Source organism: Schistocerca cancellata, chromosome 6 (assembly GCF_023864275.1).
Source record: "Schistocerca cancellata isolate TAMUIC-IGC-003103 chromosome 6, iqSchCanc2.1, whole genome shotgun sequence".
In the NCBI taxonomy this organism is placed as follows: Eukaryota; Metazoa; Arthropoda; class Insecta; order Orthoptera; family Acrididae; genus Schistocerca; species Schistocerca cancellata.
The window spans coordinates 389,426,015-389,570,193 of NC_064631.1; positions in this window are offsets into that span (position 1 = coordinate 389,426,015).

The following is a 144,179-nucleotide window of genomic DNA, read 5'->3' on the forward strand; positions in this document are numbered from 1 at the left end:
GCATTCAGATCAGACTAAAGTGATCGTCAAGACATCAACAGGAGCAGTATTTGAGGTATGAACTTATCACTAAGCTGTTGAAATTCTACTAAGAATAGAAAACTTGCTCACTCGATGTCTCTCTCATGTTAACTGTCAAGCACAGGCTTAGGGAAACGTGCGCATTACTCCCCCATACCAACGTAGCACGATTCTGATCTTGTTGCACAGAAACCGATAATGCTGGAAGAGGGAAATCAGTTCGTTGTACTGGATTGCGAATGTCAAACGACAGACGTAGACATGAAACGTTTCCACAGAATTCCTAGATATTTTCTGATGAGTGCAATATGGTTCCTTCAACAACACGCTTGCGCTGGAAAACTTTGCTGGCCATGGTTGTTGATGGCCATGACAGGGAGGTCTGCTGTAACGATTTGCACTCTATTATTCAGGCGACCCAACTGCGTACAGATCGAGCATTTACACGAATCAGCCTCTGGATGTATTTCGCATTTCATGTTTACACACAACACCTGTATACTGGTGGTTTAGAACTTACGTCTAATAGCGTGCATCAAGTGAAACGTGGTAGCAGAGGGAAAACAGGAAAAGGTGTGGACGGGGCTTGATCAGTTACCGTTGTTGCACAGAAAACACGTACGCTTTATTTTTAAAAAGACAAAACTCTCAACAATCATTTTAAAACATTTTACTACACATGCGGCTGAAAGCTTTATTAGAAAAATTGCAAGTTATTGTCGGCTGAAGGCTACATACAATGTTACACACAATCAACGGCTGAAGGCCTGATTAATAAGGTCGAAAATTATTCGTGGGCTTAAGGCCAAAAGCAATTTCAGAATACCTCCAAGGGCTGAAGGCCTGAATTACAAATATGGTGTACAATTCTACTTTAAAAATACTAAAACCCTTTCTAATAATCTTAATAACTTGTAACAAGCTGTATTGAAGGCTGAAGGCCTCACTAAAACAGAATTGAAAATTATTTGTCGGCTGAAGGCCACAGGCAATTTTACAAACAATTAACGACTGAAGGCCTGATTAAGAAACGATTCAAATTATTGAGGGCTATGCAATTTTCAGAATACTCAACGGCTGAAGGCCTGAATTACAAGTAAAGAAGGCAGTTTCATGTTAAAATACTAAAACCTTTCTAAAACAATGTCAGCGAACTTTAACAGGCTATAGTGACTTTGCTTTTTAAGAGAAAAACGAAAATAATTTGTCGGGTGAAGGCCACAAGGTGTGTTATAAACAATTAATGGCTGCAGGCCGGAATTACAAGTGGGGGAGGCAATAACATGTTAAAACATTAGAGTGTTTTTCAATATTTATGACAACTTGTCCAAATAAGACGGAATGATCCACAGACAGTGCTCAATGGATCAACCTGAGGAAGATGAGTACAGCTGTGTAAACAGTGAGACAGCAGCCAAGAGTTGTACTCACGGAACAGGATGGCAACTCACACTAGGGGTAGCTGAAGCGCCGACCGACCGACTAATCAATCCGCCTAACGTCCGATCACCGGTACAACGATAAAATATTTTTAGGCACGGGCGAAGAGTCGGACAAATTAAAATAACTGCTCATTCAAAACCACAAGATACACATGGATTCGGGAAAACATTTCCACCAACAACCCACAATACTAAAACCAGTCACTGTGAATCAACACGGACGAATTATAAATCGGCACAAACACTGACAGAAGCGGTCGGAAGACCAAATGCACGTCGTCCGCTGCGACGACCGACCAAACGGCCAACCAACGATCGTCCCCACTCAAGTCAGGCACTTTTTTTTTCTTTATTGTGGTTTTAAACACCTTAGACAAAGGCGGGCTGTCAGCAGCACAATACGCCGCTCTTCAGCCTTGAGTTTGACAACAAGTAGTACATAAAGGTGGCACAGAGAAGACAGTCTAAACGGTGGGCAAAAAATGTAGACACTAAAAATCGAAAAAACCTGGAGCCGTTCACGCTGGACGAGAAACAGCACTAACACTAGGCGACACGGTGCACATAACATGGATTATGGGGACGGCATGTGAACGGTGGTGGCATGACGGCGAACAACACTACACACAAACGAAGGCACACACACGAAACACTGACGGCGACGATCTCCGGCGCGCGAATATTCACTGAGCGTGTACGAGTCCGGGGACCTGCCAAGAGTGGAGGAGGAGGAGGAGGAGGAGGGGAATGGGAGAGGGGAGAGCAGAGATACCATGGGCAGAGGAGAGAGCGGGAGGGAGGAAGGGGGAGGGGAAGCCCGGGGGAAGAGGGGAGGAAGAAGGTGGGGAAGGAAAGAGAAGGGAAGGGAAGGGAGGGAGGGAGGGTGCCTAAAGGAAAGGACACAGGAAGTGGGGGGAGGATGAAAGTTGATAGGAGGGGTAGATGGAGGGGAGGAGGACATCATCAGGGAGGGGGAGCTGGTGGAAGCCACCTTGGGAGAGGGTAAGGAGGGTGGAGAGATGGAGACCGGGTGGGACGTGGGAATATAGGCACGGCAGCGGGCGGGGGTGGGAGAGGATCGGGGAGACTAGCGGGTGAGGAGGATCAAGTTTACGGGAGGTGTACAGGATCCGTATCCTTTCAAGGAAAAGGAGGAGGTGGGGGAAGGGGATGAGATCGTACAGGATCCGCGTGGGGGAGGGGAGACGGAGTCAGGCACGGAAAAGATCCCAGTGTATATCGTCGATTGTCAACTTATTGCCACGAGTACACTTCGATGGGCGGACACACACACACACACACACACACACACACACACACACACGTACAGGTGGAAGTTGCACTACTCGAATATCACGGTTCATTCAATTAAAAGTTGCTGAATCCAGTCCTTGATGTGGTCGTTCAATCTTGCGACCACATCCTTCCGTCGGACAGTGCATGTGTGCCGCCAGCGGTCGGGCTAGTACTGGCTGTCCGGTGCTCACTCCTGCTATGCCCAACTCAGCTGCACTCGAGACACGACGACCCCAAAATACTAGGGGCCGCTCCAAAGATGGTACCACAGTACGCACTATCGATAAGCGCTGTTGCTGCCACTCACGGATAGACAAGGCGAGCAAAACGTAGTGGTGCCAGTGAAGAGACTAAGATAAAGAGACGCCACTATCGCTATTACAAGATGACAAGTTATGAATGGCATCAACGAGAGCCGCACACGTCTCATCAAGCATTCAGGGCAGGTGAATTTCATGTCTTAGACACAAACATGAATGCTCCTCAAATCATAGTCAATTATAAGAGTTCTTAAGTTCATGAAAACCTGTGGTCAGCGTTGTGTAGTTAGTAGAGTTCTTGTTGCGTATGATTCCATAGGTTCAAACAGTAGGCCCCAGAATGAATTAACTGAAGTATTAGGCTTTACATTCACACTATGCATTAAAATAAGTTTCCAGCTGGCTGTAGGGGTAGTAAATTCATGTCACAATTCTCAACTTCTGTGCCACAATGACCACACACTTTTATGGTAGATGGAAGAAATGTACATATAGTACTGGTAGAATCTCATTAATTCCAACCATTGTCTCAAAATTGCTACAGCTATGAAACTGATAGACTAGATTTACGTGCTAGCTGATAGATAATATACCTGATGCTAAAGTCAAAATTGTTTTAGGTGTTTGATACAGCTTTTCACAATAATGATTTCCCACCGTTCATCAAGACATAACTGCTGCACCCCACATGCAGTACCACAGATTTAATATAGTAGGTAGCAGGAACGCCACGACTTATGGATGTGTCGAAAGTGCGTTCGTAGGTGCGACAGTTTAATGAAGTCTGAACATCATGTGACAACAAACCGAGACAACCTCGGGCTCGCACAAGCCGGTCTGACGACATGATCGAGAAAGTGGAGAGAATTGTTTTGGGGGATCGCCGAATGACTGTTGAACAGATCGCCTCCAGAGTTGGCATTTCTGTGGGTTCTGTGCACACAATCCTGCATGACGACCTGAAAATGCGAAAAGTGTCATCCAGGTGGGTGCCACGAATGCTGACGGACGACCACATGGCTGCCCGTGTGGCATGTTGCCAAGCAATGTTGACGCGCAACGACAGCATGAATGGGACTTTCTTTTCGTCGGTTGTGACAATGGATGAGACGTGGATGCCATTTTTCAATCCAGAAACAAAGCGCCAGTTAGCTCAATGGAAGCACACAGAATCACCGCCACCAAAAAAATTTTGGGTAACTGCCAGTGCTGAAAAAATGATGGTGTCCATGTTCTGGGACAGCGAGGGCGTAATCCTTACCCATTGCGTTCCAAAGGGCACTACGGTAACAGGTGCATCCTACGAAAATGTTTTGAAGAACAAATTCCTTCCTGCACTGCAACAAAAACGTCCATGAAGGGCTGCACGTGTGCTGTTTCACCAAGACAACGCACACGCACATCGAGCTAACGTTACGCAGCAGTTTCTTCCTGATAATAACTTTGAAGTGATTCCTCATGCTCCCTACTCACCTGACCTGGCTCCTAGTGACTTTTAGCGTTTTCCAGCTATGAAAGACACTCTCCGTGGCCGCACATTCACCAGTCGTGCTGCTATTGCCTCAGCGATTTTCCAGTGGTCAAAACAGACTCCTAAAGAAGCCTTCGCCGCTGCCATGGAATCATGGCGTCAGCGTTGTGAAAAATGTGTACTTCTGCAGGGCGGTTACGTCGAGAAGTAACGCCAGTTTCATCGATTTTGGGTGAGTAGTTAATTAGAAAAAAAATCGGTGGCCTTAGAACTTGAATGCATCTCGTATGGCGAAGCAACTTTAAACTGTTGTTCTGTGGTATGGTCTATATGTATTGGTACATGCAGTTCATTATAAAGAGGCATTAGATGCGTGTATAGATGTATATATGTGTGCTGTACCTATATCTGCCAGTGTTATACCAAAAACGGTAGTTCCACACAAAGAGAATCAACAGATGACATTACTAAGTCTGTTATTGCTCCAGTTGGTTTGCATGAAATACGTGCTAAACTAAAATCACGTAAAAATTATTATTTGTAAGATATTGCAGGATGAAGAATAAGGCTGATTTAGAAAGAAAGAACACAGAATTTTAATAACTAAAAAAGTCGTGAATAATAGCTAGGGGGAAACATGTTTAGTGAATTCTATGTCGCTGAAAGAAGTCGGCAGGCAAGTGTAGACTGATTACTACTGGTAGGGTGAAAAAATTGCTTATGTAGTGGACATGAACGGACTGCCAGGAGAAAAGTGTCTTTTGCTTAGGGGGCAGGCTGCAGTGGACTTGCGTCCTGGCGACGAACAGCAGCCCATGCGAGCTTACACTGGCAAGAGGGCTGGACAAATCCAGGAAACCTGGCAACTACACAGGCTGCACTCATGTTCCAGGTCATCCACCTTGGATTCTATACTTAGACCACTGACATGCTTCCATCAGCTAGATAGTGCCTATCTTCGATTTGCCACCAATCTACACTTACAACAGCCCTACTTCCATAGTGACATCATGGTGCATGGGGAAATCCCAACAGCCTAACTGGCCTATTTTGCTTTTCCCACCATTTTTGGAATTTCTCACCAGTTTTTGAATTTCCCGCCATTTTATACAGAGAGTAATTTGCCTGTGGGGAATGGGGGTGGGGTAACAATGCACTCTGTGTCAGAACTGTCGTAGTACCCCTACTTAGGATTTCCTTACAGTTGAGCAATATTCTGAGGTGGGTCATACGAATGTTTCGTAAACAATCCCCTTTGTGGACAGACTGTGTTTCTCTAGTGTGCTACCAGAAGACGACGTCAGTCGCCTGCCTTACCTACGACAGAGCGAATATGATTGTTCCGTTTCATATCCCCACAAATTGTTACACACAAGTATTTGCACGAGCTGGCCGAATCAAACTATGTGCTCAAAGGACACTAGGTTTTCTTCGTTTTGCGAATTGCACAATTTTAAATATCTGAAACAGGTTGCCAGTCTTTGAACAACTCTTAAATGGTATCAAGATCTCGGTGAACATAGTTGCAGCTTTTATCAGAAAGTATTTCGTTACAGGTTACTGCATCATCTACGAATATGCTGAGGTAGCTATTAACACTGTCCGTAAGGTAAAACGTATATTGGATGAACAGTAAAGTAGCCATACGCTTCCTTGGGACACAACTGAAGTTATTTCTACATCTCCATATGATACAGAGAGGCGACATACAGTGTGAATCGCCGTTCATGCTGAGTGTAAGCTTTTCAACTTCCATTGTTCCATTGCTTTCAGCATCGACAGGACGTTACATAAAGAAACGTTACTGGAGGGCGGATCACACGTATCCAGTACAGGTGGGCAGCGCCCCACGTGCCGACGGCCAGCTCTGACAGACCAGCGGTCCTCCAGCATCGCCGCGGGCCCTCCGCTGCGTGGCTGCCTGGTAGCTGCTCCCGTCTGGCTGCTGCTGCTGCTGCAGACAGACGCCGGCTGCCGCCTCCGGGGTGCTGTCTGCGCAGTGCTGCGCAGAGCCTCACCCGCCCGTCGTTTGTTTCCCATGCTTTTTGTTCGCGGCGCTGAGAGCGTTCCTATGTTTGCGCTGCCGCTGCTGCTGCTCCTCCACTCTGCCGTTGGCACGATCGTGTGCACGCCATGCTGTCTTTTTTCCCCACTCCGTTCCTGCATAACATACGTTCTCACAAATGCTCCAGCCCAGTCGGTTATACGTAGGGTTCTTTATATGAGAGTGTCAGGGCGTCTATGAGGCGGCACACTCAGACCCCTAGAACCGCCAGATACTCTTCCATCTGGAATTCATTACAGCACAACGCAGTGTGTAAGGAGATGAGAAGCAATACATATAACGCTGGCTCACGGATTGAAAAGACACACAAGAAAGAGGACAGATTAAAGCACGAACAGTCAGTCCTAGTAACCTACACAACACACTTCAACGTCGCTACTGTTTTTATGATTACTTGATATGTGTACCATCTTCCCATATGTTAGTGTTATAATAACTATCTTATATCTGTCTTATAAATATCTACTTCTACATACATACTCGGCAATCCAAAATACGGTGCGTTGCTGAGGGTACCTCGTACCACAAGTAGCATCTTCCCTCCCTGTTCCACTCCCAAACATAACGAGGGAAAAATGACTGCCTACATGCCTCTGTACGAGCCCTAATCTCTCTTATCTTATCTTTGTGGTCTTTCCGCGAAATATAAGTTGGTGGCAGTAAAATTGTACTGCAGTCAGCCTCAAATGCTGGTTCTCTAAATTTCCTCAGTAGCGATTCACGAAAAGAACGCCTCCTTTCCTCCAGAAACTCTCACCCGAGTTCCTGAAGTATTTCCGGAACACTCGCGTGATCATCAAACCTACGAGTAACAAATCTAGCAGCCCGCCTCTGAATTGCTTCTATGTCCTCCCTCAATCCGACCTGATCTGGATACCAAACGCTCGAGCAGTATTCAAGAATAGGTCATATTAGTGTATTGTAAGCGGTCTACTTTACAGATGAACCACATCTTCCCAAAATTCTACCAATGAACCGAAGACGACTATCCGCCTTCCCCACAACTGCCATTACATGCTTGTCCCACTTCATATCGCTCTGCAATGTTACGCCCAAATATTTAATCGACGTGACTGTGTCAAGCGCTACACTATTAATGGAGTATTCAAACATTACGGGATTCTTTTTCCTATTCATCTGCATTAATTTACATTTATCTATATTTAGAGTTAGCTGTCATTCTTTACACCAATCACGAACCCTGTCCAAGTCATCTTGTATAGTCTTACAGTCACTCAACGACGACACCTTCCCGTAAACCACAGCATCATCAGCAAACAGCCGCACATTGCTTTCCACCCTATCCAAAAGATCATTTATGTAGATAGATAACAACAGCGGACCTACCACACTACCCTGGGGCACTCCAGACGATACCCTCACCTCCGATGAACACTCACCATCGAGGATAATGTACTGGGTTCTATTACTTAAGAAGTCTTCGAGCCACTCACATATTTGGGAACCAAACCCATATGCTCGTACCTTAGCTAGGAGTCTGCAGTGGGGCACCGAGTCAAACGCTTTCCGGAAGTCAAGGAATGTGGCATCCGTCTGATACCCTTCATCCGTGGTTCGCAAGATATCACGTGAAAAGAGGGCGAGTTGCGTTTCGCAGGAGCGATGCTTTCTAAAGCCGTGCTGATCCATGGACAGCAACTTCTCTGTCTCAAGGAAATTCATTATATTCGAACTGAGAATATGTTCGAGAATCCTGCAACAAACAGATGTTAAGGATATTGGTCTGTAATTTTGAGGATCCGCCCTTCTACCCTTCTTATGTACAGGCGTCACCTGCGCTTTTTTTCAGTCACTCGGGATTTACGTTGGGCAAGAGATTCGCGATACGTGCAAGCCAAGTAAGGAGCCAATGCAGTAGAGTACACTCTGTAAAACCGAATTGGAATCCCATCAGGATCTGGCGATTTATTTATTTTCAACCCATTCAGCTGCTTCACAACCCCAGGGATGTCTATCACTATGTCATCCATACGGGAATCTGTACGAGACTCAAACGGCGGTATTTTTGTACGGTCCTCCTGCGTGAAAGATTTCTCAAATGCTAAATTTAAATCTTCAGCATCTTTTTGCTGTCTTCCGTTGTCAGGCCAGACTGATCAGTGAGTGACTGGATGTAAGCCTTCGACCCGCTTACCGATTTTACGTAAGACCAGAATTTCCTTGGGTTTTCAGCAAGATCTTTTGCGAAGGTATGACGGTAGTAGTGGTTGTATGCTTTACAGCACCACGGATCTCTACTAACTTTTGCCTGTCCTCATTCTCCCGATCTTTCTTGTACCGCGAATGCAACTGTCTTTGCTTCCTGAGCATTCTCCGAACTGCCCTGTTAAACCACGGTGGGTCTTTTCCGTCGGTAACCCACTTTTTACGGCACATACTTCTCCAATGCGTGATTTACAATGTGTATAAGATTTGCCCATAATTCTTTCATGTCCATCGTACCGGAAGGAAATGAAGTCGATTCATTTACTAAGTGGGATGCCAACAACTGCTTATCTGCTCTTTCTAGTAAGAATACTGTCCTAGGCTTATTGGCCGACTTTTTAACTTTCGTAACCGTAGTCGTAATGACAACATCATGATCACTAATCCCTGTCTCAACACTGACACCGTCGATGAGGTCTGGTCTGTTCATGGCTACCAGATCTAAAATAATTCCATTACGCGTTGGCTGTCGATTTAGCTGCTCAAGACAGTTTTCGAATAATGTGTTCAAACGTAATTCACACGACGGCTTATCTGTACCACCTGTAATGAATCCATAGACATCCCAATAAATACTAGGTAGGTTGAAGTCGCCTTCGACTAATATAGCACGATCCGAGTACTTCTGCGATACAGAGTGTAGATTCCCTTTGAATGATTCTAGCACTGTCACGGTGGAACCTGGTGACCGGTAATAACACCCAACAATTAACTTTATTTCTCCTAGCTCTGTTAAACGTGTCCAGATAACTTCACGATCACATGATTTCAGATATATCAAAAAGGATACTATCTAATCGTTTCGATTTTATATTGGAACTAGGCTTTTTGCTCCACAGATCAATAGTAAGATAATAATGTTTCTTCCACAAATAGAAATCAGTAATATACACTCCTGGAAATGGAAAAAAGAACACATTGACACCGGTGTGTCAGACCCACCATACTTGCTCCGGACACTGCGAGAGGGCTGTACAAGCAATGATCACACGCACGGCACAGCGGACACACCAGGAACCGCGGTGTTGGCCGTCGAATGGCGCTAGCTGCGCAGCATTTGTGCACCGCCGCCGTCAGTGTCAGCCAGTTTGCCGTGGCATACGGAGCTCCATCGCAGTCTTTAACACTGGTAGCATGCCGCGACAGCGTGGACGTGAACCGTATGTGCAGTTGACGGACTTTGAGCGAGGGCGTATAGTGGGCATGCGGGAAACCGGGTGGACGTACCGCCGAATTGCTCAACACGTGGGGCGTGAGGTCTCCACAGTACGTCGATGTTGTCGCCAGTGGTCGGCGGAAGGTGCACGTGCCCGTCGACATGGGACCGGACTGCAGCGACGCACGGATGCACGCCAAGACCGTAGGATCCTACGCAGTGCCGTAGGGGACCGCACCGCCACTTCCCAGCAAATTAGGGACACTGTTGCTCCTGGGGTATCGGCGAGGACTATTCGCAACCGTCTCCATGAAGCTGGGCTACGGTCCCGCACACCGTTAGGCCGTCTTCCGCTCACGCCCCAACATCGTGCAGCTCGCCTCCAGAGGTGTCGCGACAAGCGTGAATGGAGGGACGAATGGAGACGTGTCGTCTTCAGCGATGAGAGTCGCTTCTGCCTTGGTGCCAATGATGGTCGTATGCGTGTTTGGCGCCGTGCAGGTGAGCGCCACAATCAGGACTGCATACGACCGAGGCACACAGGGCCAACACCCGGCATCATGGTGTGGGGAGCGATCTCCTACACTGGCCGTACACCACTGGTGATCGTCGAGGGGACACTGAATAGTGCACGGTACATCCAAACAGTCATCGAACCCATCGTTCTACCACTCCTAGACCGGCAAGGGAACTTGCTGTTCCAACAGGACAATGCACGTCCGCATGTATCCCGTGCCACCCAACGTGCTCTAGAAGGTGTAAGTCAACTACCCTGGCCAGCAAGATCTCCGGATCTGTCCCCCATTGAGCATGTTTGGGACTGATGAAGCGTCGTCTCACGCGGTCTGCACGTCCAGCACGAACGCTGGTCCAACTGAGGCGCCAGGTGGAAATGGCATGGCAAGCCGTTCCACAGGTCTACATCCAGCATCTCTACGATCGTCTCCATGGGAGAAAAGCAGCCTGCATTGCTGCGAAAGGTGGATATACACTGTACTAGTGCCGACATTGTGCATGCTCTGTTGCCTGTGTCTATGTGCCTGTGGTTCTGTCAGTGTGATCATGTGATGTATCTGATCCCAGGAATGTGTCAATAAAGTTTCCCCTTCCTGGGACAATGAATTCACGGTGTTCTTATTTCAATTTCCAGGAGTGTATTTTCACAGAAGAAAATCACTACAAAGTGCTAGAAAAACATGTACATGTATAATTAACTCAGATGAACGTAATAGTTCTTAAATTGCTCTAATCGAGCATCTTGAAACAGAAAAACAATTTACATCACTTAATTAAAATGACCCAGAGCTGCATAGGGCACGGGTATTTAGAAATATTGTCGATTTCTATACAAAGACATCAGCAAGATACCTGCAAAAGAAATATTATTCATACAGGGTGATTTTAATGCGAAGATAGGAGATGTTACAGACGATTAAAACGTAAGACCTGTCGCAGGAATTTATGGCTCGGCTGTAAGGAATGAACACGGAGAGTGGTTGCTTGAATTTTGTGTGACTGACAACTTCTCCATATGTAATACCTTTTTCCAGTATGGTCCACGAATCGCTACAAACGGATTTCTTCTGCACGTAAGGTTACAAATCGCAATGACTTTCTTTTGGTGAGTGAACTTTGGCGTAATTCGGCCCTTTCAAATGGCTCTGAGCACTATGGGACTTAACATCTATGGTCATCAGTCCCCTAGAACTTAGAACTACTTAAACCTAACTAACCTAAGGACAGCACACAACACCCAGCCATCACGAATAATTCGGCCCTGGGTTGCGAGGCCTATCCTGGTATAGACTGTGGCACGGAGTACACTATTGTATCTATGGAAAAGCGGATACAGCTTAAACTGAACAAGAAGACAAGAATAAGACAGATTTGTGTCACAGACGAAGGAGTAGCCCCCTCCCCCCCTCCCCCCCCCCCCCCCTCCCCAAACATAGGCCAAACTGAAGGAAACATTTAGTTTCGACCCTTCGGTAACAGGTTACTAAGATCCTTCAAGCAAAGTATCCCTGGATTTCAAACACTACTCTACTCCTGCTCGAAGAGCGGAGCACACGGAAGAAACGTGGAGTGCAAACTCCTCAATGTTAAGAAGCATAACAAGTACTTTGCCGCAAAATACAGCGTAGGTGCCGAAATGACGAGACAAAGTGTCTCACGAGTGTTTGTGATGAAGTACGAAATGCTAAATGAGAGACATAACACCGGGCAGATGATAAACAGAAATTCCCGAGAGTTCAGACCGCGCACGTGGGTGACATAAAATGTAGATGCCACTATCATTAGCGACAAGGAAACAGCGATAGTCAGGTGGAAACGACACTATGAAACACCGTACTGGAAAGGAAATAACACCGAGGAAGAGAACATTTTTACAGGAGCAGACACAGAATCTGATATTATATTTGGTTGAATAATGCCATCAAGCATTTGGAAAACAACAAATCCCGAGGTACAGATTATATTTCTAGAGAAATGCTGATTGTGATGGAAGAGTGAGGGACGTGTGCTTTACATTTAATATGTAGTACGGTGTGGAAGGCTGGTGAGTGGCCTAAAGACTGGACTGCATCTGATATTATTCCTCTGCACAAAAGGGATCAGTTAGAGATTGCTCCAGTTACAGGACTATAGTAGAGTAGAGTAGTATCGCAGATTAAGCTTATCCGTTACAGATATTTTAGAATTCGTGACTGTCAATTGGATGTAAATACATAAAACTGCAAACAGTAACTTTTTTGAAATGTTAGTTATTATTCAATGAATCGGTTTTCGCATCTTTACAGGTTCTTCTTCAGAGGGTTTTCTGGATGTTACATCATTATTGCATCACTATTTCTAGCATAATGCTGGGTGCTGGCTCTGTGACAAGAAGTTGGAACACGTTTTAGTGTTTCTCCATGACAGATAAACAATAGTACTGACGATAAATTAAAGCGTGGTCTATATTCCTGTCACAGAGCCAGCACCCAGCATTATGCTAGAACTAATGATGTTACATCCAAAAATCATCTGAAGATGAACCTGAAAAGGTTCGAAAACTGGTTCATGGAATAATAAATATCATTTCAAAAAGGTGACTGGTTGCCGTTTTATGTACTTACATTAATATCGCATGTTAGCGAAGACCTCCTAAAAGAAACTGCTGGACTCTTTGTGCAAAAGAAGCAGATTTTGTGCTGGTAAAGTTATGGGGTGGACGGTCTTGAATTTGAAGCAGATAATGTGAAAATGCCGTGAGTTGTGTGCTCTTGCCCTTATCTTTTATTTCCTAGATCACAAAAAGGCTGTTGTGTTAAATTGGATGCGTTGTATTCATTGTTTTAGCGGGTTCAAAACGCCTAGTGTCGTTACTAGAAGGTCCTTCTACCGGTCATACACAGTCATAAAGGTGAATCGTAAATACTTGGAGATTTTTGATGTAATTAAAGGAGTTAGACAACGCTGTATAGTGTCATCTTAGCTCTATAACAGTTTTGCAGAATATGTCGTCAAGGGAGCATTGGATGGCTGGGATGGTGGAACTGCAATTGGCGACAGGAAAATCAACATTCTACGCTTAGCAGATGACACTACCCTCATTGCAGGACGTGAGGAAGAACTTACTAATCTGATCACCATAGGGAAAACTTTTAACCTTAATTTTCGGTGAAGAGGTGAACATGAAAAAGAAGCAAACTAATGATTATTAATCAGAATGGTTTTAGATGAAAATCGACTTAGAGAATGTTTAAAGGAGCTAGATGTAGTGAAAAATAGTTTGTATACAGGATTTCTGATCAATGATACGGAAAATGTGTTACAGAAATAAAACGAAGATCCTTGGTCGACTCACAAGGGTTAAACTCATTCACGCCTGGCAGACCATGACAATATCCCAAACAACGAAACGCGTTGGTGTCATCATTGGTATTCCTTTGTCCTTGCACGACTGGGGACCTGGGGGACCTGGACCGTGAAAGCTAGTGACAAGAATTGAAATGACGCCTTAGAAATGTGGTCTTGACGGAGGGTGTTAAGTGTACCAAGGAAAGAAAGAAGAACCAATGCTTCCATTATAGAAGAGATTAAAATGCCAAGAAGTTTAATTTTCCGTGTCAGCCAAAGATACTTCCACTTCCTAGGGCACACTTCACGGAGCGGATACCTTAGAAAAGACCCCCTCTAAAGGCAAAATGGAGGGCAGAAAACTGTGAGGAAGAGTAGCAAGCAGATGGTTGTATCGAGTGAAGAAGATGAACAGCCTTCCTCTTAACATTATATCAAGGTCGCTGTAGATGGAGGCTTCTAGTCAAGGAGTTAGTTACTTGAAATAGATTAGGATACGAGCAACGACATTCGAGTATTAATTAACCTACTAATAATGACGAATTACATTGATGTTTACATAATTTTTCTAAAGATGCGCAGAAGTCAGATTGTAAGTAACATTTTATTCGATAATAGTAACAATAGGCCTATATGCAACAATTTGTTTTTGTAAGAAATTTTACAATGAGTAGAAGGAGCTGGGCACCAATAAATTTTCTAATTTTTACTTAAACTAAACTTTTTATAGCTGCTGGCAAGTTATTGAAACTGGATGTTCCTGAATAATAGATATATTTCTGGACCAAAGAGACTAAATCTTTATTTTTATTTCTGTTGCTGACTCTATGAACTGAGACATTGGTTTGAAACACAAATAAATTATGTACGACAAATTGCATTAAGGAATAATTGTCCTGGGGAGCAGCAGTTGGTTTGCCCAGTTTCTTGAAAAGCATTGAGCTCTCTACCTTAATCATTGGAAAGGCAGGCAACTGGATTTCTGTGAAAATTATGCAGAGAGCCTTAGAGTTACCAAGCCACTTTAATTGGCTTCCTCGATTTACTAAAAGCAGCCATTTAATCCACATCCATTGCACACATGTAAAGTAATCGCTATCTCGTTCTCAGTTGTAGGGCCGCATGCAATTACCTTCCTGGCAGCATTCTAGTTTAAAGTGTTTTAATATGTTTTCTTCTAATTAAACTTATAATAAAACGTCAGTAGAACCATTCAGTCCTACCACAGAGAGTAACAGGGGGATGAAACGAGTTATATGCTCGTCTTTCATCAGCGGGGCCGATACCCTGCGATGTCCGATATCGACTCCTTCCGAGGTCGATCCACTTCTAGGGGAGTAGCATAACCACTTTCGTAAACAGGGTGCTTTATTGCTTTCTCTTACCCTTCCCCTCCCCTCCCCCAAACACAATGCTTGCACATAAATCACGGCTACTCAGTTAACTGAGTGTTTACATTTGTCACAAATTCATAGTTCACTAAGCGTTACGAACATCAGAACCTTGTTGTAGGTGCTAGGCTCGCTTTTTCTCCTTGTCGCAAGATATCGCAGTATTCATATGCTACACAATCTGATCTGGAAAGGCTGACCGGTAAGTTTTGATGTTTGTTGGAAAATTAAAATCTTAAACACTCCTATGCTGAATAGTTAGCGCATATGCAATAATTACGCATGTACCTGATGAAAAAGTTTACGTATAGGCAATTGGATTACCAGACCTTACTCTGAGAGAAGTGTCAACAATAACAAAAACTTCTGAAATGTCAGATACTGCATAGCACTTTTTCGAGGAGAGGAGCGTATCTCCAGTAAAGGGTGGTAAATTGAAGTATGGTAAATTCTGTAAAAACAATTGCGTTATCGGAACACATCATCTTCGTCATCCAACGCGGAGTTCAAACCCTGGTGTCCATTTAGGCACAAAACCCAAAAGGCTGATGAGCAGTGGCACATATTTCATTCAAAGACTTCACTTAGTCCCTCTAGTGACCAAGCTCACTTACCACAAGTGCAGAAAGCAGTGTCCATGGCGCCCATATTGTGTGCTAAAGATACGCACAGCCAGTGCGAGTACAGGGAAACACACTGAGAGCACTGCTGTGAACAAGGACATGTGACCGAAGTTTGCTTTAGGGCACCACATCGCATCGACAAGCATACCTGAATCTACTCACAGATCTACCACAAAAGTTCTCTCTTCCAAAAAATGATCAATAACCACCTCCCTGTTGATACCAGTTCATCAGTTTCTGTAAGAGATAAGGAAATATATTCTCAGTTTGGTTCAACATCACAAATGTCAACTTTGCACTGGAAATAGAGTGTAAGAGCATTGCACAAAACCGTAAACCACCCAATTAGTTAATTAGTTGTTCAGCTACGTAAGGCACAAAGCATTTTTGAGATGGGTGCTTTATCATCTCTTGATTTTATTGTAGTATATGACAACAAGATTGTTCAAGCACTTGTACAATTACACGATTTGGAGTCAGTATGCACTGTGTTGTTAGACCTGTTTCACCGGGATTAGGAAGTGCAAATAACTACGTAGCTCGCCTAAGAATAAATACTTCTGCAGCACCTCGCTACTTCAGAGCCAGACCAGTGCCAGTATCATTGCTATATGGCTCCATGCCTGAATTACATCATCTAGTGCCACAAGGCTTCCTCACAAACGTTACATTCAGTTAATGGGCAACACATTGATAGTGTTACGAAAATCTAATAGCTCCCTACGTATATGTGGTGACTTTAAATTAATTAAAATGCACAGGCAGAGACCGGCGTCTATCACATTCCACGGCCAGAATAGCTAATGACAAGTGTATCAAGTGGACAGTTCTTCTCTACAATTCACAACTGCCGCTAGACGAACAGTCCCGACGATTCATGGTCACCAACACTCCTTTTCGGTTGCAGATATACAACAGTTTCTTTTTTATAAGTATTAGAAATCCAGCAATTTTCCTACGCTTTTTGGAGCAGCTGATTCAAAACATACGGAACACAGAAAAAAATAAAGTGATATGATCGTGTGGCATTGTTTGCGTGGACGCCCCAGCCCGAGCAGCTCGGCCGCCGGGTTGCAAAACTCATTGCATGTGACGCTACCTCGCCGCCACGCACAAGCAACGTGTTCGAGGCTCGAAGGATCAGGAAGAGGATGTAGTGGGTTTGCCTATATTGTTTTATTTATTTACTTCTTTAATTTAATAACATTTAAAAAGAAATTATTTTTTATTTTGTATTCTATTCACGGATTTATTTTTGTTTCATTACAAAAAATGATCCTGCAACTGCCGTAGCGGAGCGTCCGAGTCGTGTCGTCTTCTGGTGTGTTGAGAGGGGTCCCCCCTATTCCGTCCGTAGTGAATCAAGGTGCTCGTGGATTCTTCTTCATTTTCAGCGTCTCATACCCGGAACGCCCCAGTGAGCAGGAGGATCCGCAGATAATGAACCTAAATAATTTGCGAAACGGGTTCTGTACTTCGGGTGGCGGCTGAAAGCTGCATATGTCATCATCAGTAGGGACGAAAAGTCGAGTGTACCTTTGGGAACATCGCAAAATATGTAGTAAAGGGTCATGCCTTTTAGACAGTTAACGGCGATCCTCCTGGTTGATGTAAAGTATACGCCTCCAGCGCGCAATATATCAGCAGGGGAGATAAGACTCCGGTAATCGCCGCAAGAGTAATGTCAGCACTCGCTGGTCGTGGCACAAGTCAGATGGTGTGCATCCGAGTCAACGACTGAGCATGTCGGACACAAGGGGTCGTCCGTCAGATGAAAGGAATGTAGCCTCTGACGAATAGCGAACTTCCCATTCACAACAACGTACGACTATTAACATTCATCTAAGCAGGCGGACGCTGACCGCACTCATTATATGGACGATATACTGGTAAGTGGCGCTACAACGAAGCAGCACCTGGTGAACTACTATTCCAAGCACTGCTACAAAGTTGACTGAAGTGTAACTTACAAAAGGGCGAACTATTTTAAGTGGAAGTCGAGCACTTAATTCATAGGAAATTCGGCTGACTCAGACAAATGTGTAGGAAACAGAAAAATCAAAATGCTTTCGAAGTTATTAGACATCAATCGTTTCTCAACAACGTAAATTATTATCAAAACTTATACTAAATGCCATCCAGATCGCCGGAACACTTATATCAGTGCAAGGAAGGTGCAAAATTTTAATGGTCATAGGAATGTGAGCAGACTTCATAAGATAATACACTATCTAAAGCCACTGCTTATCTGGAGACTTACAGTTAGTTCAACAAAAAAGTGTTGACCTCAATTTCAAACATAACGTCCACGGCGTCATCTCTGGTAGCGATCTCGAATCTGTAATCAATGCGCTTTTGAACAGTGGGAACATAAACAGTGTAAGAGTTGATTGTTTTGTTTTGTCGGTTGTAGTTTAAAATGAATGCAAAATAATTTAAGCGCCACGAGGTAGCGTTCCTTGAAAATCATCCAAAGGGACCAAAGCTTTCATATGGAGGTGCTGCTGAAAGTCTTAGAAAGTCAAAGATCTTCATTGCGATGTGGGCCGAATGATATTTAGAGGTTGTAAACGTGGATGGTTTACCGCAAAGAGGGATAACGTGCACGACAACGATTTATTTATCAAAAATGCCTTCTGAGTTCCGTTAAGAAGGTATTTGGCTGGAACGAAGCAAACTGGATGCTTCAAGAGGATAATGATCCGAAACATCGCACCGTCTTTTGTACAGCTCGAAACAAGACACGATGGATTGGCCTGCAATGTCCCCAGATTCAAATACTATTAAAAATGTTTGATTGTATATTAAGAAGAAGCCTAATGGAAAGCCAATATATGCTTTGAAGCAGCTGTCATATAAAATAAGGACGATATGGAGATACTAACCCAGAGAATATGCAGAAAATCTCGTGAAAAGTATGAAAAAAGGTGCCGAGCTATAATCTAAAAATGGCAGCGATTGGATCAATTATTAGGTAATTGCGCAATTAGTAATAGCATGTATTTTATGTATATATACATTTATAATAGTGCCTTTTATTTCCTACACATGACGGCGTGTACTTTCTTGTGGAACTGATTGTGTGATACATCAAAGCGGTTTATCCTGACCATAGTGTCAGCATGGGAAGGGGCCATTATTGCGCACAAAATTGGAGCGCAAACAACGCATCTCATATGAATCTAGAACGCTAACTTTATCCAAAGCCCATTAGTGACATATGGAAGAAAACGACTTACCATATTTGGAATCCTAATATGGCAAACAGTTCTTTTCAACACAATATTTCACCTCATAATGGACGTTGTTTGGTGTTAAGAATCACCTTTAAAAAAATACAGTATATATCCTAGAACGTAGGATCCACTTCCTTAGCAATTATAATTAACCAGTTCACTATCCACTGACGTAATGAGATGCTATCAGTAGATCTCTGTCGAAATAACCTGTGGGATCTCATCCCTCTTCTGGGTCTCGGGGAACTCAATGTTTCTTAATACGCGACATCTTAGAAAGAAGCCTATAAGAGTTTCCTTATCAATGCATCCGTAATTGTGAAGGATACAGCTGAGAACTTGTTCTCAAACAAGTAATGAAATACATTCGGCAAGGTTGACCTGAACGCCATTCACTTTACTTCTTTCCAGATATTTCTACAAAATTATCTCTAACAGACAGAATCCAGATACTGCAGAGAGTACTGTCCTGACACTGGATTATAAGACATCTTTTCACTTCAAGTAACTATTTGTCGCTATCTTTGACTGCCGATCGCATTTGATTCCAGAAATGCTTGCGTGCCTGATTGAAATATCGTTGTAGTCATTTTCGCTCTAATCGCTGACTATCAGAAATTGAAAAAGATACAACTGCCACTTTATGGGCCCCACATCTGCGATAGACCTTGCTCAGACGTCGATTCAGCATTTGAGCTTAGTGACTCGACTAATTAGAATAAATCCTTAGTATTATTTCATGGTAAACGTTAAACCTCTCAGTGTGGGCTTAATTATGCGGAATACATTCTAAGGTAATGTAACCGTGAAATGAATAAGAAAACCGATAGTGTGACTTTATTTACCATTGTGAATTATTTACAGATCCCTATCACTGAAGCACGTGGGAAATACTGAGAGTAATCCAACCGGAATTAATTTAAAATACAAGTGCATGTTTCATTGTTTCATCTGGAAGGCTACAATTTCTTTATTCAAAGAAGTTTTAGTTTATCGATCGATGAGCTTGCAACACATGTCATATTTCAACATTAAGATTATTCAGAGTAAAAGATACAATAATTAGAATGTTTATCCAGTCCCAGCTGCCACCAGATAAGACGGGTGTTATTCTAATAAAAACTGAAACGGTACTGGAAGTACACTTCACAGAAATATAAGGAAGCAATATTGTATGATATTGATTTTGTTAGCATAATGGAAAGCTACAAGGCAATACTCCATTACAAGGTGGGCAGTAGAATGAGGAGATGTTTGTAAACAGTGTTTTATTTTATCTCTTATGTCACTCTTCCTTCGTTCCGTTTTCCACTTCCTGCCAGGTGTATGAATGAATAAAAGGGTGTGTGCAGACAACTAGCAGACCACTAGAAGACAACTAGTCAAAGATGTGTAGAAGGTGATGGTTTACAAAGATAAAGCACAAGGGAAGGTTGAGCAACGAGGCTAGCAGAGGCTTGGCGTTCTATCGATAGTCTAGAGGGAGCTAGGCCAGTCAACAAATGAGGGCTACCTCCGCCCTCAGTTTCTGAACGATGGTACATAGGCGACCAGGCTGTGTTGTTCGTCACTCTATTGCGGGAGCTGACATACGCAGTTGTTTCCATGCCGGATGGAGTTTTGGTAAGATATAAGACAATGCTATAGCTAAATGAGCTGCATCATCGCCGATAAGGGTAGAACCCGGTTTATTAACGTCAACGCTGACAACGAAATACCAAAAAATGGTGTAATTTTCATGCCTTTATTTGTTTAGCTAGTTAGGACTCAATACATTAATATGGTTAAGCTGACAATTCAACAGTTCTCATATATGGTTATGTGGTTTTTTTTATCAAAAATATCGATATTTTCTTTTTTTTTAGTAGTTGCACATCTCTTTGCTGCGAATTATGGTCTTCTAAGTATTTGTGGCATATAATGTGGAATCTCTAATTTAGTTACCAGCTTCATATGTGGACGAACATATGGAAACTTTCTCAAAGTAGTGATTCGGCTGAAATTTTAATATTTTTGCCGTTTTCTTTGTACTGTGGTGTTATTCAGTGTACCAAGGAATGTGGTTGTAGCGAACATTGAACGTCGATATTATTTGAGATAAACTTGAATTACCTGAACTCATTCATGTGGAATTATTTTGAAGAAATTTTGTTTTTACTTAGAGGTAGTTCTCCTTGTGGAGCGAGAACTCGTTTGTTTCACACCAAGTGCAGTAGACACGTATAACTGGTTGTCACTGAAATGCTTGTTGGCCATTGTGTAATGTCTGTCAGAAAGTGGATGCTTAGTTAAAATTATTTAGATCAGTTTATGTGGTTATAGGTAGGTTTTGTTTGTGACAGGTTTTGATACCATGTGCTTGCCTATGTGTATGTGTTCTGGCAGACTTAGTGGGGACAATATAAGCTTTGATATTGCCAGAATAAGTGGGATTAGATACAATATTGGACACAAAGTGACAGATTTTGGTGCATTTTAGATTTTTCTCTATAAATTATGCATTGGTGTAGTAGCTGTATTTGTAGTCTGATAGATGCAGATTATTCCAAACCTATGATAGCTTTGTTCACCACTACTGAACGATTGTAAGCGTAACGAGGGAAATACAAATGCTGAGTATATTTGATTAGTTTTAAATTAAAGTTGGGGTTTAGTTGAGAGCTACAAATGTGATAGGTTGTGTGATACATTTCAACGATCATAGCCCATAGCAGGTAGATTTCAGTACAGCTTTGAAATAATTAACATAAATCAACTTCGATCTGTTTTTTCTTGAATGAATTCATAAAACTTTCTACTGAGACACGACTGGTAGTATCGTTTGTTTGGCCTCTCACTTTGTAGTGTTCAAACAGTATTGCATAATGAAAACAGCACTCTGGATGATAATGCGTGACTAAAGATGATACAGTTTTGTTGTTTAACTGCCATTTCTACCTAGCGCATCCCAGAAATATAGCACAAGTAAATTTAGTTTAGAAGACCAGTCAAAGTCATTATCCCGATTAACAGGCTGTTTTATGTTCGATATTCCTATAAAAATTGAGTCTGAACAGTTTTTGTGAATATGACAAAAATCTGTTTTATCAACAAAATTGGATTCCCAGTGGTAGTGTTCACAATTGAGAAACCTCTAACCTCTTAGGTCGGAAGGACGACAGTTCACAGGTGCGTCCGGCAGTCCTGATTTAAGTTTTCAGTGATTTCACTAAATCGCTTCAGGCAATTGCCGGGATGGTTCCTTCGAAAGGGCACGGCCGATTTCCTTCCCTATCCTTTCTTAATCCGAGCTTGTGCTCCGTCTCTAATGACCTCGTCATAGGTGAGTAACAGAAGATGGAGAAGGCAAAGAATCACTCCATGCCAAGCCTTGGTATGGGAACCGAATTAGCAAAAACGAAACTACTCCCAACATTGCACAAACCACAACTGAACTCTACTCATTGAATCTCCCCTCTTAACTGTCCTGTTGGCTGCTAGCCAGATACAGAACTAGGGGTCTCACGTTGGGAAAGCAAGCGTCCACTTCGGATATACTGAGACGCGCCAGGCAGTGACTCGAAATCTCTATTGTCTGATAAAAGGAGATTTTTAGACTAGGAGGAGTTGTTCTTACGGTACGCATGGCCAAAGAAATTTGTTTGTTTGTGTGTGGGAAGCTGCGGAACCATATTTTAAAGCGGAGTTTTTGACTTTTTTGTCATAGATGGATTTAAATCTTTACATTTATAACTAATGCTTCCTTACTTCAACAACTGTTTGTGATGCTTAAGACTGCCCCCCGACAGGGGTATCTTGAGTTTTATCTATTCAGAATACATGCACTATGATTGTACTCCAAAATTTAGCTCATTTGCTCGCTGTGATGGAGTTTTGATGACATTTTTCTATTCATGTAATTATTTTACCGATTCTTTAAATAGGGGTACTTTTGTTTTTATTTTATTTTGCGTCTTGTGTGTCTGCATCGTTTTCCTTATATACATTTTAATTACTTGTTTTATTTAGTTTTGTTCTCGAAAATGTCACTTAAGCCAGTCATGCGCGTCACCTGGGCAATTCTTACTGCAATATACGCAGCACCTGCCTCTAAATTTGTCAAGGTAAGGTTCGTGCGCACACCAATACAGATAGTGACGTATGCGGCTTGTACAGCAGTTTGGAGTACGTGGCCCCATCTTGAACTGCCATGGTGGAGACGGCTGGTGTGCTCAAGGTAACACAAGATTACCGAGGAAAATTTTTCCACCACTTATCTCCATTTGCTCGGTGTTGTTTTGGCTGTTTCCCTCCTTTCGGTAGGCCCATTTCGTTATTTCGGTGTTCCACGACGTATGGTTTATGTATCGGCTTACCTGGGTTTCTACACTACTGGCCATTAAAATTGCTACACCACGAAGAATTGCAGATGATAGACAGGTATTCCTTGGACAAATATATTATACTAGAACTGACATGTGATTACATTTTCATGCAATTTGGGTACATAGATCCTGAGAAATCAGTACCCAGAACAACCACCTCTGCCCGTAATAACGGCCTTGAAACGCCTGGGCATTGAGTCAAACAGAGCTTGGATGGCGTATACAGGTACAGCTGACCATAAAACTTCAACACGATACCACAGTTCATCAAGAGTAGTGACTGGAGTATTGTGAGAAGCCAGTTGCTCGGCCACCATTGACCAGACGTTTTCAATTGGTGAGAGATCTGGAGAGTGTGCTGGCCAGGGCAGCAATCGAACCTTTCCTGTATCCAGAAAGGCCCGTACAGGACCTGCTACATGCGGTCGTGCATTATCCTGCTGAAATGTAGGGTTTCAAAGGGATCGAATGGCGGGTAGAGCCACGGGTCGTAACACATCTGAAATGGAACGTCCACTGTTCAAAGTGCCGTCAATGCGAACAAGAGGCGACCGAGACGTGTAACCAATGGCACCCAATACCATCACGCCGGATGATACGCCAGTATGGCGATGACGAATACACGCTTCCAACATGCGTTCACCGTGAAGTCGCCAAACACGGATGCGGCCATCATGATGCTTTAAACAGAACCTGGATTCCTCCGAAAAAATGACGTTTTGCCATTCGTGCACCACGGTTCGTCGTTGAGTACACCATCGCAGGTGCTCCTGACTGTGATGCAGCATCAAGGGTAACCGCAGCCATGGTCTCCGAGCTGATAGCCCATGCTGCTGCAAACGTCGTCGAACTGTTCGTGCAGATGGTTGTTGTCTTGGAAACGTCCCCATGTGTTGACTCAGGGATCGAGACGAGGCTGTACGATCCGTTACAGCCATGCGGATAAGATGCCTCTCCTCTCGACTGCTAGTGATAAGAGGCCGTTCGGATCCAGCACGGCGATCTGTATTACCCTCCTGATCCCACCGATTCCATATTCTGTTAACAGTGATTGGATCTCGACCAACGCGAGCAGCAATGCCGCGATACGATAAAACGCAATCGCGATAGGCTACAATCCGACCTTTATCAAAGTCGGAAACGTGATGGTACGTATTTCTCCTCTTTACTCGAGGAATCACAAAACGTTTCACCAGCAACGCTGGTCAACTGCTGTTTGTGTATGAGAAATCGGTTGGGAACTTTCCTCATGTCAGGAGGTTTTAGGCGTCGCCACCGGCGCCAATCTTGTGTGAATGCTGTGTAAAGCTAATCATTTGCATATCACAGCATCTTCTTCCTGTCGGTTAAATTTCGCATCTGTAGCACGTCATCTTCGTGGTGTAGCAATTTTAATGGCCAGTAGTGTATTTTATATGTGGTTTTATGACTGATTGGTCGTGTATCCAGCTGCTTTTACGTAAGTTTTTACTGCTTTTAGTTCACGTTAACCGCATAGCCATGCAAGATAGGACAATGACCTTTCCTTTCATTTGTGTCCAATTGTTGGTCGCTTCTTTTTGTAGACATTTTGATGTCGGCCCAAATAGGCGAAACTTGACACTGACATTAAATAATTTCGCAACCGAGACTGCTGTTCCGAAAAAAAAACATCTATTTATACAGGACAACAGTCCCTCATTTACTGAGAGACTAAATATTTTCAAGGTGACGTTTTCCAGTTTCTGAAAGGAACTGTTAAGCTTCCCAGTCAGAGATGCTCGTGAAATATAGATATTTTTAGCTACTCGCTCAGAGAAGTTGGCGTCTCTCTGGCGTCAGGGGAGTTACCGTTTTGGCACCACTAAACATATGCACTGCCACCTCGCCCAGTTAATATGTTTTGCGAACTGGCACCTTCCAGTACAACCCTAAGTGGAAGGAGGAGAGTGCTATAGCCAGAGGTCCCTCTGTAGGGACGATCCACTGAGTGCTGCTCCCCAGAATCACTTAAACAACCTGGTCGCTGAACCCAGAATGTATGGCCCACGTCTCGCCTTGTTCAGTGTCTCCACTACAAAGCCTTAGGTATAAGTTTTCTATTGATTACACATGCAGTTATAAAACCACACTGCTCACAGTTTCCTCATGTAAAAACATCACAAATCACACATACCAAATGTAGTACTGGTAAAACCGAGATCATGACCTAAGGTAAGTTCATTAAGCTGACTGGCGATGTTGTTAATGTGAGTTGCATGCCACCTCTCACTACTCCCCGTTATCCAATAATTTGTCCATGGGTAGTGTCACACTTCAAGAAAAAGGTTAGAGTGACACAGAGCAGAAGAAATTACTACACTTCAACTGGGTCTTTGAGACATTATATACCACAACATGACAACTTTTACAACCAAAAACCAAAAATACCACACCTGTTCTTTACCTCATTCAAGCAGGGTTCATACACACGTTCACTGCTGCATTTGTGCAAAAAGTTTTGTGATTTTGTGGGTCTGAAAAATCGTTCCTGTGGCCCCTCAAGTACACCACTCTCCATAAATACAATGATTGAATAGCTAAAAATTTATGTAGGTATTTAACTAACCTATTCATACTGATATAATTGGAAGAAGAAACAGCACTGCTCGTATTTTTTGTTTTATTATCCGCAAAATCGATTTTCGGTCACTTAGTGACCATCCTCAGTGCTGTAATACACAATTAAAATTGGTAGGCACTGGTATCAACAAACTTAGAACGATCACGGATAATAAAACAAAAAAATACAACCACTGCTGTTTCTCCTTCCAATTATATCCATTATCTGGTCGTGGTGCACAGAACGTTCCCTGGAGTCGCCAATCAATATTCATACTGAGGCTGAGGTCAGAGATGATTAGTTTTCCTAACCACAATTCGATATCGTTGAGAACTGAGCATTATCCTCCTCAGAAATTTTGTTGCCCTCCCTAAACATTCACAGTAATTTAATCTTCAATAGAGACAGTAACATAACAAATTCTATCCAAGCATTTAGCAAATCTTGTTCGTTTAGTACAATGGAGTAAATGTCAACACAAAATATACAACATTTAAATGACATGTAGAACGTAGTTAGATTTGACACAAATGACAAGGACAAAACAAAAAGCGTTTCAAAAAGTGGTTTGCACATTAGTGTATTTTTGTGTGTGATCTTTTGTCAATCTAAGACTTTACATGATAGTGACGCTGTACCCCAGTACATATCTGAAAATGGTGCTGTCTCTAATGTGAGAGAATCACATTGAACCTAATATAATAAATACTGCAAGGCACACAAAAATAAGAGTTAAAAACGACTCATACGTTTTTAGGTCTCCTACTGCTCCCTTCTCAAAGGTTTTTATGGAGTCTAAAACACAGAAATACCATAACGAAGTGCGTAACAGGTTGGACGTGGCAGATGTAGGGGGAGAGTTGGTGCTAAGAGAAGGGCTACCCTTTCACTTAACAGAATCACTGTTGGCAGATGTGTCTGTGGCAGTACCTGACTCCAGTCTACGGCAGCAACATATAGGCATCTGGACTATTGACAGGCCACAGATGGAGCAGCAGTTGACAGACTGTTGCCCTTATTGAAGACAGTCCTCCAGCAGCAGTTGTCAGTATTGTGGTAAGTGTCCATAGGTGTCAGTCGCTTGGACCGTCGGTCTCTAACCCCTCCTTTCTGTTTGGCAGTGGTATTAAATTCAGATAAAGTCCTTGAGACTCTTAAGTCAAACAGCGATGGTCCCAGGTGGTCGCGTGATGTATCGATCGAGCCTTCGTTACCTGCTGTCGGTAAGCGAGACATCTCTGCAGACACTTCCACTCTCCTTTGGCATGAGTGAAGGGGACGAGTGGGACTATGTTCGCACCTGTCACCCTTTAGCTGCTATAACGCCACCACATCCACCGGCTGCCTGCCCTGTCGCCTCAGGGTGGGGGGAAAAGGTCACCTGTATCTGACACCTACTGATGTGGCCATGCAGTGACGTCACATCAGCTGATCTCTCACAGGTTGGCCACACTGCTTTGACGTCATGCCAGCAGCCATGCTCGAGTTCGCACTAAAACACCAGCAACCCCACCAGCCGCATTGAGATATGGGCGCCTGCTCTGCGCCTAGCCACATCTAATCTGAGTATGCTTCTCACTCTCTGTTTGGAATGTCATAGACCTCTGCATAAACCTTAGCGCATGTTTTAGTGCTGTGTATGGGCAATGAATGTTTACAAATCAGAGACATAGAGAAACATGAGAAAAGTATGAAGTTTGTAGCCGAAACTTTACAATATGATGAATGCAAGAATGTGCGTTAGTGCTTTCTTTCAGTTAATGTTACTACTGAGGATCCATCATAAACTCAATCGTACTACCATTGCTAATTACTTACTCATTTAAAAGAAATGAATTAATCATTTTCTAGTTGTGAAGCCGTGTTGCTCTTGTGTTTTTGTTTCCCAACACTACTCATGCAGCGGAATGCTCTAAGCTGGCAGAGACTGTACATTCTTACTTCAAGCAATCTCAAATCTAAGTTCCTCTCTACTTTACGCTAATCTGGAGTTTTATACTTCTCCTGATGCCAACCTACTGGATGGTGAAGCTAAGGCTGATATCTGGTGCAAAATCTGTGTCGAGTACCTCTTACTTCTTTCTATGCTCACAGGAGATCTCAGACATCTGCACGAATTCACCATTCCCTCTGTAACTGACCAATAGCTCTCCAAAATCGATAAACATATATAATCGATTATCAGCTCCGCAAAGACATATAATACCAATTTTTTTATAATTTGTAACGCCAAAGAATTTGTGATTAACTTCTTTGTTTTGTCTGGTCCCATTCATCATTTCCTTCCTATTCACCTAAGAATATACTATCGTAATTCGCACTCCACTTGTTCACATCACAAAATACAGAGCTTGCCCCGTAATCGAAATAACACAAAATACATGCACATCACACTACTGGTGATAACTATTAACGATAACCACAGACGAAAAAGTGCCACCACCGAAAAATATTGCACCATAGGCGATTATCTATAAGTGCAACCACACTCGAAAACCACCGCTTCACGTGCAGTAACTCTAATCGTAGCATAGCGAGAAAAATAACCATACTCTAAAGTCAACACGCCTCTGCTGTGGTAACCCACGTTCATCACGTGAGATACCCCATCGGTATCTGTGGCGTGATCCAAATCACGCGAAGATCTACACCAGCATCCACTACAAGGTCTGCGACTACAAAAACTGCATATAATTTTTTAACATTTTCTTATAGATTGACCTTCCAAAACAGGAAAAATATTTAATAAATTCTATCACATAGGTTTTTAGGTATATTGTAGTATTTATGTTCATTAGTAATAAACCTATGTGTTTTTTAATTTAATAATTACTAAAATCATATCAATTGTAAATAATGAAATAAACTTATATTTAAAAAATTACAATGTTAACTAATCTTTGTTACCACCTGCAGGTTTTGCCGTGAACTCCTGGGTGCCAGAAGCAATTGCAAACAACCTTATTGTTCAGTTTTATCGTGTTGCGACAAGTCAAATGACGATTTGTATCTCGCATGAAATGAATCTCAGTCGACATATTGCTATTCAAATAAACAGTGCTGTTGTTTATGTCTAGTCATGGCTACAAGAGGTTCTGATATTTCTCCAAACAGTTGTTATTATATCTGTGGTGAATACACTATTAAAAGTCAACAGAGAATCATAAGTTATTTTGTGAGGAACATTTATTTTGCTTACTTTAAATTAAAACATGGTGATCAAGATAAACCATGGGCCCCGCAAAAGTTGTGTAGAAGACGTGAAGAAGATCTTAGTTTGTGGTTTAAGGGTAAGAAAACTGCATTTCGATTTGGAATTCCTACGACATGACATGAGTAGAATAACTATACCACTGATTGCTACTTCTGTTCAGTTGACGTAAAAGAATGGGATTCCAAAAACAAAAGAACCGTAAGTTATTTTAACCTTGCGCAATTATAGGTCCAGTCCCCCATAGATCTGAAATAGCTATCCCATAGCCACCTTCCAGTTTGGATGAATACCCAAGTGAATTGGAGAACGAAGTTACATTACCTCCTCAGGGTGAATCAAGCTCAGATCTTTCTTCAGACGAAGATGAAAGGCTTCAACTATTTTCTCAAAGTGAGCTCAATGATCTAGTAAGAGATTTAGGTCTTTCAACAGATGCAGCCAAACTGTTAGCTTCCAGATTAAAAAAGAAAAACCTTTTATCATCTGGCACCTCATTTTCATGGTACAGAAACCGACAAAAATAATTTACCCAATTTTTCTCAAAAGAAGGTAATTTAGTTTTTTGTAATGATGTAGAAGGACTCATGAATTGCTTTGATAGGCGGTATGACTCATCTGAATGAGGCCTATCCATTAATTTATCCAAAACTAGTCTTAAGGTAGTATTATCGCACAATAGAAATAAATTTGCATCGCTTCCGATGGGACATTCTGTGCATATGGATGAAAACTACAATGATTTGGCCATTATCCTGGAAAAAAATCAAATATCAGGACCATCAATGGATCGTTTGCGGTGACTTCAAAATACTCACACTGCTTTTGGGTCAGCAGGCAGGCTTCTTATGCTTGTGGAATAGTAGAGCCAGAGAACAGGACTGGACTAAAAGTGATTGACCACCCCGATAAACTTTAAAACCTGGAAAGAAAAAAGAATGGGGGCTGTTTTAAATATCTACGTACAAGATTCTCGAAGCTATCAGAAGCGAAGTTGAAAGAGGTAGTTTTCACTGGCACCCACATTAGAAAACTTTTAAGCGACACCCTCTTTGTGGAAAGTATGAATGAGAAGGAAAAAGAAGCTGGGATATCGTTCAAAGATGTACTAAGAAAATTTTTGGGAAATACTAAGGGTCCTGATTAGAAAACCATTGTTCAACGGATGCTAGCAGCATACGAAGCTCAAAGCTGCAAAATGAGATTGAAGGTTTATTTTTTACACTCCCACGCAGACAGTTTTCCTTAAAACCTGGGAGCTTACAGTGAGGAACAGGGGGAGTGGTTTCACCAGGATGTCCGTAATATCGAGAGACGGTACCAAGGAAGATGGGATGTCAGTATGCTTGCTGACTACTGTTGGATGCTTAAGAGGGAAACTAAAGATGGAAATCGGAAAAGGATTCGGCGAAGTATCAAGGGAAAGAAGGAAAGGTTTCATAAATAACATTAATAAGTACAATATTGTTACAATATGTCTCAAAATAAAGTTTCATTGGTTGCAAAAACTATTATGCTTGATAATTTTGAATACACGAGTGCTTTTACCAACTTTTTGTGTTTGAATTTGCAAAAAAACCTTATGTGATAAAAAAAGGAACATCACTTCCGAAATCAGCGCATTCTAAAACATATAATTCAGCTGACAAAGAAAATTGCAGACCTGTGCTATCGGATCATAAATCATCTCATATGGCATCACTATCGCCTCCTCTCTCTCTGAATGGTGGAACAGACGCAGCATAAACCCCACTGATAATGCACACAATATCAATGGAAGAAATCAACTACGTTCAAACATGAATTCTGAGAATAATTGTGTCTACTAGTCATGTAAAACTACTTCTGAACATTAAAATACAGTTTTCATGTTCCAACTCATACTTTTGCTGTGGCGTGACTCAAAACAGCAATGATCAGGTGTTGTACCAACCAATGTTATCATAAACGTAAGAGGTTTCTCCGAGTAGTCCACAAAGTAAATTTTTTTTTTTGAAACATGAGAGTATTACACTAAGTCACAAATTTGCGGTAAATCAAGAAAGTGCAAATGCTGGACAGAAAACTACAACAGTCAAACTCATTGATCAAATGTCATAGGAAATCTTATCCGATAATTTCAATAATAAACCATCCAAAAATTGCAACTGCAAGCACATAAAGGACAATACACTAAATGACTAAATAAATGAATTGGAAACAAATCATTCCTAAAACTAACTTAACGATCTAACTAGACCGCAGTGTTGTACTGTCAGTTTCTACTCCGGCATATGCTGTGCTTTCCGTTTGAGTGTTTTTAGTCATAAGTCTACTAACTGGTTCGATGAGACCCACCAAAGATTCCTGTCCTGTGCCAACCTCTTCATCTCAGAGTAGCACTTACAACATATGCCCTCAATTATTTGCTGGATGTATTCCAATCACTGTCTTCCCCTACAGTTCTTGCCTTCTACGGCTCCCTCTGATTCCATGGAAGTCATTCCCTCATGTATTAACAGATATACTATCGACGTGGACCGTCTCCTTGTCAGTGTTTCCCATATATCCCTTCACACTACGATTCTGTGCAGAACCTCCTCACTCATTCCCTTATTAGACCAGCTAATTTTCATAGTTCGGCTGTAGCAACACATCTCATATGATTCGATTCTCTTCCGCTCCTGTTTTTCCACAGTTCATGTTTCACTCCCATACAATTATTAGTTCTCAAAGTAATTTCTTAGCAATTTCATCCTCAAATTAAAGGCCTATGTTTGATTCTAGTAGAATTCACTTGGCCAGCAATGCCATTTCTGCCAGCGCTAGTCTGCTTTTGATGTCCTCGTTGCTCTGTTCATCACTGATTGTTTTGCTTCCTAGGTAGTAGATTTCCTTAACTTTATCTGCCTCGTGACCATCAATACTGATTGAAATTTTTCGCTTTTCTCATTCCTGCCATATTTAATATTTTTCGTATTTTAGTCCCTATTCTCTACTCATTAGACAGTCCACTCCATTCAGCAGATCATGTAATTCATCTTCACTTTTACACAGGTTAGCAGTGTCGTCAGCAAATTGTCTCATTGGTATCTTTGCACTGGAAAATTATTTCTACTTCAGAATCTTTCCTTTAGTTCCCTCATTGCTTCCTCGATATACGCATTGAACAGTAGGGACGACATTGTCGTCCGTTCATACAATTCCCGTTTTGCCTTTTGTTATGTATTTTATATTACCCATCTCTGCCTATAGCTTACCCCTACTTATCGTTTCTAACATTTTGCATGATTTTACATTGTCGAACGGATTTTGCAGAAAAACACATGAACGTGTGTTAAATTTTCTTAAGTCCTGCTTCCATTATCAGCCGCAGCTTCAGAAATGCCTCTCTGGTTCCTTTACCTTCCCTAAAGCAAAACTGATCGTTGTGACACGTATCCGCAATTTTCTTTTCGATTCTTCTATAAATTATTTTTGTCAGCAAATTGGATGCGTGAGCTATTAAGCTGATTGTGCTATAATTCTCGCACTTGTCAGCTCTTACAGTCTTCGGAATGTTGTGGATATTTTTCCGGAAGTTAGACTACACGAGTCATACGTTCTACACGAAACTATGAATAGTCAATTTATTGCAAAATCTCACACTGATTTTAGAAATTCTGACGGGATTTATCCCTTCTGCCTTATTTGATCTTAAGTCCTCAAAGCTCTCTTAAATTCTGGTATTAATACTGGATCCCCTATCTCTTCTAAATCGTCTCCTGTTCCTTCTATCATTTCAGACAAATCTTCCCCCTCACAGAGGTCTTCAGTGTACTCTTTCCATCTATCCGCTCTCCCCTCTTGATTTAACAGTTGAATTCCCGTTGCACTCTGAATGTTATCACCCTCGCTTTTAATTTCAGCGAAGGTTGTTTTGACACTCTTATATGCTGAGTCAGTCACGACAGTTATTTCTTTTTCGATTTCTTCACATTTTTCATGCAGCTATTTCGTCTTAGCTTCCCTGCACTTCCTGTTTACTTCTTTCGTGAGGGACTTGTGTTTCTGTTTTTTATTAATTTCCCCGAACATTTTTGTACTTCGTCATCGACCAACTGAAGTATGTTTCTGCTACCCACGGTCTCTTCGCAGTTATCTTACTTGTACCTACGTTTTTCTTTCCAACTTCTGTGATTGCTCTTTTTAGATACGTCGATTCCTCTTCAACCGCACTGCTTACAGAGCTGTTCCTTATGGCTGTACATACAGTCTTGGAGAACTTCAAGCATATCTCGCCATTTCTTTTTGCTTCCGTATCCCACTTGTCTATGCGTTGATTCTTCTTCACTAACCTCTTAAACTTCAGCCTACTTTTCATATCTACTAAATTGTGATCTGCTCCTGAGTATGCCTTACAATCCACTATCTGATTTCGGAATCTCTGTTTGACCATGATGTATTGTAACTGAAACCCTTCTGTATCACCCGGCCTTTCCCATGTATACGTCCTCCTATTGTGATTCTTGAACAGAGAATTCGGTATTACTACCTGAAATTTGTTTCAGAACTCATTCTCCTCTCTCATTTCTTGTCCCAAGTCCATATCTTCTGTAACCTTTTCTTCTACTCCTTCCCCTACAACTGCATTCCTGTCCCCCACCACTAATAGACTTTCATCTCCCTTTACGTACTGTATTAATCTTTCAATATCCTCATACAATTTCTCCATCTCTTCATCTTGCGACGTGGTCATCTAGACCTGAACTACCGTTGTCGGTTTGCTATCGGTTATGGTGAGAAGAACCCTACCACTGAACTGCTCACAGTAACACACTCTGCCATACCTTCCTATCCATAACCAATCCTACTGCCGTTATACCATTCTCTGCTGCTGTTAGTACCCTATACTCACCTGACTAGTAATCTTCGTCTTCTTTCCATTTCATACTAGCTCTAGATTGAGCTCTTGCATTTCTCTTTTTAGACTTTCTAGTTTCACTATCACGTTCAAGCTTCTGACATTCCACGCCCCGTCTCGTAGAACGTTATCCTTTCGTTAGTTATTAAATCTTTTTCTCATAGTCACCTTGGCTTTGGTAGTCTCCTCTTGGAGGTCCGAATGGGGGACTATTCGGGAATCTTTTGCGCATGGAGAGATCATGGCACTTATTCAGTTACGGGCCACATGTCCTATGAAAACACGCTGTGGTTTCTATTGCCTTCTACATAATCCAGCCGTTGATCATTGCGGACTCTTCGGCCTTTAGGGGAGTTTTCCACCCGAAGGACAAGTGAGTTCCCTGAACCTCTGTCACTCCTGCGCCCTCTTTGACTTGACATTTGGCAGAATTAGGGTGACTTCTTATGCCAGGAGTCTTCGACAGCCAATGTTGATTATTATTCAAAATTTAAACAGTGGCTGGTTTCTAGCCCATGACTGATGACGTTGTGATCACCAATCAAAGACGCTATCTATAGGCGACGCTTGCATGTCTGAGCATCCTTTAGGTGGTCTGGTTTCCACTACATTCTGGTGATCAGGTTACGGACTTCGTCTACCAATCCCTCCTTTACTCTTTGTTTGCCCTGAGTTCCAGACCGGTTGCATGAAGTGGTTAGTATTTTGCATCTCCCTCCTGTTGCAGTTTCTGTTCTCGTGTAAGTTGCAGCCATACGCCCCACGTCTAGTTCCATCGTTCCCCTGAGGCTCATTATTACATCGTTGATCTTGATAATGATTTCTTGCTACCCTTTTTCTAAGTGTATATTTTCCGTCATTATTTTCTCCATATGCACATTACAAATTTCGTTCATTATGTCTTATTCGCTCCTTCGCTTTTTGTCCTTCCTTGAACAAAGTCTGACTCTCGTAGAGAGCTTTTGAACGACTCTACTGTCTCAGTGCGTTTGCCAATGAGCAGCTCCAAGTACATCATTGGCAGCTCTATGTAGCAATGTCGCATTATCTCGTTATTTCTGAACGACTAGTCCTGGTAACGATTCTTGTTGACAAGCGTCTCGAAAAACTTTACCGGGTTGCGGCACGGCGATGCTTCGTAGTCCTTCCGTAACATAATCTCTTTTCTTGATTGTCTGGTGACCAGTAGGCCTTTACGAAAGCCTCTATGAATTCCACGTGGCGTGTCAGTTTGTTGCAATGCTACACATGTGCTCTGCTATGGAACCTTCCAGGTATCCACAGACAACTCCAATTTCTGTACCAGTGGCCATGACTCGGGGAATGCCCTGTCATACTGAGCTATGATGAGGTGTTATGAATGGTAGTTTTGAATTGAGAGAAACTGTTTTAAGTCGAAATATTCATAATTCTGAGTCCCTGGAATTTCTCTAAATTCTGGCAAGTGTGCAACCAAGATTTCATGACCGACCGATCCATGAATGCTATTGAGCCCTCATCCCGTGTCATTCGAGTCATTTAGTAATGTTTCCGCTCGTCTGAGATGCGCGCAGGTGTGGTCCGGCTCATTTTCTGCGCTACGCGCCACTGACAGCGCGCTCTCTACCGATCGTTGTACCCCCTTAAGCTGGCGCTTCTGCCGTATATATGCCCGTGCCGTGGCATGTAGCTCCAGGCTGGGTTGCAAAATTTTGTCTTTGACATTCCTTATGACGAACGAACTCACGGCAAGGCGCTGTTGCTTCTGGCTTAATTTCTACACAGCCATCTCGCACATTTGTCTCATCTCATCCGCCAACTCATTGTGTTGGATAGTGAGACGTCTCTGCTCGTCTTTGATTTCTAACATTTCTTCCTGTGTCTTTTCAGCTACTCCCTGTCCATGTTTTTGGAGAGCAGAAATAACCTTATTGGCTACTCTCTCTTCGACCTTTGCCAGCGCTAAGTGATCTCGCGCATTTCGGGCATTTTCCCGCGCATCTCGTGCTACTAATCGCACTGTCCTAGCCTCGCGTCTGGACTGTACCGCTACTTCTCGCGTCTCATCTGCACTTTTGCTAATGTCTTCAACCTCTGCTTTCACTCTTAATCTCATTACCGTTTTGACAAACTCATCAGTCCTCCTTTGAATTTCCTCAATTTCTTTCATTACTTCATCCTGTTTATTTTCCTCTTTTTCTTATCACTTCTGAATTTCGTTAATTTCAGGATTTCGTTAATTTCAGGATTGCCTGTCTTTGGTCCTCTTTCTATCGTTGTTTCTTCTCTGCTTCTTGTATAAATTGAATGATCGGTTCTAATTGCGTACTTCCAGTAACGTACCCAGGACAAGACGCACGCGACTCAGCTGCTCTATGGCGTGAAGCCTGCGAAATCGAGCTGTTTCTTTCCTTGACTGTAACTCTTCCCGTATTTACAGTACCTTCATGACATGCTACCTCGGCATCGTTTTCATTTAAATTTCTTGAGTGAACAGAACTATCATCGGAGTATTCTGCATTTGACATTTGTGCCCGGTTTGCAGAGTGATTTAAATGAACTTCTGCCTTTCTATCTTGGCCTACATCAATGTCTGACTCGTCTTCCAGTTTGGATTACATTAGTGTGCAGCCTACGCACGGGAACTTCGCTTCTCGTAAGCATTAAAATCAATTGCTACTTCCGGAAGTTTCCAACTCTAACGCATCACGCGACACAATCCTGCTCTGATATTTATTCCAATAATGCACACATTTATGCCCTTGCCCATGAAACAGCCTTAAATATACACATAAATTAGTGAATTTACTCATGGCACTTTTATGCCTTTTCCTAAGGTCAGTTTCAAAACTCATATTGATTAACTTTGAAACTTAAATTGCTGGCTTACTCATTTACTACCACAATAAAATAAAAACAGCGTATAGTTGAGGCAGTATGAAAGAGAACAATAGCGTGTTCAAGTTTACAAAATAATAAGTTTATTAATCCTTTTGTACCTACAACTAGCTTAAAATACTACACAAAAATAACAGACACATACCAGAAAAGGAATGGTATTTGATTGCCAAAGCATACATAGGAGTGGAAGCTACACAAATTCTCCCCTGAGCTAATACCTTTTACAGTGCAATCTGAATTTATTTACCTGAATCCACTGCAGGGCCCAACTCTATTCAAATGGGATCAAATATGACCAATTACATCTCAAACTAAGGTTATCCTGGGAGCAGGGAGCCGTGACTATCAATTCACAACCCAACGCTTTCGCAGAAATACTACACCCCTTCACCTTGATTCAGGTGGCAGCAGAAAACGGCTCCCTGTGGTCCAGAAGCGGCGCGCTGCGGCAGTTGTAATGTTCTGGCGCGTCCATAAAAATTTGGAAACTACGTGGTCCGTCGTTCTAGTTAACAAAACGCGAGGAACTTCCCTATCAGGCAGATTTCATTTCGAGGTGCACCCATTCACTCGTCTAGGTAAACCAGTTTGACTCGCAGGCACGATGGTGGTGCTGGAATTTCAATCGTAAGATGGCCAACTCAGGACGAAAAAGTTCACCTCGTGACACCTGATATGTCCGAGAAGATATTCAGTTCCATTGTCGGTGCTGTTGCAAACTGCTACTGGCTCTTAGTACACTACAAGATGTAGACCACAAATCTCTCCCAGGAACCTGAAGCTCTCAGCCAGGGGAGGAACAGAAGATGGAGAAAGCAAAGAAACACTACGAATTTCCATCAAGCCTTGGTATGACAGCCGAATGAACAAAAACGATACATCTACATCTACATCTACATGATTACTCTGCAATTAACACTTAAGTGCTTGGCAGAGGGTTCATTGAGCCACAATCATACTATCTCTCTACCATTCCACTCCCGAACAGCGCGCGGGAAAAACGAACACCTAAACCTTTCTGTTCGAGCTCTGATTTCTCTTATTTTATTTTGATGATCATTCCTACCTATGTAGGTTGGGATCAACAAAATATTTTCGCATTCGGAAGAGAAAGTTGGGCACTGAAATTTCGTAAATAGATCTCGCCGCGACGAAAAACGTCTTTGCTTTAATGACTTCCATCCCAACTCGCGTATCATATCTGCCACTCTCTCTCCCCTACTACGTGATAATACAAAACGAGCTGCCCTTTTTTACACCCTTTCGATGCCCTCCTTCAATCCCACCTGGTAAGGATCCCACAAAGCGCAGCAATATTCTAACAGAGGACGAACGAGTGTAGTGTAAGCTGTCTCTTTAGTGGACTTGTTGCATCTTCCATGTGTCCTGCCAATGAAACGCAACCTTTGGCTCGCCTCCCTCACAATTTTATCTATGTGGTCTTTCCAACTGAAGTTGTTCGTAACTTTAACACCCCGGGTACTTAGTTGAATTGACAGCCTTGAGAATTGTACTATTTATCGAATAATCGAATTCCAACGGATTTCTTTTGGAACTCATGTGGATCACCTCCTACTTTTCGTTATTTAGCGTCAACTGCTACCTGCCACACCACACAGCAATCTTTTCTAAATCGCTTTGCAACTGATACTGGTCTTCGGATGACCTTACTAGACGGTAAATTACAGCAGCATCTCCGAAGAACCTAAGAGAACTGCTCAGAGTGTCACCCAGGTCATTTATATAGATCAGGAACAGCAGAGGTCCCAGGACGCTTCCCTGCCCCCACATTACACAAACCAGTCGAATTATCCTCTACTCATTGAATCTCCCCTCTTGACTGTTCTGTTGGACTGGTAGCCAATACAGACACAGCACCAGGGTCCTCACTATGGGGGAGCATGCCTCCACTTACATATACTGAAAGGAGCCAATCAGAGACTCCAAATCTCTCATGTCTGTAAAAAGTGGATTTTAGTCTCGGGAGTTGTCCTCAAGGTATGCACGGCCATGTTTGGTCATAAAACAAAAGAAAATACCTAGACGGGACCACAATCCCTCATTTACAGCGAAATCTAATCTTGTCAAGCGCACCACTACAATTCAGGAAAGAAGATTGTTAAGCTTGCTAGAGATTCGTACCTATGAAATATAGATGTCTTACGCCGCTCGCTAAGAAAACGTGGCCGCTCCCTGGTGTCCGAGTAGTTATACTCTTGCCTCCACTATACACGTGCACCAGACGCTTATCGGATAGTTCCAGCTTCTAACATGAGAATGCACGGACTTTTGTGACATTGCCACCGTTTGCACAGAGGCTCAGTTTAGAGCAGTCTCTCGTAAATAGCTTCCTCCACCCACTTTCCGGCAAGTAGCAGCCTCACGATGGACTGCTGCCTGGCGCAGGTAATTTGTTTGCGAACCGGTACTCTCCTGTCCAACCGTAACCGGAAGGAGGAAAGTGCTACTGTCAGACGTACCTCTGCAGGTACGATCCACTGAGTGCTGCTTCCCAGAATCACCTGCAAAGCCTGGTCGCTACACTCGCAGTTTATGGCATCAATCCATCTCTCACCCGGTTCTCCTTCGCTCCATTATGACCCCTGCAGGAAACACATGCAGTCATAAAAACATACGACCCACAATTTCCTCACGTAAAAAGTCATAAACCAACATATCTAATGTAGTACTGAGGAACATATCATGACCTGAGATATGTTTGCTAATCTGACTGACAGCGTTATTAAAGTGAGACACTGGCGTCCACCTCTCACGCTCTGTAAAGAAGTCACATACTTATTGTGGTGTGCGTTAGTTATTCTAATTATTCTCTTAATGAATTGAATATCTGGGATTTTTTAAAAGTTGTTTTGTCTACTGTGTTTACGTCAGTAATTGATTAATCTGTTCATCTGTTGTCATATGAATAGTACCTTTAGGATTAAACATTGGTTAGTGTAAATAACTCGGCAGACTCCATTGGGTTACTGTTAGCACGAGCGCGGTATGTAAACTGCAACAACATGAACATGTAGCTGGTGGCCGGTCAGGACACTAGCATTGAAGGCGAGCAGGGGATTAGAACGACCGCTGAACCCAACGTAGCAGGAGGAAGTGCAGAACAACAGGGAGGGAATCCAGTGCAGTCAGCTGCATTCCAGGGCGAGACGAGAGAGGCAAGTGCTGCCACGCCTCTCGAGTCTGGCACACAAACAGCGGGATGTTTGTGTTAGAACTATGTTCAGAGAAAGAAACAACTGTAGAGACTCAAGGCAGTAGGGTGAGCAGTACAGATAAAGGTCAACACCACGATTTGTTTGCATTAATTTAAAGAAAGTAGATGCACAAAACGACGAACTAAATGAAAAATTAGACACAAAGTGAAAAACACAATGTGAAGCGTTCCATCGACGAAATTTTTGATTAATCACATCCGATGTGTGGACGCAATTTTGGCCGAAGAACATGCGAGAGAGGCAGAAAAACTAAACATACTTATTAAGGAGAATTATCTGAGAATTTTTCGTGGAAGTGAGATTACTTCAAGGCATTGGTCAAGGCGCACCAGTATCGCGATGCGGTCTGTGAGCTTTCTATGTTCATAGGTATTTGCATTGGAAATTGCCACCTCTTCTGGAAAGAGACACTGTTATTTGCTTGAAGAACAATGAATGACGTAAAAGATTTTCAACAATTATTGAAAGGCTTATGAGCGAATAAGACATGGAATAAACTGAGCACCAAAAGGTGAGGTTCATACCTCCTCCAAATGAATTCGTGGAGAGGAACAACCACCAGACTAGAAAGTACAATGGAACAACGACGTCAAAATAGGAACCATGCACAAGGGGTCAGGAACAATTAAAGTGGTAGAAATTTTTGTGACAGAGCACATGAGCAGGGAGACTATAGGAGTGTTCCACAGTTCACTAAGGAGTAAGAGAAAGAGATCAAAGCAAAGAAGAGGAAATGTAGATCGTGTATCGTGACTAGAGAGGGACGTAATAGACAGAAAATATCCAGCACGACCCCATAGAGTACGTTATAAGTTTTTATGTTGACGTAAGAGAAATGTTATTAAAATATGCCTCAAATGGCTCTGAGCACTATGGGACTTAACATCTGAGGTCATCAGTCAACTAGAACTTAGAACTACTTAAACCTAACTAACCTAAGGACACCACACAAATCCATGCCCGAGGTAGGATTCGAACCTGCGACAGTAGCAGTCGCGCGGTTTCGACGGGAGCGCCTAGAACTGCTCGGCCACAACGGTCGGCGAAACGTTATTAGAGGAAAATGTAAATGTTATTATAATTATGAGTTCACTTATGACATAAATAACCATTTTTCTTGGTTATGGGAGCCAAGCTTCAATCCTGAGGGAAGACATATTTAACAAAGTTTGAAAGAAAAAAAAGAAAAAGAAAAAAGGGACCTTGCCTACACTCCCACTGAAAAAACGAAAATCAAAGATGCAGTTCCCAACAGGAGTGTCGATATGAAGCGACAGTCACGGAAACAGTGTTTGTTGTCAACAAATTCATTCACCTGTATATTTATCATCGTCCCGTTACTCATAGTAGAGGCAGTGATAGATTTTCTATATGAATAAGATACGATTTTAGACTTTTCCTGTTCATGCGCTAGAGTGTGCATAGAGGGACAAGATATCAGTTTACACAATGAGATTTTCACTCTGCAGCGGAGTGTGCGCTAATATGAAACTTCCTGGCAGATTAAAACTGTGTGTCGGACCGAAACTCGAACTCAGGACCTTTGCCTTTCGCGGGAAAGTGCTCTACCAACTCAGCTACCCAAGCACGTATGACGCCGCCTCCTCACAGTTTTACTTCTGGCAGTCAGAGATCAGTTTATCTTGAGTTTGGAGAGAATAGTTAAAGAGTCTTTGAGCATTCTAGTAGAGGAAGGAAGGAAGGATGATTGGGTTTAACATCCCATCGACATCAAGGTCGTCAGAGATGCAGCAGAAGATGGAATTGTGTTAATCGTAGGGAAATCGTCCGTGCCCTTTCAAAGGAACCGTCGCGGCATTTGCCTAGATTATTTGGGGAAACTATATTAAACCTAAATCTGGATGACCGAAAGCGCTTTTGAACCGTCGTCCTCCTCAATGTAAAAGCAGTGTCCTAACAAATACGCCACCTCACTTAGTGGTAGAGATTGAATACGAAAATGAAGGTCAATACTTGTGTATGTTAATGAATGTGATTGACAGTAGAAATGGAGAAGATAGGACTATAGAGGAAGTTATAAATGACAAGGTATCGCATATAGAGGCAAGTGAGGAACGTAACAGGTGCGCAAGATACCGTTAACGTAAAAAGAAACCTTATTACAGGCAGCTGCACCAATCCATAATTTGCAACATCGATTTAAAGATAAATCACGTAAATCATTTTCAGCCCACACCTACCACATACCAATGTTGTATCGAGACAAAGTGAAAAAAGAATTCAAAGAATATTCAAATGGGTGTGAATTCTTATGAGACTTAACTGCTAAGGTCGTCAGTCCCTATGTTTACACACTACTTTAGCTAAATTATTCTAAGGACAAACACACACACCCATGCCCGAGGGAGGACTCGAGTCTCCGCCGGGACCAGCCGCACAGTCCGTGACTGCAGCGCCCAAGACCGCTCGGCTAATCCCACGCGGCGAAACAAGAATTAAAGGAAATGTTGAGACGAGTGATAATCGAGCCAGAGATAAGCTGATACAACAGTGCGATTAACCTGGTATGATAAAAGCGGGAGGTGCTATCAGATTAGGCTCGACTCGAGACAAATTTGTAAGATCATTGAGATGGAAACAGATAGACCCAAAATCTTACGTGAATTAATACAAACGTTTCATGGAGTAAAGATGCTAAGTTCCAAACATCTTAATAGCAGTTTTTGACAAATAGTACTGGAGCCCTCTTGCAGAAAGTAAACAGCATATTCTGTCTTGGAAAAGTTTCCAGTTTAGGAGGTTACTCTTTGGATTAAAGGTGCCTTTCGCGGCTTTTATAAGAACATTGGGCACCGTACTTTTAGAAGCGTCACGAAAATACATTGCCAAACATTTAGATGATATACTAATAGCAGAGAAATAATTGCGTTCTCGAGGCCTTGTTAGAAGTTTTTTATAAGAGGAATGTAACAGTAAACATCAGAAAATCAGAAATTGGAAAAAGGGAATTAAATCTCTTGGTTCATATAATTTCGGCGCAGGAAATTCTGCCGGATCCTGAGAAGCTTGCGGCTATACGGGATTTTGCGAGGCCTCGTGCAGGGAATATCTGAACTTGGTGCTAATGTATTTCTTCAAGCGTTTCTTATACAACAAGACGTAACAACACATCAAGGTGACGGGAAAACGGACAGATTGAGAATGGAATGACAGGGCAGATCACGAGTTTAATGAGCTCAAAAGAGCGTTGTTAAGCGTACCTTTGCTCATTCACCCAGAAATATTGAAAGAGTCCTGCATGATTACGGACAGTTTCCGGAACGGACTTGCTGTGATGCTATTCCAAAATGGTGAGATAAATGGCAGAACTATCATAGAAACTAAACTGGAGCTTTTGCGAGCCGTACGTTGAACAAAGCAGAGACGAATTACTCTGTCACAGAGACCGAGGCAATAGCCATCGTGTGGGCCTTCGTAATATTTCACTATTTAGCGAACAAGCAATATGTACATTGATCACAGAGATCTGCTGTTTTTGCCGTCTGCAAAATTAACACACAAAGTTTACTAAGATGAGTGCCTTATCTACAAGAGTTTGTTTCAAATTTTGTACATACTGGGTTCAGAAAGCATAACTGCAGATGTATTATCCCGTAAACCAGTAGGGTTGTTGCTGTAAATAGAAGAAAATAGTCTGATATAATTTATTTCAAAAATATAACTGATACATGGGACTTACGGAAATGCAGGATTCGGTGTGGACGAGGCCTTACTCAGTTACCATTGGTTGCTCAGCTTTGTTTTTTCTTTTTTTTTTTTAAATAATGTACACTTTACTTGGAACCAGTTGCAAATAAGGTTGACAATAAGGGATAGTTATCAAATTTGACTGTTAAGACACAATGTGTAATAAAATATTCTTAAGCAACTTGCAGTTATGGCTGCTGGCCTTATTGACCAGAAATTCATACTATTTGTTCGCTCAAGGCCCCATTAACAATAACTCAAAACAATTTGACGGCTGAAGGCCTGAATAGCAATTTCTTAAAAACAGTCAAACTTCTCCAAAAGATACTAAAATATTTAAAAAAACACAATCATCAAATTTCGCTATTAAGAGACAATATCTAATTAAAAATTCTCTAGACAAATTGTATCCACGGATGAAGGCCATACTGATCAGAAATTCGAATTATCTGTTGGCTGAAGGCCCCAGTAGTAATAACTCAAAATTAAAATAGTTCTTTTTTTAAAAAAAAAGAAATCGTCACAATCTGATGAAACCAACAGAGAAGTGGCCTCAGACAATGCTCCAAGGATCGGCCTGGGAAAGTAGCTCAACTTCGCAACCAATGAGACAGGCAGCCAAGAGTTGTATTCACTTAACGGATAGCAACTCCAACTAGTGACAGTTTAAATGCAGGTCAACACTCTTGCAACATCTACCTAACGTCTGACAACCAACACAACGATGAAATAACCCAAGCAAGGCGGAACCTGCAGACAGCACTGCATCTTCAGAATCTGGTGTTTAGAACATCCAGAAGCAGAAGGACCCACTACTACCAAGGTAGTCCAAAAGAAACAAATATCCGAACCACAATCAAGGAGGCAGTCGAACTACACGCCTTACCAGACAGCAGCAGTAGGGTGAAGAAAGGTACACTGGCGCGAAAATACGCTAACCTCCAGGGCAGGTAACTGGGACGTTAGCAGCCACTAGGCAGAAAAATAGCCCTGGTTGAACTTCATCAATAAACACAAGGAATTCAATGATTAATAATAAAACGTGGAGGATGGCTAATTAATTTCGCCAGCTCCAAACACTCCACGTGTTGCTCTTCATCTCAGCAACCCTCCGAGCAGCAACGCCCGAATGGCGTGATCTCGAAATAGTGGAGTTTTCACTACTGGGTTAATGTTCACTCAACTCAAACATCCTGGGTCCAGTGGAGGACGAGATTGTGGCCCAACCTTCGTTGTGTGGAACCATGGTGCAGAACAGCCCCTCGATTCAGCAGTGCCTGCGTGGCGCCAGCAGTCCCGGCATGCCCTCGGGCTGCAGGACCTCACTGCTGCTCCACCCCAACCGAACTGTCAGACACACTCCGACCCAGAAAACACTTGACATCCTTCCAAAGATAGTACCACGGTGCTAGATATTGTTGCCACTCACAGACAGACAACACCAGAAAACATATTGGTGCCAGTAAACACAAGAAGAAAACGAGATGCCACTATCCCTATTACATGATGCCAACCTACCAACGGCACCAACGTGAGCCACAACATGGCTCACTAACTTTTGAAAAACATGTGGGTACAATTTTAGTAGATATAAGAAGAGGACAGGAAAAGGATGGAAACTGGAGAATTATTAGGGGAAAGCTTAAAAAATAATTGAGTATCAGCAAAGTAAATATTACTTACTTAGAAACAAAGTGTTGTTTCCTCAGAGACGTGAGGAGTGCGAAACCTGGTAACTCTGCATCTCAGAGGAGCCAGTGAATAAACTCATATGTTACAGGCCTCTGTGATATGGTCACCAAGGTGCATGGGAATGTTATTTGAAATTGAGGGAATCAGTGTGGAGCGAAGGATATGTAATGTTTTAAGCACCTTTAAGTTTTTCCAGAAAGCCAAGCATCAACAGTTGGTGCTTGTGCGCAATTACTTCCCATGGTTCCCACGAAACTAAGAGAATTAGGGGCGACTGATCTCCTAGGTCAAAGGTACGTACTTGTGACACAACTTGTCGAAGTATGCCACATTCACTGTCTTAGTAAACGTTACAGGAAGAACAGTAGCCACTGGATTAAAAAATCGTGTCTTAAAGAAAGTTGGTAATGTTCAGAAAATTGCCTCAGACAACAGGTGACAGCATTGACTAAGTAATGGTTAACAACTGTTAATACAAAGAAAACCAAGCCAAATATTGTATGACGGTGGCATCCAGCATCTAGCCAAGCAGAATGTGTTATTAATGTTTTGTAGAGTGTACTGTCACAACCAGCATAGAGAATTCGATTTGCAAGTCAGCGAATTTGGTAATATAATGAATGAAATGCTGCATGGGACAACTGGACTGTGTCCGGTAGCTGTACTGAAAAATAGAGCAGCAGATTACAGAGCTGGCGCACAAAGAGGAAATTGAACATGCCGTCAGGAATACCAGGAAGGAAGCAGATAACAGACAGCAAAATCAAAGTTACAAGCACCGTGGTCATGCTCACTGAACGACAGTTGAACAAAGAAGAACAGACTGTCCGTCCTTCAAAATGGAGAGGTTTTCGCTGTCATCCCGAGAACTATACCTATGCAGAACATCATTGCGAACACCGAATCCTTCCTTACGAAAGAGCAGAGAAAATGAGCACTGATTCAGCCAGAATACTACGCCCAGCGCAACCACCACGTGCAACCTGAAGAAAGAAGTACAAGCTATCAAGAGTCTTGAGGCCGGCAAGAGTATTCTGGTACTGCCTGCGGATAAGGGAAATTCCATGGTCGTAATCAAGGCCGAAGATATCGGGGTCCTATTATATTCGGCGACTTACTGAAAACTAAGCGCAGATCCGACTCAGCGGATCATACAGAATACGAATCGGTTAGTCGAGGTGCCTCCCTTCTCGGCGGACTTATACAGAATCCTGAGAAACACAGAAGCCCTACCACCTCGACTGTATGGATTACCAGAGATCCATAAGAATAATGTTCCATTAACACCGATTGTTAACGCTTCTGGCTCACAGATGTAGAAACTGGCAAATCACTTGGTCTCTCTGCTCCATCCTCAAGTGGGAAAGAATGACACATACATAAAGGACTGAGGACGTTTCACTGCGAAGCTGATGAAAATTTTGTACCAAACGACATCCTGGTCACCTTTAATGTTGTTTCTTGGCTTACCGAAGTGTCACTCAGTGACTCTCTGGAGCACATCGTTTCTATTTCCCCGCAAGACATCACCAAGCTCTTTCTTGAATATCTCACCACGAGGTTTTTCACATGCAATGGCAACATCTAAGAAGAGCTGGAAGGTGTCGCCTTTGGTAGTTCTTAGTCCACTGGTGGCCAACTTCTTCGTGTAGTATTTCGAAGCACAGGCACTGGACTTGGAACCTTGTAGACATAAGGCGTCGTACACATATGTTAATTATACCTTCGTTGTGTGGAACCATGGTGCGTAACAGTTCGGTGACTTCCTAAGACACTTTAACAGCGTCCATGCCAACATAAAATCTACCATGGAAGCAGAGATGGACAAACATCTACCCTTTCTAGACGTGATGATAACAAGGGATCGTTATATCCTAGACAAATCGTGTATCGAAAAGTGACACACACGGACTGGTACGTTCACAAACTATAAAATCACCACCCGAGCTAGAAAAGAGGCATGATTAACACTCTCGTAATGCGAGCAAGACCAACATGGAAGCCGCAGTACCTCAGACACGAGATGCAACATATGGAAAGCGTTCTGAGGAGCAATGGGTACTCCACTAGTATAAGAAGGGTAACAAACACTCGGCGCATTACTATATCAAGTAAATAAATGTCTGTTAAGGCCTTTCATCCATACATGCCCATGGTGACGGGCAGAATCGGCCGAATATTGCGCAAACATGGAGTGCAGACTGTTTATAAACCGACAAAGAAGATCAAAGACAGTCTCAAATCGGCTAGAGAGAAAAGGACCTACTTGCAATGTCGGGAGTATACAAAATACGACGTACATGCGGAAAAGTTTGTTGGAGTGACTTGTCGATCAATTAACATCAGGATCACAGAATGTAAGCGACACTGTAGGATGGAACAGTTAACGAAATCGGTAGTAGCGCTGTTTGAGGCAGACCACATATTGAAATTCTCTGACACGGAAGTCCTGGCTGTACAGAAGTGATATTACATCCACTTGTTCAGAGAAGTTATAGAAATACATAAACTTGAGAAAGCTTCAACAAGAAAGAAGAATGCCTCAAAGGGATCCCGGATTCCCGTGCTGTAGCTAACGACCGTTGCTGATAGGAGAACCGCACCGGAAATGACCACGGACTAGTCCGTGGACATTGGCGAGCCAGGTACACGTAATCTGAGGCCGCGAGCTCGACTCCAGTCCACCAGCAGCAATGGAGGGCGAAGCTTTGACAATACCAGCCCCTGGTGCTTGTGAAACGTCAGAAAAATCGTTAAACAAACGTCGGCCGAAGAACCCGACACAGAAGCCTACAGGCAGTTCGCCAACATGTGACCACAAAAGCCTTAACAATTTTGTCTTAACATGAATGTTCAATAATAAAAATCTGGAGGAAAATGTTTCTTTCTGATATTGGGATATGTAGAGTTTTTATCAAAAGCAACGTCATTTTCATTGTGTAGTAATTGTATACATCTTTGGTTAGAACAAAGGTTTGGTTTCAGTGTTTGTGGCTTATAATGTGGGATTTCTAATTTAGTTACCAGCTTCAAACGTGTATGAACGTTTGGAAACCTTGTCAAATTAGAGATCAACTTACAGATATTTCTCTCCGTGGAGCGAGGACTTGTATGTTTCGCACCAAGTGCAGTAGACACGAATCACTGTAGCTGGTGCTCACTGAAATGCTTCTAGGCTATTGTGTGAAACGTATCAGGAAGTGGGTGCATTATGAAAATGATTTTGAAGTTTTTATGTGATTTTAGATTGTTTTTCTTTGCGATGGGTTTTGATACCATGTGCTTTTGCGCTTAACATCGAGTATAGTGCATAATTAGTGGCCTACTTCCTGTTTGGTATGACTGAACTACCGCATTAGTGCTCCATCTCAGTAGGTGCTAATTGTTGATCTTTCGCTCAGTGAAAAGTGGAAAGTTGACAATCAAAAATGGTTCAAATGGCTCTAAGAACTATGGGACTAAACATCTGAGGTCATCAGTCTCCTAGACTTATAACTACTTAAATCTAACTAACCTAAGGACATCACACAAATTCATGCCCGAGGCAGGATTAGAACCTGCGACCGTAGCAGCAGCTTGGTTCCGGACTGAAGGGCCTAGAACCGCTCGGCAACAGGGGCCGGCAGTTGACAATCAATCTGTATTTCTGCAAAGAGTACAAGGATAGGCTTTCTGATTCATATACTGATTAACATGTTACCTGTTGTTGTAGTTCCTTTCCTGCATCCACTATTTCCTACAGTAATTCAGGATATTGCTGTTTAGTGTATCACCTAACTAACCAGTTTTTAAATGAAGAATATTTAATTAACGCTTCACTGGTCGCGTGGTCTTTGAAGATAGAGTTGGTGGCGCTGTTAATAGTATAAGTTTTCTATTTAATCATTGTATTTGTTTTTTACTTCCTTGTCGATGCATAAGTAACTTAGTTTCTTCATACTTCTGAACGGAGGAAACATATTATACATTTAATTTTTTAAACGTAAAATGGGTTTGCGTCACTTCACCTATCTGCTATTCACAGCATGAAAAATTACACAAGTAATTATAAGTAATGCTTTTGATGAAGGGACTCATAATACACAGAAAATTATCAGAGTAAATATATACAATATTAAACCCTTGTACTCCTAATCATCTATCTGCAACTTCATTATGTTCTTAATGTAATGTTCTCAAGGAACCTGAAAACTTTCTAGGATCTTATCATCCCATACCGAGATCCAGAGGTTCAAAGTTACCATACTTACGTGGAATATACATTTAGTATCCGGCCCGAGACGTAAATGTAGTTTTAACTGATATTGCGAAAACAAGGCAGTGGTTCAGGAGTCATCAAAAGGGTTCTCAGGTCACCAAACTATGCTCTTAGTCACCAATTTTTCACCAATAAATATGTCCCTGTACAGTGGGCATAAATAAATGTCAAACCCTTATTGACCTCCAGAACTGCTTTTACATAAGCAGCATACGATGCTGTAACAGGGAAGAGAAGGGAACCAGCCGAAAAATGCTCCTGTCGGAACACAAAAAAGACGAATGCAAAACACTGACAGAAAAGAAAGGAACCAGCTATCTCAATCCTCATTACTCCTCCCACACCAAAACTTTTGACATGTGAACATATTTGGGCTTTTTGTGCTCGCACAGAGTAATAGAGAGACAGTAACAGTGCAATAACGACGAGACTGTGCCAATGGGAGAGAAACAGAGGACAGTGGTGGTGGGTGAGAGAAAGTCGCCGTGAAAGAGAAAAAGAGAGATGAAAACACCAACAGTTGCGGCCAAGGAGAGAGGAGATTCATGTTGAGTCAGTGGCAGTAGAAAAGAAGGGTAAGGGATGTACATACAAGCAGTGTCGGCGAAAGAGAAAGGAGAATGTAACTAATGTACAGTTGACTGGAGACCACACATACGTTTAGGGGATGGTCTGGCCCCCTCCCAGACCGATTAACTTTAACACGAAGGTGTAGGGGAGGGCGCAGTTTTGACCTAAATTTTAAACGCAATATATAGGGAAAAAGATAAATCGTATCTCATAGATTTTTTGAGTTGCGACGAACAGTGGAGACAAAGGAATGGGAAATAAAAACAAGTTCAGGCAGTGTAAGTGAGAAACAGTGGCTTATAGGAATACTGTAAATCAAAGGGAAAAAAAGAAGACAATACGAGACAGACATATGTTGACATTTGCAGTGAGAGAGAGAGAGAGATTGGTTGGTTTAAAAGAGGGGGGGAAGAGAACAATCTGCTAGTACTTCGATCCTTCGCTCTGATTAAAATAATTCCAAAAGGGTGGTAGTAAAGTAATCGAGACATACGAAACACAAATGGAAGAAAGGGGAAAACCATAAGAATGACATAAGGGTAGAAAACACTAAAATGGACGAAATGGGGCAAGAGAGCCACAGAGAAACGCGAGAAACAGAAGAGACCCAAACAACAGCAGATTACCATGGCTTGCTGACTATGAGCATATAAAGGAGAAGCTAGCCACTCTGCTACACATTAAAACCACCACCCTAAAATTAATAGGGTGGAAGACACAGAGGGACAAAAGACATGCGCTAAAACTTAGATCAAATGATAAAACCCACGCCGGTCGCTGTGGCCGAGCTCTTCTAGGCGCTTCAGTCTGGAACCGTGCGACCGCTACAGTCGCAGGTACGAATCCTGCCTCGGGCATGGATGTGTGTGATGTCCTTAGGTTAGTTAGGTTTAAGTAGTTCTAAGTTATAGGGGACTGATGCCCTTGGATGTTAAGTCCCATAGTGCTGAGAGCCATTTGAACCATAAAACCCACCCTAACAAATACGGTTTTTGCCCTCCGTATCTCCTTCCATTGCCATGGAAGCTATTCCCACTTAACACATTCTGCGGAGAACCTCGTCATTCCTTACCTAATCTTTAACATTCTTCTGCAGCACCACATCTCAAATGCTACGATTCCCATCTGTTCCGGTTTCCCATAATCAATGTTTCTCTACAGTAATATGCTGTGCTTCAAACGTACATTCTCAGAAATTTCTTCATAAGATTAAGACCTATTTTTGGTACTAGTAGGCTTCTCATGCCCACCTTTTTGCCAATATTAGTCAGCCTTTATATCTCCCTTCCTCCTTGTTCCACGCTGAACCCCTATCTCTTTTTTTTCTACTGTCCGCTCTCTGATCTGAACATAAGCGTGATGTTCCCACTGCACTCGTCATGTTATCACCCTTCCTTTTAATTTCAGCGAAGGTCGTTTTGACATTTCAGTATGCTGAGTCAGTCCTGCCGACAAACACATCTTTTACGAGCTCTTCACATATTTCATGCTACTAATTAGTCTTAGCTTCCATGCACTTCCTACTTATTTAATTCCTGAGTCTTTTTAATCCTGAATTTCTCTGAAAAATTTTCTGTATCCCTCTTTCGTCGATCAGCTGAATTATTTCTTCTGTTAGTCATGGTTCTTTGCAGCTACCTTTCTACTACCAATGTTTTTTGTTCCAGCTTCTGTGACTGCTCTTTTCAGGGAAGTCCATTCCTCTTCAGCTGTACTGCCTGTTGAGCTGTTCATCATCGCAACATCAGCAACCTCAAAGAACTTCAAGCGTACCTTTTCATTTCTTCGGCTTCCAAAATCCACTTCCTTGTGCATTGACTCTCGCTGAGCCTTACAATCCAATATTTGATTTCGGATTCTTTGCCTGACCGTGATGTAATCTAACCGGACCCTTTCCGTATCTCTTGGCGGTTTGCTAATACACCTCTTCCTCTTGTGATGCTTGAAGAGAGTATTCGTTAGCTGAAATTTGTTGTAGAACTTCGTCCTCTTTCACTTCTACTACCACGCCCATATTCTCCCATGACCTATTGTTCTACTCCTCCCACCTCTAACCGCATTCCAGACCCCACGACTATTACATTTCCATTTCCCTTTATGTGCTGAATTATCCGTTCGGTAAACTCATACAATTTCCTTATCTCTTTACCTTCCGCCTGCGGCATAGGCACGTAAGCCTGAACTGTTGATATCGATGTTGCGATTTGGACGAGAACAATCCTATCACTGAATTGTTCACAGTAACTCTCTGTCCTAGCGTACATAACGAATCCTATTCTCTCTATACCATTTCCTGATGCTGTTGATAATACACTACACATCTTACCAGAAATATGTCTTTACATTGCACTTCACTGACCGCCACCTATTTTTATAGGGAGCCGGAGCAGTTATGTTTCTAACAGCTCTGTTTCTAGCTTCCTCACCACGATAAAACTTCTGACATACCACGCCCAGGCTCGTGGAACGTTACGCTTTCGTTAGTTATTCAGTATTTTTCTCATGGTCACTTACACCTTGGCAGTCACCTCCGAAAATCCGAAAGAAGACCAAGTCAAGAATGTTTTGCCAGTGGAAGAGATCGTCATGGCACTAATGAACTGTGGATACGCGTTATGTCTCTTTAATACTCGGGTTTCCATGCCTTCTACATCATTACGTCGTCTGTCATTGCTGATTCTTGCGCCTTTTAGGGGCAGGTTCCAAACCGAAGTGCAAGGAAGGAATTATTATGTCGTCTTAATTATACCTGAAAGAACTCCCTGCAATCTTCAATAGTAAACTTCTCTGTGATGCACAATGCCTCTTTCGTAACGTATGCCCTGGAGTTTGTTGAGCATTTCTTTAATGCTCTCGTACCAACTAAACGATCCCGTGACGTAAGGTGCCGCTCTTCGTGGATCTTCTCTATTTCTTGTATAGGTCTTACACTATAAGGGTCCCATTTTAATGTGCAATGCACGAAAATCGGTCGAAGAAGCGCCTTAGAAGTTACTTACTTCGTTGATGAGTTGTATTTCCTGAAGATTATTCTTATGAATTACAGTCAACTGCTTCTTCTATTATTTGTTTTCTGCAAATCGACACCGATTTCCAGAGTTGCTACTGTCTTACACACAAACGAATCATCCGTGAACAGTCTTTAGGAGTTTAGACACATTCTGCTAAAACCTGCATGTACATAGTTATCAGTAACGACCCTATCACACTTCCTTCGAATACTCCGCAAATTACCTTTGCAGCTGTAGATTTTGTTCCTTTAAGGCCAACAGGTTGAGTTCTGTCTGGAAAGAACTCTTGACTACAATCGCAAATCTGGTGCCACATTCGCTAAGCTCTATTTGTTACAGTAACCGATGGTGTGGGACGCTGTCAAATGCCCTCCTGAAGTCAAGGAACAACGGCACCAACCTGAGTACTGTTGCATACAACCCTAGGGAAAGCTTGGAGGGACGAAGAAGCTGAGTTTCGCAAGATCTCTGTTTGTGGAATCCATGTTGATTTTTATGTAGGAGTTTTTCGTTGTCTAGAATCTTCACAATTCTTGAGCATAGAACATGTACACAACAGAACAGATTGACGTCAACGACATAGGCCTACAAGTACGTGCATATGTCCCAAGGCTCTTCATGAAACCAGGAATGACCTGCGTTTTCTTCCAGTTGCTAAGCACCCTTCGTTGCTCCAGCGATCTACGATAAACCGCTGCTAGAAGGGGAGCAAGTTCTTCCCCATAATCTTGGTAGGATCATATCCGTGTCTTGTAGAGTACTGATGTATTTTCACTACAAAGCGATTGTAATTGCTTTTTGGTTCCGCGATCGGTTATCTCAATATCTGGCATCTCGACGTTCATGTGGTGTCTGAAAGGAGGGGCTGCCTTACGATGTTCCTTGTAAAACAGTTTCAGAAGATCGAAATCAGCATTTCAGCCTGCTTGTTTCTTCTGTTTCGGGGCCAGTACTGTTACTGAATGAATGAATAGAGTATTTCGTACCGCTTCAATCACTGATCTCGTTACGCTCATTTTTACTTCGACCAACTTTTGTTTGTCAGCTAGGTTTTGACTTCGTTTGAATTAGTATTGAAGCGCTCTTATTTTACGTAACATATTTGTAACACGGCCATTAAATGGCTGTGAGTCTTTCCCATCCGTTATACGTTGCTCGGAACGTAACTGCCTAAGTCATAATGAATGATGCTTTGATTTTTTTTCCATTTATGCTCCACATCTTCTTCCTCATCACTGAAAATTTCATACTGACTACACAGATGCTCTGTAGTTGGTTTCCTGTCACTCTTACTAATCAGAAACGTTGTGCTTCCTTTCTTAACACTTCTCGTAAAACGTGTAGTCATAGTTCCTATCACAGCCTTATGAGAACTGTTACCTTCCTTCACTGCTTCGATCAGGTTAGGACTGTTTGTTACTCAGATGTCTAAGACGTTACATTCAAGAATTGATTCTCTGGTGGTTGAAAGTAATTTTCGGACGAGATATTCAGATTAATGTCATATGAATCCCTACTAAAGACTCACCATTGAAGGTAAAAGAAGATTTTGAACAGATGCTGATAGAGACAATACAAAACGTTCCAGGTGGCCATGAACTGATAGTGGTAGGAGATTTTAATAACAGTGTAGAAAACGAGCGGAATAGTAAGGATATTGGGAAGTATGAGGAGGCTATTAGGAATTAGAATGGCAAACGTTTGATGGCTTTATTGGATCTATATGAATTACAAGTATAAAATACTTCTTTTACTAGCAGTGTATACAAAACTTTCATGGTATAGCAATACAAAAGGGTTGAAATCAATTATTGATTATTTAATAACGAGGCGAAAGACCAATTTAAAAAATTTGGATGTCAGAGTTAAAAGAGGGGCAGATTGTGGAAGGGTCGTCATATTTTCAGGATCAGTTGCAAATATAAGAGATCGCGCTATGAATGACGTATTCTCGGATTTCAACTCGCGTCAATTTGAATAAAATTCTAGAGCTATCGATGGCTATCCCCGACATCGTTGTCAGAAAAAAACCACTGACTGACGATACTGCCTTTTTCCCCTTTATTGTTACTTCAATTCCCCAAGGCAGGGGCGAGCTCGCAGCTAAATAAAACTGTTCTTCAGGCAAACGCTACAATATTTGTGCTTAAAACCGATTAAAACATATAAAAGGTAAGAATAACAGACGATTTAGTAACAAATACGTCGATGGACGATACGGACGATTTTTACTTAAAAAAACTGACAATAAACGACGATTTGTAAAATACACATTGTTGGAAAATACTGCTGGTTTTTTTATTCATTTGGGATTTTATATTAATTCTAAAAAATAGCCACTCTTTAGCATGAATGATGGCATGGTGTAATGGCGATGCTAGGTAACAAACGCAAAAAATTTTCATGATTAAGGTGCGAAGATGAGTATGACTACGATACCCTGCATAAACGTCGGATAGCGACTGGAGGAATGAGAAAATTAGGGGATGGTGTGATATGAAACGTTGTGATTAGGGTTGGATGGAGGGGTATATCTAGGGACGGATTTCACCGTTGGGAAGTGGACGAGGTGCTGGCGTGCGGGGAAGCTGAGTTGTTCAGGTCATAAGAGCTCCGGCTCGCCGTGGGACTGAGTGACGTCTGTTCGCGTTGAAACTTCCGTTCCGTCCTCCCTACAAGTGCCAAGCATCCGTCGTTGCATCCTTCCGACATCCAATGCCAGCCTCCACGCCATACTAAGTGTGTATCCCTACTCTCTGTAAAAATCGTTGTTATTAATTCTTATCTCCGCTGCTTCTTTTATAACGAAGTCCCAGTACGTTTGCGCATGAGCCAAGCTCCCGAGTTTTCAGACTGCATTTCGTGTTCGGTTTCTATTCAAAGCTCAGCCATTGCCGACTTGTCAGGCTCCGTTTGTTTAATATGCCGCTTGTGCTCGGTACAAAGCTCTGCAACGATGCGAATTCTTTGACCTATATAGGTGCTGCCGCATTCACAAGGGACACCACACACACCGGGCAGACAAAGGGTGCCTATCTCGTATCTCGGGGGAGGGCTGTAACACTGCTCTCAGCTATGTCTCTGTAACACACGTCATAACTTGTTCCTCGTTGTCCTATGGTATGGCAACAAAGCAACCGGACTGGCCTCCTCTGCAAATTCAAGGTACCTGAAAGCTTTTGCAATCATTATAACGTTTCTCCAATCCGCTATCACGAACAACTGATTGCACTGTGGCTGAGGTAGCTTCGGTCAATTCGTCATGGGAATTTATGTCTCGGAAGTATCATCAGCAATGAATAGCACCTTGCAGCTGTCGCTAAGGCGTAAAGAGACATCCGTGTGGCCTGTTCCCTCTTTCACTTCCACCTAGCGACAGGCAAACATAGTAGTGTCGCTACTCACTATTGGGTAAGGAAGGACTTGCCACATATTGCGTGGCGGAAATTGCAGTGACAACCAGGTTACCAGGTGATTCCAACGGCCTAGGTGTCATGGGCCTCTTCATTTGCACCCCAATAGAGCCACAGCTTTGAGCGGTAGCAAAAAGCCTATTGACGGTGGCCAATATCCTGGGTGACAATTATTGAGCAATATGATATACAATTCTTGTAACTTCTGAACGGTTTCAGTTACGACGATCAAACTGCACGATTCGCAGCGGGGCATGATGGAAATTAGTATGCGCATGCATGGTTTTATATAGCAACGAAGTCTACTTTCATTTGGATGGGTTCGTCATTAAGCATAATTGACGCGTTTGAAGGACTGAGAATCCGCATTTCGCATTCGGAAAGTCTCTCTACACTCAACAGTTGACTGAATGGTGTGCAATGTCCAGTCACAGACTATAGAGTGTGGTACTCCTTGATGCCACGGTGACTACCGAACGGTACGTGAAGGTTTTGGAAGATGATTTCATCCCCATTATCCTAAGTGACCCTGATTTCGACAAGATGGGGTTCACGCAAGACGGAGCTCGAGCCCATCGAATCAGGAGACTGTTTGACGTCCTGGAGAATCACTTTGGGGACTGCATTCTTGCTCTATGGTACGCAGAGGCCACTGATATGGGCCTCGATTGGACCCCATGTTCTCTGGATCTGACCACATGCGACTCCTTTTTGTGGGGCTATAGTAAAGGCAAGACGTACAGCAATAACCGCAAAACCATTGCTGAGCTGCAAACAGCCATTCACATGGTCAGCGGGAGCATCGATGTTCAGTGTGTGATGCAGGAATTCGCTATTCATCTGCGCCACATCATCGCCGATCATATTAGTAACGCTTGCATATTGAATAAGTGTTGCACGCCGTAGTCTGTAATTAATTTACATTTTTTTCATGTTGTTGTTGTTGTGATCTTCAGTCCAGAGACTGGTTTGATGCAAGTCTCCTTGTTACCCTATCCTGTGCAAGGTTCTTCATCTCCCAGCACCTACTGCAAACTACATCCTTCTGAATCTGCATAGTGTATTCATCTCTTGCTCTCCCTTTGCGAATTTTACCCTCCACGGTGCCCTTTAATACTGAATTGGTGAGCCCTTGATGCCTCAGAACATGTCCTAACAACCGATCCTTTCTTCTAGTCAAGTTGTGCCTCGCCAATATGCTGCCGATATGGTTGCACTATCGGTAGGTGAATGGAATTCACGTATCGTATAGCCACCACGGAGCCTTCCATAAACACCACCGGTATACGTCGGCCCCACATAGTGCCACCCCAAAACAGCGGGGAACTTCCACCTACTGCACTCGCTGGACAGTATGTCTAGGGAGTTCAGCCTGACCGGGTTGCCTCAAAACACGTCTCCGACGATTGTCTGATTGAAGGCATACGCGACACTCACCGGTGAAAAAACGTGATGACAATCCTGAGCGGTCCATTCGGCATGTTGTCGGCCCAATGTATCGCGCTGCATGGTGTCGTGGTTGCAAAGATGGACCTCGTCATGGACGTCGAGAGTGAAGTTGCGCTTCATGCAGCCTATCGCGCACAGTTTGAGTCGTAATACGACTTCCTGTGGCTGCACGAAAAGCATTATTCAACATGGTGGCGTTGCTCTCAGGGTTTCTCCGAGCCACATTCCGTAGGTAGCGGTCATACAATACGCTAGTAGCCTTCGGACGAGCTGAGCGAGGCATGTCATCGACAGTTCCCGTCTCCCTGTATTTTCTCCATGTCCGAACATCACTTTGGTTTACTCCGAGACGCCTGGACACTTCTTTATTGAGATCCCTTCCTGGCACAAAGTAACAATTCGGACGTGATCGAACCGCGGTATTGACCGTGTAGGCTTGGTTGAACTACAGACGAGCCATGTACCTCTTTCCTGGTGGAATGAATGCAACTGATCGGATGTTCGACCCCCTCCGTCTAATAGGTGCTGCTCAAGCTTGGTTCTTTACATCTTTTGGCGTGTTAGTGACTTCTCTGAATAGTCAAAGGGACTGTATCTTCAGGAGTAGCGGGAATCGGGGTGATGCAAAACATTTTGATGTGTGTATAACGACGAGAATGAGCAAAAAATAAAATATGCTCTGCGGGGTTCTGAATGTAGCCTGAGACATTAAAATCTTCAAAAAGAAGCAAATATCTCATTTTGAAATGGATATATTATTGATCTGGCCTTGTAACATTAACCAAAACCGCCTTTATGTGATGGTACTGCGAACGGCTGAATGTAAGGGGAAATTACATACGTAATTTTTCCAGAGGGCATGCAGCTTTACTGAACGGTTAAATGATGATGGCGTCCTCTTGAGTAAAATATTCCGCAGGTAAAATAGTCCCCCATTCCGATCTCCGGGCGGCAACTACTCAAGAGGACGTCGTTATCAGTAGAAAGAAAACTGGCGTTCTACGGATCGGAGCGTGGAATGTCAGATCCATAATCGGGCAGGTAGGTTAGAAAATTTAAAAAGGGAAGTGGGTAGGTTAAAGATAGATACAGTGGAAATTAGTGAAGTTCGGTGGCAGAAGGAACAAGACTTTTAGTCAGGTGAATACAGGGCTATAAAGACAAAATCAAATAGGGGTAATGCAGAAGTAGGTTTAATAATGAATAACAAAATAGGAATGCGGGGAAGCTACTACAAACAGCACTGTGAACGCATTATTGTGGCCAAGATAGATACGAAGCCCTTTGCCTACTACAGTAGTACAAGTTTATACGCCAGCTAGCTCTGCACATGACGAAGAAATTGATGAAATGTATGATCACATAGAAGAAATTATTCAAATAGTGAAGGGAGACGAAAATTTAATAGTCATGGGTGACTGGAATTGGATAGTAGGGAAAGAAAGAGAAGGAAACGTAGTAGGTGAATATGGATTGGGGGTAAGAAATGAAAGAGGGAGCCGCCTGGTAGAATTTTGCACAGAGCATAACATAATCGTAGCTAACACTTGGTTCAAGAATCATGAAAGAAAGTTGTATATATGGAAGAAGCCTGGAGAAACTAGAAGGTATCAGACAGATTATATGTTGGTAAGACAGATTTAGGAACCAGGTTTTAAATTGTAAGACATTTCCAGGGGCAGATGTGGACTCTGACCACAATCTATTGGTTATGAACTGTAGATTAAAACTGAAGAAACTGCAAAACGGTGGGAATTTGACGAGATGGGACCTGGATGAACTGACTAGACCAGAGGCTGTACAGAGTTTCAGTGAGAGCGTAAGGGAACAACTGATAGGAATGGGGGAAAGAAATACAGTAGAAGAAAAATGGGTAGCTGTGAGGGATGAAACAGTGAAAGCAGCAGAGGATCAAATAGGTAAAAAGACGAGGGCTAGTAGAAAACCTTGCGTAATAGAAGAAATATTTAATTTAATTGATGAAAGGAGAAAATACAAAAATACAGTAAATGAAGCAGGCAAAAAGGAATACAAACGTCTCAAAATCGAAATCGACAGAAAGTGCAAAATGGCTAAGCTGGGATGGCTAGAGGACAAATGTAAGGATGCAGAGGCTTATCTCTAGGGGTAAGATAGATACTGCTACAGGAAAATTAAAGAGACCTTTGGAGAAAAGAGGAACACTTGTATTAATATCAAGAGCTCAGATGGAAACCCAGTTCTAAGCAAAGAAGGGAAAGCAGAAATGTGGAAGGAGAATATAGAGGGTCTATACAAGGGCGATGTACTTGAGGACCATATTATGGACACGGAACAGGATGTAGATAAAGATGAAATGGGAGATATTATACTGCGTGAAGAGTTTGACATAGCAATGAAAGATCTAACTCGAAACAAGGCCCCGGGAGTAGACAACATTCCATTAGAACTACTGACAGCCTTGGGAGAGCAAGATGTAGGAGACAGACGAAATACCCACAGACTTCAAGAAGAATATAATAATTCCAATCCCAAAGAAAGCAGGTGTTGAAAGATGTTAAATTACCGAACTATCAGCTTAATAAGTCACGGCTGCAAAATAGTAACGCGAATTCTTTACAGACGAATGGAAAAACTAGTAGAAGCCGACCTCGGGGAAGATCAGTTTGGATTCCGTAGAAATATTGGAAACGTGAGGCATACTGGCTCTACGACTTATCTTAGAAGATAGATTAAGGAACGGCAAACCTACGTTTCTAGCATTTGTAGACTTAGAGAAAGCTTTTGAAAATGTTGACTGGAATACTCTCTTTCATATTCTGAATGTGGCAGGGATAAAATACAGGGAGCGAAAGGCTATTTACAATTTGTACAGAAACCATATGGCAGTTATCAGAGTCGAGGGGCATGAAAGGGAAGCAGTGGTGGGGAAGGGAGTGAGACAGGGTTGTAGCCTCTCCCCGATGTTATTCATTCTGTATACTGAGCAAGCAGTAAAGGAAACAAAACAAAAATTCGGAGTAGGTATTAAAATCCATGGAGAAGAAATTGTACTTTGAGGTTCACCGATGACATTGTAATTCTGTCAGAGACAGCAAAGGACTTGGAAGAGCAGTTGAACGGAATGGACAGTGTCTTGAAAGGAGGATATAAGATGAACATCAACAAAATCAAAACGAGGATAATGGAATGTAGTTGAATTAAGTCGGGTGATGCTGAGGGAAATAGATTAGGAAATGAGACACTAAAGTAGTAAATGAGTTTTGCTATTTGGGGAGCAAAATAACTTATGATGGTCGAAGAAGAGAGGATATAAAATATATAAAATGTAGACTGGCCATGGCAAATGGTTCAAATGGCTCTGAGCGCTATGGGACTTAACACCTGAGGTCATCAGTTCCCTAGTACTTAGAACTACTTAAACGTAAATAACCTAAGGACATGACAAACATCCATGCCCGAGGCTGGATTCGAACCTGCTACCGTAGCGGTCGCACGGTTCCAGGCTGAGAAGCCTAGAACCGCTCGGCCACATCGGCCGGTGTTTTCAGTTGATTCGAACTTTTTAATCATGGACCACACAGCAGAGAGAGGCCCCTTCCGTAATCCTTTCAGCCAATGATATTCTCGAAGTACAGCTGCAGCGTTACTCTTGTTTTGCAACAGAGCTTCACCAATAATAACATGCTACTTTTGTCCAATCTCATCTAGACGGTGGTGCTGTGACGCATGGAAATCATGCACCGCATACTCTTGACATTAATGCTTGTAGTTTATTTACTTTCCGTGTTATAAAGTGTTAAATAGGGAAAGTTTAATTATAACAACTCAGTATATGTGATACGCCCTGCATACGAATCTTACGCTTGGGTGCCTGTCTCAGCTTGGCGCCACAAGTGGTTGCTACTAATTGTGGTACGTCCTGTATAGAATCATTACAGTTACGTTGCCTCGGGCGCGCCTTCCGGCTTGACACCCCATGCGGTTTCGCTTGTGCCTTAAACTGGCCCTTAACATGAATGACACCGTGTACGGTGAATAGACGCTAACACACAGTGTGTTGTATTTATCACCAATACGTTACTACGACCTGTGTTCATCACATCTGTGCGTTAACATGCAACCTGAGAATGACTACAATACTGAAATCATGAATCATATGAACAACTGACAGGCACATGACGGAAATTTTTTTTTTTTTAAATGACAATATTAATGTTAGTTTCCATGAAGGAAAATGGAGGCAGCTCTAAATCTGGCATTGACAACTGAAACAAAGCTGAAGAAAAGCCAAGATACGTTCGTAGGGTTTGGCGATCTAGAACAAGCATTCAACAATGTGAGATCGTGCAAAATATTTTAAATTCTGAGAAAAATGGGAGTAAGCTACACGGAAAGGTCAACAAAAAGGTTTGAGGACCAAAAAGTAAGTGTTCGGAGTATAAAAGGTGTAAGACAGAGATGCAGTGTTTCACCCCTTCTATTCCATCTTACTTCAGAGAATCAATGACGAAAATAAAAAATAAAAAATTCAAGAAGAAGATTAACATTCATGGTGAAAGGATGTAAATGGTAGGATTCGCTGATGACGTTGCTATCGTGAATCAAATTGAAGATGTATTACAGTAATTGTTGAATGAAGTGAACAGTCTAATTAGTGTAGAATACATATAGAAAGGAAAACAGAAAATAAAAAGTAATGAGACGTAGCGTGAATGAGACTAGCGAGAAATTTAACATCAGCATTGGTAACCAGGAAGTAGACGAAATTAAGGAGTGCTGTTACCTTGGAAGCATAATAACCCATGTTGAAAGAAGCAAGGAGGAGATGACAAGCAGTTTAGCAGAGGCAAAGAGGGCATCCCTGTCCATGAGAATTCTACTGCTGTCAAACATAGGCCTCAATTTCAGGAAGATATTGCTGAAAATATACGTTTTGAACACAGCATTGTTCGATAGTTAATTATGAACAGTTGGTAAACTAGAACCGAAAAGAGCCCAAGCGTTTGAGAGGTAGTGTTGCGCAAGCTTGTTGAAAATCAGATGGACTGATAAGGAATGAGGTTTCCCGCAGAATCGGTGACGGAAGGAACATACTGGAAACGCTGACAAGAAGAAAGGACAGGATGATGCGATCTATTTAGACGTCATCCGTGGTACTAAAGGTAACTGTGCAGAGTAAAAAATGTAGAGGAATATGTAGACTGGAATACATCCAGCAAATAATTGTGGACGTAGGATGCATGTGATCGCTAGTCGATGGGAGAGATATTCACGGCAGGCCGCGTCACACTGGACAGAAGACTGATGCCTCAAAAGATATTGTCATGTTGCATGAGGGTATTTGATTTTTTCCTGTTGAACAGGGAGAACATTGTAAGTTATTCTGACCGCATAAGTTGGCACTTCCATCACGTAGCAATCTTGGTGTGGATGTGAAGATCTTCTGTCTTATGACTGTCTTGTTGGGCTTCTTCAATAAACCAAATCGACAATCATTATTTTGTATTTTTAATAATGCATTTTTGAAATGAATGCTTCTAACGTCCTTCTTTGTTGGTACTAATATTACGTTTTATCCGTGTGTGTGCCTATAAATATTATTTGATAACTAATGTAGTTACAGTATTAAACCAGCAGATAAATCAGCTGTGCACCTGATACCTGAAATCATTAAAATAATCAGAAAAATACCTCAAAGTCAGCTTTCATTTTGCCATAAATTTTCCGTGCTGTTGTAGAAAAGTATCACTTGGGCCGGTCAGTAATGTGTCGTTTTTTGGTTCCTTGAGCAAGGACGGAGCTTGCGTCTGCAGAGAAAGAGTCAGATTTGTCAACGATGGCCCCCGTCCCGCGTCCCTCACGTCCTTGAGAAGCGCCGCCATAATGCTGTCTTGTTACCGCGGATAACGATCCACTTCGTAAGAGCCGACCCCAGTATATGACGCAGCAACAGTTGCCTCTGCCTGACAAAAGAAGAGACGCGGTCAAAAGGGTTGTGTGCCATGCCATGCCGCGCCGACGATATGAAGTTATAGTTCCGAGTTTTGCTTTCGTGGAACTTCTACATAATACGAATGATAGCAAACAACACCTCTATCCTTTATCAGCACATCGATGTATAGGCATTTAAATTTATAGAACTGAAGTAGCAGTGACTGCGTAAAATGCTATTATTTTGAGACACGACGCAATTAATTCTATTCTCCATGCTTACAATGAGAAAATGTGCTTGAAAAGAACATTACAAAGAGTACTACAACTGATACTTTTTCAGTTTCAATTTTCTGTTTTTAAACTAATAAAGGTATTTTACCTCCGTAAGATATTTCATTTGACTTTGTGAGGTCTGTGCGACAGTTCATGTAAATGGAGGATACACGTAATGCTTTCCTCATACATGGGAGATCAAGCCATTATCATAGCGGGGAATATATTTCCTCATTTATAATTTTTATGTTTTAGAGTTGGTAAATACCCTGAATGGTATACAGAATGAAACAACAACATGTAGAACTGGGCAGGGTGGAGATCAGTTTGGAAGCCAGAGAAATGAAGAAAGAGGGAAATGAGACTGAGGAAAGGCAATGCTATATTTACAGAATTAACGCATTTTGAAAGAGTTTCTGACAATGTTGACTGGGATACATTGATATGTTGGTGTTATCTGAACTAAAATATATGGAGCGGAAAGGAGATGGCAGCCTGCTGCTATACATTACTCAGTTTGTACACAGAGTAACCAGTAAATCCAGGAGAATTTTATATTAGATAGTGAAGTCCAGCAGGAATAAATAAGAAACTTTAAGCAGTGCCGAAGATACTGTAATTGCATCGGAGACAGCGACGGTCTGAGATGATTATCTGAATGGAATAGGCAGCGCCTTTAAAAGAATTTGTAAGATGAACATCGGGAAAAACCATCGATAATATAGCATTGTCGGATAAAGTAAATATTCGGGAAATTAGATTAGTTGTAGACAAATTTTCAACTTTGGAAGCAAAGTAGCTGGCAATGACAGAAGCAAAGAAAATACATAATGTAAACTAATAATGGAAAAATATATTTATGTGTTGCGAAATATTTAAAGTAAGTACTGTTATACAGGAATCAAACGCGAACACTAAACAGAAAAGACCATATGAGAAGCTATCATTCTGAGATTTGGTGTTGCAGAAGAATACTGAACTTAGATACCTAGATCCGATAACTAGCGAAGAGGTACTGGATCGTACAGAGAGCTCCTTTTTTATCATAACTTAACTAAGTGACGGGATAGGAGGAGAGGATACATTCTGTAGAAAGTATAATACGAACACTTATTTGGTGATGGAGCGAATTTTTGGGGCAAAGGTTGTAGGAGACATAGGCGTAACTACAGTAAGTGGATGGAGGCTACAATAGTTACGCAGAAAGGGTGAGAGTTGCATAGGATACACCAACTAGGGTTGACGGCATTATCAAATCAATCTTTGAACTGAAGATATCAGCAAACATCTGAAATGACTGTCAGCTAACAAACAGAAAAATGATTGACCATATTATTTAAAAGTCTAAAAACAATAACTTACGGTATAATGGCGTTCACACACCATTATTTCAGACAACATTTCCTTTCCTTCCTTACATTGGTAGTACAAATGTGGTCATTCAATGACCTCTTAACCCGACTCATGTATCAGATGCAAATAGTTTGCCCATAAGCATTTGAACAGCGTCCTAATAAATTAAATGTGCTGACAAACAATAATTAAGTTTGAATGCAAATCTAAGTCATCTTTTCTTAACACATCCCATTACCGACCAAATTTTTGAAATGTCTAGATACTCGGGTGTGACTATATATGTATGTGGGGGGGAAGGAGAGGCGGATGGTAGGTCTTTGAGTGGGTGGGTGCGTGCTTTTGCGATTAACAACTTTAAACATAGAATAAATACTATGTCAATCTAACGGATAACTAGTCAGGTTAATGAGTTACTGAAAACAGTTCCACTGCTACCACTTTTCCGTTGAAATACTTCATCGTTTAAATAAAACTTATGATCCGTTTCAGTAATACCAAGGTAACACGAAATTTCTCGATTAACACGAAATAACTGGGATGACATAACTATATATTATAAGGGGTTAAGGATACTGTGGTGTTACGGGCGATTTTTGTAGTGTATGCGACTGCAATCTGATGAACTTTATCATACGTCTGATGTAGATGACACTCTATGAGGAGATTACTTGTGATCAGTTATTCGTATATGTTGATAGCTGCAAGCAAACCAACAATAGTGATGAAGGTAACGGAAAGGTTATTTGCAAGGAAATATCTTGACCACGCTATGCCGCCGCGCTACTTCTTCTCTGTCTCCGTCTCTCTCTCTATCTCTCTCTCTCTCTCTGTCTCTGTCTCTCTCTCTTTCTCTGCTATGTTGTAGCCGTTAAGCTAAACAATAAAACGACTGCCTGCAATCTAGTGTAACTGAATTCTTGGTTGCGGAAAGAGAAATCATGATGGTCATCTATAAATATTTGTATGCAGTGTGTGGTGATGATCTAGTTGATACGAGTACTGTTGAGCAATGGGAAAAGAGAATTAGGACGTCAGGAAGTGCAGAAACTGAGTTCCATGATATGCCACGTTTATGACGTACTGTCACAGCCACCGCTACCGACGTGGTGAATCGCTCGAATGCCACTACTCGTGGAGACAGGCGCACCACAAATCGACAATTGGCTCTACAACTTGAAAGGTGGCTACACTGAGCCACAGCGCCAGAAATCGCGCCAGAGAGTATTGTTCTGCCGCCTCCACTGGCAGTGATTATTGAGACGCAGCGACAGGCAGTTCTTGCCGAGAAGTTGTGGTGGACACTGCTTGTAGCTGAAGTCAGAGTGAGATGCGGTAGTGGAGAGTGTTGTTCCATGTTTATGCAGTTATTTGATGGGAGAGATAGCAGATGTTGTTCCAATGGAGATATTGTAATGATCTGAGTGCTTTTCGTCAATATAAATTAAGGTAACTAACTACTGTTCTTTATTTTCTTATTATTTGTGTGTCCTGAATAATGCTTCATTACAGGTTCAGTCAACAAAGCATCTGGCTTGTGTTCTTGTATTAGAGTGTAATTCTGATTTTCTTCCGCAATTATAGTATTTCTAATTTTATTAATTACTTCAATATAAATGGTACTTGAAATTTCTTGACTTATTGGAGAAGAACCATGCCAGATGTGTACGTTGAGTCATACTTCCACATACAGAACAGCTACACTTGTGCTTTGTTGGTTTCGTAGGTTTTATAGTTGCTGGGGACTTAATTAATTAATTGTATTAACTGAAATTTTCATTTCATTCTTTGTTGTTGTTCTATGCAGTCAGATAGCGTAATAATACTAGTCAGGGCCATCCGTTTACGAGACTTGCGTAATCGGACTCACCGCTACTAAAACTAAAAAATATTTGCATTCTTATTTTTTTTTTATAATTAAGCCCCCATGCACGTGGCGACCCTGCCAGGATCGTCCCTTGGAATCTTCTGATTGTAAAAATAGTAGACAGTAGTATTGTAGTAGTAATTTGTAGTTTAGTAATTGTAGTCTATTTTGCATGTGTAGATTTGGTAATTGGCATTCTTCTAATGGTATTTTTCAAAATTTAATTTTTATTGCCTTGTCGTTTGACGATTTGGTGCAATTATTTCAATTGTTCGATTAATCGTGTTTGAGGGAAATATTTCGTGTGAATGGTATTGTTGAAGATGAGGAGTCATTGTGTGTAATTTTCGTACAGTGACGAATTTTTTATGTTTTGTAAATGATTACGCGATCGATGAAAAAGGCGAAAATGATGAATAGTGAGAATGACGAAATTGTTGACATGGCGAACTCGCCAACACAGGGCAACAGTATGATGAATAATGAAGTGGAAAACAATGTAATAAGTCTGGAAAATAGTCCGGAACCATTTCAAAATTTTTCTCAATCAGAAAATTCACAGAGTACGAGATCAACGATAGAAGATTCTGAAATAGTATCGAACACAGATAGCTTTATGGCTATGCAGAAGGAAGTTAGTTTTGCGGGAAATATTAGGGGCGAAAAGAATTTCGAACCGGCTAATATGGAGCAGTTGATGGGTGCAATATTAAATCTGTGATCACAGTTGGAATCTAAGTTTAAAACAGAGATGGGAACTTTGCGATCTGAAATTAAAACTGATATGGGAACAATGGGATCACAGTTACGATCTGAATTAAAAACAGAAATGGGAACAATAGAAACACGGTTAGACTCTTTGGGATCACAGTTAGGATCTGAATTTAAAACAGAGATTGGAACTTTGGAAACACGGTTAGACTCACGAATAGGGACATGTTTGAAAAACATGAAAGTTGAATCAAAGAAAGAAATTAGAGAAGAAGTACAACCGATTTTGTATGCTCACAATAATAGTTTAATTTCAACAGGAATTAGACAAGAGGAACAGGACAGGGAACAGGAAGAAAAAGATCGCGTGATAGTACAAAAATTTTCAGAATTAAATTTACAAAGTGCATGGGGGCTTTTTTAAAATAATGATATAAGAATGCAATGCAAATACTTTTTAATTTTCTGTCGCTGTATGTCCGATTACGCTGTTTCGTAAACGGCTGGCCCTGACTAGTATTATTACGCAATCTGACTGCATGTAACAACCACAAAGAATCAAATGAAAATTTCAGTTAATACAATTAATTAATTAATTAAGTCCCCAGCAACTATAAAACCTACGAAACAACAAACTCAAGTGTAGCTGTTCTGTAATTAGACAAGAGGAACAGGACAGGGAACAGGAAGAAAAAGATCGCGTGATAGTACAAAAATTTTCAGAATTAAATTTACAAAGTGCATGGGGGCTTTTTTAAAATAATGATATAAGAATGCAATGCAAATACTTTTTAATTTTCTGTCGCTGTATGTCCGATTACGCTGTTTCGTAAACGGCTGGCCCTGACTAGTATTATTACGCAATCTGACTGCATGTAACAACCACAAAGAATCAAATGAAAATTTCAGTTAATACAATTAATTAATTAATTAAGTCCCCAGCAACTATAAAACCTACGAAACAACAAACTCAAGTGTAGCTGTTCTGTATGTGGAAGTATGACTCAACGCACTTCTGGCACGGTTCTTCTTCAACAAGACAAGAATTTTTAAATACCAATTATACTGACGTGATAAAAGAAAATTAGAAATACTATAATTGTTCAAGAAAACCAAAATTACACTCTAATACAAGAACACACGCCAGATGCTTTGTTGACTGAACCTGTAATGACACATTATTCAGGACACACAAATAAATAAACAACATAATATTTATTACCTTCATATATATTGACGAAAAGCACTCTGACCATTACAATATCTCCATTGGAATAACATCTGCTATCTCTCCCATCAAACCACTGCATAAAACATGGAACAACACTCTCCACTACCACATCTCACTCTGACTTCACGACAAGCAGTGTCCACCACAACTTCTCGGCAAGCACTGCCTGTCGCTGCGTCTCAATAATCACTGCCAGTGGAGGCGGCGGAACAATACTCTCTGGCGCGATTTCTGGCGCTGTGGCTCAGTGTAGCCACCTTTCAATCTATCAGTGAGCGTTGTAAGTATACGTGCAATGGCTGAGATTCTTGGAGTTGTCAATATGGGTTCCAAGAATGCTCACAACAGACGACATGACTCAAACACAATCGACTTCATCTATACTGTTGGAGCAGTTTGAGGAAGTGGAGAGGCCATCGTATCGCAGATCGTTTGAGATGTCGAAACTTGGGATCATTGTTTTGAGACGGAAATGAAATTCACTCTCTGCGCAAAGAAAAATTCAAAGCTACTCCCTTCTCTGCCGGAAGTCACGAAGACATTTTTCGCGATAGTGATAGTGTCACCTCGTGGATGGGTTTCTAAGACGGTCAAGCATTAACTAGGTTTCTGAACTAATTCTACAATCCTTTCCGACGTATTTGGTCTAACAACAATCGTAAATAATATAGATTCAATGTGATAATTCGCGCTCACATGTAAGTCTCACAACCTAGGAACACACTGTTAAATTTGGATGGTCATTATTGTCTCACCCACCCTACAGCCCCGACTTGGTGCCATCAGATTTCCATCCGTTTGATCCGATTGAGAATTACGTGGGACACCCTTTAAAGACGATGGATACGTAATTCATGGAGTGCATTATTGACATCAACATACGACAAGAGGAAGTACATGCAATTAATCAACACTAACGTAGTCGCTGGGCATATCTGTTTCCATATGGTATCAAACCTGAAAATTGAGAATAAATGTGTTCTGAGAAACAACTGTGGCCCTTATTTACTGAAGAAGTCAAAATTATTTGTTAGGTTTTGTGCAGGTTTTCCTTGCTGTTTATTAAAACGTCTACTGTATTTATTTTCTCAAACAAATTTCACCCTCTGTGGAAATCTAGGTTAATATCACCTAATTTGTCAAACAAGGTACCGTCTCGTTACGAGTGAGTAGCGCTGGTGTGAGTGCTGAAGATTTGTTTGGTTGGTTTGTGGCTGGGCAGCGACTTCTGTGTGGCCGGTCTGCGAGAGCCAGGCTCGACCCTGGGCAAGACCGGCCGGATCGTCAGCAACAATACTCAGTGGAGCGTTTCCCACGTAGGTGAATTAACGACTTACAATACAGAGTAAAACCTTGTAGTAATCTCTAAAAATGCATAAAATGCCCCATAGACATGATTCGGGTAAACTAAGTAAGCAGGTGTGTGAAACCAAAGGACGAAAGCAACTTTCGCATGATGTGTCACTGTCAAGTAACATAGCTCGATGAAACTTCAATCATACATAGAAAGACCTGCTGCAGTATAGCAGAGATGGTACCTGAAAAAAATTCTTTAGAGGAATAGCAATTACACTTTCGTTGTTAGATAAAAATGACAAAATAATTCCTGATGTTAAAGGTAAACTGGACAGGTGGACAGAATATGTCAAAGAACTATTTGAAGATACAAGAAAAGATCAAAAATTTTATGATAACATGATCGGAGAACGAGGACCAAGCATATCGAAAGAAGAAATATTACATGTTATCAACAAATCAAAGACAGGAAAAGCCCCTGGACCGGATAAGATACCAAATGACATCCTGAAACTCATAGGAATAGACCATATAGATATATTTGTACAACTGTTTAATGATATTTATAATTCGGGAATTATTCCTAGGGATTGGTTGACATCTACCTTTGTTACATTACCCAAAAAGGCTAATGCCAAAACTTGTAATGATCACCGTACAATAAGCTTAATGAGTCACACCTTAAAGATATTTCTAAAAGTTGTACACCAACGAATATACAAAAAAGTAGAAGAAGGTATAAGTGAAACACAATTCGGTTTTAGAAGTTCCCTCGGTACAAGAGAAGCATTGTTTGCTTTTAACATATTAGCGCAACGATGTATGGAGGTTAATCAGCCACTACATGTGTGCTTCCTGGATTATAATAAAGCATTTGACAAAGTTCGTCATGATCATCTCATAGAATTGTTAGAAAAGAAAACACTTGATAAGAAAGACATCCGCATTATATATAACCTCTACTACAATCAAACCGCAACCGTGAAGGTAGAAAATGAGTTATCGAATGATATAGAAATAAAGAGGGGTGTGAGACAAGGTTGCGTTCTCTCACCCTTATTGTTTAATATGTATTCAGAAGACATATTCCAGGCAGCTCTATCAGATGAAATAGCTGGCATTAAAGTGAATGGGCTAAACATTAACAATGTTAGGTTTGCTGATGACACTGCACTACTAGCTGGAAACCTCAAAGATCTACAATTACTTCTTGACAAAGTCGCAGAAAAAAGTGAAGAATTTGGCTTGACTCTTAACGTAAGCAAGACTAAGTTCATGGTGATATCTAAAACACACCAACAAGAAAATCTTACAATCAATAGGGAAAGAGTCGATCAAGTACGTAAATTTAAATATCTCGGAACAATTGTAAATGAGGAGATTGAAAGCTCAGAAGAAATTAAATCGAGAATAGGACAGGCCAGAAGTATCTTTAATAAGATGAAAAATGCATTCTGTTCGAGAGACATTTGTTTAAACACAAAAATGAGGTTGCTAAGATGCTATGTATTCTCAAAATTACTATACGGAATGGAAGCGTGGACATTGAAAAAGAAGGACATGAACAGTTTAGAAGCTTTTGAAATGTGGGCATATAGAAGAATACTTAGAATTAGTTGGGTGTCGAGGATTACTAATCAAGATGTCCTAAGAAGAATGGGAAAGGAAAAAGAATTAATTAAAACTATTAAAGTAAGGAAGCTACAATATTTAGGCCATGTTATTAGGGGAGTAAATTACAAAATATTGCAAATAATACTAGAAGGGAAAATTTGTGGGAAGAGAACGAGGGGTAGAAGACGGACATCCTGGATTGACAATTTAAAAAAATTGGTACAACTGCTCAACGTCAGAACTCCTTAGATCAGCCAAATCAAGATCAGAAATTGCCATGATGACAGCCAACCTTCTTAGAGGAGACGGCACATGAAGAAGAAGAAGAGACTATATTTACACTGTAGTTACCATGATACGTGATGATCCCCTTTACGTTACAAAAGGTAAGACGTGTATCTTGATAGACTGTATGATTATCACTTGTGGCAGTGCATTTATTTCATTCCTCAGTCAATCGCATTTTTTACTTCTAGTAACATTTTTGTACTTCCTTCTTTCATGAATCAACTTTATTATTTTTGTGTTACCCACGATTTCTTTGTAGTTGCTTCTTTGTACCTATGTTTTTCTTTCCAACTTCTGTGATTTCCCTTTTTACAGATGTCCATTCCTCTTCAACTGAACTGCGTTCTGAGATATTCCTTATAGCAATATCTATAGCTTTAGAGAACTTCAATGGTACCTCTTTATTTCTTAGTACTTCCGTATCGCACTGCTTTATTATTGATTCCTCCTGACCAGTCTTTTAAACTTCAGTCTATTCTTCATCACTACTACACTCTGATCTGAGTCTGTATCTGCTTCTGGGTACGCGATACAATCCAGCATCTGCTTGCACAGTCTCTACATCACTGTACTGTAACCTAAGTGAGCTCTTCCTGATTGGTCTGCCTCTTCCAAGTATACCTCTTCCTCTTGTGATTCTTGAACAGAGTATTCTCTTTTAATAGCTGGAAGTCACTGCAGAACTCTGTTACTCTTTCTTCTCTCTCAACTCTAGTACCAAGCCCTTATTCCCCCATAACCGTTTCTCCTACTCCTTCCCCTAAAACTGTATTCCAGTCCCATGACAATTAGATTTTCATTTCCTTTCAGTACTCAGTTATCCTCATACATTTTCTTGTCAGTGTCAGATGTGCATTTCATGGACTTTTTATTATAACTGGAAAAACATTTATGTTTATGGCACAGCTCGAAGTACAATAATTTGACATTTTTTCCAGTGTGGTCGAAAAACCTCCCAGGTACATAACACATGGTTTTCAGTGTCACATTTCAACTTCGCTATGAAAAAAAAAACTTAGTAATGATGCACCTTCTGAACCAACATTTATATGGCCATTACTGTAACCAATTCGTAGAAAATTATACTCATATATAGTGGAACAAATTCACAGTTACAAACTGCGTTTCGTTGATGAAAAGTGAGGTATTGTATTTTACTCATAATTAATCATGATATGCGCTTTGAAAGGGGCTATGGGCTCCTGCAGGTTTCAGCAGATATACAGAACAGTGACAGAGATAATGAATTAACTGTTGGAAATGGGGATGAGAGTGATGCTCATGCTGATGTGACAGAAAGAGTACAATCCAGGATGCTGATGTACACTCCTGGAAATTGAAATAAGAACACCGTGAATTCATTGTCCCAGGAAGGGGAAACTTTATTGACACATTCCTGGGGTCAGATACATCACATGATCACACTGACAGAACCACAGGCACATAGACACAGGCAACAGAGCATGCACAATGTCGGCACTAGTACAGTGTATATCCACCTTTCGCAGCAATGCAGGCTGCTATTCTCCCATGGAGACGATCGTAGAGATGCTGGATGTAGTCCTGTGGAACGGCTTGCCATGCCATTTCCACCTGGCGCCTCAGTTGGACCAGCGTTCGTGCTGGACGTGCAGACCGCGTGAGACGACGCTTCATCCAGTCCCAAACATGCTCAATGGGGGACAGATCCGGAGATCTTGCCGGCCAGGGTAGTTGACTTACACCTTCTAGAGCACGTTGGGTGGCACGGGATACATGTGGACGTGCATTGTTCTGTTGGAACAGCAAGTTCCCTTGCCGGTCCAGGAATGGTAGAACGATGGGTTCGATGACGGTTTGGATGTACCGTGCACTATTCAGTGTCCCCTCGACGATCACCAGTGGTGTACGGCCAGTGTAGGAGATCGCTCCCCACACCATGATGCCGGGTGTTGGCCCTGTGTGCCTCGGTCGTATGCAGTCCTGATTGTGGCGCTCACCTGCACGGCGCCAAACACGCATACGACCATCATTAGCACCAAGGCAGAAGCGACTCTCATCGCTGAAGACGACACGTCTCCATTCGTCCCTCCATTCACGCCTGTCGCGACACCACTGGAGGCGGGCTGCACGATGTTGGGGCGTGAGCGGAAGACGGCCTAACGGTGTGCGGGACCGTAGCCCAGCTTCATGGAGACGGTTGCGGATGGTCCTCGCCGATACCCCAGGAGCAACAGTGTCCCTAATTTGCTGGGAAGTGGCGGTGCGGTCCCCTACGGCACTGCGTAGGATCCTACGGTCTTGGCGTGCATCCGTGCGTCGCTGCGGTCCAGTCCCAGGTCGACGGGCACGTGCACCTTCCGCCGACCACTGGCGACAACATTGATGTACTGTGGAGACCTCACGCCCCACGTGTTGAGCAATTCGGCGGTACGTCCACCCGGCCTCCCGCATGCCCACTATACGCCCTCGCTCAAAGTCCGTCAACTGCACATACGGTTCACGTCCACGCTGTCGCAGCATGCTACCAGTGTTAAAGACTGCGATGGAGCTCCGTATGCCACGGCAAACTGGCTGACACTGACGGCGGCGGTGCACAAATGCTGCGCAGCTAGCGCCATTCGACGGCCAACACCGCGGTTCCTGGTGTGTCTGCTGTGCCGTGCGTGTGATCATTGCTTGTACAGCCCTCTCGCAGTGTCCGGAGCAAGTATGGTGGGTCAGACACACCGGTGTCAATGTGTTCTTTTTTCCATTTCCAGGAGTGTATGTGAAGATGATGATAATGGTATTCAGGAAACTCTTGTGTCTACTCTTGTGTCTAGAAGTGGACAGATAAAATAGATGTAGTACCACCTAACATGTGCAAACAGGCTTCCAGTAGTATAATTAATGGAACTGCACATATTTGCGCATATTTCTCGTCACCATCGACCACAAATACAGACAAGGGCAAACAGTCTCAGACTTTTTGTCACCAATCTCATGCAGAATGTAATAGTAATACATACCAATAATCGTGCATTCTAGACCCACATCTCGAAAGCTGGATCGAATCTGAGTCTACAGAACTGTAGGTAATCTTTGGTCTACTAATAACAGCTGGCTTACACGAGGTACATGGGAATTCCATGGGTGCATTTCTATCAGATGAGTTTGTTTCACCCATTTTTCCGAGCCGTAATGAGCTTTTCAAGATTTCGTTATACTTTGATGCCCTTTGCTTCGATGATAAACTTACAAGAGGAAAAAAGAAAAGCTGTTTCTGGATCAAAATCTGATCGTATAGGGGCCATGTTTGAAATGTTCATTTATGCATGCATTTTGTCTACAACCCTGGGACTTATATTACCATTGATGTGCACCTATGTACTTTCAGGGGACTGTGTTCATTCAGGGTGTACATTCTTTTAAAACCTTTACAGTGTTGGATGAAAGTATGCACTGCTGTATATTCTGAGACCAATATTCTCATAGAAGTAGGTTAAAATGAAATCTTCTGAGACACAATGTCAATTTCATAAAAAATAAAAAATAAATCTGTCGTGACTGCGTCACTCACGATTTTCTCATTTCTTACAAAATTGTCCAAATCTCCCAGAACCTGCAATATCAACGTACTATGCCTTTTACCTAATAATATAATATAGTAATACAATAACAGCTATAACAAAAAATCGTTTATTTTTCATATATTTTCCATAGATGAATGTAATAAATATAGAATATATATGAAATTATTTACTTTATGCTTTAGCAGCCATAAGATTATTATGAGTTGTTTGTGAATGTTTTTGAAGTAAGATTTATGTATAGTTTTACCACATTTACAAGTAAAAATTAATTAAAATGTATTAGTAGCACAGTAACATATATCAGTTAACAAAGGTAAATTTTATTAAAATATAAATGTTCAGCAAAAAATGGACAACAGATTATAATAAACGAACAATTTATGTAAAATACAATATGATTTATCTAAAATATAATACGATTTGTAGCACAATAACATGTATTAGTTAACAAAAGTAAATTTTATTAAAATATAAATGGACAGCAAAAAATGGACAACAAATTATAATAAATAAACGATTTATCTAAAATACAATACAATTTATCTAAAATATAATACAACATGTAGCACAATAACATGTATTAGTTAATAAAAGTAAATTTTATAACCCATAGTGCTCAGAGCCATTTGAACCATTTACATTTTATTAAAATATAAAACAAAAAATGGACAACAATAAGAAAAAAATGAATTAGTTAACAAATGTAAATTCTATTGTTAACATAAGTAATATGTATTAGTTAACAAAAGTAAATTATATTAAAATATAAATGGACAACAATAAGATTAAAAAATGGATTAGATAACAAAGGTAAATTATATTTAAAATTTTACATTGTAATTTAAGTAGATTAATTAAAATGTATTGGTAACAAAAGTAACTCATATTAAAAATTGAATGGGCAAAAAATGGACAACATTAAGGAAACAAAATAAATTATTTAACAAAAGTACATATTTTAAAAATTTCATATACATAAGTAAAGCACTTCACTTTCAGATATCTAGTTTCAGCTACTTTTTATTTTTCTATTTTTTTAACCTTTTCCACTTCTAGTTACGTCTTGAAGAACTAATAAATTTCTTCCTCTATAATTGGAAGCTGAAATTACGATGTGTGTTACAAACAAATAGAAACAATAAATAAGTCTTTCTTGAAAAAACATTTACAAACAACAACTCATAATAGTCTTATGGCTGCTAAGCCATAAAATAAATAACTTTTAATATCAATGGTTATTATATATTATTACATTCACATATGGGAAATGTATGTAAAATAAATGATTTTTTATTATAGCTGCTATTGTATTATTATATTATGTTATTAGGTAAAAGGGATAGTAGGTTGAAATTGTAGGTTTTGGGAGATTAGAACAATTTTTTGAAAAATAAGAAAATCGCGAGTGACGCAGTCACGAGACATTTCGTTATCTTTTATAAAATTGTCCTACTCTCCCAGAACATACAATTTCAACCTACTCATAGATGCACAGCTATATACAGCGGAACCTGCTTAATAATAATGGAGATAAATCAAGGGAAACGTGTGGTACATGATTTAGTTGATCACCTGAGGGAAAGTGTTCCAGAAATGTATTTGGGTCTCTATATACGTTACTATTACCTTCGTGAAAAAAAGTAGTTGCTAGAATCATTTTAGGTCAAAATTGACCCCAGAGATGATACCATGCAAAGTCTAAGTGTTTAATTGTTGTCACGGCCAATAAGTTTAATAACTTTGACGGGGTTGTTCGCAGATTCATTGCTCAGCTGCAACTTCATGAAGAAGTCAAATGGCATTTTAGATTACGCAGGTAAACAGATTTTGTGTGTGTGTGTGTGTTTCTTTCCAGCCTGGCAGAAGATACTTGTTGAGCAATCATAATGATATTCAGGGTGTTTGTAATGTTCAAGATGAAGTCAAACTCTTAATGGGGCTCATCTGAACGAATGTAGAGCCCAGAAAATGCTTGGTTACTGGATAAATTTCCTAAAGTCCTTAGCAATGAATCAGGGTCACGAACAAAAGAAAGCATTAAATTCAAATTGGAGATAAGATTCTTGTCTGTCAATGTCGTCTCCTCCTGATATAAAGGATCTACGTGCTATGTTAGATTAACTCTTGGGTTAAATGGCTCTGAGCACTATGGGACTTAATATCTGAGGTCATCACTCCCCTAGAACTTAGAACTACTTAAACCTAACTAACCTAAGGACACCACACACATCCATGCCAGAGGCAGGATTCGAACCTGCGACCATAGCCGTCGCGCTCTTCCAGACTGAATCGTCTACACCTGCTCAGTCACCGCGGTCGGCCAGATCCATTCTTCACTCACTCAGTGTGCTCTCACCTGTTTCTTTTAGTGATAAAATCTAGTGTTGCGTGTGTGAGTTAACGGACATTTTGCTCTCATTTAAGTATATGGCCTTCAGGAATTGTGAAATGAACCCTGTCGTGCAGGACCAGATGCCACAAAGGGCCGCAGATTCACTACGAGATGGGCTAACTCACTGGCATCTATTGTCTATTGAGGCCTAAGAGCTGTAGTGTGCGAATGAGACAGACGAAAACCTACCTCATAGGGATCCCCAGTAGAAGGCTTTTGTGGTCAAGGAGACGCAGCAGTGTTAAATATGGCGTACATAAGATCGGCCATAATGAAAACTATTTAATTCTGTAGTAATGCAGGGAATCAAGTCACAGTAATTTTAATCTGCCATCCTCCATAAGTCTTCATGATGATCCCAATAAAACTTGAACATTGATCATATGTATAATCGTGTAGGATTTGCTGTTAAAGTTAAATTAACAAGTTTTGTAACAAAGACCTGAATGCTAAAATCCGAACGCTCTGGTGGAACTTAACGATCGACATTTCATATGCAAGCACATCATTAAAATGACAAACGTTGTAAATATCAACTCTGTAACTTTATTTCTTTTAAAGATCGAGTAAATTCAAATTATCTGTATTTACAGTTACGTATCAGACCATCATTTCTTCCACGCAAAACACATTGAATGATGATAGAATGACACCTTGTTGAATCATTAGGTAATACAATATTTGTAGTGAAGGTCAGTGCATAAAAGTTACTTTTTTTCTTTATTTACTTATCAGAAAGCACATTGGTGCACGGATACTGGCATTCAAAGCTAAGAAGGAAATTGTATTGATTTTATGCAAAAGAATTTAACGTTTGTTATGTAATTGGTATTATTGTTATTTTATATAGAACGCGCAGTGTTGGACTTGTAATTAGCGACGAGATTGTGAATGATCGAACTGTGTGAAATGGAAATGCGCTTGAGTGTAACAGTAACTCTAAATACGACAACCTTCGATATTAGTTTGCTTTCTGAATAAACATTATTCTAACTAAATCGCAACTGTGTGGCCTACATAATTTATGGGTAGTTAATTTAGGTCCCGGTATTACTATTATTGTTATTATATGTTATATTACCTTTCTATTTCGCAAACTTGACATCAGCCAGACAATTTAATCGAAGGGTCACAAGTGTCTAATTTAGGGGGTGTAATGCGACATAGCGGCTCAATCCCTAGACTAGTTTGAGCCAAGACAATTCGACTAAGAGGAACTGCATGTGAGCCCGAACATCTTTGGGATGTTAGCTCGCACGCGTTATAGGCCAGTGGCGGATGACAACCTAAACCGGAGGGTGTTATAGGAGTCGGTCTCCTTACCCAATATCCGTAGCGTTTAATTTGATTTTGCTTGAGACGCTGTTGGCCGAAGAGTCCAAACCTCTGGGGATAACAGCCCTTTCTGCCTTCCTTTTTCAGGTTAGGAATATTAGGGGTACCGACAGTTAAATCGCTGAGACTGTGAGTTACGTTCAGTGTGAACCGGAAATAACCGAACAGCAGCAAGTCAGCCAGAAAACCTAATGAGTTTCCTTAGTCTTCAGTGAAATACTGTCGTTATTTGGTTAGTGAGGGGAAAAACAAACCAAGACGCTGAGTTATGTAGCGGCAGCCGTCGAGCCGAGAGGACGCGCAGCGCAGCCTGCAGCAGCAGTTGTCTGATAAACAGTAAATTAATTTAGGCTTTGTTTTTTTCTCACGTGCTTCTGTAAAGAAATGAACTACACTTGCGCATTTTACTGTGTAGACTAGTGGTTAGAAAATTAGTCGTAGTTTTTGTTTTTGCGTAAGTCTTGTGAATATCCTTGTGTAGGGGGGCTTCTTATTGTGAATATCCTTGTGTAGGGGGGCTTCTTAGAGTAAATTTTCCCTTCGCCAGAAACTCCGTCACGCCTCTAAGTTTTAATTTTATGCTAGTAGATAGCGTACAGTTTACATCTGTGCATTCTAGTTTGAGTATTTATCTCGTGCAGTAACTTTTCGGTAAGCAAGGTTTGTAATAAAATGTATCTCTAAATACATCAACTTCAGTAGAGAAATTTATTCCTGTTTAATAGCTTGCGGCCTCAGAGTACTGTGTGACATCTCCACAGCAATTTTAAGTGTTTCTTAATTTTCCTTTGGTATATTTTGTATACATTTCTAACTCAGTAGCAACATTTCACACCTTATACCTATTTTATACACAGTACAATATGGCTAGGGACTGTACGTGTTGTGAGCGGACACAAGGAGAACTGGTTGCTGTCCGTAAACAGCAGGTAGCTGCGTTGGCTACTGTCGACAACCTTCTAGCTATTGCTCGAAGTTCTAGTGACGTCGTGATGCCAGTGACGAGCCCTTCGATAACTATGGTGCCACTGGGATCCTCTGGAGACCCGCATGTCGCCCCGTCTTCTTATACGCAAAATCTGAGCGGTCTGTCCTTACTCCAGAATGAGTTGCAGACAGTGGTGGGTTCGGGGGTCACTGGGCAGAAGGCGAAATAGTGAGCAGACCCTGCGGCTGGCTCCCTACGTCTTAGCAATAGGTACAAGGTGCTACCCAGTGTCGATGATAACTCTGAGCCAGCACGGGATGCCTCTGCTGTTGGGCCGGGCCAGCGGTAGATTTTTCTGCTCAGTCAGGAGAAGTGCAGTGGGTGGGTATTGTCATTGAGAGCTCCAATGATAGGTGGATGATGGAGCCCCTCAGGGAGATAGTAGGCAAGGTGGGAAAGAATTCCAGGGAGCATTCGGTATGTTTACCGGAAGGTCTCACCCGTAATGTGGAGGAAACACTGTCGGCAGGTATAGTGCGCATTGGGTGTAACTGGCTGCATGTAGTAGCTCATGTCGGCACGAATGACGCCTGCCGCTTCTGCAGCTGTCCTCGGCTCCTTTCGGCAGCTGGCTGATTTGGTGAAGGCAACTAGAAACGTACGCGGGGTACAGGCTAAGCTGTTATTTGTAGCATCACACGCAGGTTGATCGTGGTACTCTGGTTGGGAGCAGAGTGGAAGGTCTAAACCACACGCTCAGAAGACTCTGCGACGGTACCCGATGTGAATTCCTAGACCTCCGCTATCGGGTGCAGAATTGTAGTGTTGCCATTAATAGGTCAGGCGTGCACAACACGCAGGAAGCGGCTTCCGGGGGTAGCAAAGGACGTGTGGCGTGCAGGTGGGGCTTTTTTAGGTAACAGAACCCCTCCCTTGAGATCAAACACGATTTACCTGTTAAATCAGCCACAGTGACCTGAAAGAATCTTGGTCCTCGTAGAACAGAGATAGAAAAGTTTAATATGGTTTTAGCAAACTGCAGGAGCCTCCAAGCAAAGGTCCCTGAATTGGTATCCCTTACTTAGTGTTATAATAAGAAAATTGTATTTTGAACAGAAAGACGGTTGAAACCAGACGTCAATAACAACGAAATCCGAAGTTCATATTGGAACGTTTATCGTAAGGGTAGGTTAATTGCCAATGGATTCCAAATGTGAATGAATCTGGGTGAAATTGTGTACCCAATAACGGCCAAAAATGGTCCTCGGATGCTTTTACGCACCACATGGGTAAGGATCTGTAGTTGTATTATCGCTTCAGACGAAACTTGCAGAATATAGATAGTAATTTTCCTGATCATGCCGTTTTAATAGGGGGTGACTTCAAATGGCCGGGTATAGATCGGGAGTGTTATGCCATCAAAACTGGTGCCAGGGACAGGGATTCATGTGGCATTGTTTTGGATGTCTTGTCCGAAAATTACCTTGAGCAGATAGTTAGAGAACCAACCCGTGAGGGTAAGGTCTCAGACCTTCTGGCACCAAACAAACGTGAACTTATCGAATCAGTTAACGTAGAGGAAGGTATCAGTGATCGTAAGTTTGTGACAGCATCTATGACGATGTGTCCTACAAGGAATGTTAAGAAAATTAGGAAGTTATATTTGCTCACCAAGGGTGAAAGGTTACAAATTTCAGAATATCTCAGCAGTCAGCGTCAAGTACTCGCTAATGAGGACGAAGATGGGGAGAACAAACGGAAAAAATTCAAAGGTATCGTTAAATATGACGTAGACAAGTACGTTCCGAGTAAGGTTTTAAGGGATGGGAAAGATAGACCATGGCTTAATAACAGTGCTACAAAAGCGCTATGTAAACAAAGAGAACTTCATCTCGGATTCAAGAGAAGTAAAAACCTAGCTCACAAAAAGTAGAAACATAGCTGACAAACAAATCTGAAAGAAGTGAAAATGAGCGCAAGGAGAGCGATGAGAGAAGCGTTCAATGATTTTGAAAGAAAGACGTTTTCAACTGACCTGAGTAAAAACCCGTAAAGTTATGGCTGTATGTGAAATCAGCAAGTGGAAAAAAATCATCTGGTTATTCTCTCAGCGTCCATATCGTCACCCAAACGGAAGATAACAGAGAGAGGGCGGAAATACTGAATTCGGTCTTCCGAAATTGTTTCACCGCCGAAGATCGTAACACTGCCCCTCCTTTCAATCGTCGTACGAACGTCGAAATGGCAGGTACTGAGATAACCTATCGCGGAATTGAAAAGCAACTACAGTCGTTTTGTAGTGGAAAGGCATTAGGACTAGATGATATATCTATAAGATTGTATAAAGTTTATGTGATAGAATTTGCTCCCCTTCTAGCTGTAATTTATCGTAGATCGCTTGAGGTACCTAACGACTGGAAAATAGCGCAGGTCATTCCCATTTCTGAGAAAGGCCGTAAGACAGATCCACACAATTGTTGACGTCAATCTGTTGTAGAATTATGGAACACGTTTTATGCTAAAGAATTATGACGTTTTAGGAAAATAAACATCTCCCACATAAAAATCAATATGGGTTCCGCAAACAGAGATTCTGCGAAACTCAGCTCGCTCTGTTCCTCCATGAGATTGACACCGTCCCGCACTGCCGTTTAACGCAAATAATACGAACTTCTTGAGTGTCTTAGCAGACTTGAGATTGGTTTCAACACTTTCTTGCAGATACGAGAAATAAACACGTCGCTCTTACCGGAACAAAATCGACAGATGTAAAGGTAATGTCCGGAGCACCACAGGGAAGTGTGACAGGACTGTTGCTGTTTACAATGTATATAACTGATCTATTAAAAAGCGTCAGATGCTCTTTAAGGCTTTTCGCATAAGATGAAGTTGTCTGTACCAAAGTAGCAACGCCAGACGGTAGGACGAATTTGCAGAACGACCTGGAGAGGATTGACGAATGGTGCAGGCTCTGGCAGTTGACCCTGAACGTAAATAAATGTAACATACTGCACATACATAGGAAAAGAAATCCACTTCTGTACAGCTACACTATTAACGACAAACAGCTGGAGACAGCGTCTGCCGTGAAATATCTAGCCATAACTATCCAGAGCGAGCTTAAGTGAAATGACGACATAAAACAGATAGTAGGAAAAACAGATACCACAGTCAGATTAATCGGAAAAATCTTAAATCTTAAGGAAATGTAATTCATCCAGGAAAGAAGTGGCTTATAAGACGCTTCTACCCCCGATTCTTGAGTGTTGTTCATGTTTATTGGATCCCTATCGGGAAAGGACTGCTAGAGAAAATAGACAAGATACAAGGAAGAGCGGCGCGTTTCATCACGGGATCGTTTAGCTGGCGAGAGGGCGTTACGGAAATGCTAAACAAACTCTACTGGCAGACAAGAGAGGTGTTGTGCATTACGGTGAGACTTCCAATGGAAATTTTGCGACAGCACTTTTCAGGAGGAATCGGACAACATACTACTTCCCCCCCCCCCCACATACATCTCGCGTATTGACCACGAGGAGAAAAATCGAGAAATTAGAACCAATAGAGATGCTTACCGACAATCATTATTTCCACGCACATTCGCGAGTAGAACTGGGTTGGTGAGATCAGATGGTTTTAAAGAAAGTACCTTCCACCACATACCATTAGGTGGCATGTAGATGCTGATGTAGATTTGAGTTATACCAAACGGCACCGTAACGACGGTCACCATATTTCGGGGTATTACTTAAGACACAGGATGGAGACACTACCTTCTCTACAAAATCATTCATATATTTCCACACAGAAAAACAATCCAACGTATTAATAGTATGCTTGCTGGAGGGTCACGCCAGGTCATTCTGGGAAACAACATTTCAGTTTAAGTTTTACATAGTTGATATGTCTGAAAATAGATTTCGTACGTTTTGATACGCCGATGGCTTAGTGCTGGCAATGGGACATCAAAATTTTGAAAAAACAGAAACCGTCACATCTGATCTGGCGATAAGGGGAATATACTGTACTTTCGGAGATGGGGACTGACACCAGACCCCACGAAGACTGATACGGTTTGCTTTCATTTGTGCAACAGAGAGGCGAACAGACGGCTCCAAGTCTGATCCGGCGACAGACTGCTACACCACAATTAGCACCGAAAACATATAGAGTTTACATGGGACCAGACACTCTCCTACAACACTGCCGCGAAGGTAAGAACTAGGAACATTATCAAACTGTGTGGAACAACATGCGTCTCTACTGCTGAAACTCTACGCACTTCAGCACTTGGACTAGTCTACTCTCCTGCAGATTATAGTGCTTCTGTATGGCTCAATTGTCTACACACACAAACTCTCGACCCACAGCTGAACAACACAATGGGAATTATTAGAGGTACTCTTAGATCAACCACCGCCTAATGACTGTCTATGTTAAACCACATACCGCCGCCTAGACTTCGACGAAAAGCAGCTGCACTCCGTGAGTTTAAAGGCATAGAAGGCAACCTGCACCTCCATGCTAATCATAATGCGGTTATCGTAGAAGGAAACCGGCCTCGAACAAGAAAACCATCCACGACAATCGCCATGGTACTGCAGGTCTCTGTTCAACTTAACAGACTGATGGGAACGATACTGGAGAGAGGTGTCCCTCCGCAGTGGCAGAACTTGCCCTTTATTAGAAAGAAACCACCTTCCTTTGATCAGTAGCTCAGAACGTAGACAATGCTTAACGGGATACGCACCAAACATGGCAGAAAGATGGATTTTCTTCATACATCTAGATAAGACTTTGTCTCCAAATTGCGATTGTGGAGCAGCCAAGCAAATGGTTCGTCCCAAAGCTGCAGAGCTTCCCAACGCGATCTATTGTGGTACTTTCCACGATTCTCTGGTAGCTACGAATGATTCAATGGATTATATTAAAACTTAGATGTCTGTAAATTACATGTGTTGTTTTTTGTATTAAATATAACATAGAGCATAAAAATCCATACGATAAATAAAATAAATCAATTAATTAACAAAAGTAATTTGAGTCATCATGCTCACTATGATGGCAAATTAAGGATATGGCTCTCTAGGAAAATAATTCCAGCTGTATTTAAGCATTTTACCAAGCCTTATGTTGAGGTCAATTCGGTACACATTGCGGGCTAACAACCCAAAGATATTCAGGTTCACATGCGGTTCCTCTTCGTCGAAATGTCTTGGCTCAATCTTGTCTAGGGATTGAACCTCACGTGTCACATTACATGCCCTGAACTAGACACTTGTGACCCTTTGGTTAAATTGTCTGGCTGATGGCAATTTTGCGAAATTGTATGAAACATACAAAGTTGATATAACACTTAACAACAGCAATAATAATATCGGGAACTAAATTAACGAAACATAAATATTGTAGGTCACACAGTTGTTATTTGATTATAATAATATTTTTTCAGAAAGCAAATTAATAGCGAACGTGGTCGTATGTAGAATTATTATTACACTCGAGCGCATATCCATCTGACATAGTTAGATCATTCACAATCCCATCGCGGATTACAAGTTAATTACACCGCCTCGCTAACTACGCGTAAAGTGGGAGTTCACACCAGACGCGCGGCTGCCCACAGCTCAGAAACCGACCGTCCGCTTTCGCGTCTCCACCAGCACTGTCCCTGTGCCCGTCCCCGACCGCGTTTCTCGCGCACCGAATATCATCGCTCAACTGACTAGTGCAGTTCCTTTTCCTTAAGCCATGCGTCTGATTGGTTACAGCTTATTCTACATTATTTTACATTTTAACAAATTTAAATAATCAAAGCTTAACCAACTTCACGTTCTAAATAAAGTAATAATAATATCCATTACATAATAAACTTTAAATTCTTTTACATAAAATAAATTCTGTTTCCTTCTTAACTCTGAATTTTACGGCCAGAAGCCTGCGCCAATGTGCTTTCTGATAAATAAATAAAGAACGAAAGTAACTATTATTCCCTAAACGTTACAACAATTATTCTAGTACCTAATGATTCAACAAGGTGTCATGCTATCATCGTTCAATGTGTTTTGTGTGGAGGAAATGATGATCTAATGCTTAACTGGAAAAACTGATAATTTAAATTTACTATATAATTCAAACAAATAAAGTTACAGAGTTGATATTTACAACATTCGTCATTTTAATGGTGCGCTTCTATATGAAATGTCGACCGTTAAGATCGACCAAAGCGTTCAGATTTTACCATTCAGGTCTATGTTACAAAATCTTGTTAATTTCACTTTAACAGTAGATCCTAAACTATTACAGATATGATCAATATTCATATTTTATTGGAATCACCATGAAACCTTATGAAGGATGGTAAATCAAAATTACTGTTGCTTCATTTTCTAAATTACTACAGAATTTAATAGTTTTCAAAGTATTTCACTTTATGGCTGATCTTAGGTCCGCCATATTTCACATTGCTACGTCTCCCTGGCTACAAACAACTTCTATGGGGTTTCCCTATGACGCAGGTTTTCGTCTGTCGTACTCGCACACTATGGAGCTTAGGCCTCATTTAGCATAATAGACGCCTATCGATATTCCCCATCTCGTGGCGAATCTGCACTCTTTGTGGCACACTGTCCTGGACGACAGGGATCATTGCTCAATTCCTGAAGGCTGATAATTTCGGCCATATCCTTAAATGAGAGCGAAATACTCTTTAACTCACAACAGAAAACAATCATGAAAACTGAAGAGTATATATCTTGGAAGTATTTGAACTCCTAGATAAGAAAATTACTAGGTTAATGTCATGGATGTAGGACGGCTAAACGTGAATCAAATACCCATCGGTCTTTCTTTCAGTCAAGTAGAGAAGAGAAGCCCATGGGTAAGCCTTTTCTCCATTATCTGGGGCCTTTCACACATACTGATGGGTAGATTGGTATATATTTGTTGCAGCCAACGCATTGTGTTTGTCCAATTCCGAATGGTGCAAACCTTTAATAATACAATTCCTCATATTACAAAGAAAACCTTAACACCCTGTATCAGATATACTCAGACCGCTCTACAAACTAACTTCGTTTTATCCTTAATACTGCAGTTCATGAAGCCAATAGGAGAAAATTAACTAAATTTGTTTTAGCGTATGCTATTAACTCACCTATACGTAATTTATGGTCGATAAATAACCTTCTTTCCTATGATACACGTCCTAATGTCACTAAAGAAAACTGGCAAAGTGCTATGTAGAATTAGTCATCTGGTGCTCTAGGAGGAGGCTATAAGGTATGACATGGGGAGACGTCCTATCTCGTTAAAAGTGTTGGACTTAGTCTTTCTGAAACACTTTTGGGAACATAGTAAACATAGTCAGAAGATTTCAACTAAGATATTCATCCTGCTCTTTTGATTTGTGTGACGTCATGAAGGTCATATCACCAGTCACCTTTCTAGTCAATGACCGCGCCACCAAGCCACGTATAAGTTAATTTGAGATGAGAACTGACTGTCGGGGTGCTGAAATAGTTACTGTAGATCAATTATACTTGTCCTTTTCCCCCCTCCCCCGTTACCACAAGGCGGGAGAAATGAACCATGCATCCGTTAGTATTCGTGTCCCGCCAAAGCCATGTAGCCACTAGTCTAAGTGATTTAACTGCACACGTGCTCTCTCCAGCTCTGTGTTTGCTTGGTAACTAGGATTTCTCACTGAGCGCTGAGGTCCGATTCATCATGTTATTGATGCTGATTCTTAACTGTCAAAAGTACGTCTATGACATTTAAAGAATTGCTGATTCCCTGTGCCTTTAATGTCAGGGGTCTTCATCTTCAGATTCGGCACATTTGTTATTACTACTGCCTTACTTTGCGGATGCGGAGCTCCCAGTATATACTGTACAGACAACAAGCAGTTTAGAGAGGGAATCGTTTCTCTTTTGGTAACATTCAAATGAGGTACTGGTTGTGATTTGCGAAAATCCCTGTTCCTTGAGCTAGTCTTTTTTTCAGAAACTTAGCTTCGGTTCCCGCTTATAACGCTGTCTACTTTTGATTAGTGACTGTCATATTTGTATTGATCCTCATTGTGTATCGAAATTCCGGGTTATCAGAACACGTTCAAGTTATTAATAAACATCTATAAAAAGCAATACCTTCCTAATCTGAAAGACTATTACAATTTGGAGCAGTTAAGGCTGCGAATAGAAAAACTAATTGTTTTTTAATTTCGTGCTTCGTTTTTAAATGTCAGTATGTTAAAACTGTCATGAAAGATTAAGCTCAGAGAATTTTTTATTCCCCTTTAAATACTCATGACTCAGGCAGTTAAAATATTTTCTTATATAATTAAATATTACTTAGCCAAAATATAAAAAAATGCGTCGTTCACAGTTAAAGCATCAAAGCATCTTGCGATCTCTTTCGGAGGGCGATCCGTAATTCATTTCTGTTTTTGTTACCTTGTGGCTGCGTTTTTTCAGTTTCACCTGTGTGTGTTTTAGAGTACCAGGGCTAAGTTCAATGAAGGAGCCTGGAGTAAGCTCAAGCTGGTCACCTTGTGTCAACGCCTGATCTTTAAGCAAAAGTTTCCATCTTCTGGAATTTTGATTTAATGCTCTTTATACATTCATGATTTACATATGAAATGGTATCTGTTATTAATTTGTCGTGAAACATAAATTCTGTTAATATTGATTCCATCGTTCTTTATCAAATTTTAAAATTGATATTTGTCAAATTTTAAAATTTTTCTTAAATGTTTAAAAGAATAACTTGAATGTTATTCCGATTGTATGATTCAATAGTAACATTACAGTGGCTCTTACAAAGTCTGTTTTGGAAGAAGGAAAAATAATTCCGGCTTAACACCAATATTATCTTCTCTGTAATTCAACAGTTCATATTTGTCAGTATTGTTTGAACGACGGTTAGGTGAATAAATGTTGAACCTTTTTTTTCTTTCTGGGTGTGTTGACGACTCCCAGCATCATGTTACCTGACATACCAAATAAATATTAAGCTAGATTTGTAAAATTTGTAGTTTACCTCCCAGCTGCATTTGGCAGCAAGTGAGTATTGACGCCATCTCCGAACACAACATATCCGACCTGCAACGTTTTAACACAGCTGTCGCTATTTGTGATTCTCTTGGTATCTTACGGACAGTTTAGGCCTAATCACCCACTTTTCGTATCCCCTGCACAACGTTGCTTTATACCGATATTGTCCACCCCATAATAGGTTCAATTTGGGTATACATAGGGGTGACAAATGTCATGGGATAGCAATAAGCACATATGATGTGTCATTTTACACGTAATTCATGTGATAAGGTGTCCCACGCACTTGTGGATGCACGACGGGGCCAGTCGTTGTGGCCGAGCGGTTCTAGGTGGTTCAGTCCGGAACCACGCTGCTGCGACGGACGAAGGTTCGAATCCTGCATAGGGCATGGATGTGTGTGATATCCTTAGGTTAGTTAGGTTTAAGTAGTTCTAAGTTCTAGGGGACTGATGACGTCAGATGTTAAGTCCCATAGTACTTAGAGCCATTTTAATCATTTTTTGCACGACGGGAATTAACCCGCTTTGAGCGGAATCCCCCAAACAACGATGGAAGTTTTGTGGATGACTATACGCCATGTCACCGTGCCACAACTGTTCACGATTAGTTTGAAGAACATTCTGGTCAATCGAGCAAGTGATTTATCCACACAGAGCGTCAAACACGAATCACATCGAACATTCATAGGGTATAATCGAGAGGTCAGTTAGTTAACAAAATCTGGCACCATCAACACTTCCACAATTATGGAGAGCTATAGAACGCGGCTCATTATTTGTGCAGAGGAGTTCGAAAGAGTTGTTGAGTAAACGCTTCGTTGAGTTGCTATTGTGCGCCGGGAAAGAAGATGTCCGACACGATATCAGGAGGTATCCCATGTCTTGTGTTACCCTAGCATACGTCAGACTGTTGCCGTTGTACTTCACCTACTCTTTATCTCTCTCAGCATGAACTGCTGCAAGCGATTGTTAGGCCTGGGCAATGCAAGGCCAGGTCATCCGTACTTCATATGGATTCTGTCCTTCCTTTGGACTTGTCATTTAATATTGATAACCACTACGGTATGGCAAATTTAATCGACGCAGTAATTTTTGTATTCAGCCCTGGTCCATGATTTATACGTAGCTTTGTGTGTTGAATCATGTATGGCATACATTAATAAATAGCTTAGGAAATCTAGTCTATCACATGTTATTGCAAAATCATAACGAGAAACTATCCGGAATACTAGGTATTGCAACGAGGCTCCTGTGAAAGTTCATGGGAGAATATTATGTGGAAACGCACAAACAGGCTACATATAATTAGAAATCAAATCATCACAAGGAGATTTTATCTCTTAGTTTTTTTTCTGTTTCTGTTACTGATTCGCGAAATATCTCACATATTTTACAAAACTCACTATTGTTTTAACGTACATTTAACAGATTACATCCTCTCATATTTCCTCATAAATACACCAGTACTTCTCAGCTGGTAATGTTTCACGTAAGTTCGTAATTGCAGCCGGATGACATCGACATTTTGGCACGTTATTTCGACTGACAAAAGTCATCTTCTGATGAGCTTCACACAGATTATTGCTAGTTCGCGTCTGCAAGTTTAAATCAAAAAGTGGTGCAATAGATCCCGCTGTCACGTTTGACACCGTTTGTGAGATACTGCTCCATCTGAGGTGCGTAAGAAGATGTGTAATGATGACACTGTACGACTGCCCTCGGTAGAATTGCGGGCCAGCGTAGTTGAAATTCACTGGTAAATATAATAAAACTGACTGTACAGTAGAGCAGTGTCTGTATTTTACAGTGTTTGTATACTTCGATAGAATGTTCCTTCGGACAAGCCCCCACGTCCGGAGGAAAAGTGCATCGACCTGTACAGTACAGACAGTGCTCTACTATATTTGTATGCGAGCACTGTGGGACGTAGACCATAGAACGTATGGAAGTGTGGGTCGGTTCTAAAGATGTGCAGGGGTGGCCTAGTCAGTTAAGGCAATAGACCGTGTAAAGCGGGAAATCCAGGCTGAGTCCAAGTCAGGCACAAGTTTTCATATGTTTATAGTAAATCGTACGTCCGTGGTACAACTGCATTCGAATTTGCGAATGCATTTCATATGAATTAATAATCTCCAGACGTTCTATTAGGCGTAACATTTAGTCTTCCTAGAGATATTACAGAGAACGGGACCCACACATTTTCAAGTTCTTAGCCGGCGTGACGATTAAAAGGAACTGCCGCCCAAAACACTTCTACAGATTTCTTAATTTCTGAAACCCACAAGGATCGAGTTATATCAGAGACTTTGGTGGAAGAATAATACGCTCACTCAGAGAAACCCTGCTGAAAAGGCGAGTGTGACTTCCATGTTCCCTGCACCTTCCATCTACGTTGAGGATTGATATTACCACCTTTCTCCACGTGTTTCACATTCATAATTCAAAGCAACCGGTTTCGGTCATACACTACACCGTCTTCAGATCCTGAGTGCATCAGTGTAACAACAACATTAGTCGTCCAAGAAACAAAAAAATTGTGTTACAATATTCGTTAGCGAATTGTCTTCCCAAAATATACAACATGATACACCAAATTTCTGAAGCACATTAACTAAACGAAGAAAATCATACTTAAATCGCAAATTGTTCTGGTCAGTAATAAAGTCAATTTTAAATATCATGCCGTTAAAAAACTGAACTTGTGCTTAACAATGGTAGCCAGTTAGCCAGTCATTGAATAAATCAACTTTCGAGAGTATGTTCCTGCAGTAGCTGCGAATTAAAATGGTTACAAAACAGAACTGTTATTCATCGAGAGTTGAAAATTGTATATATTGAGTACATAAGTCAACGGACATAAACATATACAAATTGTCTCACCAGCGATGTATTCACCGTATCAATCACAGGCTAATCCAAAATTGCATATACCGTCTACTAAGTTCCCATACCTGTGCCTAATATAAGTAAAATGTGAGAAAATGATTCGTAAGTACGAACTAGTGTATATTTACTGACCCAAAAACATCACATAAAAAATTCTTAAGGACTGCCCTCCCGTCTATAATAAAACGTACAAATTCTCTATTCAACACAGAAATCACAAAACAAAACCGGTCTACATAGGACAGACAGCCCTTCACGTAAGAGAATAGATCATAAGAAAGGTAGATACGAATCCTACCTGAAGCTGTGTGTAGCCTCACTAGGTAAGAAACCACTGGTATCCAAATACACACACTCAGTGGTTGTCATGTAATACATGCATAATAACGGACAAAACACTTAACCACTGTGAGACGAAGATGAGTATTTAAAGAACCTATGCAGATCTAATAACATCCTGAACTGCGTAGTTGGCTCACTTCATGGCAAAACTACACTTGCATAAGCGGTGTACCGTTGTTTCATCAGCAAACTCCTTCATATCAAATATTGGTACTTGACTACGCAGTACTGTTGAACCACTTCCAATTTCTCAGCTTGTGTCCGATTATTATTCTTCAAAGTATTCATGAAGTAATGTCACTTTCCTTGAAACCACTATGAAGATAGGCCGCAGCTCGTGGTCGTGCGGTAGCGTTCTCGCTTCCCACGCCCGGGTTCCTGGGTTCGATTCCCGGCGGGGTCAGGGATTTTCTCTGCCTCGTGATGCCTGGGTGTTGTGTGATGTCCTTAGGTTAGTTAGGTTAAAGTAGTTCTAAGTTCTAGGGGACTGATGACCATAGCTGTTAAGTCCCATAGTGCTCAGAGCCATTTGAGCCACTATGAAGATACTTGTTTTAGCTAGCTGTAAGAAAAGGAAGTATCCTAAATGCAAAGATGTTAGGTAAATTCTCTTTCCCAATATGAATAACCTATGTAAGATAATGCTTTGTTAGGTTGTTTTCGCTTATTCTTTCTTCCTTTTCAGGACGCTGTACAGTTCATGTATATGTTTACCGCAATGTGTGACTTTTGTGAGTTGTAACATCGTGTTTAATTTAAAATAGTTTCAGTTTGATGAACGTACTTATCATACGTCTTATCTTAAGTGAGTCACAGAAACGGTTGTTTGGTCGTTTTAATTAAGTTGAAGGCGGTTACATTGGTGACACATTGGTGTCCCGTTTTAGACACTGGAAAGGCAAAAAAAATTTCTTTTCGGAAATTTAGCAGCAGATACAAGTGTAAAAACTGAAACTGTAGGAAACATGTTTCACTAATGAAATTACAAGAATAGTTTGATCAAAAATAATGAAAGTATTTTACTTCGCATTATTGCTTGCTCAGAATACTATATGAAATCTGTTATAACTTCTTTTCTTCTCATGCCACTGAACTTGTAAGTAAGATCTAACACTTTGAACTAATACATTGCTTAAAGGACACTAGATTCAATTTAAGTGTTTTTACCTGTCTTTTCCTCATTCCGTTCCAATCAATATGTGCGTAAATAAATGTATAAAAGTTCAGTTTAATTGTCTTTCTTAAGACATTTAGATGTTTTTCAGTGAGGATAGCCCGTAGTTATTGGGGTTTTGAGAAAATTACAAAAAAAAAAAAAAACTCTCACCGAACTTGCAGACTTTACGACAGATGCTTTTCTCTATATACGCTCCTGGAAATGGAAAAAAGAACACATTGACACCGGTGTGTCAGACCCAACATACTTGCTCCGGACACTGCGAGAGGGCTGTACAAGCAATGATCACACGCACGGCACAGCGGACACACCAGGAACCGCGGTGTTGGCCGTCGAATGGCGCTAGCTGCGCAGCATTTGTGCACCGCCGCCGTCAGTGTCAGCCAGTTTGCCGTGGCATACGGAGCTCCATCGCAGTCTTTAACACTGGTAGCATGCTGCGACAGCGTGGACGTGAACCGTATGTGCAGTTGACGGACTTTGAGCGAGGGCGTATAGTGGGCATGCGGGAGGCCGGGTGGACGTACCGCCGAATTGCTCAACACGTGGGGCGTGAGGTCTCCACAGTACATCGATGTTGTCGCCAGTGGTCGGCGGAAGGTGCACGTGCCCGTCGACCTGGGACTGGACCGCAGCGACGCACGGATGCACGCCAAGACCGTAGGATCCTACGCAGTGCCGTAGGGGACCACACCGCCACTTCCCAGCAAATTAGGGACACTGTTGCTCCTGGGGTATCGGCGACGACCATTCGCAACCGTCTCCATGAAGCTGGGCTACGGTCCCGCACACCGTTAGGCCGTCTTCCGCTCACGCCCCAACATCGTGCAGCCCGCCTCCAGTGGTGTCGCGACAGGCGTGAATGGAGGGACGAATGGAGACGTGTCGTCTTCAGCGATGAGAGTCGCTTCTGCCTTGATGCCAATGTTGGTCGTATGCGTGTTTGGCGCCGTGCAGGTGAGCGCCACAATCAGGACTGCATACGACCGAGGCACACAGGGCCAACACCCGGCATCATGGTGTGGGGAGCGATCTCCTACACTGGCCGTACACCACTGGTGATCGTCGAGGGGACACTGAATAGTGCACGGTACATCCAAACCGTCATCGAACCCATCGTTCTACCATTCCTAGACCGGCAAGGGAACTTGCTGTTCCAACAGGACAATGCACGTCCGCATGTATCCCGTGCCACCCAACGTGCTCTAGAAGGTGTAAGTCAACTACCCTGGCCAGCAAGATCTCCGGATCTGTCCCCCATTGAGCATGCTTGGGACTGGATGAAGCGTCGTCTCACGCGGTCTGCACGTCCAGCACGAACGCTGGTCCAACTGAGGCGCCAGGTGGAAATGGCATGGCAAGCCGTTCCACAGGACTACATCCAGCATCTCTACGATCGTCTCCATGGGAGAATAGCAGCCTGCATTGCTGCGAAAGGTGGATATACACTGTACTAGTGCCGACATTGTGCATGCTCTGTTGCCTGTGTCTATGTGCCTGTGGTTCTGTCAGTGTGATCATGTGATGTATCTGACCCCAGGAATGTGTCAATAAAGTTTCCCCTTCCTGGGACAATGAATTCACAGTGTTCTTATTTCAATTTCCAGGAGTGTAGATAAAACAAAATTCATAGAACTGTAACAAAGTTATAGCTATGTGTCATTAAGAAACAGTATGTCAGCTCGTATTTGCGACAAACGAATTTAGCTCTCCATTTTATGTGTTACACACTACGTCACAATGTTACTTTGCGTTGGAGAGTAGCTTTGTGACAATTAATATTCCATATTCTGAATAACTCAATGCTTATTACAACATTTTAGGTAGCAAAATTAAATAGTAAGGGTTATAAAATCCATACACATGTGGAAATTAAATCTCGCAGTACATACTTGTATGAGGTTGTGTTGAGATGGGTGCTAAAAACGTCACAACGTTGCTCAGTTTTACAGTACTGACAGCTTTGAGTTATGAATAATCTTTACGGAATACAGCATTAAAGCTTAAGCCACAAAATCCTTTCGATATTGGTTGAGCATTCGAGGCTCAATAGCCCAAAATATCAGTTGTCCGACCCATTTTAACTCCAAAATAACAACTTCTCGTCCTGCACAAAGAGCCTAGAAGTAGTAATAGAAGAAAAGCTAAATCATGCTCAGAAAATAGCCACGATGTTTCAGAAGACGTCAGCACCTCTCCATGTTTTTAAGTGGAAAATAGATTTATAAAAGCGTTTGTAATTCCACCCGTTGTTCACAATGATATTATCGTGAAAAGCCCACGGCCCCCGGAACAGGTGAAGAACGCCTGCGTTGGGTTGAACAGGACAGGCGCCAAAGTGTGTCTGAACTAACCTCAGACTTTAATACTGGTCAGAGGACAAGTGTGTCTGAACGCACAGTGCACTGAACACACCTAATGATGATTCTCCGCAGACGGCGACCTATGCGTGTGTCACTGTTAACACCACGACATTGACAACTATGACTGAACTGGCCACGCGACCATCGTCACTGGAATTTGGTGCAGTGGCAGAGATCTGAATGGTTTGATGAATCCCGATACCTTCTTCACTAGGCCGACGGGAGGGACGAACCCGTCGTCCTCCAGGGAAACAGCTCTTTGACATCTGTACTGCGGGACGGAGACAAGCTGGCGGCGACTTCATTATGCTCTGGGGAACATTCACGTGGGCATCCATGCATGCAGTGGACATCGTGCAAGGCACCATGACAGCCAAGGGGTATCGACAACTCGTACCCTCCTTCAAGAGCATCAACAAAATAAAGCGGCATATCGCAAAGCCAGGAGTGTTATGGAGTGGTTCGAGGAATAGAGTGGCGAGTTCCAGTTGATGTGCTACGCCCCCAAATCGCCAGATCTGAACCCTATCGATCTGAGATGTGACTGAATGTGGCGTCAGAGCTCATCGGGCCTCCTCCCCGGCACATAGAACTAGGTGACTTATGTGTGCAGATGTGGTACCAACTGCCTCCAGCAACCTAACAAGACCATATTGTTTCCATCCCACGACGTGTCCCCGCTGTTATCCGTGTCAATGGTACGACGTATTGGCTATTAGGTGACTGGTCATAATGTTCTGGCGGATCAGTGTTCACAGATATTCTGGCTAAGTGCAGACAAAAACGCACAATCCCAAAAAGCCTCTCTCCCCTGGTGACTTATCATCGTACACTGTCCCTTATATCACACCTGTATCTTAAAACCTTTGTCTGAACAGCATAGCAGAAACACTCATTTCTATCCAGTCAAAACCCACCCCATTACTCACCCGCTTTCTCAAAGTCCTTTACAATTAAGGGAACCCGACTCTGAAAAGACGTTCTTCCTCATACTAGAGAACTCAATAACATCCCCGTATTCGAAAGACAGTTAATGACAAATGTACTGAAACAGCGATAATTTCAACCTTTTTCTCTGTTCGCACTTTGTACCCCACTGCATTTTTTTTCTTTCAAACAGATCTTCCTCATTTCCCAGTGCTCTGAGCTGGTGCAACCTCCATTATATGCCTTTCGCTTAGAATTCACTATGTCAGAAAATATCACTGTCCTACAACTATCAATACAACTGTTATCTGCCACCATCACTGTTATTATTAACATATGTATCAATATTAGCAGCAGCAGCAGAAATAGCAGTGCAGTAATATTCTAGTATTGACGTTATTGGTTCTTAGTCAGTATCTACACTCCTGGAAATGGAAAAAAGAACACATTGACACCGGTGTGTCAGACCCACCATACTTGCTCCGGACACTGCGAGAGGGCTGTACAAGCAATGATCACACGCACGGCACAGCGGACACACCAGGAACCGCGGTGTTGGCCGTCGAATGGCGCTAGCTGCGCAGCATTTGTGCACCGCCGCCGTCAGTGTCAGCCAGTTTGCCGTGGCATACGGAGCTCCATCGCAGTCTTTAACACTGGTAGCATGCCGCGACAGCGTGGACGTGAACCGTATGTGCAGTTGACGGACTTTGAGCGAGGGCGTATAGTGGGCATGCGGGAGGCCGGGTGGACGTACCACCGAATTGCTCAACACGTGGGGCGTGAGGTCTCCACAGTACATCGATGTTGTCGCCAGTGGTCGGCGGAAGGTGCACGTGCCCGTCGACCTGGGACCGGACCGCAGCGACGCACGGATGCACGCCAAGACCGTAGGATCCTACGCAGTGCCGTAGGGGACCGCACCGCCACTTCCCAGCAAATTAGGGACACCGTTGCTCCTGGGGTATCGGCGAGGACCATTCGCAACCGTCTCCATGAAGCTGGGCTACGGTCCCGCACACCGTTAGGCTGTCTTCCGCTCACGCCCCAACATCGTGCAGCCCGCCTCCAGTCGTGTCGCGACAGGCGTGAATGGAGGGACGAATGGAGACGTGTCGTCTTCAGCGATGAGAGTCGCTTCTGCCTTGGTGCCAATGATGGTCGTATGCGTGTTTGGCGCCGTGCAGGTGAGCGCCACAATCAGGACTGCATACGACCGAGGCACACAGGGCCAACACCCGGCATCATGGTGTGGGGAGCGATCTCCTACACTGGCCGTATACCACTGGTGATCGTCGAGGGGACACTGAATAGTGCACGGTACATCCAAACCGTCATCGAACCCATCGTTCTACCATTCCTAGACCGGCAAGGGAACTTGCTGTACCAACAGGACAGTGCACGTCCGCATGTATCCCGTGCCACCCAACGTGCTCTAGAAGGTGTAAGTCAACTACCCTGGCCAGCAAGATCTCCGGATCTGTCCCCCATTGAGCATGTTTGGGACTGGATGAAGCGTCGTCTCACGCGGTCTGCACGTCCAGCACGAACGATGGTCCAACTGAGGCGCCAGGTGGAAATGGCATGGCAAGCCGTTCCACAGGACTACATCCAGCATCTCTACGATCGTCTCCATGGGAGAATAGCAGCCTGCATTGCTGCGAAAGGTGGATATACACTGTACTAGTGCCGACATTGTGCATGCTCTGTTGCCTGTGTCTATGTGCCTGTGGTTCTGTCAGTGTGATCATGTGATGTATCTGACCCCAGGAATGTGTCAATAAAGTTTCCCCTTCCTGGGACAATGAATTCACGGTGTTCTTATTTCAATTTCCAGGAGTGTATATTCAAATCATTTTCTTTCTACTAATACTATTTTATTACTATATTTCACGTTAAAATTGTTATTTGTTGAGTAATCTTCACGATATGATTTAAGACAGGGCCACCAGGTTAAGGAGGGCCTGATCAGGTTGAATAAATAAACAAATAAATAGAATACACAAACGGAAGAAAAAGTCGAAACACCATGGAGTTGTACGACATTAACGAAAGTTGGTAAGCGTGTTTCCTCTTGTAAAATGACTTCTATTCAGTTTCTGCGCCGCTATGAAGATTCAGATGAGCTTTGCTTTAGGTACACACTGTAACGATCATTAGTGTTAGTTACCTTTGAGATAGGACGTGGTGAGGGGAAGGTATTCGTTAGCTCCTTTAAGACGATGAAGAGTCCATTGTCCTCACTGAGTTTGAACCAGGTCGTACAATACGGCTACGAGAAGCTGAATGCTCCTTCTGTGAGATTTCAGACTTGGCAGGAATGCATCAAATGTTCAAATGTGTGTGAAATCTTATGGAACTTAACTGCTAATGTCATCAGTCCCTAAGCTTACACACTACTTAACCTAAATTATCCTAAGGACAAACACACACACCCATGCCTGAGGGAGGACTCGAACCTCCGCCGGGATCAGCCGAGGAATGTATCCACTGTGCATGGCTGGTGATAGCGGTCGTCACGATAATGTACGGTCTCAAGAAGACCAGGCTCCGAGCGGTCAAGTGGCACAACGAGAGGGCAAACCAACGTGTTCGGCGCATGGCTCTGCTGCATTTTACTACACCTGCTGCAGCAATCTGAGCAGTAGGTCACAGTGACAAAACGAACTGTTACAAATCGGTTGCTTCAAATACAACTCCGAGGCAGACGGCCTGAAGCAAGCATTTCACTGAACCCAAACCAACACCATTTGCGACTTTAGTGGTGTCAAGAGAGAGTTCATCGGAGGACAGGGTAAAGATTTGTGGTGTTCTCTGATGAAAACTGGTTCTGGTTCGGTGCCAGTGATGACCGTTTGTTGGTTAGAAAGAGGCAAATAGAAGGCCTGCAACCAACCTGTCTGAGTGCCAGACACACTGGACATACACCTGGAGTTACTGTCTACAATGTGATTTCGTATAAGAGCCCCAAGACTCCACAGTTGTACGTCAATCTGTTAATTGTGCTAAAATTCATGAAAAGGATTCGACGGGGTGTTTCTTAACAGGATAACGCGCGCCCACATACCGCAGTTGTAGCCCAACATGTTCTGTGGAGTGTCGACGTGTTGTCTTGGCCGGCGCTACCAGCAGATCTGTCTCCAATCGAGCATGTCTGGGATATCATAGTGTGAAAACTCCAGCGTCAGCCACGAACAGAATTACCCGTCCCCTATTGACCGACCAAGCGCAAAAGACATGGAGCTCCATCCCATAAACTGATATCCGCCGCTTGTACTACACAAAACATGCCCGTTTGTATGCATGTGTTCAACATTCTGGCGGTTATACCGGTTATATTGTACAAACATTTCACATTTGCAATGACTTACTGCGCGCTTACCTTAAACAGTGAACTTGAAACGTCAGCCACTTAAGTATGTTACGTAGACAAATGTACTCCTGAAATTTGATTATTATACATTAATTACCTTTTGATGTTGCAATTTTTCCCGTAAGTGTTTAGATCTTCTGAATATTATTAGTTTAAATTCCTAGACCTCGAACGCCTCTCTCCTAAAAACGTTAAATATCAGAGGAAAGAGATAACTACCAATGGCAACGACAATTAAAAATATTCATTGTTGAATAAATGACAAGTTGAGGAAGTACATAATGGAACTGCCGTTTTAACCTTACTGTGACAATGGTGAACTTTAAGGAGATGGCACTCTTGTGATTTGTAGATAATAATTTAAAAGGGTCACGTCAGAGTGAAGAAGACCTGTCACGACTTTTTATACATCTATTATCCTTCAATGACAATATCCAGTTTACGATGGAATTGCCGATTCTAGACGTCTAGCTAAGTCGGAAGATGGATACGTCGTTCGAGAATTCTGTTTGCCCTAGGCTCACACATATAGATCTGTATCTAGGGTTGTCTAACTACCACCATTCTTCAAAAGTACCAACTTCCAACGCTGGTACGCTGGATATATTTTGTAACCGAAGCAATCTTTCAATGGAGCTGGAACTTCCGCAGTCGGCGTTTCAAGACCAAATCTAAAGTGGAACAGAAGCTGCTCAAGAACAAGTAGTTTGTTTTTCGGATATATTCCTCTCTGTCTTGGCCAACATTTTTAACCCCCTGCAGTTTTATCTAGTACCACGTAAATGATTCCTTGAACTGTTACACGTGTCCTATCATCCAGTTCCTTCTTATTGTTGATGATTTCTTCATGTTCCTCTCCTCTTCCTCATTTCTTTTTTATTGGTCCATTTTATTTTCGATATTTTTATACGTCACCACATTTCGGACGCTTCGACTATCTTCTTTTCCAGTATTCTCACAAAACATGATTCACTTCCATAAAGACGTATAGTCTCAGAAAATTCTCCCTCATATTGAGGCCGAAGTTTCATACTGATAGATTGCATTGCTAGTATGTTATTCGCTTCCATACAAATGCACAGTATCAAAAAATTCTCCGTCATATTAAGGCTGATGTTTCTCCCTGTGCTAATCTGCTCTCTATGTCCTCCTTGTTTCGTCCATCTTGCATTATTTTGCGCCCAAGTGAGCTGATTTCTTTCATTTCATCTCCTTTTGGTCTCCAGTTTTGTTATTAAGCTGCTCACTAATCCTATATCTGTTACCAGTAATTACTTTAATCTTTATTTGCTATAGTCCCAATACTTATCTTGTAATCAATCATTCCATTCAACAGGTCCTCTAATTCATATTAACTTTCACTGAGAACAGCAAAGTAATCAGGGAATCATAGTTACCATTGATAAGGAGGAACGAATGTCTACAACGCTATCTCATACACTTCCTAATCGGAGGGTTTCGCTATTGGTCTTCTATTCTTAGTTTTCCCTCTTGGTTCTAGTATACTTTCTATATTACCAGTGTCTCCTTATTTTCCTGAGATTTTCGAATATCCTGCACGTTTTACATTGTCGAATGACTTTTCTAGGTCGGAAATTAGGTCTTCATTTTTGTTAAGTCTTGTTTCGATTAGACACAGCATTAGAAAAGTCTCTCTTCTGTATTTACCTTCCTTCAAGCCAAAGTGATCGATATCCAAATCATCCTCAATTTTCTTTTCCGTTTTTCCGTATACAATACTTGTCAGAAAATTTGTTGCATCGTTTCTTAAGCAGCAGGTGTTTCTCTTATCTCTCTCTCTACTATCTTCGAGACTTTGTGGGTGACATCTTTCTTAAATCAGAATTTTATGTCCCTATCCTCATAGGGGCTACAAACTGGCATGAATAGCTATACATAAAATGTCTTCAAAGCTGCGAATATTTGCAATCATCATCTGTACAACGGAATGACGACAGTGAAAATTTATGCATGAACGGGCTTGATCCCGGAGTTCAAACTTACCGCGTGCAACCATTAGCTTATCCGAGCACGCTTCTTGGGCAGCCCCATTTATTTCGTAACTTCGGTAGTACCCACAGTGCCTGTTCGTTCGGACACGTCTACTTGAATGTCCGAAATTACAACAAAGGCATAATAATATCGTATTTGTCCGCCGACTGGGAAAGCTATTTTCAATTAAAATGTCTCCCCTGTACGGGACTATACATAACAGACAGACGAGTGCAGTGTGTAGACAAATGGGTGACGAGGTAAGGATGTTTGTGTGTGGCCTTAGGTCATCTAGTCTAACTCTTATGCGACTGCTCGCGATAAGCGGGAAACCCGACGTCGAGTCCCAGTCAGGCACAAATTTTCATTTTCGGCATTACATTACACAGTTGATGGTTGTCCATATTGGCAACTGTGAATATATTTCATGTATTTCATAACGGCTGTAGTCGCCGCAGAGCCTGTTTCTTTGGTCATCCATGCGCGTCCGAAGGAACATTGCATCGTACTTGTGAAGAACACAGGCGCTGCAGTGTTTCAATGCCATTTAACTCAATGATTTTGGAAATTACGAAGCAATGAAAACTATGCTACCGCTTTATCTGTTCGCAAGTTAAGCTCTGTTTAACTCTTACTCTAATGCGCATCTCCCTATTTCTTCCCAATCATTTCATAGTTTATCTCTTATTACATCATCAGACAGTTCCATACATCAAATAACTGACGACGAAAGGTGCGAGGGCTACTCTGAAATGAAGAGATGGCTCAAGAGAAGAATTCGTGGTGAGTCGCATCATAGGAGTCAAAAAACTGAAGACAAAAACCTGCAGCGCTGGCAATCAGCCGAGGTACTTGTCTTCTCCCATGACTGCCCATCTTGCGATATCTCGCCATAATCACTATGGTGCTTCCATGAACACTCAGATCACGTCAGTTAATCAGTTAATGACTGCATGTAATCAGAAGGTAAAGACGAATGTGGATAACACTGACAAAGAGTAATATCTGTAAGGAGCCAAGCCTTTTGGGTGCTATAACCATCTGCATCAGTTGGACCAACTAAGAGACACATCACATGCAATGAACACACATACGGAAATGAAGCTGTCTGGCAACGGACTAAATGATATGAAAAGAGTGGAGTTCATAAATGAGTTCATGGTATTGGTTCTTACAAAAAGGATAAAACTTTAACTAATTAGAAGGAGTCAATTAACTACTCAATTACAATTATTTGCTCTGTTTGACCCCAAACTGTTTCTGTTGCTCCTAGAGAGAATGTACGTAAACAAGAAAGCAATGAATTACATTTTGACATGACTGACAGTAAGTAATAGTAAGTGGAAGAAATTGAACGTGATCCACGTTGAATCAAATTTAAACAAGCAAAACGTTGATTTCGATTGGAAAAAATGAGATGGGACTAACTGTCATCTCAACAGATCATTCTTGAAGAAATATATCTATCGATGAGATGGCAGTGGTTGCCTTGAAAATAACAGAAAGGCGCGTGAAATCCAGATGCAAATGACAAGTCTGCTCAGAGACGAATGAGCCCTCGAATGTTTGACAATGTGTGAATTTACAGGGCCTAACCATGTATAACAGAAACGCACAGGAAAATACCTAACTCCTCTTGTTCCCTGATAGCATATGCCGCCAAATAATCTCATTATAGTTGACGAGTTGGAGAACTGAATTCTGCGTACGGCAAAGCCTGCTGCTAGATGCTACTCATCGGCCGCTGCGTGATGGTCTGGCTCCCACAAAAGCCAGTCTACCTTCTGCCGCATCTCCAAAGTCAGATTGTCCTCAGAACATGATTATGCATCCAGAGTATCTAAAAAGAGCTCTGCTAACCTTGGAAAACTCAAGCCTTTTTACGAAAAATGTTACCAGTGAAAACCAAATTCCACCAATGTGTTCTTTGAGCAGAGAGATCGACTGGAAAAAAATAATTTATTCCACACTGGCCGAACACATATTTCATTATACTAGGCTTTCTAGGCCACCTTCAGGAACGGCAAAGCGCGTGCCCGCATTTTGCAAAATCTTGCCTGCAGACGCGTCGTTGGCGCTGAGGCAGACAATGCGACACCTGTAAATGCCTTCCAGTAGGTCACCGCAAATTTCTCTTTATCAACCGACTATTCCCAGCACGGAGATATAGTGACTGTTAGTGCATCATGGTCGCTACTACCGTGGACCCATTCAAGATCCTACCAGATTCTTACAACATATCACATATATAATGGAAATATAACTGCATAAATATAGGGAAATAAAGATGTGTATTAATGCTGTGATCTTTGAAATCATCGATATCACCCATACTCTTAGCATCAGATAGTTCTCAGTGAGTAAGAACTCGATAAAGATTACTATCAACTGAATCAGTAGCAATTATACAAGAGACGTGGTGGACCACTACTTGACTGATGCATTTCATCACAGCCAATTTCATCACAGCCACAAAGGGGAAAATTTTGTGCTGGTTGTGTCACACACAGTAAATTCATAGTGTGGCGTCGCAAAACAAATATTTCTTTGTAGAATCTCGCTATCACAATTGAAAAGGAATATTGTGAATGAGGAAAGCGAACCATTTACAAGGTCACATTTATTTAGATAGATCGCATTCGTTCAGATTTAGACCCATCAACATTGACTCATTGCTAGTGCATGTGCTCAAGCTATTATTACAATTCACACAACATAGAGAAGACGGAAAACCAGCTAACGTATCACGAGCACTCTCTTAAAGAAAACTTTACAGTGATTGTTAATCCACCTTTCATTGATACTTTTGTATTTTATAGTTTTGAATATTCATGTTCCACAATCACTCCCACTCTCGTCCTGCTGATGGCTTCATTCATTCGGTTAGCAACTAGTGATGGCTCGCATTAACCCACTAATTTCACTTATGTTAACTTTCTTGCCTGCAATCGTACTCAGAATCACAGTTAACTAAAGAAAATTCATTTTTCTATTAACATGAAGTAATATACATTAATCTGAACACACATACTCAAGTTTCCAACTAGAAGCGGAACGATCGACACATTCATCCAGTAACTCTAAAGAAATAGCTGTGAATAAAACAAGGGCAGTTTAAAATTTTCAAAAATCATGAAACGCAACTCGTAGTTACACGTAAAACCAAAACATATTATTTCTAAGCGCTATACAAAATATCTTAATAAACGGCAAAGGCATAGATTAAAATTCCTTTGCAGACATGTACTCTCTTAAAACTAGCTCTCGAAGTATCCTTCATTTAGAGGAACGGCAAATCACTACCGCACATTACTGATAGCTAATAGTTAAAGACAGGAAAAGTTCTCTTACGTGTGCAATTGTTGAAGTTTTCGTGGCGCGTGAAAACCAAAGAATTCAAATCTTAAACTCATAGGCTAATTCAAGCGAAAAGCATTTGAAGATGGATATGGTATACATGACTGATTTACATTTATATTTATATTGATTTCGGTTTGGTCTAGCTGAGAAGATAAACAGGCCTCCAATCTAACTCTTTCGCGAGCTATTACCGCCAGAATAAGTCCTTCCACAAGACCATTGTTACGAAACACGGATAAAAACACATTACGTGTGGGTGTAGTTGGGTACAGGTGACTTATGTTAATCTGTAGCATCATGAGATCAGCCTTATCATGTTCTCGTTTTGGAATAGTCTCTCTCTGAGGATGGCTGGCCAATTGTCTTGTCACTCCATCTCCATGATGATACCAGGTGGCTGGGTCCACGACTAAAGCAAGAAAACGTTTCCATGCCCATTTTCCTTGTGGGTGGTCTGGAGCCCTTGCTCTCATGAAAAGAAAAATTAACAAAGGTGGATGGCTCTCCTAAGTGTAGAAGGGCCCCAAAAGGATTTATTTGATAAAGAATGCTTCTGAAACCGTTTCGTAATTGGTGAGAGGCTTATGGGAGAAAAAGAATATTCCACAATGAGATTTTCACTCTGCAGCGGAGTGTGCGCTGATATGAAACTTCCTGGCAGATTAAAACTGTGTGCCCGACCGATACTTGAACTCGGGACCTTTGCCTATCGCGGGCGAGTGCTCTACCACCTGAGCTACCGAAGCACGACTCACGGCCGGTCCTCACAGCTTTACTTCTGCCAGTATCTCGTCTCCTACCTTCCAAACTTTACAGAAGCTCTCCTGCGAACCTTGCAGAACTAGCACTCCTGGATACTGTGGAGATATGGCTTAGCCACAGTATCCTATCTTTCAGGAGTGCTAGTTCTGCAGGTTTCGCAGGAGAGCTTCTGTAAAGTTTGGAAGGTAGGAGACGAGATACTGGCAGAAGTAAAGCTGTGAGGACCGGGCGTGAGTCGTGCTCCCATAAGGGATATTATTTATGGTACAGTGCAAATAAGACAGGATTTGGTGAACGAATGGTTCTGCAACCACTTTATCATCGGTGGAAGACTCATGATTCTCATAAAGAGAACAAAAAAGATAGAATTTCATTTGTGATGCAGCGTTACTAATTGCAATAGGCTGTTCGAAGGCGTTCTCATCAGAAAATAAATATGCTAGAGGGACTCTTGAGTTTGCATACTCTTGTCGTGATAGGCTTATCGCATATGCCCTTTGTTCCTGTCGGAGGTTAGGCAAGTGATCTAGAGTTGCCGTGCGAAATTCTACGACGTGTTTCCAATTGCTGACAGTGTCTTGGGAGTGGCTTTCAAACTCAATCTTGATGACGCGCTCCAGCTGTTATGTCACGTTACTGTCAATAGTGGCCCGACTGATACGTACCTGTCCCCAAGAAATACGTCAGTAAGCGAGCTTTGTCCCTGGGACCATTTGTCCAGATACCATGGCTCCTCTACTGTTAGTCCCCAGGTGAAAGCGAGAGTTCGGATCAGCGAACTCCTCGTGAGGTCTCTGTCTCTCCGTCAGCATGTCTATGGTCGGCGGCGGGCCTGGCCTTCATAGTGAGGAGATACTCTGTTGTGACGTCGCATGTCAGTGACGACGCTCACCTCCATGATCATGCGTCTCTGAGTATTGTTTGGTGTACCATAATCTGTGCAGCACTTAGCATCATAACCACTAACATCATTTCACGTTATACCTGACATATTTAAAAGCAAAATCTCATTTCGGGGCAACAATAAGCGTAGTTACTGAATAAACCGAATGATCGCTATGACGACGCAACCGTCGATATTTATTACAAAGAATTCTTACAGAGACAGAAAATTTTTATTAGATTATCCTACCTTTCACAATAGCTTTGACATTACACGCATGTATTTCATGAAGGAAAGTAAATTCTTAACCCCGATATTAATGCAGATAGCTCATCTGTTTATCTACGATTCTGATTATCTATCGACATAGTTGACACACAGTGGCGTAACCGATTATCAGATCCACTTTGCGGTTAACGTCCTACTAAAAATAATTATCTTGTTACTCAAGAGGCAGCGTCAAATATGTGTTACCATATTAAACAAAAATTGGTCTTTCAGCAGGAAAACATGTCAATCGGTTATTTATCATAAAACCTAGGTACTTCCCCCTCAACTCATGTTTTATAACACCTTCTTTCATGCATTAACCTAAACAATCTAACAGCCAAACCCAAGAGAACGAAACAAAAAGCACTGACCATATTGCCACTAAACCATTAAAGTAGAATGCCTGCTGTAATCCAATTCCTGTCCTCGTCCTCCCCCTATCCTTGTTTTATTCCTCCTCTCAACCTTCTAAGGCACCACAGAGCAATGGTGGGTCCACTCCGATGGCAGCAAATTTGGCCAGATGGGATTAGCAGCTAATTGTCTGCGAGACACCAAAATAAAAGACACCACACTTTTTACTAGCCGTCGCGAACACATAGAGCCAAGTAATAGACGCTTTTGTTTACACCTTCCAACTTTGATACGTCCCCACAACTATTTCAGGACGTCTACAAAATGTAGATTTCGGGTACTTTTTATTCTAGTAATAATTCATTCGTCAGTTGACAGTGTGTCGACTGCACTTAGCCTCCTCGACCGTGAGAGTTTTCCTCTCACTGACTCACATGTTGACGTTTCCTTAACTCGAGTTAATTTATTTCTATATTTGCTTTGTTGATAACTTTCGTTTAATATCGGACTTTTTTTTCTCATAGATGGCCCGTGTTTATATTCATTTAGTCATGATTTATGTTTACGCTACAAAGATTCGTTCCCGGTGGCTGCACTCTCATTCGCGTGATGGTTCCCCTTGCAGAGCTACTTTGAGGCGAAAAATATAGCATCACTTCATATTCAGTCATCACCCTACTTTCACTAAAGATTTTGCTTCCGGCTGTTGGTCGCCTTACCCATTTACTCTGAACGTCTCGTCTGATTCGCTTAAGACAAGAAACCTAACTTACATGTAACAAAAGTTAACGAAAACGCAAAAAATTGCCATCCTTCCGTAATATGCATTTGACGGTGGAAATCAGTACTGCAAAAAAAAGCAAATCCTCTCACACTTCATCCGTCCATAGGGTCTAAACAGTAACTAGGTGTGGGCATTAATACAATACAGCCTCACTTAATAGCCCAAATAAGCACTACATAAACCAAGTATACCTTTCAACGAAATGTGTCACAAACCACGAAAATCTGGAACCCAAAGAAGAACACATCGTGTCCGCAGAGACTTGATTGAAACAGACCCTACGTATTCACTTGACTATATTATCCAAGTCAACAAAATTACCCCATATCATCACTTCTATCTCAAAATCCGTCAACTAAGCAAATATTCGAATGTCACCAAATCTTAAAAAAATAATCACCTTCCACGTTGTTCATTAAGCATTCTCAACAAGAAAAACAGGACAATTATTGAAAAAAGACACATAGATTCAGTTTCATCGAACAGCAGAAGTTACAAGCATTGTAGAGAAAATAATACAGTACTGGCCATTAAAATTGCTACACCACGAAGATGACGTGCTACAGACCCGAAATTTAACCGACAGGAAGAAGGTGCTGTGATATGCAAATGATTAGCTTTTCAGAGCATTCACACAAGGTTCGCGTCGGTGGGGACACCTACAACGTGCTGACATGAGGAAAGTTTCCAACCGATTTCTCATACACAAACAGCAGTTGACCGGCGTTGCCTGGTGAAACGTTGTCGTTATGCCTCGTGTAAGGAGGAGAAACGCGTACCATCACGTTTCCGGCTTTGATAAAGGTCGGATTGTAGCATAGAGCGATTGCGGTTTATCGTATCGCGACATTGCTGCTCACGTCTGTCGAGATCCAATGACTGTTAACAGAATATGGAATCGGTGGGTTCAGGAGGGTAATACGGAACGCCGTGCTGGATCCCAACGGCCTCGTATCACTAGCGGTCGAGATGACAGGCATCTTATCCGCATAGCTGTAACGGACCGTGCAGCCACGTCTAGATCCCTGAATCAACAGATGGGGAGGTTTGCAAGACAACAACCATCAGCACGAACCGTTGAACGACGTTTGCAGCAGCATGGACTATCAGCTCGGAGACCATAGTTCCTGTTACCCTCGACGCTGCAGCACAGACAGGAGCGCGTTCGATGGTGTACTCGACGACGAACCTGGATGCACGAATGGCAAAACGTAATTTTTTCGGATGAACCCAGGTTCTGTTTACAGCATCATGATGGTCGCATCCGTGTTTGGCAACATCTCGGTGAACGCACATTGGAAGCGTGTATTCGTCATCGCCATACTGGCGTATCACCCGGCGTGATGGTATGGGGTGCCATTGGTTACAAGTCTCGGTCACCTCTTGTTCGAATTGATGGCAATTTCAACAGAGGACCTTACATTTCAGATGTGTTACGACCCGTGGTAGTACCCTTCATGCGATCTCTGCGAAACCCTACATTTCAGCAGGATAATGCATGATCGCATGTACCAGGTCCTGTACGGGCCTTTCTGGATACAGAAAAGGTTCGTCTGCAGCCCTGGCCAGCACATTCTCCATATCTCTCACCAATTGAAAACGTCTGGTCAAAGGTGGCCGAGCAACTGGCTCATCAGAATACGCCAGTCACTATTCTTGATGAACTGTGGTATCAATGCCCAGGCGTATCAAGTCCGTTATTACGGCAAGAAGTGGTTGTTCTGGGTACTGATTTCTCAGGATCTATGCAACCAAACTGCGTGAAAATGTAATAACATGTCAGTTCTAGTATAATATATTTGTCCAATGAATACCCGTTTATCATCTGCATTTCTTTTTGATGCAGCAATTTTAATGGTCAGTAGTGGAGAAAGGTAGGAAATACAGCAAATAAAGCACCAAAAGAAAGAAAGAGTGACTAGGAGGAGATATGCCACTTGAGCGCCCAATATGAAAAGAAGCCAGAGCTCATCACATGAACTTCCTACCCCATTAAGCAGACATAAATTATAAGTAACAAGGCAATGGCAGAAATACTTTACCAGGAAAGCACAAAAATCATGGCTGTCACACACACAAATAACATCACAGCCATAAAAACTAACTTCTGTCAAAATTTAGGGAGTACATGCAACTGCTAATCAGCTAGAAAATGCACCTGTAAAATTCCACAGACTAGTTTAGCAACTTGTCACGTCAACTCAGATGCAAATGTAATTCTGTCACCCCATTCACCCACCTGACATTTTACACATACGGAAGTTTGCATACTGTCTTCCTGACCCGTACCATTAATCACACCCACTTTGAAAACGAAAGGAAATAACTTTACTACAAAAAACATACCAAATTCTGCTACACAGAATACTGCGTACATTCTCTTCGGTTCGTAGAACAGTAAACGTATGGGACACGCATTTAACTACATAAAAAGAGGCAAACAAAGCCATTTGTTAGTGCCTAGATCTTTGCAGTCACCGGTATCACACTTACTTTCAGCATTAGATATTCATCAGTCAGTTGAAATACGATAAAACTTGCAATTAAATGAATCAATAGCAGTCATACATGAGACGTGGTAGACCACTACTTGACTGGCGCGTTTTGTCGGTAACATTTTCTGTGTTAAAGGTTAATAACCCTTCATCTTTACCTCGTCTCCGCCGACTGAGCCTCCAGAGGAAATCATTATTGTGCCATTAGTCATTCCCAATATATATTTTTGGTAATAGTTTAGTCTCATGCTAATAACGAATGTATCTTACGTCTTCCCCATTTTTCAGAGATTTTACTATGCCTCTGGCAATATATGAAATCTCTGGTGTTATGTCTAAGTAGCAGTATACCTAGAATCCATCAATATCTGGGCGTCATCAAATTTCATGTTGTATAAATCGTTGTGTGATCCTCAAGCAATAGAGCTCTGAGTGGCTTTAGGCAATATCAACGAGCTAGTGGAACGTAGCGATTGACGACACTTTCTTTGAGGAGGCAACAGAAGGTTTAGGTATAATTGCTCTGCAGGTGACTTTGGCGAACGATAGTGCAGTTTATCCTCGTGTTTCTGAAAGGGAACGGCACCTGGGCGTGTAAGGTCAGAAGCCTCCAAAACACAAAGGGACTTCTTTCATCGTCGTTATGTCTAAGCATGTGCTCCGTCTCCGATGAATTCATTTCCAACGTGGTATCAAAACCAACGTACAGATTTAATTTCTTTTGATGTGGCTTTTATTGTCATTTGACGATTACTGTATCAATATCAGGGGCCCTCATTTCCTGTAAGGGAAGTTTCATCAGTGGTAAAAAGATAGTGGAACACATTAGACGGGACACATGTGTAAAGAGACATTCCAGAACACCTTCGAATGGTTTTAATAACAACGCCGGCATCACATCAGTATTTCACAGTGCTATTACTAGGTAAAACATATTTTCGAAAAGCATAAATTTAATTTGAGATATACTTACAGCAGGAATTAGATTACGCCTTAATAAAGTTATTTCGTTTATAGATAACACTGAATTAAATATAAATTGTTGTTAAATAGACTTCTGATTAAGAAACTACATGTTTTCTGGTCAGTAAATACGTGGACATCTTCCTTCCCGGTTGGACCATCCTTCACATGCATCAATGTTCTGCGAAATCTCATTACATATAATACCGCACAATGATTGAAGAAATAAATTACTGACCTAACTACATTTTTTTATTACGAAGCTTTGTTTCTTAGTAACTATTACCTTCCCAGTCCTCTTTTTAATTTTTGTGGAAATGCGAATTATGAGAAGATGAGATTGTCCATTTTGGTTCTTTGTTGTTGGTTGCAAATGGGTTTATTGTATGGTCCATCGCATAAAAGAATGACTGTAGCGAATAAAACAACCTCACAAGCTGTGGCTGTTATATTGTTTTGTTCAGTCAACAGCTAGATTTTGAGACAGAAAGATTCATGGAAAGATAATTACTTTCGTAGCTATTTTAACACAGTTGTGTTCATCCTATTACGAGAACCAGATAGCTCAAAATACTCTGCCGTAAGCTCGCAGAAAATGTGATGTTGCTAAAAATGTATAAATCTGATTGTCACTTCTCTATGTGGACCTAACACAGAATTAATTAAAGTATAAAATAAAAGTAGCACAAGTTGTTCACCATAATATTTGTTTCGGTTTCAACTACCGTGCATTCTGCAAACAAGGCTACTTTCAAACAAACGAGGAAGGATTTCAGAATTGTTATGAAATATTTGTGCAACTAATGTCTGATGAAAACACAATGGAAGAACGAACAAAACAGTACCACGCTGTGACACGTTTGAGTATAAAAGGAGAAATGACGGGCTGAGGCAGCAACACTTTTTTACAAATTTCAGCCTTTTTTCGGGCTGGGTGAAACTGCGCGCTGCTGTTGTTTCACGGTTTTCGGCTGCATCCATTTAGCACGCTTCATATCTGAGTGACGTGCGGGCGCGGAGTGGCTCCCTTCTTGCTGAGTGCAGCACAACCAGCAGCCGTGACGCGCGCGGCGGCGCTTTCGCCGCGTATCGGCGTTGTTAGTCTGCACTTCTGCTGCCTTGTCATGTTTACGACACATTTACATACCCATTCGCCCGCCTGACGCGGATGAATTGCGAAAATTTCATTTTCCATTTCGGGCCGGTTTTAATGTGATACCGATATAATCCGTAGGTGCTAATATATCTGGGTGCGCTTGTCACTGAGGGATGCGCGCGAGATAATGGCTGCATCAATCACGGCGGAAACCGCCCACCGTGCCGCGCTGTCCGGCGCAGGACTGGCTGCCCGAGGCACCTCTCTGCAGCACAGGGCCGCTGGACGTACAGTACACGGGCGGTGGCTGGGCGCGCTCCAGTTCTAATGCAGCTGCACTCAGCACTACGACCCGGCATTTACTTAATGAGGCAGGAACTGTTATTTCGGTTGAGATATTTTTCTTTCACGTCACTTGAAGAAAATCACACCGAAATTATAATGTAGCATAAACGAACTACTCTTCTACTGCTCCATGTTGTTTCATCATTCCTCAAACTGCGGCACTAGTCAATTTTTTCCTTAATCGTTTCATCATAACCAGCTCAATATCAAGGAAATGGGGTGAAACATTATGCGGCCTATTGAATGTGTTCTAATCTGGTAAAGCATTTTGGATTTTCGAAATTTGAGAAAAGTTATTTGTTTCTTTTAATGATAGTTTAAACTGTCTCTCAGACAAAAATGGTTCAAATGGCTCTGAGCGCTATTGGACTTAACTTCTGAGGTCATCAGTCCCCTAGAACTTAGAACTACTTAAACCTAACTAACCTATTGACATCACACACATCCCTACCCGAGGCAGGATTCGACCATGTGACCGTAGCGGTCACACGGTTTCAGACTGTAGTGCCTAGAACCGCTCGGCCACCTGTGCCGGTCTGTCTGAATTCTTGCCACATTTTTTTCACGAACACAAGGGCGGCCAGGACTCTTTCCCTTACACAGACATCCTGTATCTAGAAACTGTCGATACCATCTGCGAATGTTTTACCCATTCGGAAGACCAGTTTGGTACCTGAGCCTTAAACGTCTTTGCACTGTAATCAGGAAATTGCACTTCGCAATCTCGAGGACACACATTGATTTCTGATGCGGAGTAGCCATTTTAAACATATGACGGTTACCAAGCAAAACATAAGACAACTGACCTATAGCCCCTTTTAATATCCAATAGCCGAGCATAGCCGCATCGATCGATAGTTTGGACAAAATAATACTTCGTAATAGGTATATTCTTTTAAAAACACCATATATTTTGCAAAACGATTTATACTTTACGAAATCAAAGAACGTGTACCAGTTTCTGTTGCGATGTTCCATCCAGACCCTTGAATCCGCTCAGTAAATCTAAAACAACTTCTTTGCCTGAATTAGAACCTGGAAAGGCAGAGTATAGTACACGCCGTGAATGTAGCTGCAATTTTACGAAATGTTATTCTTTTTCCCCGATAATTGCTGTGTTATTCTAGGGCATTGCGTAGACAACTCCCAAAGCTGACCGTTATCGATATGTATATGCATCCTCAAGAAATGAAATTTGTAACGCAAGGACTTTCTGGTACAACTCCCTACAGTTTCATCCAAAACACTGTCATAGCCAACTTATTTTCTGGAACATAATTTCCGATTAAATGTAAAGCAATTATACTGCGCTTTAAAGTGGTTTTTAGGTGTTTCCTCATATTAATTTTGATTGTTTTTACATTGTCCACAGAACATCTAACAATTGCAGTTGATTTCTAAACAGTGGCAGATGAAGAAACAACAGATGTGCATGCCCTATGAAACATGTTCACAACCGAGTTGTTGGGTGGATGCTTAAACGCTTCCATGGGACTACTAAATCGTTTTCTAGCGTCTGTCGGTACGATCAACCAGGGCGCTTGTGCAAGATGTCTTCTCTATCGCCGCGATAGCGAGTGTTGGGAGGTGTCATGTGAAACGAACGCACGTGATGTGATAGAGATACCGAATAGTTTACGTCCACCATTCGTTCTTTCGTTTGGCAGTCTCATTTCAAGAGGGAGTGCAACTTAATCTTTCAGTTTTGTGTTGAGATCAGGGAATTTAAGGTAGAAAAAGGTTTTACAGCTATTTGTATCCCACCTATAGCAACGACTCCACGCGGTGGTCACAGTTCGTAACTTTGCAGAGAAAGCATGAATGGCTAATACTTGTGTGTTGCATATAGTTCTAGATACAACAGAGCAGGCTTTTTAATCCACAATATTCGTGCCTCGCTGCATGCTATATGAATACTGATTACTGTCATAGATTTGCAGCCAAGGCAAGGAAGGCATGCATATCACAGACACGTATCAATCACGATGTATGTTTCTCTTGCAAACACCAGACCAAACTGCGATGCATAATATCAGAAAGCTGTCATCCCACTGACCACAGAATGGTTGTCACATAGGTCAGTAGAATTGAATCATAAGAGGAGGAATTTTACACAAGGCTGGAAGAAGTCTTTGGCTTTGTTTATAGCTACTGATCCCTTCCCTAATCCGATGAGACCGATGTCCTCGCTGTCTGGTCTCCTTCGCCAAACAAACCAACCAGACCAACATTGGTGCGTGTCTCGTTCCAAAATATTATGGAGATTGATTGGAGGCAATTCTGTGTGTTCCTCCGATATATCAGACGTAGGATCTGTTATTTTGATTTCCGATGTTTAGTTATCCCTTCTATGCAACTATATCACAGGAAATATGTATGTTGCAGTAACACTAGATACGGTATCTAAATATATTTCTAACAGATTTATGTCTGTTGCCTCCTGTTTTGACGTCGTTCAAGTCCTATAGTTCAGATATCATGAATTAGTAATGGCAACTGGCGTACTGACACTTGTAGGACCAAGTGTGTACCTAACTTATAATCTGAAATTGCTCTCCAGAGAAGAGGTACTCTATAGTCAACTGCAATTGTACACTGTATTCTACTAGATAAAAGTTCTTCAGCTAAAGACTTAGAATGTCTAGAATAAGATGACTGAGAGTGACTCAAATTACGTAGGTGCGTAGCGCACAGACCATCTCGTTGTTTCAGACTTATGTAAGATTTTCCGTGCTAAGATTTATTTCTGCTAACGTATATGCCAACCATTCTGTTATCTATAATGTGACTACACCGTTCAAGAAATAGAAGACATCACCATCAACCAATTTCAACAGTGTGGGATGATGACCTCCAGACTTACGCATCGCGGCTTCCTTTTGCGTTTTCAAGAGGCACATACATAGTGATTATTATGTTCCACCGATCTGTATAACTTCTTTGATCACAAACCTATGACAGTTGTCTCTGTTGATCTATTGTGCAGCAACCCATGAATTTCTTTCATGAAAATCGCTGCTCTGACGCGCCTAGAATTATTTGCATTGTACATGTATGAGCTATTAATGCTGATTCCATATGCTATATCATTGACACATACTGAAATGTGCGACATTTGCGGTCCAGTATAACGCACTGTGATCTATTAATTAAATACTCCTGTACTGACGACATAAAATGCCACAGATACAAACCCCTTCCATACGCAGCACAGCAAAGGACATTTGGATTTATGGAGTTTCACATCATAAGACGTTTACTGCCGCATGGCAATGGAAGGTTTGAGCGCTATAGACAGCGTAAGTCACTGGCGTATTGTAGAAAATAGCTCTCCATCTAGCGCAGAGGGCACCTATCCGCTTCTGCGCCTGTGTTGTGATCTGATGCGATGACTTAAATGTAAAATCTTGTGTGCCCGAAGTAGCGTCGCTTTGTAACAATCATAGCTGTGTATTCCACCCGATGTTCAGTGGCCATAGGCGACGGTTGTGGTGGAGCGGCCTCTCCTGACTTCGGCCTCGGTTGCCGCCGTTTATAGCTAAATTTATGAAGGACCTTGACCAATGGGACATATTGTTAAGCTACTAATTGCAACCCCACGGAGCTGCTAAGTATTTTTTACACTAAGAAACAGAGTTTGTAGTGCATCCTATGTCATATGCTTCTGTGTGGTGTAGACCGTGTAAGGGTGTTCTACGATGTGCCCTCGGGCTTATAACAGTGACTATTCAGAGGGCCTCCATGGAGATGGTATTGTGACAGGAGAAACTCTTCTAGTTCGCTCCTTACCAGTCTTCCTCGGAAGGATGGTAGTGACCTGTGGTAACCAGTAGCGCACTGAAAAAAGATTCAGGATTTGTTATTTATTTCGATAAAAATACAGGTAGCGTCTTGACGCGTGGCTGGCACCGTCTGTCAGTTCCCGCTGAGAAGTCGCGGCATAAGCGGCCTTCAGCCAGCGCAAGGCACCTGAGACCGCACACTTCGTTACAGCCGTGGTGAACTGGTGGTTCGCCGCTTGCGGTGGCTCCGGCACAAGCTGTATTGCAACGCTGCAGCAGTACAGTATGTGACGGCGGCGCGAGTACTGAACTTAACATAAGCTGACTTGCGCTGTTCCTCCCGCTCACAACCCTTCTTCATCATCCGTCGCATCGTGATGATTGCATGTAGCCATGAAGTTGTATGCCCTATTCAGTCCGTCTGAATATCAGGGAAGGTGGTGTTTTGATCCTGGTAGAACGGAAAGACTTCCAGGTTCCACCTTCTGCGACAGAAGCAGACTGTAGTGTTGAACCCTGCTACTGGTGACTATGACGAGGTAGCCATATCTCCTAGTACTGGCTGTTGTTGCCCATAGCGTGCAGGATATCTACAACAGACTTGTGCCAGACGTCACTTCGCTTCAATCACACAATCAAGTGTGATGTTACGTATGCCGTCGATGTGTCTAACCGATTGCCTTACTTGCTAAATTGCTCGATGAGGCCGAGCGGTTCTAGGCCCTTCAGTCCGGAACCGCGCTGCTGTTACGGCCGTAAGGTTTGAATCCTGTCCCGGGCATGGATGTGTGTGATGTCCTTAGGTTTGTTAGGTTTAAGTAGTTCTAAGTCTAGGGGACTGATGACCTCAGATATTAAGTCCCATAGTGCTTAGAGCCATTTGAACCATTTTTGCTGAACTGCTCCCGTATTTATAGAGCAAAGTAGTGGCTGACGTTCACCCGACATCATTCGTCATGACCGTATAGAAATTGCTATTACGAAAGTATCAGCTGTTTCTCTTCTGCCGTGACTGCTTACCTGGTTGGTTATGGAATAGAGCTGGTTCGTGGAAACACTTGGTATTGTTTGTTACATTCGCCTTAACCTTTCTTTCGCCACGTTTCATTGCGGGTTAATTTTTCATTTGCTGTAAGAGGTGGATTTTGCACCACTTGGCGGTTTACCCACCAATGTACCTAAGTCCGTTAGTTGTGATAACTTTTCCATTTATCTACAAAACCAACCTAAACCTAATAACTTGTGATATCATTTTGTCTCATCCAATTTTTACTGTGTTATATCCAATGTCATGCCTTTTTTTTTTTTTTTTTTTTTTTTGAGATTTCGCGCCTCACGTCCGCAATGCGGCCCAAACGTTACAGATTCCCTGTAACAAATACCAGTCGACCACACCAGTCATTCTGCAGTTCAAAGAGAAGCAAAAGCGAGAAAAACGGTACTCCACCTCTGGCTAAGATGAGCGGCACGCTCATACATTGTATACATGATGACGCGGCCCATCATGAATGCTTCCGACTTCCAACTCTTCAATTCTTACATCAATCGTACACACAGCGCGAACAATAATAACGATGCTACAGATTTCGGGTACGCGCGTTATATTGTATTACCGCGAGCCACAGATTAATCAGCTTTCTGCAAGTCTATTGATACCAGTGACACAACTAACAACAAAAATTAACGAATAACATTTCCAATGATAATGTAATATTGGAAGTAGTATTGCAGAAGGAGGGGGATGGGGGAGGGAACAATCACTACGTTGAATCATCGGCAGGGCAGTCAGCTTAGACCTGAGATACAATCAAAATTATATAGTATCTCGATTGCCTACAGTAATCGTCACAATGAAATTCAATTTGCAGTTTAGTCTAATGTGCACAGCACATGGGTCACATCGAAGGGCTATTTCTTTTCAACCACCGATCTGTAGGGAAATCGAAACTACGATGAAAATCAGACATGTTTTATTTGCAACAATTACCTACACCTTCCAGCTACTTTTCTACTTACTCACCTCTCCGACATAGAGATTTGTCGTAGAGTGGTACCAAATCTTCGATATCCTCGTCATAGAAGGCAACCGATTGCGATTTCCGCCAGTTCCCTAGGTTGGGGAGAGCTCGTTCTTTGTGCAAAAGTTCTGTCACTGTGTCCAGCGGTTCGTGTGAGCGAAAAGATAAAAATCAGAGAAAGTTATGTCCGGGCTGTGCGGTGAGTGAGAAAATACTCCCATAGAAATCGCTGAAGGATCGTCTTCGTTGTCCCTGCAGTGTATTGTTGAGAACCATCATGAAGGAAGAAATGGAAGAAAGTTATTTTATGTGACCTGCCATAAAATCAGGCGAAAACTCCCAGCAGGCACTCCACACCTGGCCGGGAACAGTTCTTTTTCTAGGCATCCTTAAGTATTCTCTGTGCGCTCATAACTGAAAAGTGCGAAGTGTCGCGAAAGGCCGGCATACTAGAGACACTGCGAAAAACATGTGCGAAAAATTTTACCGAGTTTTCACTCTGGTTTTAATTTCGCAATCGGAGCTTCAAAAAAAGAAACTGGTAATAACAAGTAAAGGTCAGCACCATGCGTTGAATACACGCAAAGGCACTGCAGCAGTGATAAGGGAGTTTGACAAATGATAAGGGAATTTGGTAGAGTTTTTTTTAGTATTGTCATTAATAAATGATACCTAACTGAAAAAGCGTGGTTGACTACTGCACGGCAGGATAAGGAAATTCATATATTGTAAGGTTACATTCTTTACCATACTTTATATCTTTCATACAGAAATATAAGTTATAAATATTTACTGAAGTATATCTAAATTACGTACTGATTTCTTTATCGTACGATTGCCTAGCGGTATTTAGCACTGAAATCTGTAGTCATTACACAAACTAAAAGAGAAAATATAGACTAAAGCAAATAAAGTAATTACGTAGTGCTCAGTAGATCTCATTATTAATAACACTTTAGAGTAATTTAACTGGGGAAAGCGGACCTACCCGCCAATCTGCATATAATCGTGAAGTATAGGTAAGAGACAGATGAAAAATTTCCATGTTTCGAACGGGATTCGATCCCGCCACCTCTCGGACTCCAGGCACTCGCCTTACAACGTTTTCTCGATCTTCTTCTTTAAAATCTACTTCTTCGTAACTTCTCGTCAGTGATTCTGTTCTGATGTCGCGTGACATTTTTCAAATTCCACCGATGAGAAACTTCACTCACTTTTTCCGTTTCAGAATGTAGCCAATCTCTTGACCGAACACACTGGTTTACCACTTCGTCGCACTAGACATCGATTTTCATTCTTTTATTAGTTATAATAATATGCCTGAGTGATGTTAGTCAAGGACTATATCACCTGACCACTTCTTAAATCTTGTAAAGACCAATAGCAATCTGAAAGCATCGCAGCGATTCGCTGAATTCCAATTCATATTCCGCGGCAATGCAAACAAAGAGAAATTATTAGGAATTTTTGTAACCACCCCACATTGCCGGAAAAAACTTAGTACACCCTTGTAGGGGTTTCCAATTTATTCAACATTTATTGTTACAACAGTGCATATGGAGTACATGAAAAGATTACATTTAAAGATCAGTAGTAGAAACGGACGTGAGGTCAGATATCGACCAATCCTGAAACACCAATCCTAGTACCTTGTGTAGGCTCCAAGGGCAGCACCACTAGCGCTGACTTTAGAATCCAGTCGCTCGTACAGATGGCTAATACCGTCCTGGGAGATGTTATTCCACGCCTGATAAAGTTTTTCACGTATATTCTGTAAGAGTGGTTGGCTGACGTATCGCATAAGTTACTTCTCGTCACATCATATGCCAGACGAGCACGATTGGAGACGAGTTCGGAGATTGTATTGGCCACGGGAGTTGTTACACGTATGGCAGAGAACTTTAAGTTTCACTGGTAGAGTATGGACGAGCACTATCCTGTTGGAATAACACACGACCTTCTCGTTGCAACATCGGTACTAGAACAGGTTTGACAACATTCTGCACGTAACGAGGACTGGTTTGTGTCCCTCCCCCCCCCCCTCTTCCCTCATCCCTAAAAACACCAAACGTGAACGAGAGTTGTAGATTATCGCACCCGAGACGATGAGGTCTGGGTGGGGCCAGTGTGTCTTGGACGAATGTATCCTACAAGATAGCGCTCGCCATGTCTAAGTTGTATTGACAAACGACCGTCACTTGCGTAGAGGCAGAATCATCTGTCATCAGTGAAGACCACTGCGCTCCATTCCATCTTTCAAGTGATCCTCTGACAGCACTAGTCGATCCGCATACGTCGATGTTTTAGCTGGAGGAGCGGCTAGAGGGTAAGTGCCTGTAGTCTCACAGTTAATACCCGGTTCGCAGCAGTTCGTTGTTTAGCATCTGGGTTCACCAGCTCTCTTATCTGTCCTGTGGTAGCTATACGATGTGCGACTGCTGCCCTTACAACATAACGATGCTGGCTGACGTCTGTGCTGTGTGGAAATCCAGCACCTCTTCTGCAAGCGTGAGAAAGTTCACATGACTACTGATAAAAACATCGTTGCACAACTGACGGTGCACATCCGACACACAGTGGCAATTCTCCAAAAGGATCATCCCGCCACCCGGATGGCCACAAAAACGAAATGAGCGTGTGACATTTTTGGCCGGTAGGCCCCATCCGGGGAAGTTCGGCCTCCGAGTGCAAGCCTTATTTCCCTGCGACGCCACATTGGGCGACTTGCGGTGAAATGATGATGACAACAACACAACACCCAGTCCACGAGCGGAGAAAATCTCCAGCCCGGAGGAGAATCGAACTCGGGCCCGCTGCGTGGAAGGCAAGCACGTTACCACTCAGCTAAGCAGGCAAACGGAAGGCCCGAATTTGTCACCTTACAAACTCGCCCTGCTGACTGTAGGAAGCACGAATGCATCTCCGTGGCATGGTTGCCTGATTGCACCACACAGAGCCTTCTGGCGGTGAGCATTCCCTATAATGTGGGAGACACAGTTGGCGCTCTCATGCCACTGCGCTCTCTTGACGGACGACCTTGAAACAATTATCATTACATCTACTATCTTCCAAATGGAATTGGCCGTCATCAGTTCAGATTCGGCATCATTTTTTCAGGTGTACTATATTTTTCCGCAAGTGTATTTGCTGACACGTATTTGTTGACGAATCCAGTGTTGTTGCTGAAAGTCCAATATGTCTAGAGTGGCACTGGTTTTAGAGTAGTGAGTGAAGTGAACCATGTGAAAACTGCACGTCCGGGATTACGTCACTGGGGACCTGTAGAGTCCTACTAAAAATGACACTCAAGCCTATGGTGGTAGAGAGCCTTCTGACAATAAACCCAATTTTTCCTCATCCACGACCAAATTGCATTTAAATTTGAACAAATGAATATATGTGCGAAGGTGTCCTATAACTTAAGCTTTCTGTAGAGAGTATCTGGTGTTAGCAATGCTGTTTATTTTCTCCCTAGCTGGAACCTTCCTATAGATCTCATCCAACACTGTGGATTTTATAGCTGACAGCAGGAGTCTCTGATGAACAGTTGGCCTAACTCTGATCCAGTCTTTATGTCCTGAGATGTGGTTGTGATAGTGCTGAAATGATCTGTTGGTATAAAAAAAGCTGTGGAAAGGTGAGCCGGTTCCTCCTAAATGTTAGCTACCATAAAGAAATATGACAGAACATAACGTTTAAGAGGTTCAGTTTCGAGTACGAATACTAGCGGATACTTGTTGACTGATAGAGGCGTTGAACAAGCTTTTAGTTAGAGAATTATTAGTTGCTGATAAAACTCTTAAAATATTCCTGGCGGAAATAATTTTTAAATACAACAAAACGCTTCTGCACATACAAATCTGCCCCTGAAAGTGTGGCACCCGTTAGATGATGTAACTTGAGGATGTATGACTGCTAGAGTGCTCAAGCAGCGGCTACCAGATTCTGTTTCACTACGTGGATCGGGACAGGGTGACCTAGTGCGACATGGTGGAGATTAAGTATAGCATGAATGTTAATAACATGAGCCATTTGCAAGCCGTTGATGCTCTCGTAATGTTGTAAGTGACCCGTATTTGGTTAAAATTAGGAGTGTTTAGAGAATGGCTTCAGAAAATTTCACTAACTGGCATTCCACTTTTTATCACCGAGTATTGACGCATGAAGGTGTTATTGTAATGCAAGCTGTCTTCATTACAAGTAAAGGTTAACACATGTACCACTTGATTAGAGCATTAAATCTAGCGCCCGCATCTCGTGGTCGTGCGGTAGCGTTCTCGCTTCCCACGCCCGGGTTCCCGGGTACGATTCCCGGCGGCTTCAGGGATTTTCTCTGCCTCGTGATGGCTGGGTGTTGTGTGATGTCCTTAGGTTAGTTAGGTTTAAGTAGTTCTAAGTTTTAGGGGACTGATGACCATAGATATTAAGTCCCATGGTGCTCAGAGCCATTAAATCTAGCATTAAGACTGTTTAAATATGTTTTGATGATCCAGTTTCTTGCAAACAAAAATATTATTTAAGTTAGGAAACGTTTAATTTGTTCCTTATTATAAGCAAAATATATGCATTGAGCATACGTGGCTCCTACTTGTAATTTGAACACTTCTTCTGAAAGTGATTGAAAATATGAATAACAAAGCCACGGAACAGATTAATAAATTTGTTGCCCCTAAAGACTTGACGAAAGCGCTTCCGGAACCTAATAGGATCGTACGAAAAATACAGCTAACAATCTAATGCTGACTAAATTCATGCACCACGTGGAAAATAATTCTCTCTGAATAAATGAATACTCCTGCTGAAGGCGAATTGTCACAGAAGCATACCCATAAATGAATAACTTATAAGTCGATGACCATATGACTTCATAAAAAGAAACGCTGCGTAAATGCTGTCCATTTAAGTAGGAAGGTGCGTGAATAATGTAGAAGAAATTTACATTAATTGCCGACAAAAATACTCAATTCGACAGAAGAACATACTTAAAGTCATACGAACTATGTCGCCTCTGCATCAGTTCAAGAAAAAGACCTTGCTCGCTGAGTCCTCAAGGAAACTACGAAGATACTAGGAATCGTCTGATGAATGAGAAAATGATATGCAGTATATTTCTCGTCTCCGAACCAAATGCTTAAAATAAATGCGACAAATTCTGGTCCACGTTAATCGAAAGAGCATATCGCTCTATTTCGCTCTTAATGTCTAAGTGACCACCTATCATCAGCATGGCAGGCTGAACAGCGCATTGCAACATATATTTGTCGTCATTCGCGACCAGAATAGGCAAATTGTTATTTTCATTACAATATTTTAAATACGAAGACATGTTCTAGTCATCAACCAATAGCTCCCTCGAAATAAACCAGGACATCCACATTTCTACATTGTCTCGAACAAATAGCAAAGCAGACTGGAAGAGAAGAATTTGTCCCTCGTTGAAACACAGACCATGCTGCTCCCGTATTGGCTGCGTTGATTCCTACTGGCCGTATCTGTTTACTAAAGGGAATCGTTAAGGGAAACAGCCACAACTGAGCAAAAAGTGACTACATCACAGATATCGGTTAGTGGGGGCACATTGTCACAGCACAGTGTTTCTCAACCTTTCCGGCTGGCGGACCCCTTCTTCAGCCGAAAATCCATGCCGGACCCCTGGTCAGTCAAGAGCGCAGTAACTTTAAATTTCAGGTCGTAAACTATGGGAACTGAAAGCTTCTTAATGCAAGTGCCATGACCCTGACACACACAGTTGTTACGGTTACTACAAGCCACACCACAAGTTGGGATACGGGGCCAAATTTCTAGTAGTTTACTGTCGAGTTGAGATTTTCACAAATGTTTTATTCGTATCTTACAGAAACTACACTCCTGGAAATGGAAAAAAGAACACATTGACACCGGTGTGTCAGACCCACCATACTTGCTCCGGCCACTGCGAGAGAGCTGTACAAGCAATGATCACACGCACGGCACAGCGGACACACCAGGAACCGCGGTGTTGGCCGTCGAATGGCGCTAGCTGCGCAGCATTTGTGCACCGCCGCCGTCAGTGTCAGCCAGTTTGCCGTGGCATACGGAGCTCCATCGCAGTCTTTAACACTGGTAGCATGCCGCGACAGCGTGGACGTGAACCGTATGTGCAGTTGACGGACTTTGAGCGAGGGCGTATAGTGGGCATGCGGGAGGCCGGGTGGACGTACCGCCGAATTGCTCAACACGTGGGGCGTGAGGTCTCCACAGTACATCAATGTTGTCGCCAGTGGTCGGCGGAAGGTGCACGTGCCCGTCGACCTGGGACTGGACCGCAGCGACGCACGGATGCACGCCAAGACCGTAGGATCCTACGTAGTGCCGTAGGGGACCGCACCGCCACTTCCCAGCAAATTAGGGACACTGTTGCTCCTGGGGTATCGGCGAGGACCATCCGCAACCGTCTCCATGAAGCTGGGCTACGGTCCCGCACACCGTTAGGCCGTCTTCCGCTCACGCCCCAACATCGTGCAGCCCGCCTCCAGTGGTGTCGCGACAGGCGTGAATGGAGGGACGAATGGAGACGTGTCGTCTTCAGCGATGAGAGTCGCTTCTGCCTTGGTGCCAATGATGGTCGTATGCGTGTTTGGCGCCGTGCAGGTGAGCGCCACAATCAGGACTGCATGCGACCGAGGCACACAGGGCCAACACCCGGCATCATGGTGTGGGGAGCGATCTCCTACACTGGCCGTACACCACTGGTGATCGTCGAGGGGACACTGAATAGTGCACGGTACATCCAAACCGTCATCGAACCCATCGTACTACCATTCCTAGACCGGCAAGGGAACTTGCTGTTCCAACAGGACAATGCACGTCCGCATGTATCCCGTGCCACCCAACGTGCTCTAGAAGGTGTAAGTCAACTACCCTGGCCAGCAAGATCTCCGGATCTGTCCCCCATTGAGCATGTTTGGGACTGGATGAAGCGTCGTCTCACGCGGTCTGCACGTCCAGCACGAACGCTGGTCCAACTGAGGCGCCAGGTGGAAATGGCATGGCAAGCCGTTCCACAGGACTACATCCAGCATCTCTACGATCGTCTCCATGGGAGAATAGCAGCCTGCATTGCTGCGAAAGGTGGATATACACTGTACTAGTGCCGACATTGTGCATGCTCTGTTGCCTGTGTCTATGTGCCTGTGGTTCTGTCAGTGTGATCATGTGATGTATCTGACCCCAGGAATGTGTCAATAAAGTTTCCCCTTCCTGGGACAATGAATTCACGGTGTTCTTATTTCAATTTCCAGGAGTGTAGCAGTACGGCAATAAACAGCCTTTTAAACACCCCGCTAACGGCAATCAAGTAATTTATAGCAATATAACAGTTTAAATTTAAAAAAAAACGCAGAAACTATCAGTACGGCAATAAACTACCTTTTAAAACACGCCGTTAACGCCAATCAAAGTAATTTATAGCAATACAACAAAAAATTTAAAGAAAATTAGTAAACAGGCTACTAAGGTAAATACAGAACTTCGTTAATAAAGTACGGTGAGGTAGTGAAGCTACCAATACCGCCATTAAAAAATTAAACATGTCTCAGCAAACGCACGATTAATGGCAATAAAAGGAATTTACAAACTTGGAGGAATTAAAAAAAAATAAACAAAAGTGTCCTGGAATATCATTAGAACATAACAGATATGACGGACCCATGTAAGGGGTCACAAAACACCCACTCAGGGATGTTCAGGTTAGACATAATACTGACCAATTTAAATACGCCATTAAACACAATTGCCACTCTCAGGCTGGTCACTGCACCGACTTTTAGCCAGCGAAAACTTGTTATAAGATGGCTTAACTTGCTGACAGAATTAGAGCTAACCTCGTGCAAGGAAACATTATACCACACAGTCTTGAATGAGCGACCACATGATCAACCAACAAGAAGCTTGAATTTACTCATAACCCACGACAGAATAGCGAAACAATTGAACTGCCAAAAGTACACCTCCCATCTGACAGTAACGAGAGGAGGAGGAAAGATCACTGTCTTCAATTAGACCGGTGCCAGGGACAGGAAACCCGGTCGCCGGAGGCCACAAGGCAGAAGAGACGCTGGTTCCACAAAATTATTACTTAATGATTAAACCTTCCACGAACTTAAATTGCAATCATGCTCGAACAGGCAGTACACGACCTCCGATGGCAAGGATCCACACATCCGACCGCGCACACGTCACCAGCGTACCCAACACGCCACGGTCACGCGACAACACGCTCTGTCACCGGAGTTCACGTCGTCTCTGCAACGTTGACGGGTAGTGACCGCTCCTTCATGTTAGGTGTCTCCTTTTAAACTCCAGTGTTGAAACGGAGGATTTAAAGAAGCTTGTTAACGCCGCACCAAGGCGAAATGAATAGCAATTACTCGTGAGGCGATTCTGTATACAACCAACGCGCTGGGAGCCCTTCCGTCAACTCGCCCCGCTCGTTACACACAACCGACATACATCACGTGGCGACTCGGTACAAACGACCACGCCTGCTTCGCGCTGGAGAGCCACACTGCCCTCCCGTGTTCACCACACTCTCTGCGCGCCACGCCCCTACTTCCGCGCCATCACATGAGGTTACAACCAGTCAAAGATCTCACTTCCTCCATAGCAGTTTCCCGGAAGCAAAAACGCAGATATCGACAGCACAGGGAAAAGACAACCAAGCAGCCACTTAATGACAGACAACATATCAAACAAACATGGCAGGGGAAGGAAAGGAAAACCAATGTAATCTAAACACAAGGTGTAGCACGAGTCGATACGCGGCTCATTCCTAATGACCTCACCTTCCGCCTCCCCCCCCCCCCCCCCAAAGTATCAATAGTGTTTGGTTTAGAGATGAATGAATACAACTTGAAATTAACGATCCAATTTGAATTCCCACTGTATCCAGACACTTAGTAGTTGATTTACTCCCGTTGTTCAACACACCATAGCCTAATTGAAATTACTTGGTAATTGACATTTCACGCGTTTCAGCTGCCTTCCTCCAAGAGCAATCAACGTCACGTCCAAACTGTACGCTGTTGACAAGCTGCTACTTGTGGTCTGTTCTCTTCCACTGTATGGCTACTGTTGTGTAAGGAGCATGCACATTTCGTAACAGTCGCGCGTGTGTGTGTGTGTGTGTGTGTGTGTGTTGTTTCTTGTGAAATCCGAAGAAAAATGTTCAAATGTATGTAAAGTCTATGGGACTTAACTGCTGAGGTCATCAGTCCCTAGTCTTACACGCCATTAACCTAAGTTCAACTTCCGCTAAGGACAACACACACACCCACACACACGAACACACACACACACACACACACACACACACACACACACACACACACACAAGCCCGAGGGAGGACTCGAACCTCTGGCGGGAGCGGCCGCGATATCCACGACGACATGGCGCCTTAGGCTAGGCGCAAATTGAGACGCGTATAGCGCGTGTGGCGCGACGCAGCGCAGCGCGCGTTTTTGTAACATCACAGGTTCCAATGTGATCGCGCAAATTGCGACGCGACGCGACTGGGACGCGACACGCGCCTGTGCCAGGTCGCGCGGCGTTGTGGTTGACGCACAGTTTCTCGCGCCGCGCGTCGCGCTTCCCTCGCTATCATCGTGGGAAATTTGAGGAGGGGAGCGGAAAAGTAGCCCAGCCATATGCTCACATGGGAACGGCGCATATCAGCAGTGGTAGTATTGCCAATACGATAAATTTTGCCTTACTGTGTACTGAATTTTATTGCCTTTGGGTAGTGTTTCGTTTTTCGCCATTTAAACGCTCCAGCTTTCTTCGTTAGCACGTTATACTTTTCTGTTATTTATATCTGCATAGTTTTGTTTTGTTTTTCTTCTGTCAAGAATAATGTATACTTCAGTAACTGATGAGCCATTGGCCGCTGGAATTGCACCATATGCCTCCGTGATGTTTTCAGATCGCAAGAAGGGACAGAGGGTAGTGAATAAGGAAGCAAGGAATATTATAAAATCATGTGATTAAGAATGAAGGCAGGAAAGTAAAGCAAGGTTATATTCTCGCTGTCTAGTAAGCTAGCGTATCTGTACGATCTGTTACAAAAATTTAGAAAGGGATAATCTCCACAGGTGTGATCCCTTTGTTCTTGTGGTAAAAAGCGTCCAAGATGTGAAGTATAGAAGTTTCACTGTGATTACTCTGATATGTATGTAATAATGTAATACGACACACTGTACTACATGCATGTGAATAACATATTTCCACTGCAAGCTAGAAACAGTCGAAAAGCAGTCACAAATAACAATGTTTTAATTGGTTCGCCATGATGAGAAAAAGCATTTCAATTGTTGCATGGACATTATCAGCATTAATAAACTAATTATCAACAACAGGCTACACAAATGAAGAAAATGGTCGGTATTATTATGAAAGTAGGAATATCCTAAAAGAGTGTTATGATTAGATATATTTAATTTGTTGAAATTTGCTGCTGACAAAGGCAGATCTACTTTCATGACAATGTTTTTCCAACTCCATCTCACAAGGCACACATGGCTAACTTGTGCATTCCTGTCGCGCGCATTATCCTTCGCTGCTGACAATACACTGACCATTGTGTTGTGTGACAGATCAATTGTTTATTTTTCTCAATAACAACTATTTTATTCGCGATCACGTATTGTCAGTTTGGCAAGCCCTAGGTGAGTAAACAGTATCTGGCATGTGCCTATCATTCCGCCTGAAGGAACGCTCGTCATTATTTTAATATTGCTCAGATCAAGAGAAGGAATAAAATCCTTAAGTAAGTTTCCATTCCATTCGCTCATTGTTAATAATACGACGGGTTACGGAGATTCCACCAAAATTCCAACAGATTTGCCAATCTGTTTTTGTGTGAGTTGTTAACCTTTTCTCATTCGAAGAAGCATCACCATTTATGAGTAAAGGCCACATTTCTCTTGGTGACTGGTTTAATTGTAGTTCCTTTGTCACAATGTAATTTGCCAAACTCATCTCACAGCAGCTACTGAGAAAGAATTCCGAAACGTAGGGCCTCATTAAACAAGTAATTGACAATTACAGAGCTCAATAGCTTACGAAAAACCTCATAGTATCGGTTTGCAGTAACATAAAAGAAGAAATTTCATATTTATTTTCATACTAGAAAGTTCTTGTTTCGCTAGCTGTCGATAACTCTTAAAAAATTACAGTCACTGGAGTGAAATAAATAGAAAGGGAAGTATAAGTACTGATACATCGCCATAGATAAGAAAGTTCGCGTGTTAAAGAATTATCTGGTCCCGGTGGAGGTTCGAGTCCTCCCTCGTCCGTGGATGTGTGTGTTTGTCCTTAGTATAATTTAGGTTAAGTAGTGTGTAAGCTTAGGGACTGATGACCTAAGCAGTTAAGTCCCATAAGATTTCACACACATTTGAACATTTTTTAAGAATTAGCAAAACACTCTCCCCCTTGTGTGCTATAATTCGCCAAACTTTCGTTTCGATGTCTAGAGCGATTTGTGAGATATGAAAGATATTACGAGTATTTCATTCTCGCGGGCGTGAGATCGGAAGTGAGCGCGCTACATGGGATCCAATTTCTCGAGATCGGAGGCAGATACAGACCTCCTCCCAAGTCTAAACAAATATTCAACATGTTAGCTAAATTTCATACGCAGCAACATATGGTGTAATAGCGACTCCTAATTTTCGTTACAAACTTTTTCAATTTTGGGAAGTGTCTTACTAAAATGTATACATCACGATAAGAATGGTCATTAGCGAGATCATAGGCACTTCGCCACGAAGCTGACATATAGCGCTGCAAGTAAGACAAAAATACAGTATTTTTAGTGAATAGTTTCTGTGAAATCGTTTGAGGAAGATAACAGGTTTCGCGCGCTTAAGTTCTGTCAGCTCGGGGCGTCGCCAGTTGGCGCGTGCGCGAGCGGTTCTAGGCTCTTCAGTCTGGAACCGCGCGACCGCTACAGTCGCATGTTCGAATCCTGCCTCGGGCATGGATGTGTGTGATGTCCTTAGGTAAGTTAGGTTTAAGTAGTTCGAAGTTCCAGGGGACTGATGACTTCAGATGTTAAGTCCCATAGTGCTCAGAGTCATTTGAACCATTTTTTTCGGCGCGTGCGGAGTATGGTGTACCCGTCGCAATATGCGCTGCACACGCGTGACTCGTGCGGCACGTGCGTCTCGTGCTGTAGTGTCGTGTCAGGTCACACGTGCTACACGAGTCTCAATTTGCGCCTAGCCCAAGACAGGATTCTCTGACGTCGATCTGTTGTAGAATTTTAGAACATGTGTTTTGCTCGAGTATCATGTCGTTTTTGGAAACTCAGAATCTACTATGTAGGAATCAACATGGAGTCCGGAAACAGCGATCGTGTGAAACCCAACTCGCTTTAGTTGTTCATGAGACCCAGAAAATATTAGATACAGGCTCCCAGGTAGATGCTATTTTTCTTGACTTCCGGAAGGCGTTCGATACAGTTCCGCACTGTCGTCTGATAAACAAAGTAAGAGCCTACGGAATATCAGACCAGCTGTGTGGCTGGATTGAAGAGTTTTTAGCAAACAGAACACAGCATGTTGTTATCAACGGAGAGACGTCTACAGACATTAAAGTAACCTCTGGCGTGCCACAGGGGAGTGTTATGGGACCATTGCTTTTCACAATATATATAAATGATCTAGTAGATAGTGTCGGAAGTTCCATGCGGCTTTTCGCGGATGATGCTGTAGTATACAGAGAAGTTGCAGCATTAGAAAATTGTAGCGAAATGCAGGAAGATCTGCAGCGGATAGGCACTTGGTGCAGGGAGTGGCAACTGACCCTTAACATAGACAAATGTAATGTATTGCGAATACATAGAAAGAAGGATCCTGTATTGTATGATTATATGATAGCGGAACAAACACTGGTAGCAGTTACTTCTGTAAAATATCTGGGAGTATGCGTGCGGAACGATTTGAAGTGGAATGATCATATAAAATTAATTGTTGGTAAGGCGGGTACCAGGTTGAGATTCATTGGGAGAGTCCTTAGAAAATGTAGTCCATCAACAAAGGAGGTGGCTTACAAAACACTCGTTCGACCTATACTTGAGTATTGCTCATCAGTGTGGGAGCCGTACCAGATCGGGTTGACGGAGGAGATAGAGAAGATCCAAAGAAGAGCGGCGCGTTTCTTCACAGGGTTATTTGGTAACCGTGATAGCGTTACGGAGATGTTTAACAAACTCAAGTGGCAGACTCTGCAAGAGAGGCGCTCTGCATCGCGGTGTAGCTTGCTCGCCAGGTTTCGAGAGGGTGCGTTTCTGGATGAGGTATCGAATATATTGCTTCCCCCTACTTATACCTCCCGAGGAGATCACGAATGTAAAATTAGAGAGATTAGAGCGCGCACAGAGGCTTTCAGACAGTCGTTCTTCACGCGAACCATACGCGACTGGAACAGGAAAGGGAGATAATGACAGTGGCACGTAAAGTGCCCTCCGCCACACACCGTTGGGTGGCTTGCGGAGTATAAATGTAGACTGCGCGGCCATTCCGTGCGGCTATGAAGGAAAGAGGCAGACCCATGATTAGGGATACAAACACATTACGGAAGAAAAGAGGGAATGTGTGGAAGACATTCACCCAGTTTCCATGCGTTTCCAAAACCGGATTTCGTAAGCCGATGTCCGAGTTCCTATTTTGGTTGGTCAGGTAAGCACTTCAAAATCGATTCCGGAAATCTGCTTTTATAAAGCCGTTTTCCAGTTCCACAATCGATTTTCGTGCCCATGTAAACAGCTCGGAAAGTCTAGTTATTTTTACGTCTTTGCGTATCTATTGAACGGCAGCTGTCAGTCCATAGCCGGCAGCTAGCAGGCGGCGTTGCAACAGTGTACTGTCAGTTGGTAGCTGGCAACTGGCAGGCGGTGTGGCAACAGTTTAGCCACAGCTGACAACTTCAACTACTATTTGGACACTATATCGTGGCAGTCAGCCTCGACTGTAAACAAACTGGGAAAACAAACAAACAGGCGCTCTTATTTCTATATAAGAAGACAAAGCATTTCAAAGGATTTAAGACTTTCTTTTCCTCAAAGGAAACAATTCTGGCAGAGGAGGTTTACCTTTCAAAAGGTGGCACGTGAAAAGTCCTCATTTGTTTACGCTCGCAGCCAGTTGCCACAATATAGTGGCAGAGTAATAGCAAGTAATTATAATTGAAGTATAGGCAGGCCATATTTTTAACTGAGAGGACGGAATATATTATAAAGAAAAGAAATTAGCTTTAGAGATCATTTTAATTTTCGCATCAAAAATATCAATGCCAACAGAATCCAATTAATAATTATTTTGTATATGATAGAAGACAGAAACAAAATTCCTGCATAAGTTCAGGTACGTTAATTCAGCATCAAAAAGAAAAATGCTTTCTTCTTTACTATAGATGAGTCTGTAGGAATAATAATGGAATCTTAATGTGATGGTTGAGGGTGCTTCTGCTGACACAATTTTGAAAAGTTGGGGCCGGCCGTGGTGGCCGAGCGGTTCTAGGCGCTACAGTCTGGAACCGCGGGACCGCTACGGTCGCAGGTTCGAATCCTGCCTGGGGCATGGATGTGTGTGATGTCCTTAGGTTAGTTACGTTTAATTAGTTCTAAGTTCTAGGGGACTGATGACCTCAGAAGTTACGTCTCATAGTGCTCAGTGCCATTTGAAACATTTTTTGAAAAGTTGGGTTCAGTTTTTGACAACGGGACACGAATGTCTGGTTCCGCATCTAGACAGCTTCGGTACTTAGTTTTGTGGGCGGTATAAATCGAGAATCCAGATTCGCACATGTATGTTGCAGCAAACGGAAGAAGCGCACACTTTGCCTTTTCAACAAGGGGGTAGTATTTCTTGTTATCCAAACGGATCGAAAAGTGTGAGTAACCGTCAATGTCAAAACTTGATTTCAAGGTAGAGTCTGTGGCAATTTCTATCAACAACTCATATTCATTTGATGATAGAATGTTCGGCTTTTTGGATACAGTGAATGGGTTGACCACCCATTCGTATTTCTGGAGCTTCTGATTTTCAGCTGTTGGGAAATAATTTTCCAACAATGACCTCAAGCTTCGGAGATGTTCCAGGATTTCATGAAACAAATTCTTCCCAAGCGCCAATGTTTTATTTTTCAAAAACTCCTTGAGAATAGGAAAACACTCGACCTCCCCCTCCTTAACACTGCCCACAAATTGATTTTCCTCTTGAATGCTCGAACTTTTTCGATAGCAGTGACCTTTGTTTCACTTTGCCCTTGGAGTGAAATACTCATTTCGTTCATTTTGGAGAAAATATCTGTCAAATAGCCAAGTATACACTGCCAACTTTCGTCATTACTAAGGTCTGCTAATTTGGTGTTACGTTCCAAAAGGAAAGCTAAGACCTCCAACCTTATTTCGTGCAACCGAGAGAGTGCATTCCCACGTGAGAGCCACCTCACTTCTGTGTGGAGAAGCAGGGAACGATGAAGGCTTCCCATATCTTCACACACTATTGTGAAAAGTCTTGACTTCAACGGCTTTGATTTTATGTAGTTAAAGATTTGAATGGATTCGTCTAAAACTTTCTTGAACGAAGCAGGAATTTTTTCGTAGATGAAGCGTATCTGTGGTGAGCACAATGACTACTGCTGCAATTCTTGGCGTTTTCTTTTATTTTCGTTATTGCTCCGACTGTAGGACCCGTCGTAGCTTTTGCCCCATCTGTGCACACATCTATGCAATTAGATCATGAAACTTCGTTAGTCCTTAGAAAATCATCCAATAGACGGTATATTTCAGCACATGTTGTGTTGGCTGGTAGTGGTCTTCACAATAAGAGGTCCTCCTCAAAACATCCAGATTATTCATAACGGACAAAAGCCAATAAAATCGCTAATCCTGCAACATCAGGGGATTCATCCGCAGAGAAAATGAATTGTGTTGGATGCGAGAAACAAGAGTGTCTTTCACATCATTTGGCATTTCAACAATGCGTCTCTTAGCAGTATTGTTTGATAATGGCACCGAAGATACAAGCATTACTGGCTTTTCGTCTAGCATGCAAGAAACAATATCATTAACACACGGCTTTATGAGATTTTCTGCAATTGTATGAGCTTTGCCAGTTTTAGCCACTCGATAACTAACCAAGAAAAGCTTTCAATGAATTTTCATTAATTGTTTTGCATGAGTCTTCATGCAATGCTGAAAAGCAGCTAGTTCAGCACTCTTCCTTTTGAAAAAATCGATGTCTTTAGCCTGGAAATTCGGGTGAGTACCTTCAAAATGACGGTGCAATTTAACTGGAACCATTGAACTGTTCGGAAGGACTCGCGCACAAATTACACGCTGACTTTTACCCTCCTTTATCTCCATAAAGCCCATTTCTAAATAGGTTTCGTTGTACTTACGTTTCTTGGTTATTCCAATTCCACAGGATATCGCAACCAATGTAGAAGTTGCAGAGTTTTCACGTAATAAAACCGGCTGTGCAGCTTCTTGTGATTGTTCTTCCTTTGGTTGTTCTCCCTCCACATTCATTTCAACTGGAAACTTCCCTTGTTGTGAAGGCGATGGAGAAACTGCACCCTTTTTCAATGGTCCTCTCATCAGCCACCGATCCATGTTAGAAGTAATAAACTGGTCAAAAATCGACTTGTGTAATAGGTAGTGCACTGACAAAGCAAGTTTAACATTTAATAATGCCCGGGGTCGCATACGTGCCAGCGAGCGCTGTGATTGGTCGTTGAAGCTCGCTCCGCACATGCGTAAAGAGTTTCAGCGCATCTAGTGCCGTGAGCCGGCGCACAAACGACCCCCGTATTGTTGAGAAACAGTCGATCAGAGGAGCCGTATACTCCGGCACCAAACTGTGTATGCGTTCTCACTTAGGAACCGCAAAGGCTGCTTGGGAATTCGACCTGAAGCAAAAGTACACATGTTTTTCAAACGAAAGAAAATAGTGATGAATTTGATTTTCACATTTTTATTCAATAATTTTACTCATTATTTTGTTCGATTTGGTGAAAGGTGGCCACGGTCCCCCTACAAAGAGCCGGCGGACCCCAAGGGGTCCGCGCACCACACGTTGGGAAGCCCTGTCATAGCAAAACTCGCTATTAGGCAGACGCACAAAACATGAGCAACTGGAAGTTGAAAGCCGTAAGAGATTCTAAAGGACTGCATTTTGCTCATCCTGATCCTGTGTTAGATATCTGAAACTTGCATGAGGTGATATCGATGCCTTGCTTAAGTAAACTCTTTCTTACCTACAGCTTGCTTAGCACCTAGGGCCGCTCAGCAAGGTATTTTACAGGTGCCCAGCTGACGTGATCGGCTGGAGTTTGGCTGTTATGATGGAACCTCGAGTAGTTTAGGTGCCTGTACTTTAGAGCCACGGTGTTTGCACTTCTTGTCTGCACGGTTGATGTTTACTTCCGGGGCCTAGTCTTCGCCTAATGGGCCTGTGTGGTGACGGACCCTATTCTGGACTTCTGTCATGAGCGTGCTGCCTTGGCTGTTGCAAGTGGCTCAAAAATGGTTCCAATGGCCCTGAGCACTATGGGACTTAACATCTGAGGTCATCAGTCCCCTTGACTTAGAACTAATTAAACCTAACTAACCTAAGGACATCACACACACCCATGCCCGAGGCAGGATTCGAACCTGCCACCGTAGCGGTCGCGCTGTTCCAGACTGAATCGCCTAGAACCGCATGGCCACTGTGGCCGGCAAATGGCCCTATACTCTGTCCATGATTTGCTTCGGCCTGGTACTGGAAAATTACTCCCGAATGTCGTTTTTAAATTTGACAACAAACTGATTTCGTTCGTTCTACTGGCCGCGTTTGAGCGATGGCATTGTGTGGATAACCATCCTGACCACAAGAATCTGTCGAAGAGAAATACCCGTTTGACTGTAAGGAATCTCCATTTCAGGAGGCGTATGGGTTAAAATAAAAAGAGCTATGTCTACTGTCTCCTGTATTTAAGAGCCTCATTCATATTTTCCGAGCTGATATTAGAGGGCCTAACAGTTTCAGTAGTACCCTCAAATTCATGTTGTACTTAATTATTGTGTAAATTTAATTAGTACAATGTGTGTATGTTTCAGAATGTATCGAGAAACTATGTGGAAATACCGCGAAATTGGGCCGTCACTATATTTGGTTAGTTTGTATTTGAAACCCTTCCCCTACTCACTTTGTACTATATGGAAAGAAGGAATGGCGATACTCTACGGAGCAGGGTTAGCTAGGACACAATGGTCCTGGAGTGAAAGGTACTAAGCAGAACTAAGCACATAGAATGATATTTACTTAATTGACAAAATCGCACTTCGGAATTTGAGCAATGCACACAGCTATTAAAAATAACAGCGTAGAATAGGTATTATCCACATTAAACAGTAACACATTCCAGTTTTTGATTTGATTTAACGATACCCGACCAATCAGGATTCTCAAGTTTCAACCGGCCCAATATTCCTTTAAAACGGATGACACAAACTAACAACTAATGCATATTCAACAGACCTTTCGTTATATTACAAGGCAATAAGACCTTAAAATTCCCCATGGTTCTCAGCAGTCTACCACGAAAGTATCATTTATGATTCTCACTTCCAATTGGCACCAGCCACTCTGTGGGAATAACCACATATGCCATACACAACACTCAGAATACAAAAAATTTAATCGGTGTGTAGCAGCCTTAAAAAACTTAAACATTCTTCCATACTAGAATTTGCAGTAGTCACCAGCGATATAAAATATAAAATACCATAAATTTACCATTGGTCTGAAGATTGCGCAAACAAAACACGAAGTTTAACCCAGCATTTAGCGGTCTTTCAATTAATTCGAATCTGCAGTCGCCATTTAAATTTTCAAACTACACAAACACAAATAGATTAAAATTTAAGTTCAACTCGGCGCTTAGTCGTCTTTAAATTCTCAAATGAATTCATCACTTTGAATCGGCAGTAGCCGTTTAAATTATCAAACTGTACAAGCGGGTTTCACAAACAGATTAAATTTTAATTGTAACTCGGATCTCAGTCTTCTTTAAACACCAAGATGAATTTACCAATACGAATCGGCTCTAACCGTTTTAACTGGAGGAACACATCATATAAAAAAAACCGCCGTTGGCCACATATAATACAAAAAAATTAAATAATTTCACAGCTCTGGCCGCCACTAAAGCTAAGCAGGTTAAAAATTGTCCCGAGGAATGACAGGTGTTTGGGAGTTTCAATTAAAAGCACTAATGAAGCCAATTGTCTAACAGGACAACCTCAAAAATAGGTGTCGATGGACACAGCTCATGCAAACAATACGTGCGTTAACCGGTACCTTCAGCGCTGACGACACATCCCGTTACATGGAAGTCCAACCAGTCACATGAAACTACAGGGGAATTAGCAGCTTGATACTAACTCAGATATACGGTTATGACTTGACGGTGAACAATGCCTCAAATCCTGCAAGGTTTTAAAGATACTGAATGATAATAATTTAAACACAGAGTTGCGACTGAAGAGTGAACATAAACTATGTTACTACCACAAACTACTGTCTAACAATTCCAGAATATTTTACAAATGTCCGTAAGAATAGTAACAAGAGAAAATACTTCAACTTAGCTTCTCTAGTCACTCGCATATCAACCAATAGTTCATATGAAAAATTTCATTTGCTATAATAGTTCACCAGCCTACGTCGTCCCAAACGTTTAACTTGAAAAATATCTGAAATAACAACCACTGGGCTACCACTGTTGCCACACAACAGACTTTTAACGGCCTTCATACACTGTGCGTTTGATATGTTTTTTAGCACATAATAAATGTAACTACGGAGGAAACTGCTTGTCGGTACAAACAGTATTAGTCCAGATGTACAATTTTTGTCACAATGCTTTACGTTTGCTCAAGACACAGCTCAGGAGAGTAATCCAAAACTGCCATATTTCTAGCCAAACCCGCGCAAGATTCCGCACATCCTGAGCCTTTCAGCATACGACAACGTTTTATAAAGAAAATACCTGACAAATTCGCCAGAAACGATACATGACGATGATGTTACGATGAATCTAGGATTAGTAGTTCCAGTTCCGCACTGCCAAACATACGTGACGCCAGCTGCAGTGGTTTGTGTCGTCCTTGCCAAACAGCACAGTTTCAGGACCCGCTGCCCTCGATGCTGGTTCACTCGCGTCCTACAGGAGTCCACAACCCAGCTCCACCGCGGACTGTCACGTGTTGTGTACTTTTTACTGACTCGTCCGCTGGTCACTGTGCTTCCTCCTCCACTATGGCTGGCCCCGTTCCTTAAAAAACACGTCGTCGCGACCTCGTGCGCTCTCTAGTCGCGAAATCCGAGCTGAAAGTATCGCTCATGCGAATCGTTAGACAAAGAATTCAGCGGTACGCAATACCAAGATTGTCACTCTGGCGCCCACGTATTTACAAATGCCAAACTAATTGTCGTATAACAGATCCTCTATTTCCTTTTCTCCTGAACTTATTATTCGCCCAATTAACTGTGATGCATGTGTTGTTAAGCTGATTATGACATTTTTCGCAAATACAGGGCTACTACAAATGATTGAAGCGATTTCATAAATTCACTGTAGCTCCATTCATTGACATATGGTCACGACACACTACAGATACGTAGAAAAACTCATAAAGTTTTGTTCGGCTGAAGCCGCACTTCAGGTTTCTGCCGCCAGAACGCTCGAGAGCGCAGTAAGACAAATTGGCGACAGGAGCCGAGAAAGCGTATGTCGTGCTTGAAATGCACTCACATCAGTCAGTCATAACAGTGCAACGACACTTCAGGACGAAGTTCAACAAAGATCCACCGACTGCTAACTCCATTCGGCGATGGTATGCGCAGTTTAAAGCTTCTGGATGCCTCTGTAAGGGGAAATCAACGGGTCGGCCTGCAGTGAGCGAGGAAACAGTTGAACACGTGCGGGCAAGTTTCATGCGTGTATCTGGACATGCTGGAAAATTGGCTCATGCCACAACTGGAGACCGACAGCGCCGACTTCATCTTTCAACAGGATGGTGCTCCACCGCACTTCCGTCATGATTTTCAGCATTTCTTAAACAGGAGATTGGAAAACCGATGGATCGGTCGTGGTGGAGATCATGATCAGCAATTCATGTCATGGCCTCCACGCTCTCCCGACTTAGCCCCATGCGATTTCTTTCTGTGGGGTTACGTGAAAGATTCAGTGTTTAAAACTCCTCTACCAAGAAACGTGCCAGAACTGCGAGCTCGTATCAACGATGCTTTCGACCTCATTGATGGGGACATGCTGCGCCGAGTGTGGGAGGAACTTGATTATCGGCTTGATGTCTGCCGAATCACTAAAGGGGCACATATCGAACATTTGTGAATGCCTAAAAAAACTTTTTGAGTTTTTGTATGTGTGTGCAAAGCATTGTGAAAATATCTGAAATAATAAAGTTATTGTAGAGCTGTGAAATCGCTTCAATCATTTGTAATAACCCTGTATCTTCACTTGCTAACTTTAGGATTGTATGGATATTTTGAGGGATGTCTGATAGTACGTCTCTAGACTCATATAAGCTACGCACCATTTTCAATAGTTATTTGGTTGCCGCTTCTCTAAATTATTTCAGTAATTTTCAAAGAGCTCTCTGCATCCCACCTTATTTTATCACACGTCTTCAAACGCACTGCTAAACTCTGGCGGTATACTGAATCACCTATTTGTTCCGTATCGACTCTCAATTCTTCTTGTATCGCTCATCAAACAGTTCGTCCCCTTTATAGAGGCTTTCAATTTACTCTTTTCGCTTATCCGTCCTCTACCCTGCCTTTGACAATGGAATTCTAGTTACACTTGAAAACTGAATACATAGATTATAATTTCACCGGATGTTAATCTGACTGGCCAACGGCAACGCTGTCGGACTGGGCTAGATCTTGGATGGATGGCCAACCGACCTGCCGAGCGCTGCTGGCAGGCGAGATGCACTCAGGCCTTGTGAGCTACTTGATTGAGAAGTAGCGGCTCCGGTCTCGTAAGCTGACGTGATGTCGGAAGAGCGGTGTGCTGATCAATTGCCTCTGTATATCCGCATCCAGTGACGCCTATGGGCTGAGAATGACACGGCGACCGGTCGGTACCACTGGGCGTTCATTGCTTCTTCGGGCGGAGTTTAGTTTTACTTAATCTGACTTTCTTTTATGGATCAGTCCTTTCAACTACGATATCTCTTCCTATTGCTTCATATTTTTCCTGCAGTCACTTCATCTTAGCTTCCGTGCACTTCCTTTACATTAATGTGTTTTCTTCCCGTTTCTTCCTCTGTGTCATTGCACCTATTCTTCTCGCCGAACAGTTGAAGTATTTTTTCTGTTATCCATGGTTTCTAAGCAGCTAACGTGCTTGCATCTATATTTGTCTGGAGAATTTTTGGGTTCGCCGTTTTTAGAGATGTCCCTTTCTCTTCAACAGAACTGTCTCCTGTGGTATTCATCGCCATTTCTCAGTGGCTCTGGATCCCATTGCTTTCCGCGTTGATTCTTCCAAACTCCAGCCTATTCCTCATTATTTTTGTAATCCGAGTATATATCTGCTCCTAAACACGGCTTAAGAAAAATCAGAGGTCTGATATTGGAATCCCTGTCTCGTTGTGACGAAATCCATTTAGTATCTCCGTGTGTCTTCAGGCCATTTACAAACATACCCCCCCCCCTCTCCCTTGTGTTTATTGGACGGTGTATTCGTTATTACCAGCATTTGTTTACTGCAGAACCTTATAATCATGCCTCCTATTCTTGTCCTTGCTACTGCTCTCCAATCACCCATTGTTACGTTTGTTTCGGAAAGTCACTTTTGAAGCGGTTGGGCAACCTTTATTATCACATATAAAATTGATATTTATTGAATAGTATTGTGTCTCAGTGGAATGTCTTCAAAGAAATAACCAGGTGTAATGATGATATAACATTTAATGATGTTACGGGCCCGGTAGCGCTTACTGCTTCTTCCTCTTCTTGTATCTAAACTCATATTATCGCTCACCTGTAGATTTCCTGTCTTCTTGATCATAGCAGCATTGGAGATTGAAACCACAGTAGGGGTTTTCAGACAGATGATGTAGAGTAATAGAAAGCAATAAAGCCACACTCACGTAACACAAAGGCAGTGAGACGCATATTAGATTCGTCATACGTGTTTTCCATGGTATTTCGGCAGACATTTGTAATCTATTTGTTGCAGCTTGTAGCTAGAAACATCATCGAAAACAAATACTGCTCATCACGTCCTTCATGCGAAGCGCATAGTCAAAAGAAAGCATTGATTTGCTTCCCATTAAAAAGGTAAATATTTTTGAAGTGGACTTTTACATGCCCTTCCGATAGAGCGCTGCTAAGTTTGTCTAGTGCCACATTCGTTTTATCGATGTGTCTAACAGACGCAGTAAAACACGAAGAACAAGCAGTACCCCGTTAGTGAGTGCACTGCCTTGACCCGCTCTTACAGCAACCGCCCAGCATTCAGTCGACTTTTTGAGAAGTTGGATTTGTTGTACTTCAAGGAACCCTTTTCTCTTGTTCCGAACCTCCGATCCCGATAAATGTTTACAATTTATATGCCAAAGAATTGACAAGTTATGCGTGTAGCAGATAGGTTTAAATCTATCAGTGTTCACGGCTTAATTTCCAGCTTGTGCACCGAAATTCATAATCAGTCAGAACCGGTGGTTTTTGTATCTACATACTTTATTCAATTCTTTTGGTGGTAAAAAGATACCCGGTTTACATTTATAGTGACTAAACAGTATGTTTGTTCAACCATGGTTGTCCCTTGTGTTCTGGCATAACC